Source organism: Canis lupus, chromosome 13 (genome assembly GCF_003254725.2).
Source record: "Canis lupus dingo isolate Sandy chromosome 13, ASM325472v2, whole genome shotgun sequence".
Lineage (NCBI taxonomy): Eukaryota > Metazoa > Chordata > Mammalia > Carnivora > Canidae > Canis > Canis lupus.
In genome coordinates, this window is record NC_064255.1 from 55,690,460 (window position 1) to 55,816,874 (window position 126,415).

The 126,415-nt window shown below is 32.7% G+C and overlaps 1 protein-coding gene across 3 annotated transcripts; it reads right to left on the minus strand.

Annotated features, from left to right (window-relative positions):
* Positions 1-8,307: 8,307 nt before the first annotated feature.
* TECRL (trans-2,3-enoyl-CoA reductase like) lies at positions 8,308-120,890 on the minus strand. Of its 3 annotated transcripts, none has more exons than XM_025435660.3 (12): positions 120,393-120,890; positions 98,769-98,820; positions 66,071-66,115; positions 64,086-64,189; positions 56,326-56,441; positions 50,929-51,034; positions 49,592-49,664; positions 46,160-46,203; positions 34,721-34,778; positions 27,836-27,921; positions 27,277-27,322; positions 8,308-9,303 (listed from the first exon to the last, which is right to left on the minus strand). In XM_025435660.3, exons 1-12 carry the CDS (start codon positions 120,624-120,626, stop codon positions 9,236-9,238), a joined length of 1,032 nt encoding a protein of 343 aa, XP_025291445.1. In that variant the 5' UTR covers positions 120,627-120,890; the 3' UTR covers positions 8,308-9,235. The 3 variants fall into 3 exon arrangements, with proteins under 3 accessions (XP_025291445.1, XP_048948954.1, XP_025291444.1); XM_049092997.1 differs by lacking the exon at positions 8,308-9,303 and adding an exon at positions 16,152-17,210; XM_025435659.3 differs by lacking the exon at positions 8,308-9,303 and adding an exon at positions 25,285-26,410.
* Between the last annotated feature and the right edge of the window lie 5,525 nt (positions 120,891-126,415).

A 126,415-nucleotide genomic window follows, 5' to 3' on the forward strand; every position in this document is an offset into this window, starting at 1 on the left:
TATCTTAATTTTTTTTTTTTTTTTTTTATTTATGATAGTCACAGAGAGAGAAAGAGAGAGAGGCAGAGACATAGGCAGAGGGAGAAGCAGGCTCCATGCACCGGAAGCCTGATGTGGGATTTGATCCCGGGTCTCCAGGATCGCGCCCTGGGCCAAAGGCAGGCGCTAAACCGCTGCGCCACCCAGGGATCCCTTTTTTTTCTATCTTAATACTAGTCTTTCATTTAAGAACTTTGAGCATCATGGTTTACTTTTGCAAAGTAGAAGGCATGAGCATTGATCATATTAATGAATATGTAAGTTGAATATCTAAACTTATTTACATTGAAGAACATATCTGCTTATGGAAGAGAAAAGGCAGATCTAAAATATGGGAGAAAGAGATGGAAGTGATTCTGTGTGAGAAGGAGCTACCATTATAGATGAGCATTTGAAAAAATAAATGCCTAAAGAGGATATTTAGGTGCTTTCCCAATATGAAGGGCAGTTCTCTCTTTTGAGCCTATTCAGGGGAACTGGAGAATAATTATTTTATAATACTTTTTAGATATCTGATTTACTTTTTAATAGAAAACCAAGAAACATTATCCCTATGATTACAGTTTTATTTTTGTTTGTTTCCAAATTACTAAAAGTAACATATGATTTTATTTGGAGGAGGAAACTTAATATTTAAAAATGGATTTAGCAGGACACCTGGGTGGCTCAGCAGTTAAGCATCTGCCTTTGGCTCAGGGCATGATCCTAGAGTCCTGGGATCGAATCCCACATCAGGCTCCCTCCAACGAGCCTGTTTCTCTCTCTGCCTGTGTCTCTGCCTCTCTCTCTCTCTCTCTGTATCACATGAATAAATAAATAAAATCTTATAAAAAGATAAAATAAAAATGGATTTAGCTATTAAGACTTTTATTTATGAGAAAATAGATTAAAAAATAACTTATTAAAAGGTGACCTTAATTAAATTTTAAAAATTTGCTTTTCTATTTCAGTGTTTTTCCCTAATTTCATAATTACCTTTGTCTGAGGATCTGATGATTGTATAGGAAATAGAAAGTATTATAATCTAAAGTATGACATCTTCAAATCCTGACTAAATTACCTGGATTATTTTCATATAAGAGAATCATAACATCAAAACTGGAAGCTGAAATGTCCTTCAACTACTGAATGAATAACCTACTGTTACAGTAGATACATGAAGTAGTATATGTAATACTACTGACCAATAATGAGGAATGAACTTTTGATACACAAAACAATATAAATCTTTTTTTTAATGTTTTATTTATTCATGAGAGACACACAGAAAGAGATAGAGACGTAGCAGAGGGAGAAGCAGCCTCCCTGCAGAGAGCCAGATGTGGGACTGGATCCCAGGACCCCATGATCACAACCTGAACCAAAGGCAGTTGCTTAACCACTGAGCCACCCTGGTGCCCGCATAAAACAACATAGATGAATTTAAATTCATTACAAGTGAAAGAAGTCAAATTTGAAAATTGCATATTATATGATTTTATTCATTTGATGTTCTGTGAAAGTCAAAATTATAGTGACAGAGAACAGATGCCTGCTTTCCATGGTTTGGGGATGAGTGGAGTAGTTGAATCAAGGAGAAGGATAACAGAATTTTTTGGTGTAATGGAACTATTGTGTATATTGATTATGATAGCGTATGTTACATGACTCTATGTATTTATCAAAACTCATAGAACTGTTCATTAAAGAGAATGAATTTGGGCAGCCTGGGTGGCTCAGCGGTTTAGCTCTGCCTTCAGCCCAGGGTGTGATCCTGGAGACCTGGGATGAGTCCAGCATTGGGCTCCCTGCATGGAGCCTGCTTCACCTTCTGCCTGTGTCTCTGCTTCTCTCTCTGTCTCTCATGAATAAATAAATAAAATCTTTAAAAATAAATAAATAAATACATTGTTGGAATAGAAATTTAAAACAATAAGTTGTACAACTAAAGTATTTTTCATTATATAATTTTCATGAAAAATTTGTTTAGTTAATTTATTTATTACATTGTAATTTACTGAACTTTACCTTATTGATAAATACTTAGCTATCTTTTAATATTTCAAGGTTATAGCTCTGCAAATAACATATATGTTCATGTCAATTCCCCATTCTCCATATTTTGGAAAACTTTCTTAAATATATTCCTTAATGTTTACAGCTTCTTAAAAATATAATGTCTGTTTACCTTCTGAAGAGATTAAATTGAATTTTGACATGTCACATGATTAATAATTATATTATTTTCCCTCATCCAAATTTGACATTGTTACATTCAATTTTCCCATTTTTATTAAGATAAAATACACATAACATAAAATTTGCCATCTTAATCATTTGAAGTATACAGCTGTAGTATTAGAACATTCATATTATTGTATAACCATCACCATTAGAAATTACCAGAACTTGTTTAATATTGAAAAACTAAAACTTTATGCCCACTAAACAATAACTCCTCTTCCTCTTCTTCATCCAGACCCTGGAAACCATCATTCTACTTTCTATGATTTGAACTACTCTAGGCACTTCATAGAAGTGGAATTACATAGTATTTGCATTTTTGAGACTGCCTTATTCCACTTCATATAATGTCCTCAAATAATCTGCATTGCAGCATGTGTGACAATTCCCTTCCTTTTTAGTACTGAATAAATATATATATGCTATTTTGCTCACCCGTTCATCTGTCCAGAGACATTAGGGTTGCTTCCACATTTTAGCTATTGTGAATAATGCTACTATGAACATGGGTGTACAAAGATCTCTTTGAAACCTTGTCTGCAATGCTTTTGTGTATACCTAGAAGTGCAATTTGTTTTTTGAGGAATCTTTTTTATTTATTGTTTCTCACACCAGCTGTACCATTTTACATTCTCACAATGGTTCACAAGAGTTTCAGTTTCTTCACATTCTTGCTAGCATTTATTTTCTATTTTGTTTTATTTTGGTAGTAGTTATCCTAATGGGTGTGAGATGATATCTATTATAGATTTGATCTGCATTTCTCTAATGATTAGCAATATTGAACACCTTTTCCTGGGTTTGTTTATCTGCTACTTTTTTGGGGAAAAAAAAATCTATTCAAGTCCTGTGTCCATTTTTTTGGATTTTTGTAGTGTAGAAAATTTTAAAATCAGGAAATGTTTGTCTTCCAACTTTCTTCTTTTTTTTGATTATTACGGCTATTTGGGATATCTGGAGATTTTATATTGATTTTAGAATGGATTTTTCTGTTTCAACAAAAAAGAAATCATTGGGATTTTGATAGAGATTGCATTAAATCTGTAAATAACTTTGGGGGGTGGTAATAACATCTTAAAAATATTAAGTTTTCTAATCTATAAATGGGATGTGTTTCCATTTATTTATTTATTTATTTTTGGAATGTTTTGTAGTTTTCATCATATATGTTTTTAACCTGCTTGGTCAATTTAATTCCCAAGTATTTTATTTTTTTGGTGCTTTTGTAAATGGAATTGTTTTCTTACAATCCTTTTCAGATTATTCATTGTAAGTAGAGTGGAACTGATTTTTTAGCAATGAAACAGTAACCTGTTAATTCGCTGAATTTATTAGATCTAACACTTTTTTGTGGGATATTTAGGAATTTCTGCATATAAAATCATATCATCTATGAACAAAGATAATTTTGCTTTTTCTTTCCAATTTCAATGCCTATTATTTCCTTTTCTTGCCTAATTGCTCTTCCAGTGCTATGTTTAATAGAAGCAGCAAAGTTGTTGTACTTGCTTTGTTCCTGATCTTAGATGAAAACTTTCAGTCTTTCAACACTGAGTATAATATTCTCTGTAGATTTTTTTAAATATATATAATTTATACTATGTTGAGATAGTTTCTTTGTTTTACATAACTTGTTGAGTATTTTTATCGTAAAGGGTGCCGGATTTTGTCAAATTTTTTTTCTTTTCTTTCTTTCTTTTTTTTTTTTTTTAAGATTTATTTATTAGAGACACGGCGCGGGGAGAGAGAAAGAGAGAGAGAGACAGGCAGAGGGAAAAGCAGGCTCCATGCAGGGAGCCTGATGTGGGACTCGATCCCCGGACTTCAGGGTCACACTCTGGGCCCAAGGCAGGCACTAAACCACTAAGCCACAGGGGCTGCCCAAATGTTTTATTCTGCATCAGTTGAAATGATCATGTTTTTATTTTTCCTGTTAATGTGGTATATTACATTGGTAAATTTTTGTTCTTAAACCATTCTTACATTTCCAGGAATGAAATTATGGCATATATTCCTTTTAATATAACACTAAATTTGTTCTTTCTTTCTTCTTTCTTTCTTTTTTCTTTCTTTCTTCTCTCATTTTTTTTTTTTTTTTTTTAGAATTTTTGCATCAAAATTCACAAGGTATATTGGTCTGTATTTTTTTCATAGGGTTTTTGTTCAGTTTTGATATCAGGGTAAAATGAGTTAGAAAGTATTCTTTGATTTTTTTTCCTTTAACTTTCTTTCTTTTGGGAGGGGGGAGATTTTAAGGATTATTAGTTCTTTATGTTTGGTACTTCAAATGTTTGGTATAATTCATCAGTGAAGCCATCATGTCTTGGGTTTTTCCTTGTTGGGTGATTTTTAATTACTGACTCACTCTCGTTGCTGGTTATAGGTCTATTTAGAACTTATATTTATTCATGATTCAGTCTTAAAAAAACTTGTGTTTATAGGAATATGTCCATTTCATCCAGATTATTCCATTTTCTGGCATACAATTTTTCACTATATTCTTACTTTCATAAAAGCCCTTTATTTCTATAGAATTGGTAGTAATTTCCCTACTTATATTTCTGATTTTAGTAAGTTGAGTCGCCTCTCCTCTTTATTTTTTAGTCAATCTAATGAAAATTCTTGTTAATTTTGCTAATCTCTTTGAAGAATCAAAGTTTAATTTCCTTGATTTTTGTATTTTTTTATTTTCCCATTTATTTCTAATAGTTTCAGGTTTAAGTTTTTCTTTTTCTTCTTCCTTAAGTCGTAAAAGTTAGTTTGTTGATATGAGATCCTTCTTGGTGTTTACAACTATAAACTTCCCAATTTTGCTGTATCCCATAAATTTGTTGTATTGTGTTTTTGTTATAATTTACCTAGAATTTTCTAATTTATCTAGTGATCTCCTTGACCCACTGATTGTTTAGGAGTGCATTGTTTAATTTCCACAGATTTTTAAAATTTCCATTTTTCCTTCTGCCATTGGTTTCCTACTTCATTCTACGGGATCAGAAAAGATAAAAAGATATTAGCTGTTAAAATCTTTAGAGACATAATATATAACCTAATATATGGTATAACCTGGTGAATATCCCATCTGCCCTTGAAAATAATGTGTATTCTGTTACAGTTGGCTAGTGTGGAGGAATCAGTGCCCTGAATCTGGAACATTCTCCAAAATGAAAGCAGAGTGACAATCAGCTGCTTGGCCACAGATAACTAGCGATTTGCATGTTGCCTCTTCGGTGACTCTAAACCTGCAGGATATGCAGTGAACCAATGACTGTGAGCTTCAGCTTCTGATGGTTGATATTGCTATGATTTTTGTATTCTCCATATAATAGGAATACTCACTTGGGATTGGTAGCTGGATCTTCCTGCTCAACACATAGAGTGTCCTATATATGTGTTAGATCTATTTACTTTATTGTGTTCTTCAATTTCTTAATTTCTTTACTTACTTAAAAATGGGATGATGCAGTCTCTAACTATTGTGAAAATGTCGATTTCTTTCTTCAAACCTGTAAATTTTTGCTACTTATATTTTGTTACCTGAGACATAAATGTCTATGATTATTATAGCTTTTTAATGTATTTAACTTTTTATTAATGCTTGTTTTTTCCCTTGTATAATCTTTTTTAATTTAAAGTATATTTGTATTATATTAGTGTAGCCATGCCTGTTCCCTTTTGGTGACTATTGCATGGAATATCTTTTCCAACCTTTACTTTCAACCTATTTGCCTCTTAAGATCTAAAGTGCATCACTAGTAGGCAGCATGTAGTTGGCTCAGGTTTTTTTTATCTATTCTGCCAATTGGTCTTTTGATTAGAAAGTTAAATCCTGTTATAATAAAACTGATTTACTGATAAGAAGGAGTTCATTCTTGTCATTTTTCTATTTTCTATATGCCTTATAGCTTATATTGTCCCTAATTTCCTGCATTTCTCTCTTTTGTGTTAAGCTGATATTTTATAGTGAAACGTTTTAAATTTCCTCTTATTTCTTTTTTGTGAATATTCTATAACTATTTCCATCTCAGTTGCTATGAGAATTACTTATACCAACTTAATTGCAATAATATAAAAACTGCTCATTTAAAGCTCTTTTCCCACTTTCTTTTGGTTATTGATGTCACAAAATTGTATCTTTGCACATTGTGTGTCTGAAATCATAAAGTTATGCTTTAATGCATTAATCTCTTAAATTATTTAGAACATAAAATGAGCAGTCGAAACAAAGAAAAGTTAAAAAATACTAGTTTTTACACTAATAATTTTGAAATGTATTAGTCTCTTAAATCATGTATAAAACAGAAAAAAATGGAGTTATAGGCTATTGTTATAATAGTGCTAGCTTTTATAATTGCTCATGTATTTATTTTTACTGAGATTTTAATTTCTTTATATCGCTTTTAGTTACTGTCCAGTGTCCTTTCATCACAATCTGCAGAAAAACTTTTATAATTTCTTTCAGGGCAAGTGTAGTGATAACAAACACTTTCAACTTTTCTTTACCTAGGAATGCCTTCACCTCTCCATCATTTTTGAAGGACACTTTTGCCAGATATATGATTTTTGATATTTTTTTTCTTGTAGTCCTTTGAATATATTACCCACTGCCTCTGGTTTACCTAGTTGCTGATGAGATCTACCGATAATATCACAGATTTTTATTTTTATTTTTATTTTTATTTTATTTTATTTTATTTTATTGTATTATTTTATTTTATTTTATATTTTATTATTTTATTTTATTTATTTTATTTTATTTTATTTGAGAAAGAAAGAGAGAAAACATAAACAGGAGGAGAGGCAAGGAAGAACTAGGAAGCCCAATGTGGCTAGATACCAAGACCCTGGGATCATAACCTGAGCTAAGTCAGATGCTTAACCAATTGAGCCACCCAGGTGCCCCTAAAGCATCATCTTTTGTATACAATGAGACACTTCTCTTGTGCTGCTTTAAAGATTCTCTCCTTGTCTTTCTACATCTTGATTATAATGTGTCTTGGTTTAAGTCTCTTTGAAGTTATCCCACATGGAATTCATTGAGCTTCTTGGATGTTCACATTCAGATTTTTTATCATATTTTTAAATTAAGTTGACATTAAATGGCACTCCTATTCAAATGCACTTCTTTGTTAATTTGTAAGACTAAATACATTTTCATTTATTTCTTTAAAATATTCTCTTGATTTTTAAAAGTATTTCTGGGGATCCCTGGGTGGCGCAGCGGTTTAGTGCCTGCCTTTGACCCAGGGCGCGATCCTGCAGTCCCGGGATCGAATCCCACGTCGGGCTCCCAGTGCATGGAGCCTGCTTCTCCCTCTGCCTGTGTCTCTGCCTCTCTCTCTCTCTCTCTGTGACTATCATAAATAAATAAAAAAAAATAAAAGTAAATAAATAAAAGTGTTTCTGTCCTTCAGAGAAGCCACATAATTCAGTGAGCTAGAGGGAGAACTAATTAGTTCTAATGTGCTCATTTTGCCAACAAAGCTATTTGTCAATTCTATCTTTACATTTCCATCATCATCCCTTAGGAAAAAATAATCAACCAACACTTTCATGTAATGGAAGAGTCAGAAAGAATCAGGGAAAAAACACAACTCAACTAAAGTTCTAAAAATGAAATATGTTAATACTGAAAATATATAAATATCCACATTTTCATATAATTTCTCAATTCTGTATCACTACTTTTTGAAGCTAAATGTTGAATTGGCAAATACATTGGCTCAATGGTTGAGCATCTGCCTTCGGCTCAGGGAGTGATCCCATGGTCCGGGATCTAGTCCCTCGTGGGGCTCCTTGTGGAGAGCCTGCTTCTACCTCTGCCTGTGTCTCTGCTTCTCGCTCTCTCTCTCTCATTTTCTGTCTCTCATGAATAGATAAAATCTTTAAAAAAATAAAAAGCTAATTTAATATTTAATGCTAATTTGAATATGAATTTAATATGTGTTAGATTTAGTATTTATGTATGTTTCTAAATAGCAGTACCTAAAGGATGTAATATTTTACATAGCTTTATAGTCAAATGACACCCTTATGAGGACTACAAGATAATTATAAGATATATTTATTGGAGTAAATTAGCATGGGTATGTTTCATAGAAGATGAAACTAAGTTATACACAGGCAGGTTAATCTACATTTTGACAGATATTGAATGAAAACAGTAGATATTATCTTGATTCCAGTAAATTGTTTATATCACTGACTTATGTTCTTTAATTTGGACTTTATTTGAATAGTTCTTTGTCAGAATTATTTATTCTGTTATTACATGTTTTGCATCCTATGGCAATTACCTTTGATGTGTATACAAAGGAAACTAGAGCCTACAATTGGTTTTAGGCTTTAAGCAGTAAGAAAATAATGTTAAAAATTATATATTTATGTTTGCTTATTTGTGATTTACCTAAGTATTTAATTATTTTGAATCTACCAAATTTCAAATAATATTTTTAAAAAGATAATAATTCAATGATGGTACTAGATACATAATGCTGCATCATAAGAATATCAGTAGGGGTGTAAAAAGTCATCCTGAGTTAAAATTGAATTGTTATTAACAACCTTTAACAAGTGACTTGAAATATATCAGCAAATCACATGAAGCAAGCATACTGAAACAATAACTAAAAGCTACATTCTTCTATATCATATTATTCCAGTTGAAGAGGCATTATTATTTTTTTGTTATATATGAGAAATCTACCTTTACTTAGCTAATTTAATTTTGTCTTTAAATAGTCATTTTTATTACTTTCTTTTAAAGTCTGTGCCTTTTTATCTCTTCTCACAGAATTGTTTAAAGAATCAATATTTGTAAATAGCTAGAGCCAGACTTACTGCAGGTAAGTTTTAGAGGTTATTTACTTCTGATATTGACAAACAAAGGAACAGAAGGTTGAAATTCACATTTGAGAACATGGAGAACAAAGCCTATTAGTCAAACATTTCTTGAGTAACCACTCCATACGTTGTGCTAGAGTTTAGAGTTTAGAGCGAGGTGAAAATCAGACAGTCCCTGTTCTGAAAGATATTCTCTAGTACCTGAAAGAAATATTTTGATAAGATTAATATATATTTTGCAATCATAATAATAAACTAGTAAAGCCAACATTTATTTATAATGGACCAGAAATTGGGGTAAACTCATTACTTTGCTATGATTTAAGCATTGTTCTCCTCATTATACCAAAACCTAAAAATCCTAGTCTTATTGATATAGGAACGAGTTAGGGGCAGATGGGGCTAGGCAGGGAAAGATCAAGGAAAGGGCCAAAATCAGGCTCCCAGAAATCTGTGGGCTCCAATGAGCCCCATGAACACCAAATGGCCCCAGAGTCAAGCTCCTACCCATCCCAATAAAACAAAGATAAGACAGAAAAAATAGGTAAAAAAATAAACCTGGCTCCCTAGCTCCAAAACTTTAGGGAGTATCCCCCTTGTAGAAGTAATTGTAGAAACTTACCAGACCACAAAGAAATATGTAATTAAGGTGTTATCAATAGTCCCTGCTCAAACCAAGACTGCACAAGAATCCTAAGGCCATAGGCTCCCTGGCGAGGTTCTCAATAAATGACTGCCTGTTAAAGCTCTCAGCGGCAACCCTCCTGGGACTCCTCTGACTTCTGAGAGCTTTCTCTGTATCTCTGCTTAATAAACTTCTATTGTTTTGCTCACTCTGTTGTCCATGAGATTCATGCTTCAACTCTGTGAGACAAGAACCGAGCTCTCCTGTATCATTATTAAATATCATACATTTAATAAATATAAGACCATAATTTGAAGCCTTGTCTGACTAACTCTATTTCTTTGACTTTACAAAAACAAATAAAGCGGTATATATACATGATATAGGGGAATAGAGAAGGAAAATATAAAACTTACTGGAAGAGGGAAGTTTTGGAAAGGAATTTGTAGAGATGATAAACTTTGGGTTAGGTCTTGGGTATTGCAAAGAGTTGGGATGAAACTTTATAAGCAGATACTTAGAAATATTATATTATGATCAAGGAAGTATAAGTGATTGTTGTAGCTGAGTGGCAACTTGAAATACCTATGACCTGATTATGGAGAAATCTATATACCGAAGTAACTAGCTTGCATATATATTTGAAAGTTGCTAAAAGTAGATCTTAAATGTTCTCACCTTACACACCCACAAACTTATTATGGGAGATGACAAATGATTAATCTTATTCTGATAATCATTTTGCAACATATATGTATATTCAATCACCATATTGTATACTGAAAACTTACACAATGTTATATGTCAATATCCCAATAATGTTTGGGAAACATAATCCAAAAATCAAAATCAAACCAAAACAAAACTGACCAGCTTGGTCTTAATTCTCATATTGAGAGAGATTCACTTAATGGATTTCAATAAGGGAGAGACATATCCAAATAAACATGTGATATATGTCACTTTATCCATTTTGTTGGAAAAGTGTATATTGACTAGGAGTGGTCTTAATAATGTCACAGAACATGAACATTAACAACCACAAAATACGGAGATAACAACAATTTATATCATGTATTTAAGAAATAAGTTTAAATATACATTTTAAGCCAATAATATATACCTTCTATGAAAACATTGATTCCAGCCCTACTAATTTTTTACAGTGTGATTGTGAACAAATTATCCTATTTATCATAGAGTCTCATTGTCAGCACTATTCATATTTTTAAGTGGGTAATTTTCAGTGTGTGTATGTGTATGTATGTATGAGGGGAGGGGTAGTTGGAAGGGTGTATCCTGCATACCATAGGGTGTTCAGTGTTATTTCTGGCTTCCACTGTCTAAATGTAGTAACCTTCTAGTTGTGACTACCAAAAATGTTCCCGAATATTGCAGAATATTTCCTGGAGACCTAAGTCGATTCTGGTTATAAGCCACTGCTTTCTACTCCCTCTAAACTAAATGTCTTCAGCAATAATATGGAGATCTTATACAGAAATAGATGGTTGGGAATATTAAATTAAAATATGTAGTTCCTGATTGTCATTTGATGCTAATATTTATATTATGTTTTCTTTATAATATATGTTAATATATAGAGGTGGTTTATTTTCTTCGTGAAATATGTGTAAATTGTGTATATATATTTCACAAAGTGTTACTTCATTAATTATATTAATGATTAATTAATTATATTTCTCTCTACTCGTCAAAAAAAAAAGAAATTAGGGACAAAGGAAGTTGTGATTATGTTAGATTCTTTGGGGATATGGAAGATGCAGAAGACATGATAAACTAAGGTCGGTAAGTACAACTCCGTATTTTGAGATAATGTAGAAAACAAAGCTCCAAGAGGAAACAGTAATATTTCCTATACAATTTGAAACCATTGAATGGATTCTCTTAAAATACAAAGAAGAAATTACATGAATTTCCATTCATATAATTAATGTAAATAAATCATAAATGTAAGGGTACTTTTTATAACCATAATTGAACAAATAATCAGAGAAGTAAGAGGGATCAAAAGATGTTAAGAAGATAGAGGGTTATCTAGTTCTCTACTTGATGCAAGTAAAATTCCACATTATTGCTTTCACATCATAATACCACATTGGGAGCTAGAATTTCTACATAGGAATTTTGAGGGGGTATATTCAGTTTACAACATTCAGCCTGGATAAAAATTATTAAAATTAGGTGTGCTTTGAAAATTTCTTGTTTTATATACCTAGTTTACACTTAATATTTAGATAGTCTCAATTTTATAGCATGAATGTTTTATTAATAAAACTCATTGTTGATTATATCTATATAATATTTATGAATTCTAAGTATTATATATGTGTAGTTATAATATTTTTTCAAAGATGCTAATTCAAAATTAAAAAAATAAGAAACTTAAAAAAAAATAAGAAACTTTAGAGATAAAGAAATTCATTGTTTCTTAGAGTAAAATACCAATTCTTTCTGAGTTTGGAGCCCTAAATCAGTTACAAACATGAACAAAACATGGACCTATTACACACATGAGTACACATAAACATATATCAACTTATTTTTATATGCTAAAATGTTGGGTATTTTTTTAATTAATGAGTCCACATAGTAGACAAATTGATCTTTGCAGAATATGGAGAATGTTTTAGGAAGTCCCTGGCTCAGTAGAATGTTATGTAATTAATTAGCAGCCACTGCATATAGGCTCTGTGGCCTAAAGATCACTGAATGCTTGAATTCCCAATTGAGTTCAAAAATGATATTAAAAGCTAATTTTTAATTTTCAGTTGCAAACTATCTTGTAGAATTTAGCATGTTTTGTGACTTATGTCCTAGACTCATTGGAATAAAACAATAGCAAACTAAAATACATACATATATTTTTAATTTTAATAATCAAATTATTTATATGAATTAATATTAAATAGGTTCATGCTCCTTCATAGTTTTGAGCTGCAATCTTTCAGAGACTTTAGGGATGGATTAGGATTTTTAATCCTCTTTCCTGTAAGAATTACAAATTTATCAATTCTCTCCTTAAAAGAAAAAAAAAAAACCTAAACACAAGATCAAGCACTTCACACATACAAGTAACAAACTCAATCATAAACCCACTTTGTTGTCGATGAAGAGAAAAACAATCTTGTCAGTTTTATTTGGTCAAATTTTATCCCTTTACTCATGTTGATTTGATTCTTTACTTTGAAGTTCATGTTGTTATTTAGGAAAAGCCTTTTGTTCTACTGTTTTATCATTTGGAATATTTAATGCAATTCTTAGTAAATTTTCTTTTCTAAAAATCATTTTTTAATTCTATGTATACTTCAGAAATTCCTCTACTTCATCAATTATTTTGTTCTAACTGAATTGTCTCACCACACTGTGTAACTTTTCATCATACTCTAAAGAAGGTAAAATGGGTTCTGTGGGGGATCCCTGGTTGGCTCAGCGGTTTAGATCCTGCCTTCGGCCCAGGGCGCAATCCTGGAGTCCTGGGATCAAGTTCCACATTGGGGTGTGATCCTGGAGTCCTGGGATCAAATCCCACATTGGGCTCCCTGCATGGAGCCTGCTTCTCCCTCTGCCTGTGTCTCTGCCTCTCTCTCTCTCTTTCTGTCTCTCACGAATAAACAAATAGAATCTTAAAGAAAAAAAATGGCCTTTGTGTTCTCTCTCATTTTTATTGGGAAAACCAATAGAGATTAGGATTATAATTTTATCTAGATACCAAAAAATTAAGACATGTTTTCCTATTTTACCTCCATCATTGTGTAAAGCATAAATTACTGTGATATTGAATAGGTAAAGAAAGTGAGCCTCATAAATATTTACCAAAATAGACCCATGTTTTAAAATGCTTAAATTTTGAACTTGTAGAAGATGGCTTTGCAAATGTTTGAATGCATCATAAGAGCAATAGCATTTCCTAATAAATTAGAATTTTTTTCAGTAATACATACAAATTTTCACACATGCAAATAAGCCAATGTTAATTGCTTATAATATATATTAATAATATATTATGGAGTTTTAAATATGCATAGAACTAAAATTCATAAAAGTCTAGTAGTTTATATAAAATGTTCATAAACTGCAATATTCACATTTTTTCAAGTTTACAAGAATTTACCAAATTAGACCATATGCTGTGTGTATAACAAAGTCTCAAAAAATTTCAAAAATGAAAAGTGTAAAAGAATCATTTAGAGTATATTTTCTGATCACATGGAATTAAGCTAGATTAAACAAAACATCTGGAAAAGAACCCCAGATTCTTAGAGACTAAAAGCTTACTCTCAAATAATTCATGAGTCAAATAAGAAAAACATAAATAAGACTGTATTTTTACTAAAATGTAAAATAATAAATGATGTAATTTTGGGATATAGGTGTGGTTTGGTGGGATGAGGTCCAGAGTCCATGACCAAGAAATAATTCTGGAGACATCTTTGGTGCAAAATGTTGGTTTTATTAATGCTTAGGGGCAAGATCCATGGGCAAGAAGAGTTGCTCCCTAGGGTTGTGAGGGGTGGGTGATTATACACTTGGAAGTTGGGTGAGGTAAATAAAAGGGAGGTTTCAAAAGTCTTTTCATGGTGAATTAGGGACAAATGGGGCTACTCAGGGCTAGGTAGGGAGCCACGGAAGCAGGCTCACAGAAGTCCCAAAAAATGCTGAAGTATAAGGAAACCAGAAATAAGGGAAAAAGCCAAACCACCCTGCCTTAGGTGTGGGCAGGGAGGATGTCTTTTTTATGACAGGCATCTGTGACCAAAAAAGAATAACCAGACCCTAAAGAAGAAGTAAGGCATTAAAGATATTATCACTAGTTCTTACTCGATGATATCAATAGATAATGTTAAAAGATTTAGGTTCCTTGGTTGACTTCAAATAAAACACCAACCCCACAAATCTTAAGTGGCAACCCTGTTGGGACCCCTCTCACTTCTGAGAGCTTTCTCTATATCTTTGCTTAATAAACTTCTATTGCTTTACTCACTTTCTGCTGTCCACAATATTCATTCTTTTACTCCATGAGATGAGAACAAAGCTCTCCCATATCAATAGGGTAAAGAAGACTCACAGGACACTGGAGGTCTTGCCATGGACAAGCTGTTTTTCCCTCTAGCAAGCATTAACATTAAGAAGATATGAACAGAAAATTTACCAAAGAAGACCTTATACACATGGCCAACAAGCACATGAAAAAATGTTCCACATCACTTGACATCAGGGAAATACAAATCAAAACCACAATGAATTACCACCTCATACCATTGAGAATGACTAAAATTAACAAAAAGGAAACAACAAATGTTGGAGGGGATGTGGAGAAAGGGGAACCCTCTTACACTGTTGGTGGGAATGTGAACTGGTGCAGCCACTCTGGAAAAGTGTGGAAGTTCCTCAAGAAGTTAAAAATAGAACTGCCCTATGACCCACTAATTGCACTACTGGGGATTTACTCAGATATACTGATGTAATGAAAGCACCCCAATGTTTGTAGCAGCAATGTCCACAATAGCCAAACCATGGAAGGAGCCATGAAGTCCTTTGATAGAGGAATAGATAAAGAAGATGTGGTCTATATATACAATGGAATATTACTCAGCAATCAGAAAGACTGAATACCCACCATTTGCTTCAACACGGATGGAACTGGAAGGTATTATGCTGAGTGAAGTACGTCAATTGGAGAAGCACAATCATCATACGATTTCACTCATGCGTGGAATATAAGAAATAGTGAAAGAGATTATAAGGGAAAGGAGGGGAACTGAATGGGAAAAATTAGGAAGACAAATTGTGAGAGACTCCAACTCTGGGAATCAAAGGATGGAAGAAGGGTGGATGGGGGGATGGGGTAACTAGGTGATGGGCACCAAGGAGGACACTTGATGGGATGAGCAATGGGTGTTATACTCTACGTTGGAAAGTTGAATTTAAGTAAAAAAAAAAAAAGACAGTTGGGAACTTCCTGGAGGGATGTTACATATATCCCATCCAGGAGTGGGGATGGGGGTTGCAGGGTGTGAATTTGTGCTTTGTCCTCAGTTAGCCTCCAGTTTCCTCATCAATAAATGCATGACATATCAAAGCTTCAATGACACATCAAAAGCTGTGGTTAGTGGAACATTTATTATAAAATTTAAAATGTTGAAAATTATTTGAACTCCATTCTGAGGAAGCTAAAAAAAAAAAAAAAAAAACTAAAGAAAATAGAAGAAAAATAATGTGATCATTACCATAGATGAAGAAATCCTTTGAGAAAACTTAATACTCCCATCGCTTAGGGGCCAAGTGCAGGTAACCCCAAGATGGGCCACTTTGACATGAACATTATTTGATTTTAAAGCAACCAAACCCCAGCAGATTCAAGAAAAGCTGTTTACCTCCCCCTTAATTGCCAGGAAGACAGCTATTCTTTTTAAATTTTATTTATTTATTCATGAGAGACACACAGAGAGAGAGGCAGAGACACAAACAGAGGGAGAGGCAAGCTCCATGCAGGGAGCCCAACGTGGGACTTGATCTGGGGGCTCCAAGATCAGGCCCTGGGCTGAAGGGGCGCTAAACCACTGAGCCACCTGGGAAGACAGCTATTAACAGAGATCCCTCTTTACTTAGAAGCTTATCTACATAATAGGGCAACCTTTGTTTTCCAAACAACTCCTTTCACCTTCTTGACAATGATCTTTCTCCCCTTTGTATCCTCTGGTCCCCTACCCTTCTCCTGGGTGTATATAAGTATCATGTTGCCTGTCTTTGGATTTCCATGCCTGTGTGGATTCCCCATTTGTATGCTATTAAATTTGATTTTCTCCTGTTAATCTGTCTCATGTCAGTTTGATTCTTCATCCAGCTAGAAGGACATTGAATAGTAGAAGAAATTCTTCCCCCTCAATAATCATAAACATTTAACAAACTAGATATAAAAAAATATTCTATAATCTGATAAGGAATACTTATAGAAACTTTTAAATCACTGATAAAACATTGGAAATGTTTCTCTGAAGTAAAAATGAAAATTATCTATCATTTTATACAATATTGTACTGAGAATATGCATGTATACATATTTGTGTGTATATAATTATTAGAAAAAATAATGTAAACATTTGCATGTTATATGCCTTGACAATCCAAAGTATCTCCAGAAAAGCATAAGAAATAACACAGATTAATAATAATAATGATGATGCAGCAAATTCTGAAAGGTAGTATTTAAAAAAATAAGTGGAAGATTAAAAAGATAAGATAGAATTTACAATACTGATAAAAATATTTAAGATAAATCTTTTTTTTTTTAAAGATCTATTTATTTATGAGAGAGAGAGAGAGAGAGAGAGAGAGGCAGAGACACAAGCAGAGGGAGAAGCAGGCTCCATGCGGGGAGCCCAACACGGACTCGATCCCGGGTCTCCAGGATCAGGCCCTGGGCTGAAGGCAGGGGCCAAACCTCTGAGCCACCCAGGGAACCCTGTTAAGGTAAATCGAATGAAAAATGTAAAGATCTCTACATGGAAACAATTTTATTGATAGAGCATAAAGACCATCTAAGTAAATTGAGAAATTGTGAATTATAAAACCCAGTATTGCAAAGATCAATTTTCCTTGAATTAATCTATAGATTCAACAAAATTCCCATTTAAATCTCAAAAGATTTTTTAATTTACAAAGTGATTCTAAAATTCAATTAAAAATGTAATGGCCCACAAATGACCAAAATAGTCTTTAAGAAGAAAGGTAGGGGATCCCTGGGTGGCTCAGCGGTTTTAGCACCTGCCTTCAGCCCAGGCTGAGATCCTGGAATCTCAGGATTGAGTCCCAGGATGGAGTCCCAGAATGGAGTCCCACGACGGGCTTCCTGCATGGAGCCTGCTTCTCCCTCTGCCTGTGTCTCTGCCTCTCTGCCTTTCTCCCCACCTCCCCCGTGTCTCTCATGAATAAATTAAATCTAGAAGAAGAAGAAGAAGAAGAAAGAAGAAGAAGAAGAAGAAGAAGAAGAAGAAGAAGAAGAAGAAGAAGAAGAAGAAGAAGAAGAAGGAGGAGGAGGAGGAGGAGGAGGAGGAGGAGGAGGAGGAGGAGGAGGAGGAAAGTGAAGAGGTGAAGAGTTAGGACAAACATCACTGGGAAAGAAGATTAAATGAAGACAAGGTAAGATTAGTGCAAGGTTAAACCCAAAGCCAAACAAAAATAGCATAAGTCTGACCATGACATAAAATTGTGAACCTCTAAAATAGACTTACATATAGAGTCACTTAATTTAGAAAGGTATAAGGCAATGGACAATTATTTTCTTTATGAATAGTATTAGGACATTACCTATCTACACAATAAAAATTCTGGCCTCCATCTTACTCTGAACACAAAAAACATCAGTTCCAAATATATTGGAGATCAACTGTGAAAGATAAAATATTAAGATTTTTAGCAGAAAACATAGTTGAGCATGTTTGTGACCTTGGAGGAGGCAAAGAGCCTTTGAAAAAGACACAAAGAGCAAGAACTATACAAAAAAAATGACTATATTAATACTATATTAATGTTAACTATATTATATTACATATTAATGTTAACATTACTATTAAAATATGCATTGAGGGACTAGAAAAGCAACTCACAGAACAAGAGAACATATTTGGTAGGTTCATAGATCCATAAAGAAATAAATGAAAGAGACAATAGAGAGTAAGTAGATGGATATAAAACAAGGAACTCACCGCTTAAATACTGAAGATTTTTCTACATATCAACAGAATAGAAAACTCAATAGCTTTTTGAGTAAAAGATAAATGGTTCCCAAGAGAGGACACCCAAATGACTACTAAGCATGTGAAAAGGTCTTAACTTCACTAGACATCAGAAAAATGCAAATTAAATACACAGTGATATATCAGTACATCCCCAACCAAATGCAAAATGGAAAATACCAAGTGTTGGAAGAACTGACTGCATGATAGTCTTTATTAAAGCTGGAAAATAAGCATACCCATTTCATAGCAATTCAGCTGTTAGATATATTCTCAATAGGCCTGTGTATATATGTTTACTCAAAAAAGTACAAATATGTTCACAGCTGCACTATTTGTGATAACCTAAAGCTTGAATTTGCCCAAATGCCCATGAAAATTAAAACTGATGAAAAAAAATATCAAAAGGGATAAGGTATCACACACATAATTAGAAGAAAAATAGGCAAAAATACGTACAACAACATTTATTATCCTTGTAGGATTTGAATAAAAAAAATACACAAGAGTTTTTTGCAGGTCACAAAACCTGCAAACTTAACTTGTGCTCTCAGAAGCCACAAGTTTTACTTTTAAGGAAGATAATGTTTAGAAACAAGGTAGCATGAAGTGGGCAGTGGGTAGGGGTCTTCCAGGCTGCTGGTAATGTTATGTTTCTGCAACACTCTAAGTATACTTAGTTTGAAAAATTTATTTATGCTTAGAATAATGTATACTATTTGGCATATATATATGTGTGTGTGTGTGTATATATATATATATATATATATATATTCCAACAGAAAGTTAAAAAATATTTAATTTAAAAGAGTTCATATTATAAAATAAATTATATATGTAGAAACTTAGGCATATAAAATCACCTGAAGAGTTCAATAGATGTTAAGTAGATTAGGGATTATTTGAACATATAAAATATGAGGAAATATATTTGGAAATGACACTAGAGAAAAAAATGTAGGTACCAGCCCATAACATTACCTTATATTATTTATTGCCCTGGTTTTTTTTCCTTTCAATTAGAATAAAATCTAAATATTGGGATACTTGGGTTGCTCAGTTGGTTAAACTTCTCACTCTTGGTTTTGGTTCAAGTCATGATCTCAGGATCATGAGATGGAGCCCTGTGTCAGGCTACATGCTCAGTGCAGAGTCTGCTCGATATTCTTTCCCCACCTTCTCCCTCCCTCTTTTTCCTCTCCCTGCTCAGACTCTTACCCCTTCTCTCTCTCTCAAATAAATAAAATCTTTTTAAAAAATCTAAATATTATTCTCTTGGAAATTACCTTGATGCAATTTCTTTTTGTGTCTCTTCTTACACGTATTCTTATATTCTATAGCAGAATTGAATTTTTTAGAATCATACAACAAGTAATTTAACATTTAGACTGCTCTATGGGCCATGCAACACATGTCTTCAGTATTTCTCCAAACACTGTGTGCATAATTCATTCTTTTACTAAATACATTCCATTTATACTGGATGGCTTACTGATCTTCAAGCATTCCAAGTATTTCCTGTCTCAGTGCCTTATGTATGTCAATTTCAGTCGTCTAATATATTCTCTCTGCAATCCTTCACCTTGCTAAGTACTCTGAATGTCTGATAAAAGGTCATCCATCCCCTTACAAAGTAAATTCTTGTTCACACCATCTGCTTCATCTTACCCCTCATATTATTTTACTTTCTCATAGTACATAATTCATTTCCTTATAATATCGATCACAGTCTAAAATTGGTTTGTCACTCACTGAATTGTTATATTCTAATATTGTACCTCAAATAGAATGCTCCAAGAAAGAAGAAATCTTATTTAACTTGTTCAGGAAAGCTCAGACCTGGTTTTTGGATAGCATACACTAATAAATAAATTTAACCAATTAGTAGAAATTATGTTATATAAAAAGTAAACATCGGTCATTTAATTCAAACGGGATTTTATGATACATGATTTTTGAGAGCAATAAGGATTGACAATGATTTGAATGGACAACAATTTTCTACAAGAATATTAGGAAAGGATATTAAAGGTTACTTACTGCAAACATCTCATTTTATAGATAGGAAACCTCATGTCTAAACAGGTAAACAAACTTCAGCCAGTGTCTGATATTTCACAATAATTCCTAAGTGACTTATTTTTTATTTCTATAAACTTCTTAAAGTAATAGTAATTGGATTTAAAAAAAATCCTTAATGGCATTATGTATCCGATTGTATTCTCTTTGGAATTAGCCAATAGATAAAGTGTAATGATTGCCTCTACTTGGAGGTTCTGTCAGAAAGTATGAGAGAGATTTTGGAAAATAAACCATCCAGTGAATGGTCAGTAAGTAGGAAATCATTAGAGCAAGAATGAATTGTAGGTAAGAATTTATCATAGAAATAACATTGATTTCCAAGGCAGTAGAATGACAAGATACATAGGAAATTATGTTTCGTGATTGCTTTGAACATTTCTTATATTTGTTGTAAAGAATAAAATTTTCCAGGCACCAATCTTATAGGACATCATTTCTCAAACAAATTGTATGTAAATATGTCTTCTATATATCTTCTCAATGAAATCAACCTGGGATGATTATAGATTCATTTTTTAAAATATTTCTGAGGATTTTTTTCTCACATCTTTTAAGCACCATCATCAAGCTAAAGTTAAAATCCAAAATCTCATTTTAGCAGGAAACTTCTGCCTCTGGAAATGCTTTTATGCATTTCCTCAACCGAACCTCCTCTGAAGGAAGGCTAATTATAGGCTTCAATATGCACCTGGGTGAAAATTAACTTTTAAGCAGCCTTTAAAATAAACGGTTTTTAATTATTATCATTATGCAAAAGCTGCATAAATGCCTTTAATTGTGCTTATAAAGTAACATTTGCTATAATCACCTTTAATATCCAAGAGCAACATAAAGGTTTTCTTTTCTTTTTTATTAAAATTAAAGTAGAAAGAACCCTTATTATGGATTCACAGGTCATTTTATTTTATCTTATGAGAGCAAATGTAATTGAAATAGATCAGCTAAAAAATAATGAAATAGATCAGCTGTTGAAACTTAACATGGACTGAATGCCAGTTACTTAAAATTGAACTAAAAATATCTTGAAAATATGTTTAATTACTGAAGATTAAAGGTCAATATACAAAATATTCAACTATAATGTTGAATTTTATGATTTGATTATTCTAGACATAACATTTCTGCAGAGAAGATCAAACAAGCACATTAAAAAATTAGAATATGCTTCATTTATTTAAAAATTAATATAGACAAAAAATTGAGACAATATATTTTTTCTTTTAAGAAATGACAGTGCTTAAAATGGCTCTGTGCGTGTGCCTGTCTGTGTCTGTGTGAGTCAGAGAATAACTTTTGTTTCCACAAACCTTACTAAAAGACAAAATGTACTATAGGTCTATTTTTATTCAAAATTAGCCAAAACATTTTTAAAAAAACAAAACACATGCAAACAAACCAAAAACACCTATAAAATAGCAGCTTGAGGTAGACATGATGAAGGGGTGGAGAGCAGAGGCAGTATGCTGTGATAATTTGGGGTGGCATAACAGCTGACTTAACTTTTGTTGTTTTTCTTTTGATTATTTTCCTTCACTAGCTACTTTTTATAAGGAATGTGTGAAAGATGAAGATGTGGTATTTTAAAAATACTGTTTGCAAATTTTATTTGGGATTAGAGAAAGTATTATTCCAGAAAATTATTTTAAAAGTAGTTATTAGAATAATTATCAGAGTAAATGAACTGTATTTTTAATATTACATGTAATACAAACCCAGAAGATTCTGATGTTAATTTATTTACTCTCATATGATTAATTGCATTCATTAAATTGAAATTTTATTGGCTACCATTCTTAAAGACTTCAAATGGAAGTTTTAAAAAAACTATAGCTTAAAAAAAAAAAACTATAGCTTTGCAGGGATCATAATATTTGTTGAATTAAACAATTTGGATAGAGGCTGAAATCTGTGATTATATTTTTTGCACTCCTACCTAAGTTTATTTCTAGCCTTTGTTGGGCCTGGGGACTTTACTAGTAAAGACACAGTGAAGACACAGTTGATGAAGGGACATATGTGAGATTCATTTCCCAACCTAGTCTTTTTACTTTGCATGGTTTCAGCCTTCTAAAGACCTCTTAAACTGATTCATGTCTAGATGTGTGGAAAGGATTTATAAAACATCAAGTCAATAAATAACTCAATCTATGAAGATACCATTGGACATGAATTTATAGATCTATATATTTCTCAGAAAAAAAAAGATCTATAACAGTTAATGGTATATGTTTGGTTTTAGACTTTAGGGGTTTCTGTTTTGTTTTCATAAATGGTATGTTCTACAAAAGTGATAGAAATGAAGAGCAAATGCATTAGAAGATATTACAATAGAGAAATGGCCTGAGAGAAGATTGATCATGTGAATCAGATTCTCAGTTCCATAATTTTTGAACAGGTATTTACAGTTTAAGATAATGTTCATTCCTTTTTAGCTTTATCCGTATAGTCAAGTGAATAAAAAAAAAAAAAACATAAAGAAACCTTAATAATGTCTTTAGATGTTTTAAATCAGAAAGTAGAAAACATTTGGAGAACTTATGTATTACTTTGGAAAGTTCATGAAAATATAACAGCATTCTATTTTTATGTTGTTTTTATTAATCATGAAGGGCTGGTAGGCAGTTCTATATTGCTATGTCAGTTAATGGAGAAGAAATACTGATTTTACATGTTTCCATTTGCCAAATATAGTAATAAAAGACACAGTCATTGTGTCCCTACAGAACGTTTTTTCTTTTCAGTTTTTCTTCAAGTAAACTTATCTGTTTAAATATCTTATTTGTAGAGTATCCTGTTTGCTGAGGCATCATATCCACTTACCTTTGAAAAGACTTTAGGAACAACAATGTGACTGCTGAGTACTGATTTACATAGAATAATTATTATTCTTGTCCGTTAAGGACAAATTCTATGGCCTGCTTTGAAATCCTAGGATAATAAAAAGAGAAGCCCAAATATTTTGTTTTGTTTCATTTTATTTAAATTTTTATTTAATTCCAGTTAACATAGAGTGCTATATTAGTTTCAGGAGTACTATACAGTAATTCAACAGTTCCATATACTCACCATGACAAGTGCACTCCTTATCCCCATCACATGTTTAACCCATCCCGGCCCCTGTAATCATCAGATTGTTGTCTTTACCTTTGCTTGTTTGCCTTGTTTCTTAAATTCCAAATAGGAATGAAATACTATGGTATTTGTCTTTCTCTGACTCTTTTCACTTAGCATTATACTCTTCAGCTCTTTCCATCTCATAGCAAATGGCAATTTGCATTCTTTTTTTTTTTTAATAATATTTTTTTATTTATTTATGACAGTCACACAGAGAGAGAGAGAGAGAGAGAGAGGCAGAGACACAGGCAGAGGGAGAAGCAGGCTCCATGCACCGGGAGCCCGACGTGGGATTCGATCCCGGGTCTCCAGGATCGCGCCCTGGGCCAAAGGCAGGCGCCAAACCGCTGCGCCACCCAGGGATCCCAGCAATTTGCATTCTTATTTATGGCTGAATAGTATGCCCTTGAGTGTGTGTGTGTGTGTGTGTGTGTGTACCTATACCTATATTCTTTATTCATTTTCTCCATTCATCAATTGATGGACACTTGGGCTGCTTCCAAATCTTGGCTATTTTTAATAATGTTGCTGTGAACATAGGGATGCACATATCGCTTTGAATTAGTGTTCTTGCATTCTTTGGGTAAACATCTGATAGTGTGATTATTGGTTATACTTGCAGCATTAATGTTGATAACAAAATGGTGTAAGTGTATCAGGTCTTATCTTTTGAGGTAATAATTCCTCCAGGAAATAAAAATGAGAAAGAAATTATTTTCAAGAAGCAGTTCATAACCCATTAACCAAGGTGTGACTCCCAACTGTAAAGAAATTATTGGTATGAGACAAGTATGAGGGAAGACAGCACCATGGGAATAAAAGTGTTTGTTCTATATGTATCCCATCCTTGTTCCATCAAAGAGTTTCTAGTCCTGTAAGAATGTGCAAACTTCCCGGATTGGCCCCAGTTAGGATCTAATCAAGAAAACATAAACTATTCTTTGTTTTTCAACAATAATAATTATCACAGGTGGTTAATTAACATAGATCTATTAGGTGTATGTGGTTTAATGCATTAGTACCTCCTTTGAAGACTTTTGCATGATTCTATGATATTTTGCTGAATCGATATTAGGGGGTGAAAGTTGGTCGTCTTCCTCTGAGATAATGTAATGCTTGTACATTTGGGAATGACAGAAACGTTTTTTAAAAATTGCTTTTGTTATTTCTTGAATAATTTGCCACATATATTATGATAAATATCCACAGAATGTATACATGCCTACATTTACCAAGGATATTCTATCATATATGTATATAATCTAACAGCTTTAATGAGGATATTTTGATCTATTTGTAGAAATTGGAAAGACTCTAGAAATAAACCAATCTAAAGAATCCCAATTTTAAAATTAAGAAATTCAGAATTTATTTTTTTAAGATTTTATTTATTTATTCATGAACGACAGAGAGAGAGAGAGAGAGAGAGAAGGAGGCAGAAGCGGGGAGAAGTAGGCTCCTGATGAAGCTCAGAGCCTGATGCAGGGCTCTATCTCAGGACTCTGGGATCATGACCTGAGCCAAAGGCAGACATTTAACGGACTGAGTCACTCAGGCACCCCGGAATTTCTTTCTTTTCTTAAGATTTTATTTATTTATTCATGAGAGACAGAGAGAGAGAGAGAGAGAGAGAGAGAGATTGAGAGAGAGGGGCAGAGACACAGGCAGAGGGAGAAGCAGGCCCCATGCGGGGAGCCTGATGTGGACCTCGATCCTGGGATTCCAGGACCACAGACATTCAGCCGCGGAGCCATACCAGGCGTCTCCAGAATTTCTTTTAAATGTTTAACTAATGTGTTCTTGACTTTCATGATATCTCTTTGTCAAAATATATATGCGTTTTCACATACACACTCACACATATGCAGACAAGCTTTAAGAGGACAAAGGAATTAAAATATGTAAAATAAAGCAAAAAATATTTCCACTCTTAATCCCCAAATATCTCCAATATATTCTATCATCACATGTTATCAATTTGAAAATACATATTTCAATATATATTTATATAAATACATGATTTATATGTAAATATAAATATATGTTAATATGCAGTATATATTCAAATTATGAATAATGTCTAGAAAATATTTTTAATTCTTTTAATTTTGTAATTGCAACATACAATGTACATATGAATAAATAAATATGACACAAGAAATTACATGTTTCACTTTTAATATAGGTAGAATTTTCACAAGAAATTGAAATATACTTCTCAAAGTTGAACAATAAAGTAAGTAATAAATTACTATTAAAATGTATGCAATTTAAGTGACTTAAATGTCACAATTTTTTACTTAGGAATTCAGGTATTTTACTTGTCTTAAGCAAATAGTATTATGAAATATTTAATAAAGTAAGAAAATCTTGTTCAAGTACCAATCTTTTAAAAATATATTGGATTATATTTTTTATTAATTATACCTATAGTTTCTACTTTTTATTTGCCTTAGGTTTATTATTCTAAATTTATCTAAATTCTAATATAAATTTTTACTCAGTAAAAAGTACTGTTATTTTTGAAATTCTGTTACATTATAGTCAACCATTGACTAAGTCTTACTTAGTGGGTTTATAGACTGTTTTTCTACACATTTTTCCTACAGTATGAATGGAATCATTGCTGACTTCCTATGCATATAAGAATTGAATTTCTTCAAATAAACCTTATGTTTCTTTTGTGCCCACAGAGACATCTGGATACTCATCAGAAGTGTAAAAACCCCAACTAGAAGAAAAAAGAAATAAGTATCCTTTCTTATTTCTATGATGCATAGAAAGTTACATTTAAAAAACTATCATATTTAGCTCTTAAAATATTTCTCAATTGTTGCATACTTCTGAATCAATTTTCTTTACTTATATTCATTGCCTAGCATAATATATATTCAACCACTTTCATTGCATGGTTGAATAAACATAGAAAGTACATAGCAGAGATCCAAATAAATTCACATTTTTTTATATCCCACTGCTACAAAGTATTTCCAAATAAAGAATTTTTATCTCTTTGAATTTTTCAGTAATAGTTTTCTGTATGTATATAATATACATCTACACAGACATATGGCAAACCACATTAATTATGATTTTAAAATTTTATACAGTGGAACAAATAATGGATGAGATGATTGTAATGGTTGTAACACATATCTTTTCCAATACATGCAGCTGATTGCAATTTAACTCTCTTATGTGTGTTAAAATGCCCAGCATTTAAGATTACACACTTATGCTCCTAGTCTTCCCTTCAGAGACATTATGAGCACTTGAAGGACACAGCAATACACGTCTGCATTTATGCATAACAGAGTTTCAAGTGAAGTGCATTATTACCATTACTTTTTATTAATAAATTCTTGTTGTTTAATATGTTTGGGCTACTTTTTCTAGGTTGGATTAAGCCATGATTACCTAGAGATTTTTGTTTCATTATATTTTAAAACTGCTAAAAATATCCAAAATAAAAAATAAAAATAGAAGCATAAAATCCTTTTGCAAAAATGCCAGACTTTACCGCTATAAAAACTTGTTCTCAGAAACCGCTTTTCCTAAAGGTGCATTTACCTAAATATGAAATAACCTAGGTCTTACCTGGCAGTGTTTGTGTCATGACTGTGAAACTAATCCATGATCCAATCTGTTAGGTTAAAGAATAAATTAATAAATACCATTTGTGATATTACAAGGTAATATGAAAGCTTAAAAGACAGTAAGAAAACTATAGGTAGAAATAAATTTCTCCCAATAATAATTTTGTTTTTAAATATGATAGTCATAAACAATCCCACAAACAGCATCATATTCATAAAACAAAATGGAGCATATTGTTCCAAAAACTGTAATGATAAAAAAAAAACAGAATTCTGAAACATCTCAAGATATTTGATATGGAGATTGTAAAGTTTTCTTTAAAAATAAATATATGTAAAAATATTCATTTTTGCAGGGAAAATTGTGGTTGAATGTTCCAATTTCCTATGCCTATAACTTGAATTGAAATATATATCATAATTTATAACTCTGTGCCAAATCTACAGATAAAACATGTATATAATTATATATATTAAACTATAATATATGTAAATACATAAACATGCATTTAGTATATCATATAATAAAGTGTAATTATTTATAGGCATAAATAGCATACCTCATAGGTGTAGTTAGGACATGAAACCAGGAAAAACATCCATGTGAAGGGGTTATAATTTGGACTTGGAAAACAGGCATTAATTCCTTTTAGAAAGAAGAGTAAAGTATCAGTGATGCTACATATTGCAAATTTAATCATATATGTATAAATATAATTCTAAATTCTCTAGAACAACTTATACTACATAAAATGTCATAATGTATTTATAGAAACGTATTTCCCAAATTACTTAGAAAAATCCCAGTTTCAAATATTATGACCTTTTGACTCAGAATACCTGTCATTTTTTATGTCTACAGCTATATTGCTATAAAATTACAGAATATACCATGATAATCAGTTCTTTAAAATTTAATATGTAAATATTATTTTGCATAATATTTGCAGTTGAATTGCATACTCAAATCAGTAAATGTGCCTTAACAATTGCATGCCTTTTCTCTTTTAGTTTCAAATAAGATGTTTTTGGTTGAGATTATTAAATACTTCAAACCTCCCTTTCTATTTAATTAGCGAAAATCCAAAGGGAATTTTACAAGGATGTTATTTATATTAAGAAAGTGTGAAAATCTCTCAATAGAGGATTGCAGTGAGTATCAGCATAGTTAATATTCAGAAATACCACATAAATTATTTCTGCTCAGCAAGCATGATTGTTATTTACAGTTTTCATTATACTTAGCATATTGTCACTTGATTTTTGTGATTTTTTGCCTTTCAATTTCTTTCAAGAAATATTTTAGATAACAAATTTATAATGATTTCAAGTTGAACTTTGAGCAGTGACATTTGTAAAAGTAAATATGAATTATAAAATCACTGTTTATTCTCCATAGCAAGTTTAATCAGATAACACATCAGCTAATCTCTTTTAGTTATAATTCTACAGTCATAATGAAATGTCAGTATGCTGCTTTCAGAACTGTAACTATTGCTAAAATATCAAAGTAAAAAAATATATTAGGTACTGTGCAGATTTCATGTACTGTTCATTTCAAGATAAGGGTAAATACATATGCCATTTAATATTTCAGATTGTCTTGATAACATACATGCAAATGCCTTTGTGTAATATCCATATATTCATCAAAAGAAAAGTGATTGTTATAGAATCTGAATTTCAGAGGTGGAAGATGCACGCAAGATAATCTGGGTTAAATCTAGTTTATGACTGTTCAGCCTCTAGTGTTAGTGGAATGTTCAAGGATCCACAAATGCACACTTCTTCCAGATGTAGTCTATAGATTTAATAACCAATATGTCTCGGACCCTGAAAATGTATATAGATATTGTCTTGTGTATCTATTTTCTGTTAATTTTAAGATGTAAGCCTGGATGTTACTAATTTAATACTTACATTGCGATGAAATGCTTTCTCAATCTATAGTTACTATATATAATAGAGCTTCTATTACATAAAAGTCAGAAGATTTTTTACATTGCAATAGTGCACCACCCAGATTCTTCTTTAGGTAGAAGAGTTTATTCTACAGCTTCAGGGATAGCTGCTGGCAGAAAACTTTCAATTCTCAGCATCCCTATGAAGATTGTCTGGCAGAAGGGAGCAACCTTGTGCCCAAAGTCACATTCATTCTTTGGTGTAGCTTTAATCAAATATTTGATCAATATGGTAAATTGATGACTCAACTCAGAATAACATTGATTGATCATCCCAGCTTTAGAATGCCCCATAGGTTCACCTGAGACTGCCCTTGAAACTATAAGACTCTCAATTTTCTCTCCAAACATGACTTAGTTTTTCCTCATTCATAAAATCACTCTCTAACAGACCTCCTGAATGCTAATATCCACCTTAGCATCTGCATCCTAGAAAACTGAACTGACAGTAGCTGCCACCAGGAATGGCCCAAAAAGCAGATAATGGAATGGCATTTTAAAGTTGAATGACCAACTGAAAAGCCTGCAATGAGTGCTCCCATCATTGACGGTAGATCCCAAACAGATACCTGCTGGTACAAGAGTAGCTGTGCAAATATAAAGCCTTTTTACCAGTGGTGTGCTGATATTCTATACTGGTGGAAAGGAATGCTTTATTTGGTCCAATGGAATTAAGTGGTGACTGCTATCAGTACGCAAGGTAGCTAAAAACTGAAATTGACAATTGGCAATTAAAATCCAACTGCAACAGAGGGCCTCATCACAGAAGCTCTAATCTCTTGGAATGGGAGAAACACAGAAAAAGCTGAACACCAGTCCAAAGACTTACTTGCAATAGTAGTCATGCTCAAAACAAAACAAAACAAAACTCCAATCAAACTAGGTCTGCTAAGTCAAGGTTGGTATTCACAAAATCTTGGTATAGATTCCCATGAACCAAGAGCCTGATGAAGGGGTCATTTTATTAAAAGCCAGCATAACCTCTTGCTTAAAGGCAATACATATGCCACTATGTTGCAAGAAATTCTGTTCTAGGATCTTCTCTATGTCTTCTCTTAACTTCTATGCTATAGGGTAGGCTTACAGAACAATATAATCTACCTGAGGTTGTTCTGGATCTGGTAAGGGAGAAAAAGGATTATTCCCCAATGGACCTATGGAACCCAGCTAGCAAATCATATGAGAATATACATGTGATTGGATTCAGAGAATGCTTGATAAGAAAGGAAAAATATAAAATTGGACAAGGATAGGTTTATGCTGGAGCAGTCTTCTGGGATATAGGAGTTAATGTTCTGCTAAAATGGTACAGACAACTAACATGCACCTAGAAGCATGAGCACAGTAAATGAGGAAGAAATTTTAGAATCCCCATGGCAGGCAGGGGGGAAATATGTCAAATGGCTTAGAAAAGTGGGGATCCTAGATTAGATAGTCTAAATAAGGCTGAAAAGGGAAGGCTCTTTTCCATGGAAGAAAAGTTTTTCTCATGTTCCATATCCCCATGTTCTTTCCCATGTTCCACATAATTTACAGGATATACCATTTTCCAAAGCTATAAGGATGTATTAGTGAAAGGGGCACCACCAGCACTAAGATTAGTTTTGTCTTTCTGCAGTTCCAGGCTGAATATAAGGGCTGTCATTTTAGAACTAGGATGGACTAGTAGTGATTGGGATTTAAGTATCCTTCCTTCCCCTTCTCCCAAATCAAAGGCATTTCTAGCTATAGCACTTAATTGTCATAAGCCAGAATGAGTAGTAAAATCAGAAGAGGCTCGATCTACAAAAAGTTACGGCTAGTTAAAAGTAACACAATGTTCCAAAAAGCTAGCTTATGTTTACCCAACAGTGTTATTTCTGAATTTAGAAATAAATTAAGAGATGGCAGTCCAGAGACTTGGGGCAGCTGACAATATAACATTCCTTTCCCAGTTTTTGGATTTTAATCAGCTGTAAGACACTAAACTCATTGATGGAAGAACAAACTGGGGGACCTCAGGAAGGAAGACTCTGCAATGCCAAGACAAGTATCCAGGAAAATTTTACCCCCAAGATGAGGATCCAGGTAGGGGATCTTGGGTAGCTGGCTCAATTTCTGAAGCATCTCTTGATTTCAGCTTAGGTCATGATCTCAGTGTTGTGAGACCAAGCCCCACACTGGGCTCCACTTTGCATATGGAGCCTGCTTAAGATTCACTCTCCCTCTCCCTCTGCCCCTCCACATTCCCTTTCTTAAAAAAAAAATAAGAATAAGGTTATGACAATAGGTAATCCCTGAGACATTAAATGTGCATGTTGAGGGTAAAAGGAATCTAACAGTTTGTGGAGGAGAAAATTAGTGCACATCCGTTGTTATACTGAGACCATGTACAGTGGTAAAGGCTGTGTACGTACTCTCCCACTAGCATGTCTCTTTTACATTTCCCCCAGAAAGAGAGGCACTCTGGCAACCTGACGGAGTTATTACCAGAAAGTTTACAAAGAAGTGGATCTGTGAAACCTAAGGAAGAGACTGATGCGTGCTGAGATATGATGTCAAGATCCCCATCAAGTATGATGGACTTCATCCATAACTGATGGGACTACTGGTAGCAGGAAGTTTTCAACTCCAGACCCTCCAAGAGGATGGCCTTGACTAAAGACAGCTGTTTTATACTCAGTCATTCACATTTCCCAGAGAGATTTACACTCAAGTAACCTTATTTCTAGTCATTCCAACACAAGACAACTCAGGTAAGTTATCCTAGCTTCAGATACCCCTGTAGAATTAACCAAGGTCACTCGTGAGACAACATCACAGTCTAATTTCCTACTTAGCAAAATTCTCCTTCCCTCCTTCTTTTCTGTATTTTGTAATAAACTTCTTTTAAACTTATTCTATATCAAACTGTGTCTCCTGGGGAACATGTTTTGCAACACCTTATTTAAATAATAAATATTAAATGGTCCCCTATACATAATTTATGACTAAAGCACATCTAAGAAACAGATGTTGCTACAAGGATCAATTAACACATATTGGGGAGTAAAAAACCAGGAACAGTAGAAACTTTTTAAAAGCCAACAAAGGAACTGATAGTTTAAAAAGGAGTTTATGTAAGAAAAAAAGAATGCACTGTATGTATAGAAATCTAAAATTCATGATAAGGAAAAGTAGATCTACTAAGAAAAGGTCTGATACCTGACAGATCAGAACACTGAATATGAAGAACTGAAATGAGATGAAATGATTTGTAAGTAGTGAGACTAGAAGGTTTTCATCTTAGGAAGCACTACTTCCATGAAAGTATCGGAGAGCAGCTCATGAGGAATACATTGACTGGGGGCTTAGGGGAGAAGGAAAAGAAGGAAACATTTCTTTGGAATTGTGGCATTTAGAAAAAAAGAGTGTTTAAAGAATCAAAAGACACAATAAAATAACCCTCCTTCCTTCCAGAACACACTTTAGAGACTCCACTTCAAGCACACCATCCGTAAAAATATTTATTATTTCTCTTTTAGGACAACCCATACACTTAAAAATGAACATAAGTCGATTGGCATTCATATAAGCCTTCTATGTAAGAAAAATAGAAAGCTATTTTTTCCATGCTGATAAAAATACCCCCTAAAAGATAATTGAAAAATTTTAACAGAATCTGCCTACACAGAAGCATTTACAGATACAGAGAACATAGCCATTAAGAATTCCAAAACTCAAAATAGATTTGGCCAAAACAGGAAGAAAAAATTGATGAAAAGTGATTATATTCAAGAAAAAAATTGTAGTAAAAGGAGAAAAGTCATCTCAGTAATATAGACATTTCAATTTGCCTATGGAATGTTTAATAGAATAGGGGATATTAAGATGAAGAAAAACAGCCAAAAACAAATAAAAAGCTAAAAATAGAAAGTAATAGATATATAAGAAATAAAAATATTATATATATAAATATATATATATATATATATAATTTAACCCCTTGATACAGTCAACAATGCAAGAAAACAAATTTTAAACCATAAGAAAACTTTATGGAAGTTAAAAAAAAAAAAAAAAGACATGAATCAACCTACTGGAAGATTACATCATGTTTCTGGAAAATTGACCTGAAATTATGAAGTCTAAGACATACCCCACAGAATTAATAGACTTAGTGATAAAGAAAAAGTCTTTGAGTCTCAAGATTAAAAGACCAAGTCAATTAATAAAGAAGAGAAGATTAGATTGGCATCCGGTTTCTCAAGAGCAACATATAAGCAAGATAAAGGATAGAATAAACACTAAAGAAAAAAAGTCTTTTTCTCATGAACAATCCAAAGGCCTGTTTGACTTCAGAAACATGATTTAAAATTTTCATTTTCAAATCATGATACCATAATCCAAGTACATGAAGAAACTTGAGCAAGATGACACAGAGGTTCATAGTCAAAACTAAAATTAGTGATATTCATAACTTTGGCAATATTAGTATTTTTACAGAGTTGTATTGTGTTTCTACACTAAAAGTTTTACAGTTGGGTTTCAAATACAGCCAAAGAGAACTCAGTAAATCTATTAATTTGGATCACTTAAAAATGGCATCCAACCACTCTATTTTTTAATAAAGATTTTATTTATTTATTTATTTATTTATTTATTTATTTATTTATTATTTATTTATTTATATGAGAGAGAGAGAAAGAACTAGCAAGACAGAGCATGAGAAGGGAAGAGAGGGAGAAGTAAACTCCCCAGGAGCTGGGAGCCCAACATGGGGCTCCATCCCAGGGCCCTGGGGTCATGAACTGAGCTGAATGCAGACCCTTGACTGAACAACCCAGGCACCCCTCAGCCACTCTACACTAATGTAAAAGCAGACAATAAGCCACAATAGTACTGTCATTATTCTCTTAATATTTTTCAACAAGAGAAGGTACAAATATTTTCAAATCATGTTATCTATCTATCATCTATCTATCATCTATCTAGCTATCTCTCTCTCTCTCTCTCTCTATCATCTTTATATAGTCATCAATTTAGCTAACAGCTAAATTCTAAGTGTCCTCCTAGGCATTACTGTTTCTAAGCTTTGAATTTGCCAAAGATCGCTTTTATTAGAAAAAGTTTCAGTCACTTGAAATATAGTGGGATTACATAAATTATTATGCAAATTAGATTAAGATTGGGAGTCAAGCTAAGAAATTGACATTAATCACTGGATTTTATACTCCCTTACTTCTTAATCATCTGTTTTTCACATATTTAAGTGAGATTGTCATTTGATTTAGGGGGGCATGTGCATTTTATTTTAGAGAAACCATTATTAGAAAATATGATTTAGTTCAAATATTTTAAAAACTTAGTCATACAGGGGCTAGAATTGGGGCATATTGTCTTAAAAGTTTCCAACTATTGCTTTAAAAATGTTTGCTAAAGTCTTTTTTAAAAATAACTAACATTAAAAAATAATAAATAATAAAAATAATTAACATTGTTTAGAGAAGAAAAAAAGAGACTAACCTGTATGATTGGGATGAGCCAAGATCACATTGATGAAATGATTTCCAGCTTCACAAATCTGTAAAACATTTTAAACTTTTCAGTGTGATCAACATATTCCTCTTTAAAAATTATATTCTATAGATTTACCAACATTCATGTAAGATATTAATCTCAAGTTCCAAGAGATATATTATCACTCTAATTGTAAGGAGAAGGAAGCTTGTATCATAACAATGAAGAAGCTGTTGTAGACATATTGAATTAACCTAATGGATCACTCTGAGTTAGAAACTTTGAAGGTATTATCGATCCTTTTTTTTTTTTTTTGAAGACTTTATGTATTTGTGGGAGAGATAGCAAAGCAAGAGAGAGAGTAGGAGATGAGGGAAGGGACAAAGGGAGAGGGAGAAGCAGACCCCCGCTGAGCAGGAGGTCAGTGCTGGGCTGGATCCCAAAACCCTGAGATGTGACCTGAGCTGAAGGCACATACTTGACTGACTGAGACACCCAGGTGCCCCTATTGATCCGTTTTGATAACTAAGTTCAAATTCCCTTGTTAAAAATCAGGTTGTGCTGATTATATGCTTTGCACTTGATTAGTAGGTAAGTTTCCATGCCATGAAGAGACAAGTCATGTCAGAGGAGATAAGCTTGGCATAGGTTTACACATCCTAAATTTATTAGCACAGGAGCAACCCTACCACTACAAGGATGATTGCATGATTCCCCCCAACCCCCCGCCCCAGTTTCAACTCAGTTTAGAAAACTTATTGTAGTCAGTACTGTCCTGCAAAGACACTTGCTGATTGTCTGTCATCTGACCCCTTGATCATGTACACTGCCCTAGCCATCCTAGTGAATAGGTCACTGTGACCCCCCTAAGAAACTAACATCTCTGGGAATGAGGTTAAAATTGTTCCCAAATTGCAACATGGATCCTCACAAGTTAGTACCCCTTCCTTTGTTACCTATATGCTTTACCTGATTTCTTAAAGAGATTTTATTTATTTATTAGAAAAAGAGAGAGAGAGAGAACATGAGCAGGGTGAGAGAGGGGAGGGATGGATGGAGAGGGAGAAGCAGATGCTCAGCTGAGCAGGGAGCCCACAGTGGGGCTCCATCCCAGGATTCCAGGATCATGACCTGAGTTAAAGGCAGAGGCTTAACTGACTGACCCACGCAGGCACCCCATTATATGTTTTATCTGATTAACACAAAGTATGTATTCAACATTTAAATACTATTTTGTTAATAACAGATTGTTATCCAAAACCATTTGGTTTAAAGTCATCCAAATTTTCACTATAATATATCCCATAAATTGAGCATGTTTTTAACTCAGTATCCTTAATGCTAATAATCTCTTCAAATATACCTGATTTTGTTCTTTTCAAAAATTTCTCTATGGATTTCTTCAGATATAATAGTTTTGTAACTGTAGAAGAGGTTCCTAGTTTCTCAAGTTGTCACTAGGAATAAAAGCTGAATTTTACATTTTCAGATAATAATTTTATAGTTGAACTTATTTCTAGGTGAATGTGGTTAAGACTATGAGCCATTGTTGGATGAATCTATGTTCAAATGCCTCATCTTTTAACTTACTTTCTAGAGATTACATGGCTAAGACATATGAAAGTCCATTTCTTCCCCTAAATGCTAATATTACTTCCTGTCTTATGATGGTTATTTTAGGATGATTAAATGAAATCAAGTGTCTGACATATGAATTACCCAATAAAACTATGATAATTTTAGTTACCAATGTCATTAATTAAAAACTTCTTCAGAGAATTTTCCTACACTGATTAATCTCACTTCTCTAAATTTCTATCTCACACAATGGTAGCACTACAAAACACATAATTACTAAATTAATAATTTGTTATATTTGTTTGGTCTTCACATATATTGCTCATCTTTCAGGCAAATGGCATGTCATACTTATTTTTCATCACTCACAGTGCCAAACACCAAATGGGATATATGATAAAAATACTTATTAATAAGCAAATTAACTTACCAAATCTTTGTGAACAAATTAGATGTTAGAAACTATGGGTTTTCTTCTGGTAAAACATAATCACTTTATGATTATCAGGATTTTAAATTCATTCAAACATCAAAATATTTTCTCCTTCCTACTTTCCACAATACAACTATATCTGAACAACTACTTTTCACAACACAACTATATATAGGCCATGAAAAAGAGCATTTAAGCTTTATTAAGACCACTAGCTATATCCCATAATTTATCATTAGGTGCCCCTTCCCTCCAACCCCCAAATAAACCACATAATGTACTGAAATAAGAAATATGAGAGAAGGGGATAAAAAAGGTGGGAAATAATCCAACTTTTCCATCTATCCACCTACAGTTGAAATGCCTATCTATATGCATTGTAGGAGTGGAGAGAAAAAATCAGCTATATCTATACTATATCCTTAGAAATACTTAGTTTATCATCAACTTAGCAAATCTGTAATGGATTTTAAGGATCTATTTTCAATGCTCACATTAAGCACTGGCTCTAAAACTCTGAAGAATGAATGTGTCCAGTATAGGTTAATTGACCTAGATAAAAGTGGTTGATATAATTTCCTCTTCTGTCAGAGCTGAGTAAGATTAGAAAATTCAGTCAGTGCCGTAAAACTCAATATATGGTTCTCTCGTTGAATAAAATTTCAGAAGCACATTCAGTGTGAAACCCTGGAACATTTCCCAGCATGACTTACACATTTCTATTGGGTTGATTCTTCTTTAAATTAGAAATCTTCATTTAGCATATTACATGTTAACACAACAACTTCATAAATAAAGTTTGAGAAAGTTATCATTAAGGTTTGATTTTTACATTGCTTACATGTTAAATCATCTTATATAGTAAACATGCAGATGTATAGCAGATGCCCAACTTGTAAAGATCCATTTTTATATAATTTCTGTATGGTTCTTTCTTGTAAGATTCAGCAAGCAAATGTTCTCTACTTATATAAGTGAAGACAATGTGTCTATGGAATAAAATCTAAACACTCAAATACAGAATTTGTAGACATCCAAAAGGCTCTCATTTTGTCTTAGTAAAATTCTTTTGGTTTCCACAGTAAAGATAAGTAATCTTTATTTTGTAATCTGATAGTGTTTTATAGGAATGAAAATTATCTATATTATTTCTGTATATATCTATTTTCCCTAAAGTTTTATACATGTTATCATTAATCATTATTTATAATTTGACATAAGTTTATAATTTGAGCAATGTAATGGTCATTTTATTAATATAATTAAAAATTGAATCTGCTAGAATGTTTCTAACACTAATAATCAGATTTGTTTTGAATTTCAGCTATTTTAATTTTCTCTATTTCTAATGATAATTATTATCATGTCATGTCTTATTTATTTTATGTAATATATCAAGAATAAGAAAAATCTTCAATCACTATATAATTATGGAAAATTTCATCGTGATCTGTATCAACTATTATAATCTTGAGAAGTTAGTCTCTAAAGGATAAAACATATTTGCATAGACCTGCTATTTAATAATATAGGCCGATATTACACTCTTTCAGCATCATAAGTTTTATATTGGACTTATGATAACATATCACTATGATAACATTATAAAAATTTATTCTAAAAAAATAAAAATAAAAAAAATAAAAATTTATTCTAATTCCCAATCTTGATTTTTTAAAATTAGGAAACCCATTAATAGACATTTCAATAAAAAGATAACATGCATTATGTTCCAGAATATATATGTCTAATATATTCATTATAGGTTTATCAGAAAAAAATATAGTAACCAATACTTTTATTCATAAGACTTTATTTTTTAAGCAGTTTAAAGTTGACAGCAAAATCAAGGGGAAGGTACAGGGATTTTTTTATATACCCCCGTGCTCCTGCACATGCATAACTTCTCCCATTATCCATGTCCCCCACCAGCATGGTATGTTAGTCACAACTGATAAACATACATTGACACATTATAAACACCCAAAGTCCACAATCTACATTACAGTTCACTCTTGGCATTGTGCATTCTGAGCTTGGACAAATGTATAACGGCACATATCCATCATTATAGTAGCATACAGAGTATTTCCACCATCCTCTTCTTCCTCTCTCCCCAACCCTTGCCAACCACCAGTCTCATTACTGTTTCCAGTTTTGCATTTCTCAGAAATTCATCTATTTGGAATCAAACAGTATTCAGTCTGAAAGGGCTTCTTTTACTGAATAGTATTCTTTTCAGTTTTCCTGGTGTCTTCTCATGGCTTGATAACTCATTACCCTTTAGCATGGAATAGTATTCCATTATCTGGATGGATCAGTTTATCCATTCAGCTACTTTGAGACATCTTAATTGCTTCCAAGTTTTGGCAATTATTTTTTATTTTTTATTTTTTTAAAGATTTTATTTATTCATGAGAGGCACAGAGAGAGACAGACAGAGGCAGAGACACAGGCAGAGGGAGAAGCAGGCCCCATGCAGGGAGCCTGATGTGAGACTCGATCCTGGGTCTCCAGGATCAGGCCCTGGGCTGAAGGCGGCACCAAACCGCTGGGCCATCGGGGCTGCCCAGTTTCGGCAATTATGAATAAAACTGTTGCAAACATCCTTTGTAGGGTCCTGTGTAGACATAAGTTTCTAATTCCTTTGGATAAATATCCAGGAGCACAATTGCTGGATAGTTGAAGTATATTTAAGTTTGTAAGAAATTGCCAAACTGTTTCCCAAAATGACTGGATCATTTTGGATCCCCACAGCAACGAATCAGAGTTCTTGCTCTTGTTCCACATCCTTATCTTCATTTGGTGTTGTCAGTGTTCTGGATTCTAGGCCATTTTAATAAGTTTGTAGTGCTATGTCTTTTAATTTGCATTTCCATGATAGCATATGATTTGGATCATCTTTTCATAGGCTTATTTGATATTTGTGTATCTTCTTTGATAAGGTATCAGTTAAAATCTTTTTTGTATTTTTGAATTGAGTTGTTTGTTTTCTTATTCTTGCATTTTAAGGACATTGTATATTTCTGATAATGATCTTTTATCAGATGTGTTTTTTGCAAACATTTTTCCTAGTCTTTGTTTTCTTCTCATTCTCTTGACATTGTTCTTTGTGGAGCAGAAGTCTTAGTGTGTTTTTAATGAGCTTATCAATTGCATCCTCCATGAATCATTCCTTATTGTTTTATTGTGGTACCTAAAGTCATCTAGATTTTCTTGTATGTCATCATCTAAGAGTTTTACACTTTTGCACTTTGCACTTAGGTCTGTGATCCATTTTGAGTTAATTTTTTGTGAAGTGTAGAAGTTCTGTGTCTAGATTCATTTTTTTCTTTTTGTATGTAGATATCTAGTTGCTCCAGCACCATTTATTATGACTAATTTATTCTATTGTATTATCTTTGCTCTAAACAATACTGGTCATTTTTGAAAATGAATAACTGTAGGGTTCTAAATAAAAGTTCAGCTATTGCATTTATATGATTGTAGGATATGAAAAATAAGTTTTAATAGTTATTTTATGAATTTTTGTGTGGCATGAAATTAAAATTTTATTGTATAAAACCTGCTATACTTGCTATAGGAGAAGATATTTTCACTCGATAAATTAACTCAAAGTATTTGATCTTGAAATTGATTTAATGTTTAAAAACTATTTATTTCTGTAGCCCATCTCATTACCAAATTCTAGGGATATTTTATTTATTTATTTTTAATCCATTGAGCTTTCATGAAATATCATATAACGCAAGAATGTGCACATTTAGTACCAGGATATAGTCTAAAAATAACACCATACAGTAAAACTTTAAAAATAAAAATACTTCATAAATACTGACTCTGAAGTAAATTATTGCTAAAAACATACTTATGATAAAACAAGCCAGCTTGGTGTGCCTATTAAAAACAACAACAACGGGATCCCTGGGTGGCGCAGCGGTTTAGCGCCTGCCTTTGGCCCAGGGCGCGATCCTGGAGACCCGGGATCGAATCCCAAGTCGGGCTCCCGGTGCATGGAGCCTGCTTCTCCCTCTGCCTATGTCTCTGCCTCTCTCTCTCTCTCTCTCTCTCTGTGACTATCATAAATAAGTAAAAATTAAAAAAAAATAAAAAAATAAAATTAAAAAAAACAACAAATAATAATAATAATAACAAATAAAAAATAACACACACTATGATTTTTTTCAGATATTATTTTTATATTATCTTTAATACTTTATATTTTAGCAATATTTTTATCATTATAGTAGCTGCTGATTTTAATTTATATTATTACTATTTTTACGAGTCAGTTTTAGATGAAAAATAAATAGTTATAAAAATTATAATAAAATGAACTTGCATTAATTTTACATTATTAATATTAAAATGAGTTTTCTAAACAAAATATTGAAGAAGCAATACTCCAACCAAAGTTTTGTATAAAAGTTGATTCCTACTTATGTTATTATTTACCTTAGATACTTGAAGGGATTTGAGAGGAAATCACATTGGAGAATGATGAGAAAATGTGGAGTCCTGAATTGTGTTTTAAATCTTCAATAAAAAGTACTGTCAGTAATTTTATTGGCTTCTATCAACAGTAGGCAAAAGATCAGAAAAATGTGTCACAACTAAACCTGAGCATGCTGCCTGACAATGAAAGCACTTACCTTTGGCACACTTTTCTTTCCTCATTTATCTCCTTCCATAAATACCCAACATTTGAGCAGTTTCCTGGCCTTACTGCAGTTTCTTTTTTTTTTTTTTATTTTTTTTATTTTTTATTTTTTTATTGGTGTTCAATTTACTAACATACAGAATAACCCCCAGTGCCCTCACCCATTCACTCCCACCCCCCGCCCTCCTCCCCTTCTACCACCCCTAGTTCGTTTCCCAGAGTTAGCAGTCTTTACGTTCTGTCTCCCTTTCTGATATTTCCCACACATTTCTTCTCCCTTCCCTTCTTTTCCCTTTCACTATTATTTATATTCCCCAAATGAATGAGAACATATAATGTTTGTCCTTCTCCGACTGACTTACTTCACTCAGCATAATACCCTCCAGTTCCATCCACGTTGAAGCAAATGGTGGGTATTTGTCATTTCTAATAGCTGAGGAATATTCCATTGTATACATAAACCACATCTTCTTTATCTATTCATCTTTCGTTGGACACCGAGGCTCCTTCCACAGTTTGGCTATCGTGGCCATTGCTGCTAGAAACATCGGGGTGCAGGTGTCCCGGCGTTTCATTGCATTTGTATCTTTGGGGTAAATCCCCAACAGTGCAATTGCTGGGTCGTAGGGCAGGTATATTTTTAACTGTTTGAGGAACCTCCACACAGTTTTCCAGAGTGGCTGCACCAGTTCACATTCCCACCAACAGTGTAAGAGGGTTCCCTTTTCTCCGCATCCTCTCCAACACTTACTGCAGTTTCTATAGTATGGCCTCACTCTCCTCCACCCTTGTTAAAAGCTGTGATATATTGTTCCCAGCATCCTCTCCTCTAATCAAAAATTACTGTTCTGTGCCCAAGGTTCTTCCCTGTTCAGTGTTACAGGAGAAGGTGTGACTTTTTGATAAGAGAGTAATTTATTACTTCTCCAAGAATATTTGCATTTTAATAAAAAAAATCTAAATGAGTGTAACTAATAGTGAGACTGAAGACACAGAGGCAAAACCAGGGAGAGGAGTGATTTTCAGTACTTTACAAACCATGTCTTCTACATTATTATTTATTTCCTACATTGTTGAAGACAGTAAAAAATCAGGGAAAAATTCATTTTATGGTGAAGTGCTCAATGTACAAAGAACTGACAAGCCATAAACTGCTTCTGGAGAGTAAAACATAAACTGAGAGGAAAAAATGGATAAAGAAAATAGATTGTTATTTATACAATAGCAAAATATTTAAAATCATAGATTCTATTTTGTTTTGCAGTAGTGCTTTTGTTCCTTTGTGGGTGGATTTGGTTTCAGAGAATAGAGATCATAGAAATATACAGAGATTGGATTATAGTATATCTCCACAATTTCTAGGAGAAAAAAAAAAAAAAACAACCAAAGATCTAAAAGTTGTGGGGAAAGATATTCTGATGTTTTTAAAAATTCGCCTATACTTGATTCTACTTGCTTGATTTTTTTCCTCTTGTAGATTTTGTGATATCAGAACATATTTGAGGAAACAAAGTCTTGTTGAAAATAAGAAAAGAAGACGTGATGAAATAACTTCTTCGAATATAATATAAACATGACAAAATTCACCAAAATCAAAGATTTTCCACAAGAAATTATACTTCACTTTGGAATACATTAAGTATGCATTTTAAAGTGCATTGTTTTGCTTAAAATAGACTTTGCTTAGTATGTTAGAAAACAGAATAGCAATAGAAAAAAAAAGAAGAAGAGGGAGCAGAAGAGAAACTTATAATTTGTAAATGGTTAGTCCACAAAATGGATGATTCACACATGAGTAATTAAGAATTAACTATGACTGTATTTCACAAATTCTAATATATTATCTCCTAACAAGGTGATATTCTGGGTCTACACAATAGCAGAAAAGCAAAATCAACTTTGAAATGAATAATGCATTTTTCCCATGTTAAGGGTGTATATATATCAAGAAATGAAGAACAGGAAGTTTTGCAAACATTAGTAGAAAAATAAAATTAAGATAGGCATTTTCTGGTTATACTTTATATCATACAAGTTTGAGCTATGAATTTCCCCTCTGTTCCTTCTACATAATAATTGATTATATTATATGCTGATAATCTTAATATAAAGTAATTTTAAATGCACTGACTTAAAAATAGGTGCTGTTCTTTCCAAACCATTTGCATACACATTTTTTTGTGATAAATGTGAAAGGCACACCTTTAGATATTCAAGTTATTATGAATGAAAAAAAATAACCTTTGAAATATATAATGTATGCTCACAATAATATAGTAGGCATCTTCAATAGGTGATATATGTGCAAATTCAAACAACTCATCTGTTGTTATATCCTGTATTGGAATCAATTTCTTAAAACTTATATGTTAATATCAAACTTTGTTTATGAAAATTAAACGTGTTTTGCCTACATTGAACATTATCAAGAAATTCAGGGCTAGCGGGAGTTTTTAATTTGTCATCACTATTTATAATTTTAAGAGACTCGTAGTGGCCCTTTTATCTCTTTTCTGAATTTCTATTTGCAATAGAATACAATTACATCCAAAATTTTGACTTTTACATAGTTTTTCTTCATATCCTCAATACTATCTATAAATAAAATCACAGGTTGTTCCTTTTATCTTAATTTAAATCTATGATTGAATGAGTCAAAGTTTGTTATGTGCTTAGAAGTGTGGAATTAAAGTTATCACACTTACCTACTGTCTGTATTGGATGTAGTCAATGCTACCGTTTATCACTATTTGTTTATTCTGACACCTTGGCCCTTATAAGACAACAACTGTGATTAAATTTTATGACTTGACTATTTCTCCTACTTCTTATTTTTTCCCATGTGAAATATATATAAAAGCATACATTAATAAAATAATTTGTGAAGAATAAGCATGAATAGCTTATTTAGGAGGCAATGTCTTTTAAAAGTCTTTGGGGAAAAATGTATATTACAAATTATTAGAATTTTGCCCATTTCCAATTATGCCTCTTTATTTTTCACTTGAAAATATTATGACTGCTATGACAAATGTTTTAAAAAGCTATAACTTTTCCTGGAGTGGCTGGGTGGCACAGTTAAGTGTTCAACTCTGGGTTTCAGCTCAGGTTGTGATCTGGGGGAGTGTAAGATCGCGATCCATGTCAGGTTCTGTGCTCAGGGCAGAGTCTGCTTAAGACTCTTTCTCCCTTTCTCTCTGCTTCCTGGACTCTTCTCTCTTTCTCTCTCTCAAATAAATAAATAAACCTATCTTAAAAAAAATAAAAACCTATAACTTTCCCTAATTTTTTTCTTTTCTTTTTCTTTCTCTTTTCTTTTTCTTTAATAGATTCATTGCTATACCACATTTGAGAAAAGAAAAGGAATCAAGAATGCTATGTAAAATGGGAGATGTGTAAATACTACACAAAACTAGCAGAAAACAAGTTGCAAAAATGTATAGTGGCTAACATTTTAAGGAGGAGAAAAACGAAATAACAGATATGAACATCTAAAAATGTGTCAAAATGAAGACCAAGTACGTGGCTATTATTTTATCACTAATTAATTCTTCCAGTTGCTCAAATTTACTGAGTAGTTAATATTCAGAGATCATTACACTTGGTACAATGTAGGTTAGCAATAAAGGCATCAAAACAAACTGAAGTCTTGCTATCTATGAATAATATACACATGTGGAAAATTAAAAGGTGGTGATAGTTTCTACAAAACCACAGCCAACAAGTAGAGGATGTTTTTAACGAAATTATTAACTAAAATACACACATTGGTTCTCATGAGAGCTTTTAACAAAGTGAGTGTGATTTGTGCCTAGTATGAAATGGTGGGATATAATTTATTCAATACCAATTTCACAAATGGCATAGACTTATATATGAATCAAGGAAATTTAATCAATACATCAGGAACAGGAATTATGGGATTAATCTATCAAGGATAGGAATGAAGAAGAACATGAACAAAGAATAAAAGCATGGGTTATTTGGTGGAAGAATATGGTGTATAAAGCAAAATGTGTTGAATGAAATAATGCATTTCAGAAATAATAAGCTGTTGTAATCAGATTGATGTGTACCTAATTCAAACAATGTATATGTAAAGTTAAATAGAATAATCTAAATAGCTGGATTGTGAACACTTAGAAAATCCCTGTGCTTTATTCTAAAAAGTAGATTTTGTTTTCATTCAGAATTAGTTAAATTAACAATTATGCCAAAGTGATTTGATGCTTATCTGTTAGACTCCTGAAACTCACTTTTAGGCTTCTGCAAGTATATAGACAATAGAAGTATTACTAAGTATGATTTTTTCAAATTCTACTATATTTCAAATTATTCTAATCATCCTTTATAGATGATTAGAACATTTTTACTAAAAGATCTGGAGAGTTGGGATGCCTGGGTGGCTCAGCGGTTGAGGTCTGCCTTTAGCTCTGGGTGTGATCCCAGAGTCCGGGGATCGAGTCCCACATCAGTCTCTCTGCAGGGAGCCTGCTTCTCCTTCTGCCTGTCTCTCTCTCTCTGTGTCTCTCATAAATAAATAAAATCTTTAAAAAAAAAAAAAAAAGATCTGGAGAGCTAAAAAGAAAAATTTAGAGAGCTAATGCCTTAATTCGAGGTAATTGCTTGACTTACTGCACTTAATACCATTAACTATATAATATAAAAATAGATGATATTTTCTACATGTGAAATCCTCAAATATAATTTGTTTTGCATTCTTAATAGCACTACAATGAGAGCATGAATAACAAATAATATAAATAATACATACCAAAAAATTGATAGCAGATACTGTGACTTGGCGGTTACCAAATGCTAGAAAGTAGGAAAGAAGATGCCATGAAGACATTCATATTTTGGAAAACCACACTATAAACATAGTTCAGGCAACGTTTATTGGATATTGTTATCCTCTAATCCAGAGTCTGTGGTGTATGTAATTGGCCTTTTGGAATAACACGCTTTGCAATCTAAAGGGGTGAAAATATTTTTGCTTTCAACAAGTACTTTTTTTCTAATCACATAATTATATTTAGAATACAAAAGAAATCTACTTTTAATTTGTATCATTAAATTCTTTGAAGGATGATTTTATCTCTCATTTGTCACTGTAAAAACACATATCAAAATATATGATGGCACCCAATAATATGCTTGCTTTTTAATGTTTAACAGCAAAAATAAACATGCTAATAACAATTTTTATATTTTGCATTATGTATTATTTTTATAAATATTTTATATTTATATTTTAAGCATTATCATTTGAATGTATTTTATATTATAAGTGTTTTATATTTTTTATCTAAAAACAAATATATGAGGCAAGTATTAATGTCCTCATCTTGAAATAAAGAAGAATATAGGTTATATAAGTTCCCACATCATATAGAGTAATAAAGGTGTCCTAAAGTCACCTTTCTCATGGTAGAGAAGTGGAATATACCAAAGGACCACACATAAAAATTTCTGATAAGCTCATCATCTATATTAATAGTTGCATTTCTTTTTTCTGTTTATGTGTATACATATAAATTATATTTATGTAGTAAACATATTTGCAAGAAAACATAACACCTCATCTTAAATTTTGCATATTTTATAAGTATATTTAAAGGTTTTTCTAATATTATCAAAAGCTCATTATAAAGGATACAGCAGCATCTGCACTATAATGTTTAATGTGGCTAGCTCTAAAAATTATCTAGCTCTAAATATTATCTAATTACTGCAAAATTAGCGGTACTTTATGTTTATGTGTAAATAATACTACCTCAAACATCTTTCTTCCTGTCTTTTATGGAAGTTCCATTTCCATTGGCTAGCAATTTAAAAGTATAATTTATTCAAAAGTTATATAAGTATCTATGCATGGATATATATACATACATATATATTTCTGTATATAAAATATGTGGAATTGTTGGAAGTTTTGTTTTTATAAAGTGCATATATTTAATTATGAAATAAAATACATTAATGGAGTAAATTTGTGAAATAGATAAAGATGTAAAGGAAAATGCATTAAAATCCCATTATCTGTGGTAAAACATTTAAAATTCAGATTTTCCCTTAGAAGGATACATATTTGTTATACACTCTTTATAATATCTGATAGAACAATTTTATAATCACTTATTCCTTAATATTACATTTGCCATATAACTAAGCACACTTTCCTATAATTAAACATTGTTCTCTAGCTAAATCGAAATATTTTTTTATTTGTGTCTACTTCTAGACAAAACTTAGTTCATTCAACAATAGTTGTTAGGACTTTATATGAGAGGCACTATACTGTGTGCTTGTGGTAAATCAATTATAAACTAAGCCCAAAGCAACTCTTATCTTAATGCAAATTATTGTCTGGCAAGAAAACAAATAATAATCACAAAATAACAAATGGAAGTTGCAACCCTGATAAGTGTTACAAAGAAAGATCTATATAGTATTTAATGTAAAAGCTAAAATGAAAGATTTAATCAGGGATATCATAGAGGACTCTCTAAGAACATTGTGGAAGTCTAATTTAGAAAATGAATAGATATTAACACAGACAAGAGAGGGGTCCAAAACATTTCATATAGGAGGGCAGTGAAGATATACTTCATTTTCATTTTTTAAATGAGAATAAATATGATGTGATAAAAACAGGTAAAGGGACAAAGAATATAATTTTTAAATATTTTTAATATTTATTTCCAAAATGCAAAGTTACAGATAGAAAAAACTTTCTAGAAAAAATTTCAGCCATCATTAAAACTTTTTATAATTTTTTATAATTTTTATAATATTTCACATTTGGCAGAAAAAAAAAACAAATGGGTTATTTTTCCTTGATTGATGTTGATACCAACATTTATATATTGAGTTTTCTGAACATATGCATTCCATTTTGCAGTTAATGGAATATTCCTACCATTGGGTAGTTTTCAATTATGATAATGTTTTCCTATTTACTTTTAAATATTTTCAAGAAGTATTAAAAATTACCTCCTTAATGGTATATGTGGTGGGAATACATAATATGTTGTTTTTTTATTTAAGTCAATGTGTGTAAATGTACAAATGCCATTAATTTTATGCAGCCAAATCTGTTGAGAATAGGACTATACATGATATTTATTCACTTTCCAGTTGGAATCAGTATTGTAATGCGATATATGTTTTCACAGAATTTGAGTCCTACTTATAATTTATGCATTTAAGAGTCTTGAGTACAGTAAAATTAGACTTTCAGGGGCTCATTTTCCTAATCTATAATCAGGAATATTAGCATTTATATAATAATGTTTCTCATTACAAAAGAAATAGGAAATTTACAATTATTGACAAACATTAAGTTTTCAATAAATATTTTGCATATCTTAATAACAATCAGCTTCTATTATTTTGTATCAGATACCTAGAATGTAACATCTTTCAGAGGCTCTTAAACATACTGTGGGGCAAAAATATCTATTGGCTAATGTTTGAAAATTAGTAGGTACATCTTCTGATAAAATATTTTTTTAAAAAATGAGAGTTATATGATTTAGAAAATTTTCCTCTTCAATATTCATAGTCAATTGTTAGTATTTAGAAGAATTCAAGTTTTGAACATTGGAATGATTTACTTATAGTGTGCTCAACTAGATTTGCTGATTTTACCAAAGATTCTGTTGTTGGTACTTCAAGCAAAGATGTTAAGATGGTTTAACTTATTTTATAAAATCTGAAATAAAGCTTGGAATGCCTGGGTGGCTCAGTGGTTCGGCCTCTGCCTTCAGCTCAGGGTATGGTCCTGGGGTCCTGGGGTCAAGGCCCACATCAGGCTTCCTGCAGGGAGCCTGCTTCTCCCTCTGCCTTATGTCTCTGCCTCTCTGTGTGTGTGTGTGTCTCTTATTGATAAACAAATACAATCTTAAAAAAATAAAATAAAAATAAAATAAAGCTTGACTACTCCATTTATTTCTAATTATTTCAAACTTTATAAGCACCAGAATTAGATCACAAAAAATAACTGTCAATTAAATGTGAAACCTCAACCCTTGTAGCACCAGAGTCCTATGCAGGCTCTATCCCAGGACCGTGGGATCAAGACCTGAGCCCAAGGCAGATGCTCAACCACTGAGCCACCCAGGTGCCCCTTCTGTGTAGTTTAGAAAACGGCTTAGATGCTGGCAATTTAGGATGTGTTTAATTAGAAAGAAATTCTACATACATGGTGGTGTATACCGTGGATGATTAATATAGTATGCAATCCAAGAAGTAAATCCCCAATAAAAGGCACAGCCCTACAAATAAAGCATAATAAAAGTTAGGGAATATATATAAAATCCATCATATCATTTGAAATCTTCCCATATACTTATGTCACACTGCAGGGTTTTTTTTTTTTTTGCATGAAAAATGCTATGTTTTAAGCAAGATAAATGAAATGCTTCCTCACCCAATAAAGTACCATTTTACAAGTACCCATTTGATATCACTAAGGAAAGGCATTACTTTGCTCAACCCTTATTAATATAAATGGATACTTAGAGTATAAGGCAAATGTAGCAATATATTTTAGAAATATTTTTCAAGAGTGGTTGTCTATTCAGTAATCAATATGAATGAAGTAATAAAATAATAATGCATTACATAAAATATCTTAGTATTAATTTTTCAACCGTAAATGAATAAAATAATGAATTATTTAATCATTAGTAAAACATATCTTGATAGATTATAAAGGGGAACGTCCTAGTTTCTAAAGTCCTAGGCTATAATACTAATCTTGTACTGAAATGATAAATTTTAATACCTTCTGCCAGAATAGAAGCTAGTCTAAGTGATTTTTGAGGTTTGGGAGTTTATTGTTTTATTACAATGACAACAATATAAAGGCTTGTTGAATTTTTTACAAAACAGATATTTGCCAAAAAAGGACTTTTTTAAAAAAAGGAAATATTTCATATTGAAAGTAAATTTTAAATTGGAAATTAAAAGTAACTGGAGTTAGAATTGGAAAATTGAATTGCAGCATGTTATCCGATGTGCATTTCCATTTCAGTATTTCATTAAACTTCCCATTTTCTTGACAGCTATTTGATGAGATGGTTATTAACTCCCTGCATTCACCATTTTTGGAAGAGCAAAGACACTGTCATCAAACTGACAACTGTCATAAGTGCAGGGTATAGTTTCATCATTGTAATCACACAGATGTATTTTTACAGGAGGGTTCATATATGACATCCCTCTTCCTCAAGAGGCACTTAAAGAATCTGAATTCAATGCTAAATATTTCCAAAATTAAAGGCGCCTGAACATATGCTGCTCTAACAAAAGGACACGGCAAGTCTTTTATGTAGGATTATTGGTTCAGAGCAGCTCCAGTGAAATAGGTCACTCAGGACATGGCATTTCAGAAACGGATGTTTAAGATATACTGACATGGTTGAACAGAAAAATCTAAGCATGAGGGAAATAAACATGATTGTATCATTTTATGGATGACCCAATACACAAAATTTCTCAGTGATAATTAAAATTACAAAACATACCAATCCCCACCTTTATCAAATTTTTCAAAGGTGTATGTCCTGCAGAAACTTTATGAACAAATAAGGTTTCCAAAAGATATCGGATATAGTGTATACAATGACAGAAGCAAGCCAAGCTAGAAAGAAAATAAAACATAAACATATTAAGTTCTCTTCCATAGGTCTGGCTTGCCTTATGCATAAGACATTTTTGTTAGTTTACTACATTATAATTTATTAGGAAATGTTTCCAATAATCAAAACACTAATGTTTCTTTTAATATTTTTACCCTAGAAATTTTCTAAATTTATTTCACAATAACAGTATGGTCACAACAACAATCTCTATAAATCTACTTCTGATGATACTCAGAATAGTGTATAATACCAGTCATAATCTATATGCTCACATCTACCCCAGGAATATATAATAATTATAATTTTAGTCATAGCAAAATGTCTCAAGAATAAAGCAGAAAATGTACAAACTTTCTTTTTATTTTGCTTTTTTTTTAGTATAGCTGATATACAATGTTATGTCAATTTCATGTGTACAACATGGTGATTTAACAAGTTTTACATTATGCTATGCTCTCTAAGTGCACCTGTCATCTATCATCACACAATGTTATTAAAATATCATGACTATATTCTTTATGCTGTGCCTTTTACTCTTTTGATGTATTTATACCATAGCTGGAAACCTGTGTCTCCTAATCCCTTACCCCCACTTTGCCTGACTTCCCCACTCCTCTCCCCTCTGCCATTGGAGACAATGTGGATGGACCTAGAAGGCATTATGCTAAGTGAAATAAGTCAGATTGAGAAAGACAAATACCATATGATTTCACTCATGTGGAATCTAAAAAAAAAAAACACAGCTGAATAAACACACCAAAAAGCAGAATCAGACCTATAAATACAGAAAACTGATAGTTGCCAGAGGGGAAAATTTACAAGTTTTAAAAATACCCCAAATCTATTTAGAATTCATCTGACATTTTATAGTATTCAGAATAACGTTTTCATTGTCTGGTTGCCCTTTAGCAAGAACCATACATTTAAAAAGTTTGAATTTCATTTTTCATGGAGTCAATGCAGCTTTTGTTTTGTTTAGTTTGTTTTATGTTTGGTTTTTACCTACCAAATGAATTGTAATTTTTTTTTTTGTCTCTTTGCATGTTTGTTTTTGTTGCTGTTTTTCTAATTACCACCTCTTGTTGCTTTTTATAAAACTATTGTTTTAAAAGCAAATGTCAGATGTGATTTACAGGAATACATTTTCTTGCTTATACGTGAAATATATTTCCATTAAAATCTGTACTGATTTTGTTAAAAATATAAAATTTCAAAAAATGTGGTTGTTATGCAAGAAAATCAATGTGGATAAAAAATTGCACACTTAAATCAATAGAGTTTGAACTTAAAAATCAGTGCATCATTTACTCTATGTAAAATCAAACATTGAGTCTCTACGGGGAGTTTATTTTAACAGAATGAATTAATGATTTCTGGTTAATAATAACAGTGACTTTAGGGAAAACAAATGATAACCTGCCTATGTCATTAGGGAATTTATTATTATCCATTAATTCATAAAAATATAACTGTGCACATTTTAGGGGAGAGACATGTTCTATGTGTGTATATCAATACACAATAGGCAAATTCTATGAGAAATGAGAGGACCAAGTGTGAATATCTCGAGAGACAGAGCTTTCTAGACCATAAGACAAGCAAAGGGAAAGGTTCTGATTTAGGAAAAGGTTTAAGCCTTGTAGGCTTAAAAGATCAATAAGGGAAATGAATATCTCTCCTACCTTGTTGGTTCTTTTTAGGAGTATTTACAAAAATATTTGAGTGTAAAATTTTCCACTTTGTAAGAAAGTATAAAGTGAGGTTATACCCAGCTACATACTAGAACTCTAAATGAAAAATTTTATTTCATGCTGTGATTAAATTAGTTAGCTTATTATTCTAATGTTTTATTTTACCAGCATAGCACATACAGCTGTACTCACTATTTGGATATATGTCACTCTGCACATACTTTCCATGTCTGATTCCATTCCACAATATTTCTATTTAATTATGGTTGACTTCTTTTCAAATATCAACTCTTCCTCTGTGCAGTGCTAAACTGATTGAACATCCATAAATAGGTTTGGGCCAATTCTTTTTTCCAATCATAATATTCAAAAATATCACTTATTACCTAAGTTTCAGGACAGGGGGACTGTGAAAGAAAACACGGTCTTGAGGTACCTGGTTGGTTCAATCAGTTAAGCATTTGCCTTCAGCTCAGGTCATGGTCTCAGAGTCCTGGGATTGAGCCTCATGGCCTCCCTGCTCAGCACAGAGTCTGCTTCTCCCTCTCCCATTGTCCCTCATCTCTCCAGCTCATATTCTCTCTCTCCCTCTCTCTCTTTCTCTCTCTCTCTCTCTCTCACACACACACACACACACAAATAAATAAAATCTTAAAAAAAAAAAAAAGAAAACAGTCTCAATTTTATAGAGATATGCCAGGTTTCTATTGTGGAAGAATATGAAGACAATATTCAAGTAAAATGTTGAAGATATAAGAGATTTTGCTAATAATGGACTTCAAATTGCAGAAGGCCCATGCAAAAATTCCAGGAATTGGGAAGAACTCAGTGAAAGCAACACGGACTGTGGTGTTTATTGAGCTAGAGTATGAGAGAAGAGGGATGGCTTGAAAGTATGGGGTTAATGATATGAGGGATCTAAACCAGAATATGAGCATGCAAACCAATGTATCTTCTTGCATTCATGGAAGACAGTCAAACTGTCCATGCTGTGTATAGGAAAGGTTTCAAACACTGCTTTTCCACTCCTCATGATGGCAGTCAGAATTTCTTTCTTTCTTTTTTTTTTTTTTAGCAGTCAGAATTTCTTATGGAGGTGTGGCATCAACCTCAGTGTAAGGAGTTCACTTGACCCCATGGTGGGAGAGACCTTGACACTTTCAAGTACATATCTTCTAATTTAACTATTGTTGATTGAATAAAGAACATCTGGTTTCACCAAGCTGTGGACCCTCTTTTCACTACTTGACAGGGATGGAAGTACTGTAGGAAATACTGCCTTAGTTCTCCTGTGCGCAGGTTTCTAAGACAGTCAAATAATTTTGTGGTAGTTGAGTCACATATAAATCTGAGCCGAGCAGAAAAATACTTTTGATTCTGTGAGATGATTCAAAGTCATTTTGGATAATTAACATTAGATTATGTGGCAACTGGACATGGCATTGGGCACTTGATCTTCTTAACCTTGGGAAATGGTAATCATCCATCCTAAAATTGAGTTGCCTTAGAAGCTGTGTGATTATTTTATAGGTCTCTGCTAGACACTTAAATTTCACAAGTAGTTTGTGTGTTTGTGTGTTTGTGTATATCTGCTCTGAAATGATTTCATACAGACTTAACATTCTTGCTATTTTGGAACAACGTGGTACAAACTTTTATCACTGAGATGTTATAAAACATGCTTATGTTTGTATTTAAGAATAGTAACCAGCTGTTAGTCAATTCCCTTAGCATGCCACTAGGGAAAAAAAAAAGTGCTCTTTTTTCATGCTGTGTTATATATCTCGGATATGTTATATGTTGATCTAAAATATGAATACAATTACACTGCCTTTATGAACCCTCCAACTCCAGCCTTTATTAAAAAACTGATCAGCCCTTTATTCCCTTCCTAGAGAGAAAAATGATGGCAATGTTCTAATAGGCTCTGACCAACTTGCCCATTATCCTTAAGAGACAATTTCCCCCTTGCCTCTCTGTGCTTCTTCCGCCCTACTAGGTTTCTTTTTGCTCCTGCAAACCACCACATTTCTTTGTACCATAAATAATTTCCAAATGAAGATTCTTTAAATTTGCTAGCTGAAATCTGATTGATCCCTCCAGCAAACAAAGAAATAGGTCAAATGCCACTTTCTTTGTAAAGCCATGTCAGAACTCCCATCCTGGTTGGGTTCCTCTCTTATACTCTAAAAGTGCTGAATGTAAAATAAACACATTTGTAATTGGTTCATCTATCTAATCATTGAAAACATGTTTATTGAGTATTTCCAGTAAATCAGGTAATGTTAAGCAGTGAAGATAAACTGGAGATCAAAGTGCATAGAACTTTATAGAGGGAAAGATACGAACAAGTGATGATGTGAACCTGTATTTTTAAAGTAATAAACTGCATAAAGCAAGAAATTTCAGTGGCATATTTGTATTTGAAGGAATAGGAATGGTTACCCTGAGTAAGAAATACTGAGGTTCTATTTGAAATTAAAATAAGAGGCAAGAAAGTGGTATTTGGGATGGAGGAAGAAGGATAGCAGGTTTAAATGCCTTCGTGTTAAAGGGAACCTGGTAGGTCTCAGGGAAAAGGAAGGTCAGTGTGGTTGTGGTACAGCAATGAAGGATAAGGAAAGCTCGATTTGAGATGAGAAAGTCAGGAATCAAATCATTCTCTATCTTCTAGTATCCCTATGACCTAAATTTTGATTCTTAATTCACTTAGAGTTTAGTCATTAAATCACGTTCCCTCTCTTTTTTGTTTTTTAACAAATCTCTAGCACTACATCTCAGTGTAGCATCCTGAGTAATATTCTCTTTCTCTTTATTTTTAAAAAGATTTCATTTATTTGAGAGAGAGAAAGAGAGAGAGAGAGCATGAGAGAGAGATATCAAGAAAGAGCACAAACAGGGGGAGGGGCAGAGGTAGAAGCAGGCTCCCAGCTGAGCAGGGAGCGGGAAGCAGGGCTCAATCTCAGGACCCTGGGATCATGCCTTGAGCCTGAAGGCAGACACTGAACTGAGCCACTCAGGTGCCCCTCTCTTTCTGTTCAATTTGGTAAACTGAGAGAGAGAAACAGAGAGAGAGATTATTTTCACAGTATGCTATATATTCTGCTTTGATAATTTCCCTCATCTTTTTCTGTACTTTTACTTTCTACTTTAAAGTAAAATTTCTTTTGGATTTCGACTTGCTAAAGGGAATTATAATTCCCTATAAATGGCATCCCTATAGGGCATCCCTATAAATGATGCCCACATTTTTCGAGAAGTATATATTTTATTATATTTTATTTAGTATTATATTTTGAGCCCTATATATGACCTCTAAACTTTATTTTTTAATTTTAAGCTTCTTCTGACATTTCTGAATTTCCAGATTTCTTTTACTGTGATCATTATGAACTTCTATTGTTTCAACTTTAAGATATACTCAATAGTTCCTGGTATCTAAATTTGCAAGTTGGTGTGTATACATTATTTAAAGTTACTTAAAATGTATTTTATTAAATGTAATATATCTTAATTGGGTTTATAAACAAACTTTAAAATAATATCTGTGTACTAGTTTATCTCCTCCTTAATCTATAGGTACTATATATATTACTTACTGTACCACTGGGTGGCGTAATCTTCTAGAACTCTCTTTCATGTCATATATGTATGGGATCCTCAAATAAAAGAGGAGATAAATCAGCAGAGGTCCTGTATATTCAGCCAAAAATATCTGAAAATAAGAAGCATTTAAGTTAAAAAATGCATTTTTATTGATATTTTTAAGATTTATATGTAGAAGTAATAAGCACGTCTACAGACTTTGCCTACTGCACGAACTGGCAAAATGGACATGTAGCTTTAACTATTCTTTAAAATGCATTATACTGGGTGCTAATATAATTCATAAGAAGTCTTCTTTGGAAGAACTAGCCTAGACCTAAGGAAAGGATCATTGTAAATGGTATATATAAAAATAAATATTGAATTTAATGTAACGATTTCTTCATAAATAGTACATAGGAGTTTTTATTTAACTAACCAAACTGTGATAAACATATTTCTTTCTTATGATTATTTTTTAATAATAAATTTATTTTTTATTGGTGTTCAATTTGCCAACATACAGAATAACACCCAGTGCTCATCCCGTCAAGTGCCCCCCTCAGTGCCCGTCACCCAGTCACCCCCACCCCCCACCCTCCTTCCCTTCCACCACCCCTAGTTCGTTTCCCAGAGTTAGGAGTCTTCATGTTCTGTCTCCCTTTCTGATATTTCCCACGCATTTCTTCTCCCTTCCCTTCTATTCCCTTTCACTATTATTTATATTCCCCAAATGAATGAGAACATATAATGTTTGTCCTTCTCCGATTGACTCATTTCTTTGTGTCTGCCCAGCCCCATACACACTCCATCTTCTATGTGAACTGTCCCTATCATTGAATGGAATTGGCTGCAGTGACTTTTTTTTTTTCCTTAGCATGAATTTGATTGATTTGACACTGATTCAAGTTGAAATAATTTAGTTCTCTATTCTGCAAACTTTAGACTTTAATTCTGAGTCTGAGTAGGTACTTAAAAGGATTGCCTTCTGAATTTTGGAGCTGAGAGTCAACCATATACATGGAGAGAGATATCTAATCTATAGAGAGATAATCATAAGATTTGGAAATATAATTGGAAAATAGGCTGTTTGATTGTATAAAAATTCACTGGCTGACTAGCTTTCTTATACTTTTCTAAATCTTATGACTGTCCATTATTTAGTTTTGTTTTGATGCTAAAACCAGGTTAAAGTCACTCTGGAATTCACACAGAGAAAGGAAAAATAATTTACCTCTGAGTGCTCAAAGAGAAAAGATACAGACATGACAATGATAAATTCAACTGCCATTCTGCTTTGTTTTGTCTTTGCCAATTTTCATCATTTTCTAAGAAGGAAAACTCAACGCTGCACATGTTTTACTCAAATATGCAGGTGTGCACATTGATTAGAAATTATGTTTTTATTTCTCGGGGTCCCTGGTGGCTTCGTTGGTTAAGCATCTTCCTTCAGCTCAGGTCATGATCTCAGTATCCTGGGAGCAGCACAAAGTCCAGTTCCCTGCTCAATGGGGAGACTGCTTCTCCCTCTCTCTCTCTGTCATGCTCCCCTGCTCATGCTCTCTCTCAAATAAATTTTTAAAAAATCTTTTAAAAAAAAGGAATTATGTACTTATTTCTCGTGAGAACTTTGTATGACTACATAATTAGAATATATGATATATGTGCATGTTTTATATAACTATATATGTGTGTATATATGCACAGCATAAAAATTTACATACATAGGTTTCTTAGAGTATATTTTTCCCATTTAACAGTATTGATCATCCCATTAGCCAAGAAAGATATGCAACATATGATAAAGTCAGTATAAAGCAACCTTTCTAGTGATAAATTATATTAAGTGATGGCATACAGCATGCCTGATTATTCAGATTTAAAGAAAAAAAATGTTTACCACTTTTGAATGTCTGATAATAGAGTTTAGTTAATACTTGAGAATAATTAGAATAATTTTTATTACAACAGAAAGTTTAAAATATTTATTTCAATGCCATCTGATCTAAGCAAGTAATTTTGAGCAAATCCTCTAGTAATATATCAGTAATGAAAAATGTTATGAACAATAGTTAACCTTGACCACATGTCACTCTTTATTAAGTTAATAAAAATGCTATCATAAATATGAAGTTTCTTTGAATCAGGAAATTAAACTACAGTCTTATCTCCATCATACACTAAAAATAAATCAGGAGAACATACTGGCTTACAGTAATATGTTCAAGGAAGCCCAATATTTTATCAAATATTGTTCATGCTGAAACATGGGGTTTAAACAGTCCCAGGGTATGAAGGCTATATCTTGACCTTAAAGCAGTAGAGAATTATAAGAAATAAATTTTACATAATGCATCTTTCAAAAAAAAAGTCTATTTGGGTACAAATAGAAAAAAAGAAAAAAGATGTTTTATTAAATATAGGAAGTAATCAGAAAATAGTTTTAGAATAAATAAAAATGAGGGCCAGATAGACAAATATTAATAAAACACACTTCTAAGAAAGGAATTTTTCTTCTCCTTCTAAAAAGAACAAATCCAAAAACAAAGCCAAATAAACAAATATTCTAGTTTTAAGCCCTGGCAAATCAAATGATTTTACAAAGACTAGGAAGTCCATTTTAAACCAAATTTTAGAAGAAATTATATATTCAAAATAAGCCAATATACTTTCTTCTAATTTTGAAGACATGCACACTACTTTTAAATTTCAACTTATGTTCAATATGAAATTATTTTCATTCTTTTCCTTTATAGAATTTTCACTGTACTAAACTAATGTGCTGCTATAATTGTAAAATTCACTGATACTAGGTATCCTAGATAATTGCAATTTTTTTTTGGAACTTCTGTGGAGTGTTCAACTTGGAACATGTCTAAATCAAAAAAGGAAGAAGACAATAAGATGTTTTAGAAATATAAACTGAAATACACAGCTGCAATTTTGAACTGTTTAGAATCTTTATACTTACATTGTGCTTAATGCATTTCAACCTCTCTTGAAAAAAAGAAAACTTTTTTTCAGTCCTATTATTATTAGGATGGTGTTTGATTTTATTTCTTTTTTGAAATTGCAATTAACAGTTGAAAACAAAATAAATTGCATATTCACAGTTGTTGAAAATTACTGACAAAATAAAGTAGTGTCATCCTTAATCTTCTAATGATAGGTAAGCTAAAAATTATGAAAGCATTTCCCAACAGTAATATTACTTTGTACTGAATAAGAAATATTAAAGTCAATATAATACTAAAAAAGGTTTCGTTTTATAAGTTAACCTTTATATAAATAATGCATAATGGAGAATTACATTTAGGTTATTCAAACCATTGTAATGAGATCAGCAAGAAAAATTGATCAAAATGTTTTTCAGGGTTCAAAGAGCTACTGAGTCATTGAGAGTTAGAAGATCAGGAGTTTTTAAACAGGACTCTAGAACAGTGATCGAATCTAGGATTTGAAGTCCGATAGCAACCTGGGAAGACTAAATCTTTTGAGGGCACCTGAGAATGGAGGGACAAAAATTGTTGGTTATCATCTTTCAAAGACAGAGATATCCTTCTAAAATCTCCAGAACTTGGGTTAAGACGTAGGAGAGTTACCCTCTAAGAGCCCTGATAAAGCACAAGTAGATCTGCCTGTATAGGTAATAAAAGTCAGCCTGAAAGCATTTGTCATCAACTGGATTAAGATGATCTGGACCAAATAATGCCATTAGTCCATCTGCAGGATGATAAATCAGTTTGAAAAGAGAGTAACATCATCTTAAGCTTCAAGTTATCCTTACAAGTTGTTTATATATATTTTCCTGCACTAGGTCAGAAATATAAAGGTATAAAGGTATAAAGGAGTAAAGACATTGTAATCAAATCCAAAGGAAACAGCAGACATTCAAAACAGATAAACTGAAGAACCACATGTCAGAATTATCAGACACATACATTTAAAAAATAATCTTTTATATATTCAAAGAAATAAAAAAACAAGGTTGAGAATTTCAGCAGATATGTGAAACATCAGACTAGAAAAATATGGAAATGTAATATGGATCCCAGGAGGAGAATGCAAAGAAAATAATGGAAAACAAAATGTGAAAAAGATTATGATAATTTTTCAAATTAAATATTTACGCTGAACAGTAGACTCAGATAACACTATAAACCAAAAGCAGGATAAATAGAAACATAATTGTAACTGTGTGCATCATAGTCAGACAGTGATAACCAAACAAAAGACAAATTTAATATGAGCCAGAGAAAAGACACATTGTAGTGGACTTTTCAACAGAAACATGGGAGTCAAAAATCAAATAATGAAGTTCTGTGAAGTGAAGACAAATATAACTGCCAATATGGAATTTTTTCTACAAAAAATTCTCCAAAAATGGTTAAATAAGTACATTTTAGGATGAACTGAGTTGAGAAAATCAATCAATGGCAGAACTAGAATAAATCAGTGAAGATATGTTCTCTAGGAAGAATGATAATAATCACAGATATAAGCTCAGGATTAGAAGGAATAATTAAATTGTAGTGAAAATGATAAATCTAAATAAATATTGGCCATATAAAATAATAGTAGCAGATTTTTACCTAAAAGTACCTAGAAAATTAAAATATACCACAACAGAAGATTAGGAAGAGATTAAATATCATAAAATCATTCAATTATCTATGAAGTATCTTCACCTCAGTAAACCTAAATTAAACAATTTCTATTAGTGTTTGATATTTTAAAGATGCACATTATAATCTATTGATCAATCAGTAGAGTTGGTAAAAAAGAAGATAAAGCTAAAATAACCAAGAGGCTAATAGAAAATAAAATATGAAAAAAAAAGAAAAGAAAATATGGCAATTAATTCCAAATGGAGCAAGGAAAATAAAACAGAACAAAAGGATTGTTGGACACGGGAAACCAATTGAAAGAAAATATTAAGCTTAGGGATAAAATTAGATACTTCTTTACATTAAAAATAGACTATGATTAAAATGTAAAACATAAAAAAAAATTAAACTATTATAAGAAAACATAAGAGAAAACTCCCAGATCTAGAGCAAGGAAAAGGTTCTTACATAAGATAGCAAAGACAAAATCCTTAAACATTGGCAACTTATACTGCATTGAAATTGAAAACTTTTTGCAAGAAACAAACAAACCCATCTCATTAAGAGAATGAAAAGACAAGTAAAAACTGAGAGGAAATATTTGCAAAGAACTTATCATACAAAAGACTTTATCTAGAGTATAAAAGTTACTCTTAAAACTCAACAGTGTGTACAAAATAGATAAAAACTATGTTTGTACAAATACCTACACACAGATCGATAACAGCTTTATTTGTAATAGTAAAATACTGAAAGCAACCCAAATGTCTGTCTGTGGGTGAATGGATAAACTGCTACGATTGTACAACCAAATACTACTCACCAATACAAGGAATTGGCTATTGATACATGCAACAACCAGGATGAATCCTAAAGGCACTGTACTTAGAAAATTAAACATCAATCTCAAAAAACTAAACAAAACAAAAAACAAAAAACCTGTCAAATTCTATTTACAGCATTTGCCACATAACAAAATATAGAAATGAAGAACAGATTGGTGGTTGCCCCGGAATAGAGAAAAGAGTGTGTAAATATAGAAGGATAATATGAGACAGTTCCTTTGTGGGAATGGAACATTCTCTATCTGATTGTAGTGGTATATACTTGAATCTTTACAAGGGATAAATTGCATAAAACTATAGGCATACACAGGAGTGAACATAAAAATGGTGAAAAGTGAATTGGATCTTTAGTTAATAGGATCTAAATAACTAACCCTCTATTCTAGTCAAGGAGGCAAAGATTTTCTCAATATTCTTTGACAGCACAATCTTATTTGATGAAAAATATTATTAAAATCTTAATTTAGACCTTGCTGAAGTGTTTGTCTCTAAAAAAACCAAAAAACAAAAATAAAAAACCCAACCTTGTGATATGCTTTTATTATCAAGCACATTTTAGCACATTTAGAAGCACATTTTAATATTTTATAAATGTACAAGAATGTGTGGTCAATATTGCTTTTATTGTATAATTTAGTAGATATAAAGTGGGTGCCATTGCAATGTAATGTGTGTATTTTTAGGAGTTAATAGGACTGACTCATTTGGAGCAAAAGATTGTGTGAAACATAGGGTTGACTTAAAAATATTCATCCTATTTCCAGAGTTCTCTTTGTCACCTAAATGACTTTCCTTTCAAATAAGCTATAATTTTCTCTACAATTGTCCTAGAATTCCACCTTAGCACTTTCTCTGCTCAGTGCTTATCCAAGTGATGCAGCTGGAATTTCTAATGAATTCACCATTAATGCCACTCATCCTGACAAAACTTCTGTAGACAGAATTCCCCTTTCATCATAAATGTGGACAAAGCCTGTGAATATTTTAACCTTTGAAGATCAGAATCTGCTTGTCTAAAATCTTTGGTAGTAAAGGTCTGTTGATATCATATGTAAGTATTAAGCCTTTTCCTTACATAATGCATGCATTAATAGGTTGTTTTATAAATATTATATTTCACAAGGATTCAGAATATTCTGAACTCAGTTTTTTTGTGTAACAAATTAGTACTCAAAATCTCAACCAAGGAACTTTGAAACCCAAAGCAATGATTTAACCAATAACACTAAAATATAAATAATAATCTAAATACAAGAAGGTAATGTATATTAAAGAAGAAATCATCAGAAAATTAAAAGATTTGACAATATTTTAATAAATGCAAACTTTAATTGCTGTTATTTGAAAATTACATAATAATCAATAAATTGTCCTGTGTTTGCAATGATTTTAAAAATTGAATGCTTACAGGGAAAACTTAAAACACTGTGGATGATAATGCTGATTGTTAATGATGACAAAAAGGAAAACACCTATCTTAACATAGAAAATATTAAAAGTGCAATCACATCACAGATATGAACTAGAATGTTATCAGAAAAACTTTAAAATTCTAAAAAATATAAATAAAATAATTGAACAGTAGAAGGATTGCACTATTCTTTGTATATCAGTCTCAAAATTATTTATCAAATTAACACTTTCACTGCCTGTCACTAAATATCACCTAGTTTTTCCTCTTACTTCTAAAGCTAAACCATCTATCTATTCCATTACTTATAGTTTATAATAGTTTAATGCTTGTGAACTAGTGTGCTTGTTAGTCCTTGTTAGTCTTGTTAGTCCTCCATGTCTTTTAATGTAGTCTTCCTACTTCTAATGCCATTGGATTCAGTTGCCATCACTTTGAAAGCTCCTTCTTCAAGAGCCAAAAGTATGCCACAACCACCTAATACAAAGAAGTCTCAGTACTTCATTCTGATTTTCCAAAATCCTCTCCCTTTGCCTTAGAATATTTTTATTAAATATTCTATCTCCTTTTTTTTTCCAATTTCAAGAGCCTTCATATTCCCAGGTTCCTAGAAGGAAAAGCTGAAGAAATACCATTTAACTAACAAAGCATAGGTTAAGCAGAAATAAGATTTTTAGATTGACATTTAAAAAAAAAAGGATTTATCCTCATTCTTCCATTTGTATATTTCCATTGCTCTAATACTTGTGTGAAGTTTTGGCCACTGTTCTCCCTAGACAGAATGGAAAATTTAAAATGCCATTCAGTATATTTTGTTTCATTATAAATTTACTTGATAAAAATTGTCCTGTCAACAAACTATTCCTATAAAAATGTGGGACATGTATATTGCACTTTAAATTGATACTTACTGTAATCCAACTGACTTGTCGACCCAGGTCTGTAAAATAGAGAGTGACAATGGAGGAAGCTGCAATGCTTTGAACGGTTATGTAGTCCTTCAAAAAAGGCCCACCTAAATAATAAGGAAAAGTATTTGAATACAATTTCAAGACATAGTGAATTTTTTTAAAGATTGATTGATTGATTGATTGATTGATTGATTTAAGACAGAGAGAGAGAGAGAGGCAGAGACATAGGCAGAGGGAGAAGCAGGCTTCATGCAGGAAGCCCAATGTAGGACTCATTCCTGAAACCTCGGGATCACACCCTGGGCCAAAGGCAGACACTTAACTGCTGAGCCACCTAGGCGTCCCAAGACAGAGTGATTTTTAACAAACAATTTTTAATATGAAAAATTATGAATGCTAAGGATAAATACATAGAAATTGCAATGTATAATAAATATTTAAAGTGAAATGAAATGTTAACAAACCCATTTTATAAAATATCTAGCAATTTTTCAAATGTACAGTGATTTCCGACCTCTACCTAAACAAAGTGCAGACTACCACTAGCTACTATCCTGTAGTGTTCTAATAAAATGTAATATTAGATAATATCATAATCAAATATGATACAAGGTATTTTTAAAGTATAATTTGGGGTATTAGTAGACATTGATGTCAACCCTCTCTAAATTCTTTTATTATATGAAAAAAAAAATTCTTTTATTATATGATAAATTATTTAGGGTGAATAAATTTGCAAGCACCCGCAGAGTGACATGATCTACATTTAAAAAGATCTTTATGAAAAATAAATAAATAAAATGGTATTTATGATACTGTGTGGAAACTGGGAGGAAGGGAAGCAAGATTACTTAGGAAGAACACAAAATTAATCAAGCAAGGGATTATTTAGATTGAGGTGGCACTAGTAGAAATGTTAAAAATATATCAGTTTCAAAAAAAAAATATATCAGTTTCAAATATTTATTTTATTTTATTTATCTGAGACAGAGAGAGAGATATGAGTGGGGGGAGAAGGGCAGAGGAAGAGAAAGAATGAGAAAGAGACTCCTTGCTGAGCAGGGAACCCAACATCAGGCTGGATCCCAGGATGCTAGGATCATGACCTAAGCCGAAGGCAGACACTTAACTGACTGAGCCACCCAGATGCCCATCAAATATGTTTTGAACATAGAGTTGGTTCAACTTGAGAAGAGAATATTTCAGTGAAATAAAGACAGCTTCTAGATTTTTGGCCTGGGCACTTGCGTGCATTGTAATTCATTAACTGGCAGAGAAGACTGGGAAAGAAGCAGGATTTGGGGGTGGGAATTAAGATTTAAGTTTTTTGATATTTATTAGACATTGAAGTAGAAGCTGTCAAATAGGCAGTTGGGTAGCTGTGTCTGTAGATATCTGAAAGTCATTAATACTTAAAGCCATGCTGCTTGATGAGGTTATTTATACATTTTCTGAATGGAGAATAGGATTTGACAGCTTGAGAAACTTAAGGCTTAATATTGGATATGATATTCTCCCTAAAATACATTCATTTCTGCTCCTATTTAGCTCATTTATTCTGCTTTAAACTGAAAAGAAAAAAAAAAAGAAAAAGAAAAAGCAAGCAAGCAGGACCAAGGAAGGAAGGAAGGAAGAAGAAAGAAAGAAAAAAGAAAAGAAAGAAATTGCTGAGAAGTATCCCTGAGAACATATTAGAAGGTAGTGGAATGCCAGAATAAAGCAATAAACCTTTTAGAAACAGAAAAATGTTAGTTCAGATCCTGCCTCCAATGCACATGACAGTGGATGTGTGAAACTTAACTCCTTGAGACTAAAATTCCTCATGCATAAAAGTGAAGAACTAGCTTATAGGGAGAATCCATTGACATAATTGATTTAGAACACTTATTGCAATGCCTGTTATTTAGTAAGTGATAAATAAATAAAGTGATGACAGAAAAGGGATTCCAAATTACATAAATAGATCAGTGAAATTTGATTCTTACCTTGTTCTAGCTGCAGGCCAACTCGGGAAGGATACCAGTTTGGACCTATTCCATGAAAAATAATAGCATTTAAATACAACACAAGTGTAATACACCTTTTAAAGTTTACTAGTTTCTTTCAGTAGCTATCTGGTAGTGCAGTTGACAGGGTAATTCTAATTTAAAACTTTTGAGGTGCCTCCATACTATTTTCCAGAGTGGCTGCAGCAGTTTGCACTCCCAACAGTGCAAGAGGGTTCCCCCTTTCTCCACATCCTCTCTAACATCTGTTGTTTCTTGTCTTGTTAATTTTAGCCATTCTGACTGGTGCAGGGTGATATCATTATAGTTTTGATTTGTATTTCCTTGATGGTGAGTGATATTGAGTATCTTTTTATGTTAGTGGGACATCTGGATGTCTTCTTTGGAAAAAATATCTTTCATGTCTTCTGCCTATTTCTTAAATGAATTTTTAACTTTTGGGGTGTTAGTGGTGTAAGTTCCTTATATCTTTTGGATACTAACCCTTTATCAGAAATTATCATTTGCAAATATCTTCTTCCATTCTAAAGCCTGCCTTTTAGTTTCCCTTGCTGTGCAGAAGCTTCCTATCTTGATGTAGTCCCAATAGTTCATTTTTGTTTTTATTTCTCTTGCCTCAGGAGGGATATCTAATAAGTTACTATAGCTAATGTCAAGGAGGTTACTGCCTGTGTTCTCTTCTAAGATTTTTAAGGTTTCAGATCTCACATTTAGGTCTTTTACCATATGATCCAGCAATTGCACTACTAGGTATTTACCCAGATAATACAAAAATACTAATTCAAAGGGATACATGCACCCCAATGTTTATAGCAGCATTATCTACAACAGCTAAATTATGGAGACAGCTCAAGTGTCCATTAACTGATGAATAAATAAAGAAGTAGTATATATGTATAATGGAATATTATTCAGCCATAAAAAAGAATGAAACTTTGCCATTTGCAATGGTGTGGATGGAGGCAGAGAGTATCACATTAAGTGAAATAATTAATCAGAGAAAGACAAATACCGTATCATTTCACTCCTGTGTGGAGTTTAAGAAACAAAACAAATGACCATAGGGGTAAACAGAGAAAGGTAAACCAAGAAACGGACTCTTAACTACAGAGAACAAACTGATGGTTATCACAGGGGTGGTGAATGGATGGATGGGTTAAATAGGTGATGGGGATTAAGGAATGCACTTGTCATGAACACCAGGTGTTGTATATAAACACTGAATCACTCACCTGTACACCAGAAACTAATATTGCAATATATGTTAACTAAATGGAATTTATATAAAATTTTAAAAAAAATGAATAACCCAATTAAAAATAGGCAGAAGATATTAATAGATATCCACCTCCCCTCCCATAAGAAAACTAATACTTTCTATCGGAAGACAAATTCAATCATAGGAAGTTCATAAAGTAGTTATCTAGTGTCATAAATGGAGATAGTGGTTACTCTTGGCAGTGTGCTGATGAGCAGTAATGGATAGTTATGATGAGAGCTTTAGGGGTGGCAATTTTCTGTTTTTCAGTCTGAGAACTGACTACATCGATGTGTTCAATCTGTAGACAAGTACCAAGGTATATGATATAGGACTTGGACTTGTGCACTTTCTGTAAGTTATTCTTCAATACAATGCTTAAACACTTTCATTTAAAACTGAAGAACTTTGATCTCATTTTTTAAATATTAGCAATGGAAGTGGGTTATTTTCTTTATCCCAAGTAAAGCACGCTATTAGAATAATATGAGTTACTGACTTTTAATAATAATGAGCATATTGATCATAGCAGACTACCACTTTAGTATCTTCTTATGCTACCATTAGGAATAAATACATAGTTTACTAAAGAATTCTACCTGGATGAAGAAATCAAAATACATTTATCATACACAGCCATAAAAATAATTGGCTCAAAATTACCAGAATATAATTATTTTCTCTTAAAATGAAATCTATGTTATTATTTTAAAGTTTCTACTGAAAACTTAATTCTTAACCTTGATATCCAACACTAAGCCAATTAACTTGATTTATAATAAATTAAAAGAAGAGCATTGTCAAAGGAACATTCTGCATTGCTCTTAAGTTTTCAAAACATTACTTTTTAAAGTGTTAATAATAATGATAATAATATGGCATAACTAGACTACTGTAATAAATTCTCCCTAAATTTATTGCAAAAAGATAACTTATACATGAACATGATCATGGATAAATAGCTCATAAGTCAAAAACTATAATCATAAGTTTAAAACTATTTAGGATTATATTTAAACAAAATTCAGTAATAACATGACAAATGTGCAGGCACAAAATTAACTTTGACATTTGATGTTTTTAAATTATAAAATATGCAGGTAGGGATCCCTGTGTGGTGCAGCGGTTTGGCACCTGCCTTTGGCCCAGGGCGCGATCCTGGAGACCCGGGATCAAATCCCATATTGGGCTCCCGGTGCATGGAGCCTGCTTCTCCCTCTGCCTATGTCTCTGCCTCTCTCTCTCTCTCTCTGTGACTATCATAAATAAATAGAAATTTAAAAGAAAAAAGAAAAAAAAAGAAAATATGCAGGTAAAGACACTTTTTTGTTTTGTCTTTGTATTTACTAATAAAATTATTATTATTTATATAGCCATTGGTGGTTCTGGAATGTATATTAACAATAATTGCTGAAAGATATTTTAAAATAATTACTTTTATTACTCATAGTGAAAATCCACTGCCAAAGAGGAATATTATGCAAATACATACAATAGAGGTTTCTATATGTTTCTAATTTCTTTTAAAACTTTTATTTATTTATTTATTTGAGAGAGAGACAGAGATAGAGACAAAGAATAAGAATAGGGAGGAGAGGGAGAAGCAGACGCCTTCCCCTCACCCCCAGCAGGGAGACCAAAGTGGGGCTGATCCCAGGACCCTGGGATCATGATCTGAGCTGAAGGCAAATGCTTAACCAACTGAGCCACCCAGGGAGACACTTACCAGACTAAGCCACCCAGGCATTTCAGATATGGGTATTGGAGAAAACACAAACATAATGAGAATCCATTCATATTGAATAGATAGTCATTGAGCACCTATGATGCCAATCTCTGTCAATTTTAATAATACCCATATGAGATACTGTTTGCAAAAGTACTTTTTGAGGCCTCCTTTGAGGGAAATGAAAAACTATCATTCTAAGCCCATAGAGCTGTCCATAAACTAGTGATTGAATACAGACTGAATCTACAATGATACATCAGAGAAATTAGAAGCTTTTACTTTTTGGGCAATCTATGTCCTTCCAATTCTCTCAACATGGATAAACTATGAATCTACTTATGAAATAAACTTGACATTTATAGGTTGTGACCCTTTAACGCTGTGTCCTATTGAAAAACAGTTATTAAGTTCCTATATAAAGCCTTAAAATTACTTTCAGTCACCTTCTCAAAGAGCAAAGAATAGATTTTCTGAAATGTTCTGTGCTTGTTGTGGAGAGTTAGAATAGGTTCAAAAAACGGCAGAAAAAAGATAAAGAATATATGCTTTATAAAGACTTTGTTAGCATGAATAAATAGTGTAAAAGATTATTTATATTGTGGAGTACACTGAAGTTAGACAAGTGTCTTATGGATGAAATATGACTACATAGGAGATCTAGTATATCTGCCAGACTCCAAAATTATCAAAACGCTGAACTTGACTTGTGTAACTTTTTTCATATTCTAAGCATGACTTACAGTTCTTTCCAGGCTAATTACAAGTGTTTATATCACTAAGGGATAACATTCTAAATGAGTAATATACATTGTTCAATAACTATGTAGTTCAGTATGTAATTCAAATATATTTATTTTAATAAGGTAGTATTTTCCAAACTATTGGCTGTGACCCATTAGTAAATTGAAAAATAGAATTAGTGTTTTATTCATAGCATTACATAAAGAAATACAATAGAATAAAGTGGAATAAGTAGAGATGGATCATCATGACACTGTAATACATTGGAGTAAATTCTAGATAGAGTAAGTACTGTTTCTAGAACTTCATTCAATAGTTTAAGTTGCATAAATATAGTGTATATTTATAAAACCATTAAGAAATAACCATTTCTTACTCTGAATCACAGTCAAAATGTTTTGAAATCACGAATCTAAAAGATGTATATTTCATTTTCTTTAATTTCTATTTGTGTAGAGCTTTCAGATAAAAATGGAACTAGTGATTGAATTAAATCCCATAAGACTAAACAGATTCAAAGGATATGATTATTTTACTACTTCAAAAATATTTTTTTAATTTGCATTATTAAGGAAGAAAAACAATAATAAAAGTTATATTGTATATAAATCATCTAAAATAAGGATGCCTGGGTGGCTCAGCAGTTGAGCATCTGCCTTTGGCTCCGGATGTGATCCCGTGGTCCTGGGATTGAGTCCCACACTAAGCTCCCTTCGTGGAGCCTGCTTCTCCATCTGCCTACACCTCTGCCTCCGTCTCTCTGTGTCTCTCATGAATAAATAAATAAAATCTTTAAAAAATAATAAATCAGCTAAAATATATCATCAGCCATATTCAGTCAAATACATGTGTCAGATGCCTGCCCTGCTTTTTTTTTAATATAAGAAAACATTAGTTGCCATTTTATTATGATCAAAATTCCTCCTATTGAATTTTGGTCAACATTATAAAAATAAACTACTTATATTTCCAGAGTTACAATCTAAAAATTGGTTATAGATATGTGAAATGTATTCTTGATCTTCTAGTGGCATCCACTCTATCTTTGTGTAGGTGAAAATATAGAGCATGACATAGTTTGTAAGATGTTAAAAATGATTATTGATAGCTCTTGATTACAGATGATATTAAATATTTAATTGAAACCTATGTTCATATTATTGCTGAAAGAAGAGAAATTTAGAAAAAAGAAAAAAACTACTGGAGGAATATTTCAGAAATAGTAAGTATCCTTCATGACCTAGAACACTTATGCCCTCACTATGACTATAGGTAACACTTGCTCCTTACTCCTACCTTTTCTTGATTTCACCAATCCCACTGGAAAGAATAAGTTCTGAGAGAAGTTAAGGATTAAAGAAAGTTAATAATATGATGGAACCTCCATAGTGAACCATAAAGACTTCTGTGAATAAATAAAGTGATCAGTTTTTGTTGTTTACATCCTGGGTTCTTTGTGGCTGGTGTTGTGAGATAATATAAAAATAAATGGAAACAATATAGTCCCAAGAAGTATGCTATATAGAGCTGGCTCTGTTTAAGTGTTTAATGGAAGAAAAATGAAATTCTATAAGCTTCCACATGGCTCAGTTTTATTCCTCAAGGTTCCAGAAATGGATGTAGAAGAAAATTAGCAAATTTGTCTGGCCTGTTCACTGTGGCTTGTCACTAAACGCAAATGTAGCAATCAAGGCTAATCTTGGAGATGACAGTTCCAGAGAGTTAGAAGCAATGAAGCCTTATTTTCTAAATAACCGATAAATACAAGATAGGAAATTGATCCTAAATGTTCTGAAAATTAACAATGATACCTGTCAAAAAAAAGAAAAAAAAAAAAAAACCCTTAGATAATAAGCCTCAAAAAAAGGTAGCATTTTTTTTAGGTAATCTCTGTGCTCAATGTGGGGCTTGAATTCACAACCCTGAGATCAACAGTCACATGCTATCCCAACCAAGTCAGCCAGTACTCTAAGAAAACATAGTATTATAAAATAAAGCATATCAACTGTTATTTCTGATAACCCACTTGAAAGAAAAAGTAAATTATATGTGTATGTAAGTATTACAGTATATAATATATAACATCATATATTTATATTTGTATAATTTATCTTGGTTTATATACACAGAGGCTTATCTGACGAAATACCAAATAAAATTTATAGAAATCAAATTGATAAGCAACTCATCTTTAGTAATAAAAAAAAAATTATGGAATGATAGTGTAGACAATTAGACCAGGCAAAAGAGAGAATTAGTCAGTTGGAAGATGGACCAGAGGATATCACTAAGAAAGTAGAAACATGAAAGGATTAATATGAAAAGTGGATTAAAAGAAAAATAGGGGCAAAAACTGAACAATACATTAGGCATATCCAAACATAACCAAAAATATGTATTAATTACAATGGTAAACTATATTTTCTTCCCCATACATCCAATTGAGGACAACTAGAAAAGTATGGCAAAATATTTTCTCAAAATCTCCACAGAGTAATTTAAAAAATGGAAGAATTATTAATCCAAGCTCTGGCAGGAGGGGAAGCCCAGAAAGCTGAGTCCACCAACAGGAGCCACAATCACCTAGGGATATTTTCTTGTATTGGAAGAAAGAGCTGAGCAGGTCTTTTCACAGTTTCACAAGCTTTTGGGAACAGAAAAACAGGTTTTATGCCTAGTTGAGAAGTATAAGCCCTTGTAAAAGCCCAATATCTTAATTGATATTATAAAATAAGGGCAAATCAGAAATAAGCCAGTTCTGACAGGAAATGAAGCTGAATTTTGAATCATCTCAATCCCTGTTTGGATTCAAGTGATCTGTAATCTCCACAGTTCAGCTCTCCTGCCCAAAGAAGCAAAAGTAAGTAATCTCTGGAGACAGAAAACTTCATTTAGAGTCTTTGATTATCTTTAAATGTTTTCATATTTTTCAAATTTTCATGGATGGCAATTAAACTGAAAGTATATTTTTAAATGGCAGCAATAAAAGATATTGGTCAAATAACTTCTAAATGGAATATCTTTAAAGAAAACATAAAGACATTACTAGAGTGAGAAATCTCACATTCAGTAGACCCTGTCTGTCTGTTAGTAGATGAACATCTAAATAATCGGCTTTTAGAAAGATAAACTAATTCTAAGACTAAGAGATAAGGTTAATTAAACAATATTGAGCAAAGGAACTGGCATATATGTGGATATCTCTATGTAAAATAGCAGAGTGTATATATATATATATATATATATATATATATAAACTCATTTATATAAAATAATATAGGTAACAGTAATGTATATGCATATATGAAACAAAATATTGGATAACAATAACATATAAATGGAAAGCACCCCAAAAAATGGAAAGCACTATTTGGACTTAAAGCATTCTAAATACCTTGGATTATTTAAGAAGAATGAAAAAACATTGATCAGTCTCAGATTTTGATGAAAATATTTTTTCTTATTTATTTATTTTTTAGCAAAGGAGAGGGAGAGGCAGAAGGAGAAATAGGAACTTAAGAAGCCTCCACACCCAATGCAGAACCTGATGTGGGGCCCAATCTCATGACCCTAAGATCATGGCCTGAGCCAAAATCAAGAGTCAGATGCTTAGCCAGTTGAGATACCCATCCACCTCAAAAGATTTATTTTTATAAAATTTTGAATGGTTTATTAGTAAAATTTCATATTTCTATTAAGTCAAACTTTTTCTAAATATCTTCCACATATATATCCAAAGTATACAACTCTCCCTTTTCCTCTCAGACAAAAGATGTGCTTTGATTGCAAAGTTCTCATATGTACAAAATAAAATCAAAGTAGAGGAGATATCAACCAAGTAATGGAATGCTGAATTGGAAACATGATGTCAGGACAGAATGTTCTATGCACTTTGCTTTATCATTTTGGTTATATTGTTTTATTAATTAGTACTGCTATAGTCTTTCCAAACACTAGAATCCTGTAAGCAAGCCCGAACAAAAGGGCAGACAAATGAATTGCTTCCCTTTTTAAAAGAAATAAATATCAAATATATTACGCAAAACTCCTTATGTACTAAAATACTGGCTACTGATTTAATATTGTCAAATCAGTTTTACCTATTACAGACGATTCATTCAGAACAGTACTTCACTAGAACTAAATGGACCATTCTCTTCCTTGTAAACCATTTATTTGCAGTCTTATAAATGCCACCTACATAATTAAGTGATCAAGCTAAAATAGAATCAAGGAACCCAGTAAGATATGATCTGTATGATAGTGTTTATGTATCTGAAAAATAAAAGAACCATTTCCTATCTCATCCCAACAACAACAAGATTAACACTAAAACCAGCAACAACCGTGTATATAATTTTGCTGACCTTGAAAAGAAAATGCATCTGCTAAAGAATTTGCCATTATGAAGTGCTCAAATAAGAAAGACAGAGTGCTATCACACTGTATAATCAGCAATCACAAAGCAAGGTTTCTGCAGGAAAGCAGACATGGTTCTAAAAATGGAAAATTTTAAAGCTGCATAAAAACTATTCAGAATTATGAAAGAGCATGAAAGCAAGAGGCATAAAGTAACAAGCCAATTTCACAGTAAATACAAAGTATAAAGTAAGAAAAATGTGAGAGAAGAGCACACAGAGTATAAGCAGACTTTATCCTTCACTGGCTTAAATTTATAACTAGTTTGTTCACCAAATTATCCACCATACTTCTAAGAAATTACCTGGATTGATCATCACTCCCATATTCCCATTTATATTGGACACCATTAGCTGTCAAGTCTCCCACAGTATCTATCAGCACAATGACATTTCTCCCAAATTTGCTTTGCACAATCACTATTCAGACCTGATCACACACCTCTCTATGCCTTCTAATACTCCCCAAATGCACTTGAGGACACTCATAGTCTATCAACAGCAAAAACTTCTAAATGATCAATTTCCCCTCAATAGAATGATCTTCCCTCAATAGAAAACTTCTCTGCATTATTTCAACTAAATAGTTATTCTTCACACTAAACCCTTCCAATGGTGGGCAAGAAAATGTGTTAGGAATCCTTGCTATTAAATGCTGCTTCCAAAACACTTTCTTCCATTTTCCTTGTGGATTTCATATCATCAAATTTTACTATCTAATTTTATTTCTTCTTGTTGCCATCTTTGGTGGACTGGTCCTTCCACTTAAAACCTTTAACATAGAACATACTCTCCATCACTACTCCTTTATCATTGTTAGTGATTTTAATATAACATTAATTTCTGGGGCTCCTGGGTGGCTCAGTCGGTTAAGCTTCTGCCTTCAGCTTAAGTCATGATCCCAGGGTCCTGAGATTGAGGCCCCAAGAGGGGCTCTCTGCTCAAAAGGAAGCTTGTTTTTCCCTCTCCCTCTGCCATTCCCCCTTCTTGTGCTCTCTGACTCTCTCTCTCTCAAATAAAATCTTAAAAAAAAAAACATTAATTTCCTGCCTTTTAGTTTCTCGATATACTCAAATCCAAAGATTTTCTATTTACTCTCTCATTATTTCCCAGAGTCTTATGCTCACTACTCCTAAACATAAATTTCAAACATCTTGTTTTCTCATCATAGCCATCTCTCCTTCCTACTTAACTGCTATTTCTAACTAAAATATTCATTGATTCTTCAAGTATTTTCCAACAATTATCATAATATTATCATTATTTTTCCCACATGTTCATTGTCTCTAGGCTCAATTCCAAAGTCTATAGCTGCAATGACACTCCTTAATCAATGATTAACTACTTTTAACTAGTTTCCTTCTGTCTCACTACTTGGCAAACACTAAGCAGTTTTACTCAACTGTTTAGTTCTCTGTATCTATATCTGAGTTCCTAGATGATTCCTATACAGAGAGAATCTCCCTGATGCTATCTGACCCCAGTATTGCTTCCCAGTTACTACTACTAACTGTCTTATTTTAGGCAAGTTACCTCTATGAATCTTATTTTTCTCATCTGTTAAGAAAAAAAAAATATAACAAAGGTATCTAACTATTAGGGATGTTGTGAGTATTAAGTGAGATAATATTTGCAAAGTACTCAAAACTACTAAGAACTAATTTAAATGTGTGATTAACTTTAATTTTTAAAACAAAGCACAGAAAATCATTTGTGTAGATACAAGATTTTCTAACAAATGATACATACATTCTTGAAACATGTCTTCTACAAAATCATACTGTGAAAATAATGGGTTATGAAAAGTAGTTAAGGGCATAATATTTAAAATCTGTACAACCCTGTATTGTGACCACTAAGAGAAACCAGAAATAATTTATAATAAAAATACCAAAACAATTGAAAAGGTGTTTAAATGAAAAATAAATATAAATACATAGCAGAAAATATGAGGCTTTACCTTTTTTTAATAAAGCAAAGAGAAGTTGATGGAATTGTGTGTAAGTAATATTTGTAACAGCAGAAGAACAATGATAAGGAAAAAATAGACAATCCACACTTCTAAGACAGCACATGGGCAGTTGAGCCTGGTAAGAAATAGATATTGTGATATAGTATCTATTCATCTGCAAAGTGATGTGTTCATGTTACGTACTCTGCATTTAACTATCGTTCCTTGGTCCCTCAAAATGATACTATGCTTAGAAAAAAAATGCATATGAGCAATTCAAAATTCCACATTAGGCTAATATTATCCTCCTATTTATCAGTCATATATGAACTGATTATTGTCATAGAAATAAACATAGCAATTAAATAATCAAGTAAGAATAATGTCATAGTCATAGTCAAAATACAGTTGTTATCTAGGAACAATACCAAGAGAACGTTCCCCACCCTACCTTTCATATTATCTATTAAATAGATTTTTCTTTGCTGCTACCAAGGAACACACAAATACATATAAAATATGAAAAAATTATGATGGCCTTATATACCATGAGGAGCTTGAACTTGATGTTGGAAGGATAAGTACAGATAAGATACTAGAGCCAACCAATGTGTGAGACAGTGTATCCAAAAGACTATTATTAATATCTACATGAAAAATTAGTATCTACATGAACTGTGGCTATGAGTAGATAATGTGCAGATTTCAGATATGCCAATGGTACAGAATTGGCATTTATCCTTAGCAGTCAATTATTTAATAATTAGAGACGCTTTTCAGAAAACCATATTTCAACACCCAATCCAAGGATTTCTACACAGTCACACACACTTAAGCACATGCACACTTAGTTGCTCTTATCATTGAGATATTTCATTTATTTCAGGGCTCGGCAAGTTTACATTAAGTTGCCATTTCCCAAACCCAGTAGCTTCAAATATAAACAGAATGCCTAGGATGCATATGGTTTCTCATTATTAGATTGTGACAAATGCTGAAAAATTCAAAAACAGTTTTCAGCAGAGGCAGATAAACAATTGACAAATTTAAAATCTTTTGTGTAATAAACCCTGGGTATTTTTATGGCAATTTTACACTGCAAACTAATTCAGTATGAACTGCATTCATTATATATTGTCCGAAGAACTACTTTATTTTAGTTTTCACCAGTTCTTGGAATATGAGAAAAAACCTTGAATGTTTCCAGACTGAATCTATTCTCTCAGCTTTGTGTGTCAAAACTCTAATGAATCTGCTTAAGTCTGAAAAAGGTACAATATACTGATATGCTATTTTGGTGGTTTATGCAGCTGAAAGTTCTGGGAAAGAGACAGTTTTAATTTCATTCATTCATTAGTGTTAATTTCTAAACCATGGGAACTGTTTAGAGTACAAAAAAAGGAGAAAATGTAGAATTAAATGGAAGAATGTTGAAGATAGAACCTTGGAAATACTAGCTTTTAGGAAATGAAAGAATGGGGCAGCCCACGTGGCTCAGCGGTTTAGTGCCACCTTCAGCCCAGGGCCCATCCCGGAGACCCAGGATCGAATCCCACGTCAGGCTCCCTGCTTGGTGCCTGCTTCTTCCTCTGTCTGTGTCTGTGAGAATTATTCATTCTCATGAATAAATAAATAAAAGTCTTTAAGAAAGAAATGAAAGAATGATGAGAAGTCCTCAAAAAGTCTGAGAATGAATGGTCAGAGAGACGACAAAGAAATTCTTAGAATCAAGTGGACAGAATAAGAGTCAAACGAACAAAAGGAGTCAGAGTGGTATACCAAGTCAAATGCAATTGAGAGTTCAGGTTACACATGACCAAAAATGATCCATTTTCCTAACAAAAGGGAAATGGCCAGTGACCCTAGAAAGGTATTTGGAGGGATGCTTGGGAAGCTCAGTGGTTGAACGTCTGTCTTTGGCTCAGGTCATGATCCTGGGGTCCTGGAATCGAGTCCCACATGGGTTCCCTGCATGGATCCTGCTTCTCCCTCTGCCTGTGTCTCTGTCTCTCTCTGTGTGTCTTTCATGAATGAATGAATGAATGAATGAATGAATCAATCAATCAATCAATCTCTTAAAAAAAAGAAAAAGATAAAGGTCTTTGGCATGCTGGCAAAGGAAAGTGTTTTGAAGTGAGTGCTGAGTGATGGAGAAAGGAAGAGTGACAGTATTGTTCTAAGTAGTTTGTAAACTGGGAAATTTTTGATGAAATATTTTTTAGGAAGCTTTTCAAGATATAGAAAAAAAATAAGACTTAACGGAGTAAATCTTCTAAGGATTTGGAGAGAGAATTGACCAGTAGAGCTAAAAGTCTGATATGAATGAATTTATAAGAGAGCAGTTTAGATAATGTACAAAATAGTTTTAAGCTAGAGATTGACATGAATCAACCAATAGGAGCTCAGTTTAGATAAAGTATAAAATAAAATTTAAGCTAGATGATAGAAGAAAAGTAGTGTTCTACAGACTATATCTCTCTGAGTTCCAAAAACTAGGAGCCCCAGGACAAAAGAGTGAGATGTTTAGAATGGTAGATGGACAAGTTGTTTGTTTGGTTTCAAATATTAAAATTCAATTATAATTAATGTTAAATCACCTGCTGTGGATAAGTGGTAAGTAGCTAAAGCAGAGTGGAAGTGAAAATTCCAGGAAAAGCAAATAGTTTTGACATTAGCATATTAGACTCTTATTATTTTAAATGTAATTTTCAAAGTAATGCCAGGGCTTAAAATGAAAGGGAAATCTAATAGGCAGAATTTGTTAGATCCCTCAAAGAAAATAAAGTTTGGGTAGTAGAAAGAGTTTGAGTAGGTAAGTACAAAACAAAGAATACATAGTAATATACTAGAATGACATGAATCTTGTAGTAGGTAGAGATTTTATGTGAGAGAAAACTTTATGACTTAAATTTGAAAGTAAAGTAGATAAAACATGTACTGTGGATTGTAACAAAATATATAGATTTCACTTGCTAAACATTTGGTCAACCTCAAAATGATACTATAAAAATATCTAAAATATTCTTCCTACAGTAAATCTTTGTGTTTTTTTTTTCACATTATTTAGGTACATCTTGAAAATTATTGACATTAAGATTTTAGACTCATAAGATGCTATAAAAGGGAATTTAGATAATCTATTGTCAAGAACATAAATCTATAATGAGCTTTGATATGTTAATAAAAATAAAAAATTATTATTTTTTATTTTTATTATATAAAATATATTTCAATATATATATGTTAATAAAAATAAAAAATTTCAAAAAATTGTTTGGAGTTTCTGAAAATGTTTTTCTATAGTGAAGAATGTTAGCCAGAAAGACTGCTTTCTTCATATAGATGCATTTGATAATTTTTTAAAAACAAACTTTAGATCATCTCTGTGCTTTCTCAGCTCTATAGTAGAAACAGTAAATATTTTAACTAAATATAGTTTATGACAATTCCTTGGCATATAATCACACACACATACACACACACACACACACACACACCTGAGGTCTCCATACTAAAATGCACATAGTGCATTAGCACGTACTACCACCCTATTATCATTTAGATGATACTGTAACTAAAAGCTTTGTCAATGTAGATTTAGTCTAAGAATATTTTACTCTAACTCATTTTAAGAAAGAATTAGTATGCACTAAAGTAACTGGTGGAAAGATGAGAGTGCTATGCAGGATCATATCTGGTAATTACTGGAAAATGAAATATAACAGTATTATAGAAATGTTTAGATTATAATACACGCAAAAATATCGCATCCCTGACAATGTAATTCAAGCTTATAGACCCTAAACAATATATGAAAGAGGTATCAAGAAGTTATCTAATCAAAATTATCAATGAAATAATGGAGAAATAATAATACCAAATAAATAATGTAGAAATAATACCCTAGCATTTAGATACTGTTTTGTTAAAAACTGAAGCACATAATAAAAATAAATCTGAAAGACATAAAATAGTTATATAAATTCATGAATAATAATATGATTAGAATTTAAAATCATAACAATAAAATATAATTAAAATGGTGAGAATTCAGCACTCCATCCCTTATTCCAGGATAAATTATGAATAGTTTTTTTTTTTTAATTTTATTTATTTATTCATGAGAAACACACACAGAGAGGCAGAGACACAGGCAGAGGGAGGAACAGGGCCATCCCAGGTCTCCAGGATCACGCCTTGGACTGAAGGCGGTGCTAAACCACTGAGCTACTGGGGCTGCCCAAATTATGGATCCTTTTTAAAAAGTTATGTGAATAATAAAACTATAACTTACAAGTGTGAGAGTAATCGATATCTCTAAAGATTAGAGGATGAAAATAATATTTCTGAATAAGCTATTCAAAAAGGAAAAATAAAATAATGAATTTGAATCTGTAAAAATGATTTTTTCTAGCAAAAATGGGGAAAAGTGTTTATGTCCTATATGCTAATTGATAAAGATCTCCTATTTTATTAAGACACCAAAAACATCCAAGTAAACAAAGATATGGGTGAAGACCATGAACAGATAATTTCATATCAAACAAGAAAAAAATTAATTCACCAGTGATTCAATAAATGATTTTTTTCTCATACATCAATTATCAAAGCTTATGAACTTATTAATATCCAGTGCCGTTGAGGAAAGGGAAGAAAGATTCTGAAGTACTCTTTAAGTCTGTAAACTAGGAGAGAAAATTTGGCAATATACATTAGGATTTCAAATGAGCTTATTTTTTATAATAGCACTTTTTTCTGTTATTATTTTTACAAATACACCTAAGGAAGTTCACAAGCATGAATTATTCTGGTCAATATTTTGAGGCATGGTACATGTTAAATGTTCAATAAATATTTTCAGCATTCAACAAATATTGTTGAGTAGATAAGCATATTCCTTTATTATAGAATAATCAGAATGTGTATCCAGAAAATATGTATCACCCATCCAAGCAAAAGTATAATATATCTCTAGTGATGTAGATTAAAATATATTTACACAATAATATATCTATATGTCTATTTATTATTTTATTATAGGGCAAAGCTATTGTTATCTTGCAAAATAATCTCATTTATTGAATCTGATGCTCTGCCAACAAAGTACATGCATATCAAACAAAAAAATCATATATGAAAATGAGATATTTGTGGGGTGCCTGGGTGGCCAAGTCAGGTAAGCATCTATCTTCTGCTCAGATTATGATCCCAGGGAATCATGAGGAGCCTGCCTCTCCTTCTTCCTCTCACGCCATTCATTCTCTCTCTCTCTCACACACACATATTCACTCAAATAAATAAAATCTAAGAAAAAAAGAAAAGGAGACATTTACACACTAATATCTTCTGGGATTACAAAAAATATTGTGATACACTTTAGCACATCTGAATTTAACAATGAAATTATATTTTCAAAAGATTTGTAATTCAATCCAATTAACTTCAAATATGATCTATTTTTTGGAATATGACAAATGAAAGATAATTTTACCTAACTGGATAGATGGCAAAATATAAAGAATAATCTATTTTAGACATTTTCTTGCAATAATGAGATACAATTAATAAAGCATTTTAAAAGCTTATGTGCTTGATTTTGGATTGTTTACATAGAATTTCATTGTGATACATTCCGTGACTTTCTGAAAATTTCCTTAAGGAATAAAATCTCAAAAAGAGAGGACTACTGCTGCTACTACTATGTCTTAATAGATTCTTTGCTTTTTTATATTACCCATCAAACATTATATCCATAATCCTGCTAATGAGTGAAATTTAACCAAAAACAGCAGCAAAACAAAATTAAAAACAAAGAAAAGAAAAGAAAAAAAAAACTAAAAGAACATTTGCTTGTTCATTAAAGTTTGCAAGATGACCTTTGACTTCATACCAGTGGCTTTAGTGCCCTGTGTTTCTGGTTTTGTATATTTGAGAACATTCGTTTATACAGTATAATAACCAGTTCCGATATTTCACTGCCAAGGTATCTGATTCGTTTGGAATTTAAAGTTCCTCACACAAGGATGTCTGGATGGTTCAGGGGTTGAACATCTGCCTTCTGCCCAGGGCATGATCCTGGAGTCACAGGATCAAGTCCCGCTTTGGGCTCCCTGCATGGACCCAGCTTCTCTCTTTGCCTGTGTCTCTGTCTCTGTCTCTCTCTCTGTCTTTCATGAATAAATGAATAAAATCTTTAAAAAAATAAACAAATTTCCTCACACAGACACATATTCAAATATAAATTGGAAATCAATCATCTGCAAAAGATAGACTATCTCTTCTAATATTTGGTGAATATATAATGTTCATGTTCAAATATTGCTATCCCAACTATTTTGATGTTTGGAAATTATAAAATACAATTATTTCATAATATCTGGCTTTGGGAATATCAGCATGTCATTAAGGATAAATAAAAACAGCTCTGACTTCTGACTTTCCACAGCGACACACAGGCTTAAACGTGCCATAATGAAAGACAAAACAATTTACAGACAGGATGATACACATGCACTTTAAGAATTGTTCTAGTTATGACAGTTGTACTACATGAAGCCTGGAAAAATGGACATCCCTTCCAAACAATTTGGTCTTCTTAGATTCTGCAAACAATAATACATCACATAGGTAAATGGAATTTTTAAGACTTCTATATGAATTTCTGATGATATTAAGTATACAGTAATGTAAATTTGACCAGTATTTTAAAGTATACACAGTGAGAAGTGATCTATTTGCAATACCTGGTACATTAATATACCCCACTATTTTATACTCAATTATGTATCCCTTCATGTGGCTGAAACTGCAATTGGTCTGCTAATTTCATTGTTCCTCTCTCTCCCTCTCTTCTCACCCTCCGCCTACCCCAGGCTCTTTCTGGAAACTTGAAGACAAGTAGTCCAATAGATTATGAACATTCCACTGAAAGTTTGTATGGTGTTGCTAACTAATAAATAACACATAGATCATGAGTAAAATTACTTGTTTCTTCTTTCAGAAACTTCTTTTATGACAGAATAACTGCACAAATTATACTTCAATTGATTATCCTTCACTTTTTACTTCGGTTCATATATTATTAATTCTTAGATCAGTCTCACAGGAGAAAATTCCATTGGCAATCTCAAACCATATTTGTGTTAATTCCTCTTATTCATATTAACTGTTGTTTTTAATTTAACAGTCAATCTTACATGGTGCCATGTGATATTAGATAGGGATTTTAATTTTTATAACTAATTGTGAACTATGCTTAGACTTATAACAATATTATTCATTACATAATTTCTAAAGCTAACTTTCAAGTTGGTTCTCTATTTGCAAATGAGGACTACTGACAGCATTTCTGAAGTAAAATACACAAGTATTATGTGAATTTCTGCCTTAAAAATAATTAAAAATATGACTCAGTAATATAGAGACAATGGAGGTTAGTGGTTCAAGTACAGATTACAGAGTCATTTTCCCTGAGTTTAAATTCCAACTCTGCCCCTTATTAGCTATGTGACTCTGGGAAAGTTATCTAATCTTTTTCAAATAATTTTATCCATAAAAATGGAAATTAAAATACTACTAGATGATCATAAAGTTATTTTTTAAATATTTTATGCACAGAAAATTCTTAGGATATTCATAACAAAGAGTAACTTTAATAAAAGTTAGCTATATTTATTTTCCTTATTATGAATGTTAATGTAAGGTAACTAGAGTAGGACATGAAAAGATATTTTTGTAAGGCACAATATTTGATAGTAACTACCCAACTTTGATGTCAGCTATAATCTTTCTATTTAAAAAATCAGAATATAATTAAGAAAAATCAGAGATTCTCATAGAGAACAAAAAGGCATTTATGTCTTGATAATTTAGTAAATTTTTAAAGATAGATTTTTACACGTAATACAAAAGACATGAGCAAACATAGAGGGAAGGAACAGTGATACTCTGCCTAAGAGCCAATTTAAACTTAATAAACAATTTTTTAAAGTGATTCAAATATCCAAGAAATGAGTAAAAAGTGATGTTATAATCATTAGCAGAAAATTAAAATTAAAAAAAGAAATTCATTTGAAGGAGAAATAGGGGAATAGGGGTTATAAATATCAAGAGTCAGTTACGGGGAGAAAAATCTTATAGATTTTGGAAATGGATTTTCCAATAAAAATAGATTTCTGCAGCCTACAGACACTAATGAAAGCTAAGAGAGTTATGTTTTTGAGGAATGTTTGAAAAGCACAAGGATACTAATAATTAGAGACACCTAGATTTGAGGAAAGAAGAGAGAACAACAAGATAAATGTCACAAGGAAAGAGCTTCTCATCATATTCCTTGCCCTCAGGGTTTCCTCTAATTTTCCTTTTTATTTTTATTCTTTTTTTAAGATTTTATTTATTTATTTGAGAGAGAAAAAGCAAGAGACAGAGCACTAGCAGAGGGAGATGGGCAGAAGGAGAGGGAGAAGCAGACTCCTCGCTGATCAGGGAGCCTGATGTAGGGCTCGATCCCAGGACTCTGGGATCATGACTTAAGCAGAAGACAGATGCTTAACCAAGTGACTCATCCAGGTACCCCTCCTCCAGTGTTCTTAAACATAATTGGTTATCAATTTTGACATATATGTTACTAGTCCATACAAAATTGATGAGTAGAAAAGTTCCTTGGAATACCATTCTAATTTCATGGTGATAATATTTCTGATTTTTTTTTTTTTTTTTTTGGCTGTAAGATTCTATGTTGAGTTTTGGACCCAATTCCAACTTGTGCTGGAGGGAAGGAGTGTGTCCCCTCCACCAATAACCTGGGCTTGGGATACCACTATGGTGTCCTACAATTTAACTAAATTCTGACACTATCTACCTGGAGGTACCAACAGATACCACAGGTTAAGAGTTCAGTCCTATAAGACTGCCTTTTCATTCCTTCAGAAACCAGTTGCAAATTCAGGTTGTCACCTCTGCTTCTGACTGTCATAAAACAAAGTTTTCCACAAACCTTTCCTCGGGTATCATTAATTTGCTGGAGCTGCTAACAGAATTTAGAAAAATATTTCACTTAGAAGATATCCAGTTTATTATGAAAGGATAACTGAGGAATAGTCAGGGAAGAGATGCATACAGAGGGGATGGGGAAATGCCTCAGAGCTTCAATGATTTCTCCCAGGAAACTGCATTCCCTGATTCTGCACATGTCCTCCAGAACCTCTTGGAATCCAGTCCTCTTGGCTGTTGACAATTGATTCAAACTTTAGATCCATTCCCCTCCCCATAGGCCTGGAGGTGAGATCAGAAGTTCCAAACCTCCTGGCAACAACCCCTATTCCTAGGTGTAGTCTGCAATTTACCTCATGAACATTACATAAAACACCTTTATTGTTTTCATTACTTAAGATATTCTCAGGGTTTTAGGAGCTTTGTGCCAGAAATGGATGAAAACCAAATGCATATTTCTTATTATAAATCAAAACATTGCAGCATACAAATTTATTTTGATAATTTAAAAATAAATATGATCTAGAAACAATCAAAAGCATTTACTACTTAAAATTTTCTAAAATTTTTTTAACATTAGTCTCAAATAAGGATCCAAAATATTTATGATGAACTTTCTAGAAAGAAACTATTCAAGTGTATAGTACAAATGTTCATATTAATCAAAATCTCATGTGATTAATCTTGTCAGTTAAGTACAAGCTTTGATATAAGCTTTGGAAATATAAGTTTTGATATAAGCTTAAAAATATTTAGTAAATGTTATGTGATTTGTTACTACATAAAGATTGAATTTGAGATGCCTGGGTGGCTCAGCAATGTGAGGATCTGGCTGGGGGTGTGATCCTGGGTTCCTGGGACCAAGTTCCTAATGGGGCTCCCACTTAGGGAGCAAACTTCTTCCTCTGCTTATGTCTCTCCCTCTCTGTGTCACTCATGAATAAATAAATACAATATTTTTAAATATTGAATTGCATTCAATATTCTTCAAATATCCATTGGATTTTATCTCTCATCCAACTTCAAAATGTGGTCTTGTCAATGCAAAATGAACAAACCTTTTAGGGTCTCTAAACATAGAGGGTTAAAAAAAATACAGTAGAAATAAATGATATAGAAACAAACATATTAGTAGAACAGATCAACAAAATAAGAGCTGATTCTTCAAAAGAATTAATAAAGCTGACAAACCACTAGCCTGGCTTATCAAAAAGAAAAGAGAAAGGACTCAAATAAATAAGTCACAAATGGAAGAAGAAAGAGCATAACCAACACCACAGAAACACAAACAATTATGAGAATATTATGAAATTTATATGCCAATAAACTGGGCAATCTGAAAGAGACAGACAAATTACTAGAAACATACAAACTACTAAAACTATAACAGGAAGAAATAGAAAATTTGAAGAGACTCATAACCAAAAAAGAAATGGAATAAATAATTAAAAATCTCTCAACAAACAAAAGTCCTGGGCTAGATGGGTTCCCAGGGAAAATTCTACAAGACATTTACAGAAGGGACTATATCTATTCTTCTTACACTGTTCTAAAAAATAGAATTGGAAGGAAAATATCCAAACTCCTTCTATGAGGCCAGCATTTCCTTGATTCCAAAACCAGACAAAGACCACGCTAAGAAGGAGAATTATAGGCCAATAACCCTGATGAACATGGATGCAAAAATTCTCAATAAGATATTAACAAATCAAATTCAACAGTACATTAAAATAATTATTCACCATAATTAAGCGGGGCTTATTCCTGGGCTGCAGTGGTGGTTCCATAATTGCAAATCAATCAACGTGATACACTACATTAATAAAAGAAAGGCTAAGAACCATATGATCCAAAGCATTTGACAAAATACAGCATCCATTCTTGGTAAAGACCCTCAACAAAGTAGAGAGAGTTGGAACATATGGAAATATCATGAAGGGCATATATGAAAGACCCACAGCTAATATCATCCTCAAAACTGAGAAATTTTCCCCTTGTCAGGAACAAGACAGGGCTGTCTACTCTCACCATTATACTTACCACAGTACTAGAAGTCTTAGCTTCACCATTCAGACAACAAAAAGAAAGAAGCATCCGAATCAGCAAGGAAGAAGTCAAACTTTTACTATTTGTAGAGGACATGATATTCTATATAGAACACCTGAAAGACTCCACCAAAAAACTGCTAGAACTAACACATGAATTCAGCAAAGTCACAGGATATAAAATCAATGTACAGAAATCTTTTGCATTTCTACACACTAGTAATGAAGAAAAAAGAAAAAGAAAGAAAGAAAGAAAGAAAGAAAGAAAGAAAGAAAGAAAGAAAGAAAGAAGAAAGAAAGGAAGGAAGGAAGGAAGGAAGGAAGGAAGGAAGGAAGGAAGAAAGAAGAAAGAAAGAAAGAAAGAAAGAAAGAAAGAAAGAAAGAAAGAAAGAGAGAAAGAAAGAAAGAAAGAAAGAAGAAAGAAAAAAGAAAGAAAGAAAGAAAGAAAGAAAGAAAGAAAGAAAGAGAGAAAGAAAGGAAAGAAAGAAGAAAGAAAGAAAGAAAGAAAGAAAGAAAGAAAGAAAGAAAGAAAGAAAGAAAGAAATGAAGGAAGGAATTGATTCCATTTTGAATTGAACCAAAGTCCATAAGATACTTATGAATAAACCTAACAAAAGGGCAAAAGATCTCTACTCTGGAAACTAAAGAATACTTACGAAAGTAATTGAAGAGGACAAAAAGAAATGGAAAAACATTCCATGCTCATGGATTGGAAAAACAAATATTGTTAAAATGCCTATACTACCCAAAGCAATCTACACATTAAAGGAATCCCTTTCAAAATAACAACGGTAATTTTCACAGAGCTGGAACAAACAATCCTAAAATTTGTATGGAACCACAAAAGACCCTGAATAGTCAAAGCAATCCTGAAAAAGCAAAGCAAAGCTGGAGGCATCACAGTTCTGGACTTCAAGTTATATTACAAAGCTGTGATCATCATAGGGGATCTTTGGGTGGCTCCATAGTTTAGCATCTGTTTTTGGCCCAGGGTGTGATCCTGGAGTCCCAGGATCAAGTCCCACATCAGGCTCCCTCAATGGAGCCTACTTCTCCCTCTGCCTGTGTCTCTGCCTCTCTCTCTTTCTCTGTGTTTCTCATGAATAAATAAATAAAATCTTAAAAAACGAAGCTGTGATCATCAAGACAATGTGGTACTGGCACAAACACAGACACATAGTCAATGGAACAGAATAGAGAACCCAGAAATAACCCACCTATATGGTTCAACTATCTTCAACAAATCAGGAAAGAATACCCAATGGGAAAAAAAACCAGTCTCTTTAACAAATGGTCTTGGGAAAGCTGGACAGCCACATGTAGAAGAATGAAACCGGACCACTTTCTTGTAACATACACAAAAATAAATTAAAAACTGACTAAAGACCTAAATGTGAGAAAGGAAACCAACAAAATCCTAGAGGAAAACACAGGCAGCAGCCCCTATGACCTCGGCTGGAGCAACTTCTTACTAGATACATCTCTGGAGGAAAGACAAATGAGAGCAAAAGTGAACCACTTCATCAAAATTAAAAGCTCTGCACAACAGACAAAACAATCAACAGAACTAAAAGGCAACATATGGAATGGGAGAAGATATTTGCCTATGATAATCTGATAAAGGATTAGTATCCAAAATCTATAGTTCACCAAACTCAACACCCCAAAAAATAATAATCCAGTTAGGAAATGAGCAGAAGATATGAATAGACATTTTTCCAAAGAAGACATCCAGATGCCTAACAGACACATGAAAAGATGCTCAACATCACTAATCATCAGGGAAATACAAATCAAAACCATGATGAGATACCATCTCACACCTGTCAGAATGACTAAAATTAACACAAGAAACAACAGGTGTTGGTGAGGATTTGGAGAAATGTGAATGCTCGTACACTGTAGGTGGGAATGCAAACTGGTGTAGACACTCTGGAAAACAGTATGGAGTTTCCTCAAAAAACTAAAAAAAGAACTACCCTTTGACCCAGCTATTGCACTTCTAGGTAATTACTCAATGGATACAAAATACCGATTTGTAGACGTACATGCACACTGATGTTTATAGCATCATTATCGACAATAGCCAAACTATGGAAAGAGCCCAAATATCCACAGAGTGGGCTAGAGAAGATGTGATGCACACACATACACACAGTCCCCACAAAGGAATATTACTCAGCCCTAAAAAAAGAATGAAATGTTTCCATTTGCAATAATATGGATAGAGCTAGGGTGTAATATGCCAAGTGAACTAAGTCAGTCAGAAAAAGACAAATACCATATTATTTCACTCATATGTGGAATTTAAGAAGCAAAATAGAAGAATAGAGAGAGGAGAAACAAACCCTAAGAGACTAAATGATACAGAACAAACTGAAGATTAATGGATGGGCTAGATGAGTGATGAGTATTAAGGAGAGAACTTTTTTAAAAAATTTATTTGAGAGAGTGAGTGAAAGCAAGAGAGACAGAGAGAGAGAGAGAGAGAGAGAGCATGAGCAAGGGGGAGGAGGGAGGTGCAGAGGGAGATGGAGAAAGAGAGGGAGAAGCAAACTTCCCCCTGAGCAGGGAGCCCAATGTGGGACCCCAGGACCCTGGGATCATAGACTGAGCCAAAGACAGACGCTTAACTCTCTGAGCAACCCAGGAACCCTTAAGGAGGGCACTTTTGATGAGCACTGGATTTAGTATGTAGGTGATGAATCACTGAATTCCACTCCTGAAGTCAATATTGCATAATATGATCACTAATTAGAATACAAGTAAAATTTTTAAAAAGATAAATATATATATATATATACATATTATAAATAACTCAAAAAAAATTTTTTTAAAAAGACATTTTTATATGAGCCTAAGTTAAGATAGCTGCCTGGAAATATGGTTTTCATATGGAAGAAAATGCTCTGGAGAATGAAGAGTATTTGCAGTTTTATATACTTTGTACTTTTTGTAAAAGCTTAAAAGCTTATAGATTAGCATATAGGCAGGAATCACATATTTTAGTGGCATGGAATGCAGGGAGTGGGAGCATTGATATCTTAAGGGCAAGATGGTTTCCTTTAGGCTACTCATTTACAATGTACGCTTGGTAGGCCATTAATCAGCCTTTTGGTTTAAATGAAGTTTATATACACTCCTGTTAACTTGGAAAGAAATCTAAAATGGTTTCCCCCTTGTATATCAGATCTTCAGAGAGTTTTTCTCTCAACCATTTTAATTATAATTATGGTCTTTACCTCCACCAAATAATCACAGAAGTTATCATTCACAATAAGGGGTTGATGGCTCATTTATTTTTCGAGATTACACATGACATTTTAATAGCATTCAGAGTACCTTATCTTGTTGTTGTTGCAAATCACCTTTAGCTACAAAACCAGTAATATTTTTTAAGGATTTGAAGAAACAGTGTTTTTTTTTTAAAACTATTTAGAAGAAATCCTACCTTTATACAACTTTAAAGAGCAATAGTATTGTCTAATCTCAGCTTTAGATTCCCTGACTTCTTTCCTAAGACAAATAATAGCACAGTTTTGAAAGAATATATCCACTGAGCTTTCCTTTAAAAAAATCTTTCAATTCTTTTTATAAATATATCTTCTATTTTATCCAGCTTCTAAGGAGATCTAGACTATATTTTATAAATATATCTTCTATTTTATCCAGCTTCTAAGGAGATCTAGACTATAGGAACTTAAATATATTTGAGTATGATAAAGCATAACAAAATAACATAACATTCAGGCAAAATTTTTCCACTGTAATTTACTTGTTATTCTGGCAAACATTTTGATTGTTGAATGATTAAATCCACAAAATGGAATAGAACATTACAAATTTAAATTAATATATACAGTTGGCTGTGGCTTTTTATAAGTTCTATTATGTTCTAAAACTATTAGGAACTATTCTAATAAAGTCATATAGTACCCAAAGATGGAAATAAATTAAATTTTAAATAAATCATGAAATAGTTGTTGAATTGAGTAGTGTGAAATAATGCTACTCAGCTTAAATATATAAGAGTTGTTGTTGTTGAACATGGAGGGTTTTTTTTTTTTTTCTTTTTAGTTCCTTGAACTCTTAGAACTCATTCACATAGTTTTAGTCAGAGTGTCACCTGGACTCATATGAGTCTTAATTTTTTGGCTCAGCTCTAATAGCAAGATTTCCTTCTTTTGCACAACCTTTGTGAGAAAATGGGAGTAAATAGAGCATGACCTATAGGGATGTGAGCAGGATGGTCACTGACACTCTCTAAGAGAGGCTTTAGGATACAAATAGGAGCGGTCATCACAAGTGTGAATAAAGATGTGTGTGGAGGTCTGGAAAGATCAGGGGAGTATTGCAGCTGAGGCATTTCAGAAAATCTTGGTCCATTAAATGAGAAGAAAAAGAGATGAAAGTATATGTGTGTGCATATATATATAAAGTTTTATTAGAATCTTTTTCATGAAACCATTGTTCTTTCCCTCTTAACAGCTAATATTTTAATTGTGATTTCCTTTCCATTCTATTTCTTCACCAGTCTGAGTGTCATGGTATCACCAGCACAATCTAAAAGATGATTCATAACAGAGCAGAACTAAAAAATTATAAACCCTGGAAAAGGATAAGAAAACTATTTTACAGGGCAAGAAAAATCACAGTAAATAAAGCTTTAAAATGGAACTACGAAAAATGCAAAGCTGACACAAAGTCAGGAAAATAGGGAGACCAGAAATCAAGATCAATCACAATACCTAAGAGAACAAAGAATAGAGATAAAAGACATAAAGAGAACTCTCCCCCAGTAAATCCAGTCCTCTGATGACTTTGTTTCTTTCTTTACAGGATTAACAATTCTTATTATAACTGCAGGGCCTGAAAATAAACAGTGTCAGAAGTGTCCTAATAAAAAATTTATTCTGTCTCAGAAAATAAAGGAGTAAATTTATAAAAATCTAACAAGTATAGTTATATATATAAGATTATTATTATTTGAGTATATTTATGAAAATCAATAAAGAATTCAATATTATTGGGTTTTAAATATGCTAAATATAAATTTTAAGGTAATCAACACATAACTTTGTTTTGTTTCATTTTAACATTGTAAAATTATTAGTGTTACCAATAATTCTTTGCTTGCCTTTATTATTTGATAGATACATTCAACATAATCTCCAATTTAATTGACTTACTGGTAATTAACTGTAACTTGATACAGCAAAAAATGTTTTTGTGCTTTGAAAAGCTTGAAGATCAGTAAGTTTTTGAAATAATGTATAATGAATTTGAATTGCCTTGATATTATACTTCTTTTTTATTGAAGTATAATTGACACATAATATATTATTTTCAGGTGTCCAACATAGTGATTCAGTACCTATATATATTATGAAATGATCACCACTATATGTAAATTTACCATGTGTCACCATACAACATTTTTATATCATTGACTGTATTTCCTATGCTATACACCATATCCCCATGTGTTTATTTCATAAACGGAGGCCTACGCTTAATCTCTTTCCCCTATTTTCTTCATCTCCCTACTGCCCCCCACCCTCTGGCAATCAAACGGTCCTTAAAAGAAAGCTGGGGTAGCAATCCTCATATCAGATAAATTATAGTTTATCCCAAAGACTGTGTAAGAGATGAAGAGGGAGACTGTACACTTAAAAGATCTATCCAACAAGAAGACCTAACAATCATCAATATTTATGCCCCTACTGTGGGAGCTGCCAAGTATATCAATTAATAACCAAAGTAAAGACATACTTAGATAATAATACACTAATACAGGGAGACTTCAACATGGCACTTTCTGTGAATGACAGATTTCTAAGCACAACATCTCCAGAGAAACAAGGGCCTTAAATGATACACTGGACCAGATGGATTTCAAAGATGTATACAGAACTTTCCATCCTAATGCACCTGAATATACATTCTACTCAAGGCCACATAGAACTTTCTCCAGAATAGACCACATACTGGGTTACAATCAGGTTTCAACTGATACCAAAAGATCGGGATTGTCCCCTGCATATTTTCAGACCACAATGCTTTGAAAGTAGAACTCAATCAGAGGAAGAAATTTGGAAGAAACTCAAACATGTGGAGGTTAAAGAGCATCCTGCTGAAATATGAAAGGGTCAACCAGGAAATTAGAGAAGAATTTAAAAAAAACATGGAAACTAATGAAGATGAAGATACAAGTGTTCAAAATCTTTGGGATACAGCATAAGCAGTCCTGAGAGGAAATACATCACAATACAAGCATCCCTCAAAAATTGGAAAAAAAAAACTCATATACACAAGCTAACCTTGCATCTAAAGGAACTGGAGAAAGAACAGCAAATACAACCTACACCAGCAGAAGAGAATTAATGAAGATTCGAGCAGAACTAATGAAATAGAGACCAGAAGAACTGTAGAACATATTAAACAAACAAACAAACAAACAAACAAACAGGATTTGGATATTTGAAAGAATAAGATAGATAAACCATCAGCCAGCCTTAGTAAAAACAAAGAGAAAAGACTCAAATTAATAAAATCACGAATGAAAAAGGAGAGATCACAACCAATACCAAGGAAATACAAACAATTTTAAAAACATAATATGAGCAGCTATATGCCAATAAATTAAGCAACTAGAAGAAATGGACACATTTCTGGAAAACCACAAACTACCAAAATTGGAACAGAAAGAAGTCGAAAACTTGAACAGGCCAATAACCAAGGAGGAAATTGAAGCAGTCATCCAAAACCTCCCAAGACACAAAAGTCCAGGGCCAGATGGCTTCTCAGGGGAATTCTATCAAACGTTTAAAGGAAAAACAATACCTATTCTACTAAAGCTGTTCCGAAAGATAGAAAGGGATGGAATACTTCCAAACTTGTTCTATGAGGCCAGCATCACCTTAATTCCAAAACTAGACAAAGACCCCACCAAAAAGGAGAATTATAGACCAATATCTCTGATGAACACAGATGCAAGAATTCTCAAGAAGATACTAGCCAAAGGATCCAACAGTACATTAAGTAGATTATTCACCATAACCAAGTAGGATTTATCCCCAGGATGCAAGGCTGGTTCAACACTTGTAAAGCAATCAATGTGATAGATCATATCAACAAGAGAAAAAAACAGAACCTTATGATCCTCTCAATAGATGCAAAGAACACATTTGACAAAATGCAGCATCCATTCCTGATCACAACTCTTCAGAGTGTAGGGATAGAGGGAACATTCCTCAGCATCTTAAAAGCCATCTACAAAAAGCCCACAACAAGTATCATTCTCAATGGGGAAACACTGGGAGCCTATCCCCTAAGATCAGGAACACGACAGGGAGGTTCTCTCTCACCACTGCTTTCAATAGAGTACTAGAATCCCTAGCCTCAGCAATCAGGCAACAAGAAGAAATAAAAGGCATCCAAATTGGCAAAGAAGAAGTCAAACTCTCCGTCTTTGCAGATGACATGATACTGTATGTAGAAAACCCAAAAGACTCCACCCCAAGATTGCTAGAACTCATACAGCAATTTAGCAGTGTGGCAGGATACAAAATTAATGCTCAGAAATCAGCTGTCCTACACAGCTGTGATCATCAAGACAATATGGTACTGGCACAAAAACAGACACATAGATCAATGGAACAAAATAGAGAACCCAGAAATGGCACCTCAACTCTATGGTCAACTAATATTCAGCGAAGCAGGAAAGACTATCCCCTGGCAAAAGGACAGTCTCTTCAGTAAATGGTGCTGGAAAAATTGGACAGCCATGTGCAGAAGAATGAAACTAGACCATTCTCTTACACCATAGACAAAGATAAACTCAAAATGGATGAAAGACCTAAATGTGAGACAAGAATCCATCAAAATCCTAGAGAAGAACACAGGCAATACCCTTTATGAACTTGGCCACAACAACTTCTTGCAAGATACATCCACGAAGGCAAGGGAAACAAAAGCAAAAATGAATTACTGGGACTTAATCAAGATAAAAGCTTCCGCACAGCAAAAGAAACAGTCAACAAAACTCAAAGACAACCTACAGAAAGGGAGAAGATATTTGCAAATGACGTATCAGATAAAGGGCTAGTTTCCAAGATCTATAAAGAACTTATTAAACTCAACACCAAAGAAACAAACAATCCAATCATGAAATGGGCAAAAGACATGAACAGAAATTTCACAGAGGAAGACACAGACATGGCCAACAAGCACATGAGAAAATCTTCCCCATCACTTGCCATCAGCGAAATACAAATCAAAACCACAATGAGATACCACCTCACACCAGTGAGAATGGTGAAAATTAACAAGGCAGGAAACAACACATGTTGGAGAGGATGTGGAGAAAGGGGAACCCTCTTGCACTGTTGGTGGGAATGTGAACTGGTGCAGCCACTCTGGAAAACTGTGTGGAGGTTCCTCAAAGAGTTAAAAATAGAGCTGCCCTAGACCCAGCAATTGCACTGCTGGGGATTTACCCCAAAAATACAGATGCAGTGAAATGGCAGGATACCTGCACCCCAATGTTTCTAGCAGCAATGGCCACAATAGCCAAACTATGGAAGGAGCCTCGGTATCCATCGAAAGATGAATGGATAAAGAAGCTGTGGTCTATGTATACAATGGAATATTCCTCAGCCATTAGAAATGACAAATATGCACCTTTTGCTTCAACGTGGAAGGAACTGGAGGGTATTATGCTGAGTGAAATAAATCAATCAGAGAAGCACAAACATTATATGATCTCATTCCTTTGGGAATATAAAATTAGTGAAAGGGAATAAAGCAGAAAAGAGAGAGAAATTAGTGGGAAATATCAGTGAAGGTGACAGAACATGAGAAACACCTAACTCTGGGAAATGAACAAGGGATAGGGGAAGGGGAGTTGGGTGGTGGGATGGGGTGACTGGGTGACGGGAACTGAGGGGGGCACTTGACGGGATGAGCACTGGGCGTTATGCTAGATGTTGGCAAATTGAACTCCAATAAAATTTTTTAAAAATGCTCTGATGAACATAGGGGTGCATTTATCTTTCTGAATTAGTGTTTTTATTTCATTTGATTAATTACCCACAAGAGGAATTGTTGGATCATATAGTAGTTCTATTTTTATATTTTACAGATCTTCCATGCTGTTTTCCACAGTGGCTGAACCAATTTACGTTCCTACCAACAGTGCACAAGTATTCCCTTTTCCCCACATCCTCATCAGCACTTTTTATTTCTTGTCTTTTTGAGAATAACCATTCTGAAACATGTGAGGTGATTTCTTATTGTATTGATTTTCATTTCCTTCATAATTAATGATGTTGAGCATTTTTTTGTGTTAGGCACATAAAAAGTGGTATGATAATTCCAGAAATACCTGAATATTATTTTGTAAGTAATGGAATATTAGCACTAATTTTTAAAAAGTGCAAAGGTCATAACTTACATAAAGTTGTTAAAGATTAGAACTGTGCTCAGGAAAACGAATACAATGATAGTCATCAAGAAATTATTAGGTCTAAAAAAAAAGAAATCCTTAAGTCTTGATATAGCTTTTAAAACTAATCATATTATTGTAAAACATTTTTAAAGGATTTTATTTATTTGTTTGTTTGTCTATAGAGCATAAGGGGCAGAAGGAGAGGGAGAGAGAGAAACTCAAGTAAGATCCACACTAAGCACGGAGCCCAAATTGGGGCTGAATTCTACAACCCTGAGATCATGACCTGAGCAGAAACCAACAGTCCAATGTTCAACCAACTGAGCCACCCAGGTGTCCCAGTTGTATTTTTAATTATCCAGTTCAGAAACTGGGCATTTCTAATATTTTCTGTAAGCTTCTTAATTTCACTTATTACAAGAATAGGCTCTAGACTACATAAATACAGAACTTCTGGCTCAAAAAATTTTAAGATTTCTTGTTATGTATGTCTCTATATATTACAAACCATCATAAAAGCAGTCATAGACTTACACATTTTTAATAATTACACATTTTTTCTATACATGCATTGGCCTTTGATTCTTTTCTTCATCTCCAGACAATAATAAAAATCATATATTTATTATGTTGTCATTATTAAAGACAATCATTTTCTTTCAACTTTCTACTCTCTAGTTAAAATAGTATTTTCATATGTCTTCTCACTTATTACTACAATCTACACTTTCTGAAACCACCTCATTACATAAGTTTAAACCAAGCCTTTCCAAAGATGACAACTCAATTATTAGTTTGAGATCCATATTTTATGCAAAGATAGGAATAACTCAAAACAAATGCATTAGTATGCAAATAAACTGGAAATACTTATGTAAATAATCAGGATAACATGGTTATCACATAGGTAATGTGATGAGGCACAAATTTTGAGCCTGAAAAAATTTTCCGTAACTTAGAAAGACTGGCATAAATACACAGGGAATTTTATTTTCATGCCAGAAGTTAGAGAACAAATTTCATGACAGATCTCTATGCCTGTTTTGTTCTCTTTTCCTTCCATAATCCCTTTCTGATTCATTTCTGCATATCCAAACCTACATGTCTTTGTGGGAAATATTAGAACTTACCTTTTGAAGAATGTTTAACAGGTTAAGCATATTTTAAATAATTCTACCCCGTATTGTATATACCATTAAAAACTCTACCTATTTTAAGGTATTTTTAAACAGTTTGATGCATGAAATTGTGAGAAGATTTTTCAGAAAAAATATTGTTCAACTAAATACAAGAGATTGAAAACACTCACTAGCAAAAACCATACATTATAACAACACCAACAATGAACTCTAAAGTAAACTAGGGATCCTGAAAAATAATGATTCGTCAATATAGGTTCATGGACTGTAACAAGTGTACTATGATGTGAAATGTTGGTGAAAGATTCTGTGCATGTGTGAGGGCAGAATGTAAAAACTCTGTGTACTTTCTGCTTAGTTTTCCTATGAATGTAAAACTGCTTTAAAATTAAAGTCTACAAAAAAAATGTTTCCTAGTAATTATAAACATTTTCATCATGTTTAAGTTATGAATAAATTTTATTGGAAAGTTGTAAAAATAAAAATCTAATTTAAACAGACCTCATATAAATATTTGTAAGTTAGTAATAATGAGACCTCTTAATGAGATAAATGTAGCTATTAATAAAATTAAATAGTACAGTTTTAATTTACTATGTAAAGAATTCCTATGTGAAAGAAATTTGACCAGTATAAATACATGGAGTAAAACTTTTGCTTAGTATTTTGCTTACATAGGAATACTTTGTACCAATTAATTCCTCATAAATAAAACGTTTCCTGTTATAATAAAAATGTCCAAAAATGAAGGAGAAAATAATTTTGTGAAAACACTAAGATTATTTTGGATGAGAGAGTTAGATATGAAAATATTCAGTCAAGAGGGGTATACCATATTATTTCTGAGTTTCTTGTAAAAATACCATTTCCATACACTCTTTCCCTCATTATATTGAACTTATTCTTACAGAAAAAATTGAATCATAACATAAATTCTAAATTATACATAAAACTTACATGCTTTATGGAATTTTTGTTTAACATCATGAATAGTAGATGTTTGCACCACCTAAGAAAGAAAAGAAAACATATAGAGAGAATTATTTTAAAAAGTATTTGTTTGCTATATATCTAAAAAGAAAATATAGTTTTAAAAAGTATAAAATTATTATGATTTAGCCACTGTGTTCTGTTTGACTATTTAATCATTACTGCTTTGACAACCTTGAAGTATTGCATCAATATCTTTTCTTTAAAATTTTATTTTTGTTTGTAGCAGTAATGGTGTTATATGAGTTTATCTAAATGTTCATCTCTAAAATATATTTTTGAATGTTATTTTCCCATTATATTCAATGATGAGACTATCAATTAAAATATGAGCAAATATACAAGATAGACAGAAGGTAAAAGAGTTTATAGTAGAGGAGCTTCAGTATATGAAACTGATTTACATGGGCAAAAGAGGTTAATGTTTACTTCAAAATATCATCAGAAAAAAAATAGCCTATCCAACTTCTCCTTAATTATGTTATTAAAAATGCCATCCAAAATGCTATAGGTCAATCAAAATTCAAGTTAGATGTATTAAATAAATAATTGGATATTTTATTATTGCTATTTATTCATGTTAGATACATGGCTTCATCAGAATTGCAAAACGTATGAGGATAAGAGTTTTATTTAAATACTTCAAACCATCACATTTTTTTTAACCTTCTGCCTTTGATCATATCAAACTTGCAAACTGAAATTTTTCCCCACTGTGTTGCCTTTCATTGGCTTATGAAAAAACCGACAATACTTCAAAGTCTATAGAAAAGGACATATTCATTCCCATACAAATATATTTATTTTCTCTAAACACATATAGAATATTATGTTCATGATTTATTGTGTTGATACACTAAAATCTTATAGCTATTTTGGGAGAGTGAAGTGAAAAATAAAAGTGTGCCATGGACAGCACCTAATAATACCCCAAGCAGTTCATATTAACATTATTATATTAAATATTTAATTATATATTAAAAGTATAACAATGAATGCATTTATTTTACCATATTTTACTCTGATTAGTAGATCTATAATAGGATATGCTACAGTATTCATAATTTTTTTTCTGATTTCTTCTATGGATATAGTTTACTAAGTAAGAAAGTTCTAAGACTTAAGCACTGAATGATGATGTCAATTCCCATGTGAGTAGTGCAGTAAATAACAAAAGGAGCTTAAAGAATTGGTATGAAAATTTCAAATATTTATAACATTGCTCTTGTTTGGAAGATGTTAGAAAACATTTGTAAAACAGTTTTTAGAGAAGGCAATATATATTTAAATACTTGAACGTATATTTCATTTTAGTATTGATAATTTAACTTTTATATTTTTTTTATTTATTTATTTTTTTTTGCAAGGAATCTATTGTTTATTGGTGTTCAATTTACTAACATACAGAATAACCCCCAGTGCCCGTCACCCATTCACTCCCACCCCCCGCCCTCCTCCCCTTCCACCACCCCTAGTTCGTTTCCCAGAGTTAGCAGTATTTACGTTCTGTCTCCCTTTCTGATATTTCCCACACATTTCTTCTCCCTTCCCTTATATTCCCTTTCACTATTATTTATATTCCCCAAATGAATGAGAACATATAATGTTTGTCCTTCTCCGACTGACTTACTTCACTCAGCATAATACCCTCCAGTTCCATCCACGTTGAAGCAAATGGTGGGTATTTGTCATTTCTAATAGCTGAGGAATATTCCATTGTATACATAAACCACATCTTCTTTATGACTCATCTTTCGTTGGACACCGAGGCTCCTTCCACAGTTTGGCTATCGTGGCCATTGCTGCTATAAACATCGGGGTGCAGGTGTCCCGGCGTTTCATTGCATCTGTATCTTTGGGGTAAATCCCCAACAGTGCAATTGCTGGGTCGTAGGGCAGGTATATTTTTAACTGTTTGAGGAATCTACACACAGTTTTCCAGAGTGGCTGCACCAGTTCACATTCCCACCAACAGTGTATGAGGGTTCCCTTTTCTCCGCATCCTCTCCAACATTTGTTGTTTCCTGCCTTGTTAATTTTCCCCATTCTCACTGGTGTGAGGTGGTATCTCATTGTGGTTTTGATTTGTATTTCCCTGATGGCAAGTGATGCAGAGCATTTTCTCATGTGCGTGTTGGCCATGTCTATGTCTTCCTCTGTGAGATTTCTGTTCATGTCTTTTGCCCATTTCATGATTGGATTGTTTGTTTCTTTGGTGTTGAGTTTAATAAGTTCTTTATAGATCTTGGAAACTAGCCCTTTATCTGATACGTCATTTGCAAATATCTTCTCCCATTCTGTAGGTTGTCTTTGAGTTTTGTTGACTGTATCCTTTGCTGTGCAAAAGCTTCTTATCTTGATGAAGTCCCAATAGTTCATTTTTGCTTTTGTTTCTTTTGCCTTCGTGGATGTATCTTGCAAGAAGTTACTATGGCCGAGTTCAAAAAGGGTGTTGCCTGTGTTCTTCTCTAGGATTTTGATGGAATCTTGTCTCACATTTAGATCTTTCACCCATTTTGAGTTTATCTTTGTGTATGGTGAAAGAGAGTGGTCTAGGATCCAACAGTACATTAAGAAAATTATTCACCATGACCAAGTAGGATTTATCCCTGGGACACAAGGCTGGTTCAACACCCGTAAAACAATCAATGTGATTCATCATATCAGCAAGAGAAAAACCAAGAACCATATGATCCTCTCATTGGATGCAGAGAAAGCATTTGACAAAATACAGCATCCATTCCTGATCAAAACTCTTCAGAATGTAGGGATAGAGGGAACATTCCTCTACATCTTAAAAGCCATCTATGAAAAGCCCACAGCAAATATCATTCTCAATGGGGAAGCACTGGGAGCCTTTCCCCTAAGATCAGGAACAAGACAGGGATGTCCACTCTCACCACTGCTGTTCAACATAGTACTGGAAGTCCTAGCCTCAGCAATCAGACAACAAAAGGACATTAAAGGCATTCAAATTGGCAAAGAAGAAGTCAAACTCTCCCTCTTCGCCGATGACATGATACTCTACATAGAAAACCCAAAAGTCTCCACCCCAAGATTGCTAGAACTCATACAGCAATTCGGTAGCGTGGCAGGATACAAAATCAATGCCCAGAAGTCAGTGGCATTTCTATACACTAACAATGAGACTGAAGAAAGAGAAATTAAGGAGTCAATCCCGTTTACAATTGCACCCAAAAGCATAAGATACCTAGGAATAAACCTAACCAAGGAGGTAAAGGATCTATACCCTCAAAACTATAGAACACTTCTGAAAGAAATTGAGGAAGACACAAAGAGATGGAAAAATATTCCATGCTCATGGATTGGCAGAATTAATATTGTGAAAATGTCAATGTTACCCAGGGCAATATACACGTTTAATGCAATCCCTATCAAAATACCATGGACTTTCTTCAGAGAGTTAGAACAAATTATTTTAAGATTTGTGTGGAATCAGAAAAGACCCCGAATAGCCAGGGGAATTTTAAAAAAGAAAACCATAGCTGGGGGCATCACAATGCCAGATTTCAGGTTGTACTACAAAGCTGTGGTCATCAAGACAGTGTGGTACTGGCACAAAAACAGACACATAGATCAGTGGAACAGAATAGAGAATCCAGAAGTGGACCCTGAACTTTATGGTCAACTAATATTCGATAAAGGAGGAAAGACTATCCATTGGAAGAAAGACAGTCTCTTCAATAAATGGTGCTGGGAAAATTGGACATCCACATGCAGAAGAATGAAACTAACTTTTATATTTGAATTGCATTTTTTTAAAGCATGGTGCTTTGTTTTAACATTGTTTATTGTTTTATCTTAATGTTACTGTGTCACAAAACAATTTTATATGTTGCTTCCTCTGATAAGGACGCCTAAAATCCACATACAATTTTCTAGAGTATCAACTATTTACCACTCATTCAAGGGCCATCTAATTTGGGAAAACATAATTTTCATAATCAATAACTCCTCAGAGTTTGCTGTTGCTTAGCTATCACTTGATGAATGCATTATCTTGTGTTTACATAGTGGCTGTACCAACTGTCTATAAAGTCCTTGAGGACAACGACCTGGCGTCATTGTAGTCTGCACTTCAACATCTAGTGTACCAAATAGCATGTCATAATGTTTAAAGTCACTTGTGCTGAAATAAAAAATAGATCTGTGACTGCAAAGTCATGTGAAAACAAGTTTTAAAATCTGGCATGAAAAGTCTTTCCCAAGTAGATTTCTGTGGAAAAGGTATGTGCTTTACTAGGATATTTTTAATGAAAATCTTCTAATTTGATATATGCATTTTTTCTCTGAATTTACAAACTTTCAGAACTAAAATTATATTATCCTGAAAGAAACCTACATTGGAAATGGGTTGTCATTGCCAAGCTCTTAACAAAGTTTTTAATTTACCTTTTAAAAATTAAATTTGACTTTCACACATTAGGAAAGTGCTGATTTTGAATAAATCTTTGAGAACTGCCCTATCTGGAGCAATTTTTGTTAAATACAGAAGAAAAAAAAATAATTAACTCTTAAATGATTCAGATGGCATTGCTCAATTAGTCACAAGACTATGCTTGATCAACTCCTCCAGTTCCTCAGTTGTACTTAGAGCACAAAGAGAGGAAAAGATGATAATTAAAAGAGTATGTAAGACTTTCTGATTACTAAAATAGATGTCTCTGTAGCTTCATCAGGAAGTTTATTCATAATAATGTCTACTTTTTAGCCAGTTTTAATACCTCTTAAAAAGGACAAACTATCATCACAATAATGTATTCACTTTTATAAATCACAATTAATTGTGCAGATGGGAGACATAAGTATTCTAACATCTGAAATCTTGAAATTCTCTTCATTAATGTTTCTTTCTCATTAGAGGAAATTAATCTTAAAATGTTAAATAGAAAAGGTAAATGGTGTTTGTTAGTTGAATCAAAAATGTACTCCTAATTTCAACTGATCATCATTCAGTTTGGGGTCATTACTGTATCCAACGATTTAAATCAATAGACTTAGAAAAAGCTTTTCACATTCAAGTGAAATCTAGGATTTGCTTGAATTTGTCCCCTATGAAGATACTGCAAAATTCCACAAAAGAACTCTTTGTACTATTGCTACTTTTTAGAACTAAATTTTTAGCTACTTTCTCAGAAACTCCTTGAAATGAACAGATGTCTACAGAATACTGCTTATCCTGCTTAAAGAAATGAAAATTAAGGGATAAGGAAAAACAACAAACTCTTTGAAATTCATTTGACAGTAATTGCAATGCACAAACCAAAAAATTGTCAGTAAACTTTGGTTAGAAAAGAAATGTGTCCAACAGTAAAGACACAGAAAAAACAGAATAAAAGATGAATTGAATAGAAATGAATAGATAGGCGCAAAAATACACACACATATACAAAACATCTAGTGCAGTTTTGTTAACTGGCATGAGCTTTTTGTTCCTGGTTTTTGAGACCCAAGGAAGAGTAGTAGCCTGGACAATCATATTTTAAGATTGATTAATTCAGGAAAATAAAAAATATATATATTCCTTTAAGAATTTCCATTAGGAGGTTTTACATTACCAAATAGAATATGGACTTGCATATACTGCATATATTTTACTCAGAATGGATAAAAAGTTCTTTGAGTAATGAAATATTATTTTACTAATAAGAAATCTTCAGACCATCACTAAAATATTTTTATTATATAATTTTCAGCTTTACTGAGGTATAATTGACAAATTAAATGGTAAGATACTTAAAATGTGCCATGTGAGTATTTGATATAAATAGATTTACAAGGTTAAAGCATTTCTCCCCATTGAGTTAGTTAACCCATCTATCATCTCACTTTTTCGTTCGTTTGTTTATGGTGAGGACATTGAAGTTCTACTCTCCTAGCGAATTCCAATCATACAATAGTGTTATTAGCTAAAGTCATCAGGTTATACAGTAGATTCTCTGATTTTATTCATCTTTTAACTGAAATTTTGTATCATTTTACCAACCTCTCCTTATTTCCCCCACCCACTAGCCCCTGACAACCACTTTTCTACTCTCTGTTTCTAGGAGTTAATTTTTTTTTAATTCCATATATAAGTGATATCATGTAGTATTTGTCTTTCCCACTCTGAGTTATTTAATTTAGCATAATGCCCTCCAGCTTTATACGTTACTGTAAATCACAAAATCTTTTCTTCCTGGCTGCTGATTAGTATTTCACGTTATGCAAACATACACCCAACACCTTTATTTAACTGTTGATAGACACTTAGACAGTTTCCATACTTTGGCTTCCGTAAACAATGCTGCAATAAACATGGCAGTGCAGATATCTCTTTGAGATAATGAGTTTACTTCTTTTGGATATATATCTCAAAACTGGATGAATGATCATATATGATAGTTTTTTATTTATTTATTTATTTATTATTTATTTATTTATTTAAATTTTTTGAGAGAGAGAGCACAACAGTAGGTGGGGAGGGACAGACAAAGAGGGAGAGAGAGGATCTTAAGCAGTCTTCACCCACCTAGTCTGAGGTGGGGCTCAGTCTCAGAACCCTGAGATCATGACCTGAGCTAAAATCAAGAGTAAGGCACTTAACTGAGGGAGCCACCCAGACATCCCTATTGTTTTATGATAATTCTATTTTTTTAATAATTTTATTTATTTATTCATGACAGACACAGAGAGAGAGAGAGACTGAGAGAGAGAGAAAGGCAGAGACACAGGCAGAGGGAGAAGCAGGCTCCATGAAGGGAGCCCGACCTGGGACTCGATCCCAGGTCCCCAGGATCATACCCCAGACTGAAGGCGGTGCCAAACCGCTGGGCCATCCGGGCTGCCCTATGATAATTCTATTTTTAATTCCTTGTGGAACCACCATACTCTCTTCACAAAGGCTGTACTGATTTACACTCTGACCAACAGTGTACAAGGTTCTTTTTACTCCACATCCTGCCAACACCTGGTATCTGTTCTCTTTTTAAAAATAGCGATCATAACAGTTCCAAGGTGATATCTCATTGTGGTTTTAATTTGCATTTTCCTGATAATTAGTGACAATGAACTTTTTTCATGTCCATTGACCACATGTATGTTTTCTTTGAAAAAAATACTATTTTAACTCCTTTGCTCATTTTTAAATTGAGTTATTTGTTCTTTTGCTTCAAGTGGTATGAGTTCCTTTTATATTCTTTAAATAAACCTCTTATTAGATATCTGGTTTGCATATATTTTCTCCCATTCTATAAGTTGTTTTTTCATTTGTGGATGATTTCCTTTGCTAAGCAGATTTTTTTTTTTTTTAAGTTTGATGTAGTCCTGAATTACAGCTTTAAGTGGAAGAAAATAAAAATGACAATTATATATAAAACTTCTCTCTCCCTTTCTCTTTGTTGTAAGTTTTTCTAATGATAGGAGGATCTTTAATAATGAACTGGCAAAATCATGAAATGATTTTTATATTCAAATTATCTCTCTAAAATGATTTAATCATTTTAATTCATGTTTCATTGAGTGTACTTCTCAAAATAGGTTGCACCACAAAAAATGATTCAAAAAAACACATGCTTATTTTTCACACATACTACATGTATATCACAGACTAGCTGATGGATCTACTGTGCATTTTCCTCACTCTAGGATCTACACTGATGAAGCAGAAATCATATGGAACACTGCTTATTTCCAAGGCAGAAGTTAAAAAAGAAAAGGAGGTGAAATTAGATTAGGTTCTGAAAGCTTCCCTCAGGAAATAAATGCATGCTTCTCATCCTCATTTCACAGCACAAAACAAGTTACTTCGAAGAAGTAGGCAAGATCAATTTTACCAGTTTTCTGTGTGAGAATCCACCAAAAATTGTTAATAAACAGCACTAATGTTTGCCAGAGTTTATCCTTCTGATCATCAAATATTTGGTTTTCTATACCTTACATTTCAAAATACACACACCATGTCCCCATTTATGTATCTATCCTCTTGATGGATAGATATAGATATATAGATAGGTTATATATTATGTATTTCAAACATTATTTTTGGAAAATACTGGTTCCGTTAGCGTGTGTGGGGAGGGGATAGGATATGAAAAATAATTCAGTTTCCCTCCTTCACATAAGGTGTATGATTTCTATCCTTGACCAAAACATTAGTTTCTTAGGCATATGACAGAAATAAGAATAGTCAGATCATCAAATGTTAAATAAATATAAAATCAACTATTTGCTTTCTCCAGTTTATTTTTTATTATTTCCTTCTTGTTGTTTTTTATTCTAATTCCAGGTAGTCAACTTACAGTGCTATATTAACTATATTAACATACAGTGCTACATTAGCTTCAATATAGTGATTCGGTAATTCCATAAAGATCTACTATTTTTTTACATCAATTATAAAATTGCCTCTATCATAAACATGTCATGCTGGGTATAGTGTCCATAAAATCATGACTGCAAATAATCAAAATTTATTTTTCACTGAATATGGCAGGCTCTTAGCCACTGTTCCTCATGGTACAAAAGTGACAACTATGAGGCATAACAGCAACATTTTCCCCATTGTTGTACAGCTAGAATTTCTTTAACAATAACTTTTATCAATTTCTTACAAAAGTAGTTTAGCAGGACATAGGCTTCTAGAGTGCACTTTTCTCACAGGCTTAACTGTAGAAAAGGCAACCATGTACTTTATAATTCCAATGAAGACAATTTTAAGTATAAACAAAATGTTACCATTATATGCACCAGGAAACTGGGATAAAAAGCATGATCCAGGTAAGGAGTTCTATCACTTCTCTTCTGGACATTAACTGTCCTAAACAGCTACTATGGACCTTAAAGAAACTGAATGTTATTGAAACCTAGAACGTTGATCACTTTCAAATGCTTGATATATACTATTTGCTCTTCTATCATCCATTATTTTGATATAGATTACCAGGTTTCATCACTGAAGTGTTTGCTATCTAGTATTATGTTGTAATTAAATTACTTATCTCATTTTTGTTTTAAATTAATATATAATGGAGAAATAGCATTGAAAACCATTAAGAATACTGCTAGCACTCATAAGTACATCACTGAATGCTTGATGAGTCTGGCACAATTCCAAGACCTTTCCCTTTATTAAGTAATTTAATTCACACACCATCTTTATGACTTTAGATATAACATTATTATCTTCATTTTACATACAAGGAAACTGCCTCAGAGTGATTAAGTAATTTATCTGGATGACACAGCTAATGAGCAACAAGAATGGACTTTGAATGCGAATAGCCAGGTTCAAAACTTATTCTTCACCATGGTGCACCATATAGTGGAGAGGGTGGAAAAGGTGAAGGTAGAGGATGGAGGAAAATATATTGACTATTTATCATTGTAAGTACTGCTTTATGGCCTATCCAGATAGGCACTTGATCATCATAAGCAACCTTATGAGGTAAATGACAGTGAGACTTGTTAAAAGATGAAGAAATTATGGTCATGAAATATGAATGTCTTCCTGAAGTTACACAACCAGTAAATTGACTAATATGGTTAAACACACACACACACACACTTGAGAAACTGTTCAATGTCGTGTCTTACTATTCATTAATATTTATTCCAAGAATTATATTTTAGATATTTATTATTGTTAATTAAAAAATCAATCATTATCGAATATACAAATTTATCTTTCATTAAGATAAAATACAAAATGCAATAAAGGATTCAAACTAACAACAAATATGATATGGTACATGTATGTGTGGGGTTTGTTTTGTTTCATTCAAGAATATTAACTGAGGGCAGCCTGGGTGGCTCAGCAGTTTAGCACCACCTTCTGCCCAGGGCTTGATCCTGGGGACCCAGGATTGAGTCCCACCTTGGGTTCCCTGCATGGAGCCTGCTTCTCCCTCTGCCTGTGTCTCTGCCTCTCTCTCTCTCTCTCTCTCTCAATCTGTGTCTCTCATGAATAAATAAATAAAATATTTAAAATAAAAAAATAATATTGAGCACCAACTATGCTCAAGTAACTTTTCTATATCAAAGTGGAAAAACTCTATCTCTCTCTCTCTCTCATTCTATTTTAAAATAACAATCAGCACTTACATAGTGTCTTATGTGTACCAGGTACTTTTCTAAACAGTTAATCATGTGAACTTGTAACAATCAAGAGTTAGGTACTATTTTCCCCAGTTAACAGAGCAGATACTGATGCACTTAGATTTTGAGATCTGTGTGCTGTCACATAGCCAGTAAGAAGCAAACTGGGTTATATATACTTTCAGTCCTATACCTGAAAGCACTTTCTAACTATGACACAATGGCACACATTGAACTAATATTCAATTATATCTAATATTTAAGAAACGAGACAGAGAATAAAGAAATGCATATGTAATATATCTGAGTATGATAAGTTCTAAGAAGAAAACATAAAGGAGATAAGAGATCAGAATGATGGGAAGAAGAAATAGGATTCTGAAAGTAAAAGATATATAAGCAAAAGCCTAGATAGAAAGCCAGATATGTATCTGCTTGAAGAAGATTCTTCCAGATAGAGGTAAATCAAGGACAGAGACCCTGACGGATCATCACATCCAGAGTACTTGAAAAATAGCAAACAGGCCCATATGACTGGAGCAGAGTGAGTAACCACAGCATGGTCAAAGACATGACCAAAGAGACAAGGGTGGTATGTAATGAGTAACCTTCTAGAATATGGGAGAGTAATTTGGATTTTCTTCTGAGTTGTATATGTACCTGTTGGAGGGTTATCATCAGAGCAGTGACATGATATAACTCAAGTTTTAAAAGAATCAATCTGACTCCTGTAAGATAAACAGTCTCTCAGTAACAATTAAAATGATAGTGCAAAAATAAATGATTTCAACAATAATAACAAATTCCAATTTCTATTGATACTTGGTGATACTGTGGAACATGTATGGGCTATAAATACAGCTGATCTGAAGTATAGTATATTTACTATTTTGCTACATACACAGTGGGTGGTTAGTGAAGACCCACGTAGACCAAGCTTTACATTAGAAGTGATAAGGATTTGAAATAGGATGGTAAAGTTCAGTGAGGAGATATATTGTGTATAGAATAAAAGGATTTGCTGATTGAATGTAGTACAGACAGGGAGAAATTCTAGAGCGTTAAAGCAGATTGATAAACTAAGTTTTCAGCTCATTAAAGAATTAGCTCCATGGATTCTCCACTGATGGAGATATGTTGATTATCTTGTAATCACTTGCTGAATGTTGGTGTCTTCAACCTCCCAAATGAATAATCATGAGCCAAGAACAGGGGCCTATCTGACAAAAAAAAAAAAAAAAAAAAAAAAAAAAAAAAAGCTCATTCCATCACACATGCATTATGTATTATAGTACTCCAGAGGTTGGTCCCTTCTTTTAGGATGGATGTGGTGTTGGATGACATGAGTATTGAGAAGAGATATAATCTGGCAGAGGGGATATGGTGTTATTGTGTACAGAAGTAAAGCTAAGCTGAAAATCCAGATTTTTTTCTCTTATATGACAGTAGATCCCCAAGAAGAAATAGCTTGAAAATTAAGTATTTTATTGAAATTGTACTTACATATTTAAATCATGACATATATGGACCATTAATTTAAGTTAGAAGAATTCTATTATTAACAAAGTTAGTCTAAGAAGACATTATGTTCCCCTGAAACTAATACAGTATATGTTAACTAAACTGAAATTTTAAAAAAATTCTTTTAAAAAAGGAGACATTATAGGTATGGAATGCCAGAAATGCTGATTAAAAGTAAAAGCAAATCAGTACATTTCTGAATCTATTTTTTATAGTTATAGAACATTGAATTTTTTTCCTTCCCATTTGAAATGAAGCAGATTTTATTTTAGCAATCAACAGCTCAGGGTTTGTGGTTGTTCTTGCTGTTTATGTTCTTCTTATAACGTTGAGTTAAAAGGATTCCACACAAAATATCTCTTACGGCAAAAGTAGTTACTCAGGAATTTTAGTGCGAAAGCTCTTTGAAATTTTCCTGTGAGGAGAAGTAGCATATCTTCTGAATGTCTCAAGATTCTCTATTAAAGTCCTTATTAAATTAAATTCAGATTATGAATGGATCTTATTAAATGAAGGTAATGAGAAATAGATAATAAATACATATTCAATGGCACACAGACCAGTATTGACAAATGAAGGACTCAGTTATGTAGCCATTCAACAAATGTTTTGCTAAAATAAATCACAATTATATTACATTTTTATTTTTAAGAAATCAAATAACCAATAATTGAAAAGTCAGAAATGCCTAAATATGAAGTAATATTAAACGTTTATTTTGGAGGCAGTGAAAATGTGTAATAAGGAAATTTAAACTGCAATAAGAAAAAAAGACAAGTGATAATTAATACACACTTTTCACAAAATGATATTAAAATGATGAGTTTATAAGAAGGCAGAGGTACAGCATTCTTAAGAGTAAGATCAATTCTCAAATAAAATATCCAATTTGTTGAGGTAGTAGGCAGTTCACAATACATCTCTCTAAAAAGAGAACTAACTTCTCATAGGAAAATAAATGAGTGTGACATTCATAGGCTTCATGTGGTGACAGACTGGTGGGCTCGGGTTACTTAGTTGAATCCCAGTAGATCAATAGGGATTGAAAATTATTTGATGACTGTCAGTTTAAAAATCCACTAATAAAATATAACATACTAATGTTACAGAGCCCAAAAAGTTTGCACATTTGAAACTCTTAAGTGGGTAGAGAATTCATCTTGGCCTTGCTTCCTAAATTCTCCAGAGGTATCTCTGCCTTCAGTTAAAGCCTGAAAAGCTGAGGATATAAAGCATTTAGAGGAGATAATTTCTACTTTAGGATATTGCCCTTTACTGTTAAAGAGAAATCCTCTGGATGATCCGTCAGTGTGCTGGGACTGTTTATAACTGGAGGAAGTTTCTAAAGCCTCTCTCAATTTCTGCAGTAAAAAGGAAAATCATCCACTTGGACTCAGCATCTTGCTCATGCCTCTATTTTGACTCATGGCACATTATCTTCTGTTGGACTATTTACGTGTGATTATCCATCAAAATACAGAGAATGTCTGAAAAGGACAGAACATATTTTGGGGGGTTTGGTTTGATTTTCATGCTGGTGTTCCCAGGGTCTGTTACAGTGGAAGATGGGTATTCTCCAATGTATGTGAAAAAAAGAAAGAAAAACAAGAAGGAAGGAAATAAGGAAGGAGGGAGGAAGGGAAGAGAAAGGTGATGTTCTAGGGTTCTGCTCTTGTGAGATACTCTTATAGGAACTTGATCAATTGAACACACTTTTAAGGATACTATCACCTTTAAACAATGATTGGCCCCAAACCTTGGAGATCTTATCATGTAGCCATGCAAATACCACAGTTTTCACAGCAAATGGTAAAATGCAACGTAAGCATACATAAATCTAAGATCACTCACATTTATGTATGATTTGGGACCACATGGAACTTAGATTCTATCATTACACAAATTCTAACAAAAATATAAATTTTTTCACTGCTATAGTCTATGTTGTTAAGAAGCACAGACATGTAATGTGAGGATATTAAAAGGTTTAAATGATATCAACATTAGTTTCCACTTTCTGCGATCTTGTACCTTCAGACCTCTTGCCCTGAAGTCTTGAGATAAAAAAAAATGGAATGTTTATTTCTTAATATTGCCTTAAATTACTCCTTATTGGTTAAATACTAATGTTATGAGTTATAGTACAGGAAAGAAAGTTGTTACTAGAACATTTCGAGCACTAAAGGTCTATAAAAGGAACAATTAAAAAAAAGTATGTTGCATTTAAGTAATGTTAGGATCACAGCAACATGTTCAGTAATGATTTTGATAGTTCTTTATCAGGCTACCCAAAAGTAGCAGTATAATGTTAATCTGGACAAGCTACACGCCTAAAATATAATTTTTTTAATTTCTTTAAAAACAAGAATCAAAGAAAACATAAAAATACCAAAACAAAACTATGTCCCTGAAATATGTATGTAAGTGCAGGCTTTAATCCTTTTTTGTTTGAACTGTTAGATCATGAAAGAACTAAGAATTCCTCCATCATGAACTTCCTGATAACTTCTACACTCTGCTCATCAGATTTTGTCAAGAGTTTAGCTGGACTAAGCTATTGCTGCTTTGGCATCTGCTTTGTTTGACCAAGCAGCCTGCAGTGACCTCCACCTGACACGAGACCTCTGACAAGAACATGCCCAAGATAGCAGCCCTCAGAGTCACAAGTAAATGTACATTCCGATATGACTTTTTCAACAGCCCTTGGGACCAACAATCTCCCTGTTTCCCGACAACTTTTCTTTATGTGCCCCTAGGATAAGACTTCCTTGGGGCTTACCAAAACCTCCTCTTTTGGTTTGGATTGACTAACTGAGCCTTAATGCAGGAACCCCTAGTGCTCCAATCACAAACCCTAATAAAGGCATGTGCCCCAGGTCCTGTCTATCTATATCTGTACCCCGTCTTCTCTCACCTCCCACTGGAGCTCTCTGAAGCCTGCTGGATACTTCCTCCAGAACCTGTGAATTATTAATAAACTTCTCTATCTTCATTTCTCTTGTGATCTGTTGTAGAACCTTGGCTCACCATCTGGCACCCTGCGTTTCACTTAACATGTGTTCATTTGACAGATTCATAATAGGTTTATGAAAAGAAGATTGCCTTGATTCATCACAAGTTCAAACAGCAAAATCCCTGTTAAATTAAACCTAACTGAAATAAAATGGTAATGGAATATCATATTCCTTTGACCTATAATACCACATTATATTTTGTTGTACTCAGTTATATACATCTTGTCTAACCCATGTAGATTGTAACCACATTTGATAGAAACTACAGTATATTTATTACATAATTATTTTGTTTTGTTACAGAAACTGTGTTGTCCAATAAAGATTGTTAGAAATATATGGGTATGTGCTTATTACTTTAAGGTTCAAGTGTGTCCTAAAGATGTGCCCAATGATTTATATTTGATTTAAACTGTTTTTATTTTTACTTACTCCCCAAATATGGGTAATACACACAAACAGAAAGAAGAAAAAATTAACTTCAATATTTTTAATACAGTGTGAAAACTTTGTTAAACCTTCCTTCATTTTATGTTTTTAATATATTTAATATATTTAAATTTAATAAATTATATATATATTTAATATATTTAAATTTAATAAATTAAATTATATTTAAATGATGTGAACATTTTTATATTATTATTACGTTTGTAGATTTGAATTTGTTAGCAACATTCTATTTAATTCAAGGCAATGGGCCATAGACATTTCCTCATGGAAATCTCTACTAGAAGATGGTATTTGTTCAGGTGACTCCGGACATAATTTAATAGAATACACATAATAGTTTATACTTGTTTTGTAAATGTTATTCATGAATAGTTTTCTAGAGTATACTCATTTTCCTCTACTATATGTTGATGTGCAATGCTTTTATATCCATTGGTATCATTCATGGTATATCATGGATAAGTACCCAGTGCATATCACCTGGAGTATGAGTTGGATATAGGATGCCAGAAACTGATAATACAAAGATGGTCTCTGTGACCATACTTTCAAATTCTAAAGCTTCTTAACCTTTTCAGAAAGGAACCATAAGGACTGTCATAAAAAATGACTAAAATCTGACAGTTAGAAAAGTATTAATTATTTTTCCACATCAGTGGAATAATAATATTACTGATATACTGCCACTATCTAAAATACAGCATTCATTTACAGAAAACCAATCATGTGGTGGACAAGGTGCTATATTTTTCACATTTACACTAACATAAAAACTCTACTCCTGAAAGATAGATATTTAGTGCACTTTGATTTGATATTTACCCTACCTGGAAAAGCAAAAATCTGAGTAGTTAAGTAACATGTTAAGATGATAAATCATTAATAATTTGCAAAACTCAAATGCAGACACAAATGCCTGACTTCTATGCATAAACTACTGCATCACATTGCCTCCCATGGCATTATCTATTTGTTAAATATAGCAAGTCCAATTTGCTGAGGGAAATCTAAGTCAGGGCAGATGATACTAAAATATATTAAGACCAAAGTACACTGATTCTTTTGAAATTAGAATTGCATGCTGTATTATGGAATTCCCAAGTATATCCAAAAAAAGGAGTGGGCATTGAGGCTCCTCTAGGCTCATAAAAATGATTATATTAATTACCGCTTTGGGGGAGGAATTGCTCATCTCAATTTTATAATTTTTAATGATATAAACATTTTGAACAAATTTGTTGCTTAATTTATTATTAAAAATACTTCAAAGATATTTTTAATTTCTAGGTTTGAATATGCTATCTTATGTCTGTATATAAAAAATAGAAAAAATGTTTTGGAACTTTTTTTATATCAAATGAAAGGGAGGTAGATATCCTTAAAAAATAGCCCCTTTAATAAAACAGATGAAGATAGGGGAAAGAAAAAATAAAAAAAAAAGAGGGGGGCAAAACATAAATGAGACTCTTAACTGTAGAGAACAAACTGAGGATTGCTGGAGAGGAGATTGATGAGGGATGGGCAAAATGGGTGATGGATATTAAGGAAGGCACTTGTAATGAGCTCTGGGTGTTATATGTAAGTGATGAATCACAAATTCTACTCCTGAAACTAATATTACACTAAGTGTTAACTAAATAAATTTAAATAAAAGCTTGAAATGTTGAAAAAAAAAAAAGAAAAGAAGATGGTGATGGAAGATGCAAGAAAAAAGGAAATAGCATCTCTGTTCTGAAACACATTGTTTGTATCAGAAGTTGGATGCCTTGTCCCAATTATGAAATTAAAGAGAACGTGAGAATTTGAACTAATGGAAGCTATTAGTATGTGTCAAGTGGTAGTGTATAGTAGTTAAGAGCAAAGACCAGGACATATATTGATCAGTTCAAAGCTTGATTCTAATATACAATAAGTCCTTCATTTTAAGTCTCTGTGCCACTGTTCTTCCTTTATAAATGAATGAGTAATAATACTCTAGTCTTTTTTTTTTACAGAAAATGATAATAAAGTGCAGAGATACTGGATTACATCTAAAGAGAAACTAAAAGCAAGCAGATTCATATTAAAATTCTTTCTATGTGAATTCAAAGCTCATAAGCTTCAATTATATCATGCTCACAATGAGAAATAGGAGGAAGAGGACGGAAGTAGAAGGAAGGAGAAAGTGGACAGGGATGGGAGAAAAAGGTGAATGATAGAGAAGGAGAAGGGGAAGAAGAAAAAAAAAGAGGAGAAGGAGGGGGAAGGAGAGGAATGGAAGAAAAATGAGATACTGTCATTGTATACACATGAAATACTGAAAACTTCCATGAGGATATTTTAAGGCAGATGCCATTCTCATTTTACAAATGAACAAATTGAGGCATATATATGCTTAGTTGCATGCCACCCAAGGTAAAATATTAAAAGTGACAATATTAGAAATTAAGAATTCTCAAAATTTTTAACTCAAGTATTAAAAGCACATTTTTAATTCAGTCTGACTAGCTTATAATTCTCTCTCCTATTTTAAAAACTGATATTTTACCATTAGAAGGATTGGAGAATTACTGAGTGGTTTCTTTTATTTATAAGTAGCCTTTTTTTTTTTAACACACAGTGTTTGATTAGTTTCAGGTATACAATATAGTGATTCAACAATTCCATGCATCACCCAGTGCTCATCACAAGTGCATTCCTCTAAGTAGTCTTTAAAATGCTTTTTAGAGTTTTGACATAGAGCAAATAAAATAATAGGAGAGAGAGGGCTCTTAAGGTCAAGTTCCTTGGAGAAAAGATTAAAGAAAAAAGAATGGGAAGATATTAGAAACATTTATCAATCCTAGCTTTTCGAGTTCTTGCTGTGCTCTTGAATCATCAATATATCACTAGATAAGCTTCTGACATTTTACAAAATAGAAGTGAGACAAAGATAGTGAGCAACTGAAAATAACTCATTGTTAAAGTTTTAAAAATTGCTTTCCATACATGTTTTATGTTCCAATCAAAACAAGAATGATATTTACATTTTAAATCAGCTCTTCATCTTATCACCCTTGATTAGTCATATTATTTTAATCACATATGGGATATAGCTAAATTAGTTAAATAAATACCCCCCTCTGCATTGTCTGTCTTACGAAAAATTTTTCACTTTTTATAATCAGAACATGACTGTCAGTAAATTATACACTAATACAGAGTTAAATCCTACACATCTCGGCTGGGAGCAACCTAGGAAGAATTCCGGCATTTAGTGAAACCATTTGATCAAATGTCTTGTTCTGTGAATATATTTCTATTTATTTCAATAATAATGTGATTTAGAGAATAGTAAAAAGTACTTTCAAATCCTCCTCCTTCATCTCAAAACTATCACTGCTAACCATGAGTGCATTGTTAAATCCCACATTTCTTGAACAGGTATCATTTATTCAGTACATATTGGTGGAACACTTTTTTTGGTGGTGTTGCTGTTGTTAAACATTTTCATTGTGTCAACTACTGTTCTGGACGTTGGAGAGATAGGAATGAAAAAAAAAAACAAAAACGCTAGAACCCAGATTGAAGCTGGCACACCAGGGATAGGCCAAATTATAAACAAAAGGTAAAAGGGAAAATAAACAGTAAGTTAGATGGTAATTAGTAGTAGTAAAGCAATAGAACAGGAAAGGGTAACAGAGAATATTGGTCGATTTTACAGTCTTAAAAAAGTAGTTAGCAAAAGCCCCCAAAGAAAAAGTGACAATTAAGCAGAACTAAAGAAGACACCGAATAACTTTATGTAGGAAATGATATCCTCTGACACGGTTTAGCAGGCTAGTCCTGGTGGCTGCATAAGGAATATACTGAGGATGCTAAGAACAGAAGTAGAGGAAAGATTTAAGAGTGCTAAGCAGTAGAGGTGGTGAAAATATGTCAGTTTGGATATATTTGAAAATATCACTGAGAAGATGGATTGTATGTGCGGTGTGAGATTAAGATATGAGTTACGATGCCTCTAAGTGTTTGGCTTGAGGTATTTGAAGGATGTAGTTGCCACTTATTGACTTGGGAAACTCTGTGATAAAATTTGAGGGTAAGACCAAGTGCTCAGTTTTAGATATAGTAGGCTTGAGATGCCTAGTAAACATCAAGATAGATGGATAGGTAGTATATAAATAGATACATAGATAGACACATAGGTAAGTAAATACATAGATGTTTACATATTTAGACAAGTGCATTTGCAGCTCAGGAGAAAAGGAGAAGCTGTAGTTACATATTTATAAGTCATCAATAGATAATATTTAAAGCTATCAATAGATAATATTTAAAGCTATCAGACTCAATAAGGTGAATGAATAAAGATGGGGAGAAGTAACACAATACTAACTGAAAGACAGGGACTAAGTCATAAGCAACACTTATTTAGTATACTGAGTAGAGCCAAGTACAATGAAAGACATTTCACATGACCTTACTGTCAATATAGCTGTTACTTTGTCTAAGAAAACCAGTATCTCAAACAACAAACAAAATCAATCTTTCTCATGTTTACAAATTCGAACTTGTAGGAGTCATGGAGCAAAAAAATGTAAATTAATTCAGTTTTTTTTTTCTTTTAAATGTCTTTCATTGTTGAGATAATTAATCAAATGACAAAACTAAAATGAGGCAAAGCAAAATCCATTTCTGACAAGTCAAACACCTCTATGTTGCAAGTTGTACATCATATGGTGTTCATTGTGCAATAAAGGCCAGTGTGGAATCCAGAAGTAATCCCCTACTTGGCCTAGCAGAGTTTTCCCAAAGGTTTGCCACTGGGAATCCAATTACCAGGATTCTTTTTTTTTTTTTTTTTTTTAAACCAGGACTATTCAAATGTAAGCAAAATTTCTAAATCAAAATTCCTAAGCCAAATCCTTATCTCTAAAGAATGCTGGCTTTCTGCATGCTTAATTTTTTTTTTTTTTTTTTGCAATTTAAGTAGTAACTGGAAATGTAAACCTCCATGTTTTACTTTCAAGGATAATTTCAATATAAAAATTTGAATGTAGGAGGAAAATAATTAGCAGCCCATTAGCAATTTCTCGTTACTTTAAGTTGTATCTCGCATCAAATCAGAAAGGATGCAAAAACCAGTCGCAGTCTAGAATCTTGGTGTATGGAAATCCTTGATCAGCTTAATATCCACTCCATTCAGTACCTTATTTCCTTTAATTGTATTTTTCTTATAAGTTTTGAATTTTTAAGAGTGAGATAATGCAAATGTCAGCAAATTCTGGATGATTTTTTTTGTCTTATTCCTGTATGATATTAAAAAATACAAAAACTCTATTAAGATATGAAATAGAAGTAAGTTATAACATGCATGAAATTAATAAGTTAAAATTCTATTATTAGTAATATATATTTCTCATTTATATATGACTAGTGGAAACAGAAAAAGAATGATTTAGAATTGCATAGAAATAGTTCTAAATCTCTTGCATTCCACTTATGACCTGTGTGAACTTGTAAAAGTTCTTTATCTTTTATTTCTATCTGTAAATAATAGTTAATATTACTCAACTAATAGGTTGGTACAGTGTTAGAATTATTAAGTAAGAAATTATGTATCATCTACAATTAGAAGCAGTAAACATTTTGTCTCTGTCCCTTTTATCTGGAAACATAGCTAAAGTATAGTTAAAGGAAAGCAGTGGTTGAATTTTATTTTAAGAACAATAGCAAAAACTTTTTTATAATGTCTTTGTAGCAAAATAAGTGAAAATACATCATCTTTAAAATATCAATCTTTCTCAAAAAATTAAATTACTAGTGACTGTTCAAACTTAAAAACTGAAAATGTTTGAAATACTGTATTCACATATGTATATCCACAATGTGTTATTTATTTATTTATTTATTTATTTATTTATTTATTTATTTATTTATTTATTTTCTAACCCAGGAAGTGCCTATCATGCCTGAGAGAAACGTCTGTGATATGAAAATAAAAGTGTAATGTATTAAGCAAGACTTTTCTTTAGGAACTTAAATACTGTAAATTTGAAATAAGTAAGTTTTTGTAAAGAGTGAAATGTTCCTTTTTCAGATAATTAACTCTAAATAACCTTTAAATGATTAGACTTTACCATATATGCTAAATAGCATTTACTTCAGTAAATGTAATGCCTTTTGCTTGCTATTTTCTAGGAACACTATAAAACTATGATAATTTGAATAAGAAATGAAGTGAATGGAGAGAAAAACCTAGAGAAATTTTGTGATGTAGGCTTAAGAAGTTGAGCAAAGGAAATTTTACCCCTGGACAATGGTGACTGTTAGCAAGAAAAACAGAACCTAATAATTATTAGCTACCATTTAAACTATGAAAGATGCAGTATCTTCCACTGAAATCATATACATACTATCTATCCTACCATTCATAAACCTAACATTAAAAGCATGGAATATATTTTGATACAGACTTGTCATCATTAAATCGAACAGTAAAAAATCTTTGGGACAGATAAGAAAAATTTAATGAGCAAATAGAACTTACCTTATCCACAATGCATATCTGCTTTCTGGTGTGAGCATCAAGTATTTCAATCTCAAAGTGCACAGTTTTTGAATGTTTAACTACTGGAATTGCTTTCAGAGGGCCCGCTGAGAGCACAAGTTGAGACAAACACTGAAAGTTTCTCAAGTCATTCTTCAACATGGACCGTGCAGCCCCTCGAGAAAATACTTCTCTCCTGCGATCCGAAGCCAGGGACTTGTGCCTCCTGAACATGGTGTGAACCAGCAAGAGAATCTGTCATGTCAACAGAAGACACTTGCAAGAGCATTGCCTTTGCACCAGTTTAAATACTGCTGGTGAAACCGGGAAAGGTCAAGTGCCATGCCATTCCAAGAGTTCAGTTTTATTTAGCAGGCTTGAAAACAATGACTGATCTATTTCTATATATAACACGCTATTGTAAATTGTGGCAGCGTAGAGGATTACTTTACCAGCCTTCCGATTATTTCTTGCTTTCTCCTTTTATCTCTGCTTCTTAATATGGCCACAAGTATACAAGTATCTGAAATTCCAAAGCAAAAAAAAAAAGAAAAGAGAGAGAGAGAGAAAGGGTAGAAAGAATTTTTATTATCTCTGAATTCTGTATACACTAATCTCCAAACACACATATTATTCACAGGTTCCCATTTAAATGTGTTTAAAATCAGTTTAGGGCTATCCTAGAGATAAATTTAAAAACACCTAGGGTATTATTACATAAGAAAATTTTTATAAATGCTGTCAAGATAAAGACTTGTGCATGTTTCAAATATAGATATAAATCAATGTAAATATTATTAAATAATATATAATAAATGTAAATAAATATAAATATTAAACATGGTACATATTATAATCCAATACAAATATTGTATACTATATATACAAATGTGCTATATATATGATACAAATGGATGAATTCTTCACTTTGTACAGGGAATAGAAAGATGGCAAATCATCTATGAGATTAGAGTATGTAGAAAGCAATTTTATAACTGGAGGATAAAGAAGCAAATCTCCTTTCAACATTTCTGTATATCATAAACTGCTGGAAAACCTTTGAATTTATTTAGAAAGTCAGTGCTAAACACCACATTTACCACAACACTAAACTATGGCAGATTGAAATAATATCAAGAAGAAGGAAAATGTTAACCTGAGGAAGGAGGTTTGTGGAAAAGAATCCCAAGTACTCGAATAACTGGTATATCTGGTAAAGAAACAACTGAAAAATATCCAAAACATATTGTCACTGATATAAAGGGATATCACAGGAAAATATTCTGAGACGTTGGTTTTAATGATGACATGAAAAGGAAAATGATTAAAATTATAGAGGCATGTGGGACACCTGAGTGGCTCAGTCCATTAAGCGACAGACTCTTGAGTGCGTGGCTCAGATCTTGATCACAGGATCATGAGTTCAAACCCCACTGGGTGTGGAGCTCCCTGAAAATAATAATAATAATCATAAAGAGATGAATCTATGTATCTCTATGAGGCTAAATTTATTTTTATAATAAAATAATGTATTGGTTTTTAATTTTGACCAAACATTATGCAAAAGAGATCCACTTACACATTGTTCAGTTATCATTTTCGTACTCTAGACAACCATTGTACTTAATATTTTGAAAATATAGAAGACAAGGATATATATGTCTGTGTGTGCATTTGCATGTGCATGTATTTATAAACACACACACACACACGTGTTGTGCAATTTCATCACCTTAGTTGTACAGGACTCCAAACTTGGAATCATCAGAACTTCTCCCTTTCTCCCACACTTCAGTTCTAATCCATCACAAATCAAGAACACAATCTTGTCACCATCCTATGCTACCTTCAAAGCATCAATCTGAACTGTATTGCTTTTCTAAACTAGTCTCCCTGTGCCAACACTGGCCAATCTGGTATTTTAATACCTCAGCTAGAGTGATCAGAGTCTATGCTAAAGTGAATAATCTAATAATCTGCTCAGCACACTGCAGAGGCTTCCCATTTTATGGAATAAAAAAGCTAAAGTTCTTTGCAAAGGTCTGCAAAGTCTGTATAATCAGCACCTTGTTATATCTCTGATCTCATTCCTTAAACTCTCTAGAATGAATATATATATATAACTTACATATTATATTATTTATATATAATTTATATATTATATGGAGTGAATATATATACTTATTATTATAAATAAATAATCAGTAAATGTATCTTGAAGGTGTAGGCAGAATGGTGTGATGCTAATAGAATGCTCAGGTAAACTGTTGTCTTACACTAAAATGACATAAACGCTAACCTATATGTCTCTTCAAATATAGTTTCTGTTTTAAAAAAGGAATAGTCTCAGGCAGCCCGGGTGGCTCAGTGGTTTAGCGCTGCCTTCAGCCCAGGATGTGATCCTGGAGACCCCAGATCGAGTCCCATGTCTGGCTCACTCTGCCTGTGTCTCTGCCTCTCTCTTTCTGTGTGTCTCTCATGAGTAAATAAATAAAATCTTAAAAAAAAAAAAAAAAGGAATAGTTTAAAGGGCACAGGAGCCAAACTGAAAGAGCTCCCATTGCCAAAGCTGGAATATTTTAAATAAGAAAATAAATACTGATAGAAATGGATTCTAACTCGAAGAACAATATAAATATCCATGAGTCCATACTGTTAAGAATAAATGATTTTATAAATAATAAATAAATGGGATAAGGAATGAATTTTCTTTACACAGGAATTCCAAATAGTATATAAGTATACTCTCTTCCTGAGTGTGGTTTTCACATAATGACACCCTTACAAAAAATAATGAATGGAAAGGAAGATGGACAATTTATGGAGGACTAAACTGGCAGGAAGACAGCATTTAAACCAAGAGGCCAAGTTGAATATCACCCTGAAAACTCATGTTGCTATTTTGTACCCACTGTATCATGAAATGAAGACACTTTACCTCTGCGGTATTTTTCCAAAATTCACTTCTTCAGTCTAACCATGAGAAAATATAAATTGAGAGACATATTTAATACTCTTCAAAACTGTCAAAATTTGAAAATAAGGAAAAACTAAGAAACTGTGACAGATGAAAAGAGATTATATGATAACATGACTAGAAAAGGCAATGGTGTCTAGATTGTTTCCTGGAATAGAAAAAGGAGTAGGGGAAAAAACAGTGATAAGAGAAAAATATTTGTAGTTCAATTAATAGTATTGTGCCAGTGCTAATTTCTGAATTTTGATAAACATACCATGGTTATACATGATGTTAAAATTGGGAGAAGCCAGGTAAAAAGTATACCAAAAAACCCCTCTGGATCTCCTTTCCGTTGTTTTTGTAGAACTCTTCCAAAATTCAAAGCATAAAATAAACACACACTCATACCAACACATAAAATAAGGAATGGAGAAAGAGGAAAAATGGATATGAAAGACAGTTTAAAGAGGAAAGAAACTCAGGTTTTCATCTGTGCCAATCACTCAAGTTAAAAATTGGGAAGAGAATAAAAATCGCCTAAGACATTATATTATTCCATACTGCATTTTGTATTTTTGAAGTAGTTTTAAAAAATAAAATGTTTGGGGATCCCTGGGTGGCTCAGTGGTTTAGCGCCTGCCTTTGGCCCAGGGCGCGATCCTGGAGTCCCGGGATCGAGTCCCGCGTCGGGCTCCGGCATGGAGCCTGCTTCTCCCTCCTCTTGTGTCTCTGCCTCTCTCTCTCTATCATAAATAAATAAATAAATAAATAAATAAATAAATAAATAAATAAATAAATGTTTTATATTTGCCAAGGTGCCCTTTAAAAATATATTTTATTTATTTATTCATGAGAGACACAGAGAGGGAGGCAGAGACATAGGCAGAGGGAGAAGCAGGGTCCCTATGGGGTGCCTGGTGCAAAACTTGATCCCAGTAGCCTAGGATCATAGCCTGAGCCAAAGGCAGGCACTCAATTATTGAACCATCCAGGTGTCCCTGCTAAGGTGTTCTTATAAGATTATTGCTAAATGGATCGTAATGAAAATAACACCCTTAATTAATATTTGTTTAATAGTAGACCTGGGATATGCCTTGGTAAAATAGATTGCAATTCAAAATATATTTTAAATACAAAAAGTTTACAAAAAGATGGAATGTCAAATAGGAATCATGTTCCTAATTGCGTTTATTTATAATAAAGTGTGAAGGAGGGTGGTTAAGATATTATTCTTTTTTTAAGATTTTTTATTTATTGATTTGAGAAAGAGAGAGAGTAAGCACAAGGCAGTGGAGATGATCAAAGGAAGAAGGAGAAACAGATTCCTAGCTGAGCAGGAATCCTGATGCAGGGCTGGATCCCAGGACCCTGGATCATCACCTGAGCCTAAGGCAGACACTTAACCAAATGAGCCACCCAGGCACCCCAAGATATTATTGTTCTTTACTCTCAAAATTTTCATTTATTTTTGACAGAAGTTATCCATTTCAGTTCATTTTCCATTTCTTCTGAGGTTATTTTAAATAATTAACAGATTTATTTTTAAAAGCAATTCTAGTTTACAGAAAAAAAAAAATACATGATTGAATATACAGCATTCCCTTATACTCCCTTCCTCCCTATGATCCAAACCTTCAATTAATATCTTGCGTTAATGTGGAATTTTTGTTAAAACTGAACTAATATTGACAGATATTTATTAATTAAAGTTCATAGTTTGTTTTAGACTTTAGTCTTTGTGTTTTACAGTTCTTTGAGTTTTGACAAATGTATAAAGTCATGTACCACCTTGATGGTATCACACAGAATAGTTTCACTGACCTGAAAATGTCCTGTGTTACAACTTCCCCACTGTTCCCCTAATCCAAACTCCTGGCAATGAATGATCTTTTTTCTGTCTTCAAAGTTTCACTTTTTCTACTGTATTATTAGTTGAAATCATATAATATATAGTACTTTCAGAGGGTGCCTTTCATTTAGCAGTATGCTTTTAAGTTTCCTCCATGCTTTTTCATAATTTGAGATTTCTCTCTCTGTCATGCATATTGTGTGTGTAAATAATACCTTAGTGTAAAGATATACCACAGTTTGTATATTCATTCATTCATCGAAGAGTATCTTGGTTGCTATTATAAACATTCATGTTCAGGTTTTTGTGTGAATATAGTTTTCAAATTATTGGGGTAAATAACTAGGAGTGTGATTGCTGGATTGGATGGTAAGCCTATTTAAGAAACTATCAGACTGTCTTCTTTTTTTTTTAAGATTTTATTTATTTACTCATAGACAGAGAGAGGCAGAGACACAGGCAGAGGGAGAAGCAGGCTCATGCAGGGACTCCCAATGTGGGACTCGATCCCAGGTCTCCAGGATCACACCCCAGGCTGCAGGCAGCGCCAAACTGCTGCGCCACCGGGGCTGCCCCAGACTGTCTTCCAAAGTGGTTGTACCATTTTGCATTCCCACCAGCAATAAATGGGAGTTCCTCTTGCTCCGCATCCCTATCAGAATTTGGTGTTGTCAGTGTTCTGGATTTGTGGCCATCCTGCTAGTTGTGACATGGTATCTCATCGGTTTAAGATGCAATTCTCTAGTGGAAAATGATGTGAAACATTTTTAGGAGCATCTTTTCTTATGCTTATTTGCATGTCTTCCCAGATGAGGTATCTATTCATCTTTTGTCCATTTTGTATTTTTTTCTTATTGCTGAGTTTTAAGAGTTCTTTGTAGAATTTAGATAGAATTCCATTAGCAGATATGTTTTTCCAAATATCTTTTTCCAGTATGTGGCTTGTCTTCTCGTTCTCTTAATATTATCTTTTGCAGAGCAAAAGATTTTAGTTTCAGTGAAGCCCAATTTATCTTTTTTTGTTGTTGTTCATGGATCATGCTTTTGGTATTATTGAAAAAGGCATCACCAAATCAAAGATAATCTAGATTTTCTCCCATATTATCCCAGAAATTGTATAGTTTTTGCACTTTTCAATTAGGTCTATGATTTATTTTGTGTTAATTTATGTGAAAAGAAATTTCCTTTGACAGTAAACTTAATTTATTTTAACTG

Bases quoted from the DNA above. Each gene is read 5' to 3' on its own strand.
- TECRL (XM_049092997.1), bottom strand. From the start codon at position 120,626: ATGTTCAGGAGGCACAAGTCCCTGGCTTCGGATCGCAGGAGAGAAGTA. The intron at 34,779-46,159 runs GTATGTATTATT...AATGTTTTACAG, and splicing joins TATCTGCTATCAATTTTTTG to ATTTGTGAAGCTGGAAATCA. The intron at 27,922-34,720 runs GTTAGTCTCTTT...TCTTTCTAAAAG, and splicing joins GGCTCATCCCAATCATACAG to GAATTAATGCCTGTTTTCCA.